The 112,667-nt window shown below is 39.7% G+C and overlaps 8 protein-coding genes and 1 long non-coding RNA gene across 12 annotated transcripts; 2 read left to right on the top strand and 7 right to left on the bottom strand.

Annotated features, from left to right (window-relative positions):
• Positions 1 to 3,837: 3,837 nt before the first annotated feature.
• LOC148370974 (uncharacterized) lies at positions 3,838 to 5,704 on the top strand. The gene is made up of 3 exons (XM_088328815.1): positions 3,838 to 3,994; positions 5,190 to 5,294; positions 5,367 to 5,704. Exons 1-3 carry the CDS (start codon positions 3,943 to 3,945, stop codon positions 5,576 to 5,578), a joined length of 369 nt encoding a protein of 122 aa, XP_088184941.1. The 5' UTR covers positions 3,838 to 3,942; the 3' UTR covers positions 5,579 to 5,704.
• Positions 5,705 to 12,718: 7,014 nt separating this feature from the next.
• On the bottom strand, positions 12,719 to 16,746 carry LOC148370975 (protein LRATD2-like). Of its 2 annotated transcripts, none has more exons than XM_088328813.1 (3): positions 16,565 to 16,746; positions 15,908 to 16,451; positions 12,719 to 14,136 (listed from the first exon to the last, which is right to left on the bottom strand). In XM_088328813.1, exons 2-3 carry the CDS (start codon positions 16,439 to 16,441, stop codon positions 13,849 to 13,851), a joined length of 822 nt encoding a protein of 273 aa, XP_088184939.1. In that variant the 5' UTR covers positions 16,442 to 16,451; positions 16,565 to 16,746; the 3' UTR covers positions 12,719 to 13,848. The 2 variants fall into 2 exon arrangements, with proteins under 2 accessions (XP_088184939.1, XP_088184940.1); XM_088328814.1 differs by having other exon boundaries at positions 16,596 to 16,738.
• Positions 16,747 to 17,557: 811 nt separating this feature from the next.
• LOC148370976 (uncharacterized) lies at positions 17,558 to 18,948 on the top strand. The gene is made up of 2 exons (XR_015849740.1): positions 17,558 to 17,739; positions 18,716 to 18,948. It is a non-coding gene; the product is annotated as an uncharacterized LOC148370976 (long non-coding RNA).
• fam91a1 (family with sequence similarity 91 member A1) lies at positions 18,855 to 37,514 on the bottom strand. Its single transcript, XM_088328806.1, has 23 exons — positions 37,199 to 37,514; positions 35,121 to 35,205; positions 34,894 to 35,045; positions 34,631 to 34,688; positions 34,455 to 34,522; positions 32,282 to 32,395; positions 32,125 to 32,215; positions 31,976 to 32,038; positions 31,800 to 31,906; positions 31,698 to 31,736; positions 31,527 to 31,639; positions 31,353 to 31,462; positions 31,088 to 31,287; positions 30,882 to 31,011; positions 29,803 to 29,951; positions 29,402 to 29,536; positions 25,667 to 25,780; positions 25,522 to 25,594; positions 25,306 to 25,452; positions 24,525 to 24,626; positions 24,337 to 24,460; positions 24,190 to 24,259; positions 18,855 to 21,286 (listed from the first exon to the last, which is right to left on the bottom strand). Exons 1-23 carry the CDS (start codon positions 37,268 to 37,270, stop codon positions 21,101 to 21,103), a joined length of 2,502 nt encoding a protein of 833 aa, XP_088184932.1. The 5' UTR covers positions 37,271 to 37,514; the 3' UTR covers positions 18,855 to 21,100.
• Positions 37,515 to 43,540: 6,026 nt separating this feature from the next.
• Positions 43,541 to 44,270, bottom strand: LOC148370978 (uncharacterized). The gene is made up of 3 exons (XM_088328816.1): positions 44,144 to 44,270; positions 43,969 to 44,079; positions 43,541 to 43,894 (listed from the first exon to the last, which is right to left on the bottom strand). The coding sequence occupies exons 1-3, from the start codon at positions 44,193 to 44,195 to the stop codon at positions 43,668 to 43,670; spliced, it is 390 nt and encodes a 129-aa protein (XP_088184942.1). The 5' UTR covers positions 44,196 to 44,270; the 3' UTR covers positions 43,541 to 43,667.
• A 2,828-nt stretch (positions 44,271 to 47,098) lies between these two features.
• Positions 47,099 to 58,990, bottom strand: LOC148370979 (sperm acrosome membrane-associated protein 4-like). Its single transcript, XM_088328817.1, has 3 exons — positions 58,739 to 58,990; positions 49,550 to 49,663; positions 47,099 to 47,705 (listed from the first exon to the last, which is right to left on the bottom strand). The coding sequence occupies exons 1-3, from the start codon at positions 58,788 to 58,790 to the stop codon at positions 47,488 to 47,490; spliced, it is 384 nt and encodes a 127-aa protein (XP_088184943.1). The 5' UTR covers positions 58,791 to 58,990; the 3' UTR covers positions 47,099 to 47,487.
• Positions 58,991 to 77,495: 18,505 nt separating this feature from the next.
• csnk2b (casein kinase 2, beta polypeptide) lies at positions 77,496 to 85,269 on the bottom strand. Of its 2 annotated transcripts, none has more exons than XM_088328818.1 (7): positions 85,193 to 85,269; positions 84,177 to 84,258; positions 83,490 to 83,592; positions 83,235 to 83,350; positions 83,091 to 83,166; positions 82,086 to 82,275; positions 77,496 to 79,969 (listed from the first exon to the last, which is right to left on the bottom strand). In XM_088328818.1, the coding sequence occupies exons 1-7, from the start codon at positions 85,240 to 85,242 to the stop codon at positions 79,879 to 79,881; spliced, it is 708 nt and encodes a 235-aa protein (XP_088184944.1). In that variant the 5' UTR covers positions 85,243 to 85,269; the 3' UTR covers positions 77,496 to 79,878. The 2 variants fall into 2 exon arrangements, with proteins under 2 accessions (XP_088184944.1, XP_088184946.1); XM_088328820.1 differs by lacking the exon at positions 85,193 to 85,269 and adding an exon at positions 84,668 to 84,833.
• Positions 85,270 to 86,380: 1,111 nt separating this feature from the next.
• On the bottom strand, positions 86,381 to 98,713 carry prrc2a (proline-rich coiled-coil 2A). 2 transcript variants are annotated; one of them, XM_088328821.1, is made up of 17 exons: positions 98,570 to 98,713; positions 95,459 to 95,610; positions 95,195 to 95,372; positions 95,009 to 95,120; positions 94,851 to 94,932; positions 94,623 to 94,766; positions 94,221 to 94,462; positions 94,057 to 94,145; positions 93,800 to 93,951; positions 93,619 to 93,721; positions 93,397 to 93,556; positions 93,083 to 93,175; positions 92,362 to 92,878; positions 92,047 to 92,300; positions 91,575 to 91,857; positions 91,271 to 91,490; positions 86,381 to 91,186 (listed from the first exon to the last, which is right to left on the bottom strand). In XM_088328821.1, the coding sequence occupies exons 2-17, from the start codon at positions 95,571 to 95,573 to the stop codon at positions 88,303 to 88,305; spliced, it is 5,628 nt and encodes a 1,875-aa protein (XP_088184947.1). In that variant the 5' UTR covers positions 95,574 to 95,610; positions 98,570 to 98,713; the 3' UTR covers positions 86,381 to 88,302. The 2 variants fall into 2 exon arrangements, with proteins under 2 accessions (XP_088184947.1, XP_088184948.1); XM_088328822.1 differs by lacking the exon at positions 93,083 to 93,175.
• A 1,589-nt stretch (positions 98,714 to 100,302) lies between these two features.
• neu1 (neuraminidase 1) lies at positions 100,303 to 111,617 on the bottom strand. The gene is made up of 6 exons (XM_088328823.1): positions 111,378 to 111,617; positions 109,906 to 110,095; positions 107,241 to 107,503; positions 105,981 to 106,163; positions 105,681 to 105,900; positions 100,303 to 101,544 (listed from the first exon to the last, which is right to left on the bottom strand). Exons 1-6 carry the CDS (start codon positions 111,471 to 111,473, stop codon positions 101,324 to 101,326), a joined length of 1,173 nt encoding a protein of 390 aa, XP_088184949.1. The 5' UTR covers positions 111,474 to 111,617; the 3' UTR covers positions 100,303 to 101,323.
• Positions 111,618 to 112,667: the final 1,050 nt, after the last annotated feature.

A 112,667-nucleotide genomic window follows, 5' to 3' on the forward strand; every position in this document is an offset into this window, starting at 1 on the left:
TCATATAAGAAAAGTTTTTGTTTTCAATTTTGTGGCGTAAAAAGCAATGACTTTGAACATGGAAATTCCAGTATTCACAACATAATCAGAAAATCTACATGATTACATTAAGACTTAAAATAGATTATTTTCTGTCAGAAATGATGTTTTAAATACTAATTAATGCGTCGTTTTGGCGGGGGTAATGTCAAGTATATTTATTTGTATAGCCCTTAATCACAAGAAGTCTCAAAGGGCTGTACAGTCTACTCTTACACCATCCCCTGTAACTTACACGAGGGCAAGGAAAAACTCAAACCCTCAGCATGAGGGAATTTAAAAAAATAAAAAAAAAACTTTAGGATGGGGCCGCAAATGAGGTAATCCCACTCCAAGGATGGCCAGGCTGCAATGGATGTTGCAGGGCATCAACAAACAAAACACGCCTACCAACTTGGGCTAATTTTCCAATGTCTCCGATACATTACCATGCGTGTTATTGATGTGAGGAAGGGCTCATATACACTTGGAATTGTTGTTATTCATATTCAATAAATCATTTTGTTGCATTGTGTGTCACTTTAAAGTAAGAGATTGCTAAATCCTACATTTACAAAACTAAATTATTAAACAAAAACTGGCAAATTCGAGTCAATACACGTTTAACAAGACAATAAATCGTGGGTGATCAAAAATTTAAATAGTGTACAGTAGTTTTGTGTTACACATAATGTCAGAAAGCAAATATTTGCTTCAATTTTGGGGCGTAAAGCTATATTTTCCTACACGTATACTGCAGCGATCACAATGAGCCACTAGATAGCCCCAATGCACAACAAGCACAAATGATAGTAGAAACAAATGAGTTTAAAGCCGCAGTGTTAAATATTTGACCACTAGAGGGGACTGTACTGTCGAATGCGAACGAAAAACAGTGCCAAATGATCACTGCGTAGTAGCTGAATGCCATACTAACATGGTGGCAAATACTAGGCATGAATTCCACCATGTAAAACAAACACACATTTATTTAACTATTTTTTAAATAAAATTGAACAATGGTATGATAGTGTATTTTTTCATAGTATATTAATGTTTTTATTACAGATCACGATAAAAAAAATCTATCATATTAGGCCATGATCTACCGGAACTACTCCAATAATTCAAAATTAGATGAATTCGATCCTGACCACAAATTTCGATCAACTAGCTCGTACAATTGCAAATACAGTAAAACTCGGATAAGTCGGATCCAGATGGACCGGTCATTTTCATCCGACTTATCCGAGGATCCGACTTATCCGAGGTCGCAAAATTTCGAACTAAGAAGAAATTTAACTCTTAGAAAAGTGCATACTTGCTTTTCAGAATGTCGCTCAAAGTTTGAGGGCTCATTCCAAACTTCGCCGCGATGTCTTTTTGCTTCATGTGCTGATTCTTTTCTTGGAATTCAATGATAGCGAGCTTTTCTTCATACGTTCTAGTCTTGAGACTCCTGCCTTTGGTTTTAGAACTTGAGGCCATCGCCACACCGTAGACCGCACAGACCGCAAGGAAGTCCAAAGAAATTCACACAAATTCAATTTGAATGCTAGCACTACTGTAATAAGAAACAATGGGATTATGATTACGAGGCTTTGTTCTATGACCGCGTGCTGTGATTGAGAGTGCTATCATTCAACACTGAGGAGGAGTTTGATGAATAGCCTCTGCCAATCACGGAACGCCACGTCACATCAAGAAATCTTCCCGGAAAATCTGGGAGGGGTGAAAATCTTCCCGGAAAATCTGTGAGGAGTGAAAATCTTCCCGGAAAATTCCATCGCTTACTGCCACTGGAGGCTGAAATTTAGAGCATTTGGGAGATGTCCTAGGCGACCTGATACCGATCCGACTTATCAGAGGCGAAAACCATTAAAAAGGGTCAATTGTACGGAAAAATCCATCCGACTTAGGCGAGGATCCGACTTATAAAATCCGATTTATGGGAGGTGTAATACTACAGAAAAGCCTAGAGAACAAACGTTCCACGCAATTTGTCCGACTTATCCGAGAATCCGACTTATGCGAGTCCGACTTATCCGAGTTTTACTGTATTATACTGGAAATGAGCACGGCGGCGCAGTGGTTAGCGCTTGTGCGGCACAGTTCATGTCATGGGAACCTGTCGTGGGTTCAAATCCAGCTCCAGACTTCCTGTGCGGAGTTTGTATGTTCTCCCCGTGCTTGCGTGGGTTTCCTCCGGGCACTCCGGTTTCCTCCCACATTCCAAAAACATGCATTCCAGGTGAATTGGCCGGTCCAAATTGTCCATAGGTGTGAATGAGCGAGTGAGTTGTCTGTCCCTGTGTGCCCTGCAATTGGCTGGCAACCAATTCAGGGTGTCCCCTGCCCACTGCCCGGAGATGGCTGGGATGGGCTCCAGCCCCCCCGCGACCCTAATGAGGATAAGCGGTACGGCTGATGAGATACTGGAAATGAATATAATACTTTTGTTAAATCTGAAGGGAAATTCTCAATAATACACTTTAACAGTGGAAGCATGTACACACATTTTGATGACATCACAGAATGCTTACAGCAATTTGAGAACCCGTTTAGTGTGATTGCAGTTTCTGAAACGTGGTTCAGTGAGGAAAGGAGTATTCATTTTGAATTAAACGATTACAATTAGAACTATGTAAATAGAACAAACAAAATAGGAGGAGGAGTAGCCATATACGTGCACAAAATATTCAAATCGAAGATAATACAAAACGTGTCATTTGTAATCGATGAATTACTTGAATGTCTTACGATAGAAATTATAAATGAAAAAAAGGAGAAATGTTATCAGTTTTGTGTATAGATCACCGGGCTCAAATCTTGAAACCTTCACAAACTGGACTGAAAAAACATATTCAACAATAGGCAACAAAACACTATTCATCGGTGGAGATTTCAACATAGATCTAATGAATCCAAACAAACATAAAAACATTGATAATTAAATTATATTAATGTACAGTATGAGTTTGTATCATATTATATTAGGACCTAGTAGAGTTAAAGGACAAAATTCTGCAACGCTCGTTCAGGTTCTGGTCTTATCGACCTTGCTTTACTCTTGTGAAGTCTGGTCGCTCACCAAGGGCCCAACAGGTGCTCGACAGGGCGCAGATGGGACGTGTTACATGCCAGATTCAGGAGCGCCAGCTGGTTTTTACAGACACGTGGCGCGGTTCCCGCCGGAGGACCCAGCTCATCCAATCTTTTCCATTAGAGATCCGAGAGGCTGGACCCGCCGAGTGGGTCGCCCGTGTGTATCGTGGCTCTCGCAGCTGGGAAGGATACATAGAAGGCTGGGGCATGGGCCGGGCGTCTGCCCTGAGAAGCCCAACAGAGTGGAGGGGTAGGGTGAGCGCGGCCAAGTGCCTTAGCGGTGCAAGCTTTTTTTCCTTAATACAGGAGTTAAATTTACTGGCTGGCCAGATATTATTAATTTTATGAGAGGCCCGGGGCCATTAAAAATTTGATCGCAGGCCATAACTGGCACTCAGGCCGGACTTTGGACATGCTTGTACTAAAGGTAACAAAAAAGTATTGGAGCAAATGTCATTGAGCATAATAAATAGATAAATAGGAGTAAGGCCGAGGAATTGGCATAAAATATAAATAAAGGAGAAGGTAAAAAAAACAAAACAATTAAAAGTAATAAATACATATTAAGGAAAAAAAAATCACATCAAGGATATAGTAAGGCAAAAAAAAAACCTTTTTAAAAGCAACTTCCCCATTTCTTTCAAAAAATAATCAAACGCTACTTGACTCACAAGACCACACCTGTTTTTTGTAGTGACGCCTGATGGACTTAAACTTGAAGGGCCACATTTTTACTGACGTCACTCTTGTCTTCAAGTGCTTTCGTTAGCATAAATTGCTAACATTTTATCATCTGCCAACTCTGATCACAGCATCGCCATGAACAACTATTGGAAAAGCACAATTATCATTGCTACCATGCTGGTAGCAGGTAAGAATTTTAATTGATTAGCATGTTAGCTTTAGCTCAACATATACATGTGATTCAGATTTGGTTTTGATTTATTTATGCTGATAGTTTGTAGTTATTCCTGATTCAAATCCTTCAGCTAATGTATAAGCTCACTAATGTTTTGGTGTAAAACAGTTCATTATTTTTAGAAATGAGGCGTCAGTATCATGATACCATCCTTTAGAAAGCTATCGGTACTTGGGATGATAAACATACCCGTATTGACTGCCTACTTTTGTCTAGTATGTACAACCAAAAATCTAAAAATAAACAAATGCTTAATTGACATAAATATATTAAAGATTAACAAAAAATAGTATGTTCTTTAAAATAGTCATACATATTTTGGAGTGAATAATACATTTTATTTACTCATGGTACCGGTATTGTTTTTGGCATCAGACCACTGCTCGGGTGTACTTCATGCTAGGCGGCAATAACGGCAAAAAAAAAAAAAAAATGTTGCCAGGCCTGACAAAAGTGCGCAGCAATATGCAATCAGGGATGAAACATTGTGGCAAACGAGTGCAGTTCGGTGTTGGGCAGAAATAGTGGCAAAAAAAAAGAAACACGATGCTCAATAAAAAGTGCGCTCTGCCGGTTCCTGGTTGCGGCAACTAGCGATCTTAGATAATGGACCTCAGCCACCCTAGTGCAGTTCACTTTTTGGTTGGACAAAACAGCAAAAAAAAAAAAAAAGAGCTGCCAGGCCCAACAAAAATGTGATCTGCCTGCCCTTGCTCGCAGCGATATGTCATCAGGGATAATTGATCACAGCCCATCAAGCGAGTTAAATTTGGGGCGGACAGAACAGAAAAGAAGAGCAACCAGCTCCAATAAATGTGCGCTCTGTTGACATGTGTTTCTGTGGCATTAAAGAACCACCACGCTTGACAAAAATGCACCCTGCTGGCCTCCACTTCCAGCAATATGCGACCAGGGATAACGAATCGCAGCCACACAAGTTCAGATCACTATTTATTAGGTGGACAGAATGGCAAAAAAGAGGTACTAGGCCTGACATAAATTTGCCCTAAATGCAATCAGGGATAATGGATCGCGGAATATTTTAGTGAGGGATTACAGTATTGACTAGAAAAGCCCCGATTGAGATTCTTTTGAGCTCCAAAATGTATTAACGGTCTTATTGCTGCGATCTGTCCAAACGGAACAGTAAACTGCCTGACCTGCCGCCAGTGTGTGGGAATCAGCACACTTTGTCTGTTTAACGCACAAGTGGAATGTAGCGCCACTCAGAGCTGCTATCGAGGAAATGCACGTAAGGAGAACTACTTGGAATTGTGTTCATTCAACAGTTTCCTATTTTACTTACTTGTAATTTTCTTCTCAGAGTTCAACTCTACGGGCGACTTGACTCTCCACATCCGAGGCTGCATTGACACAGATATATGCGGCAGCGAGTTGACCGGCGACATATTCGGCAACGGCTACAGCGCTTCTTTCCAGTGTTGCGACACCGATTTGTGTAATGGCGCCTCGTCCGTCCAGCTGTCCCTCAAAATGGCCGTCGGCGTCGCCATTTTGTCGCTATGGGTATTTTAAGGCATTTCGATGAGGAAACCGTGTTTGCACTATTTGCCTTTTATTTTCCTAAATTAATTTAAAAACAAGAAGGAATTGCGAGTTTGGAGAATTTGCCGTCCAATAAATTGATTTTAAAGGACAAAATCAACTGTGGTTGAATTTTCGAACTACACGTTGAGCAAGTGGTGCCCGGAAAAGGGATCTATAAAATTACTCTTAAATACTGTACTCTATTTTTTTTCCATAAAAACGTATAAAATTGATGATCATTTGCAAAACGTCTCTAATGGCTGGCAATTATCATTCAAGTAACTGTAATACCTTTATGTGTCAGTTGGTGGTAGCAGATCGCCGTTTTGTAATTATCTGCTCGAGAGGTAGCGCAGGTAAATATTGCAGTCAAGTCATATTTATTTTTATATCCATTTATCACAAAAAAAGTCTCAAAGGGCTGTACGGTACAGCGCACAAGAACAACAACAAAATAACTAATACAATATAACATCTATATAAAACATTTTTGTCGGAACGGGAATATTTTAGGCAAACTATGGAGAAAGTAAATACAGTATGTAACTTGGTTTAGAAGCCAAATGCCAAATATAATTACATCAATGATAATAATATTGTAATGTTTAGTTCACACTCAGGTAAAAAAACTAAAAAGGAGCTAATAGCTAGCTAAAAGAGTAAAAAACACAGGCAATTAATTTTGTATTGTCTAGATAACCTCCAGAAAATGTATATAGAGTTTGTAGTTTGCACAATTTAAGTGGTTGGATTCCTTGACCACACGGGTCGCAGAGGCACCATATCCTGTGGTGTGCCTAGGGCAAGTTCAGCCTGGTAGCGCCCATTCCCCCTCCTGGCCAACGATTTCAGTATATATTGTTTTTTTTTAAATTAAAGTTCAAAGACGTATCTAGGAAAAGTATTCAAATGAAAAATACCATATTCACTCGTATTACATGTTGAGCCTTGGCCGTCACCAGCAATAATTCCTATTTAAAAGGTGCAGTGCGTGTTATTTGGCACCTCCTAGTGGTCAAATGTTTTTATTCTTTTAAAAAAAGAAGATCTCAATAACACGGAAAAATACACAAACTATACTACAAATGTGCATTTCTAAAATACTTTATTTTACATAACATTGTCCGCCACCTAGCTGCTGCGGGTACCCAAAAACCTAAAAATGGTTGGGCAAAAGGGTTAAAAGTAAAATTGTGCATTTTGGTCACTTTGAGTGGTTTGTAATCCTTCTTTGTGCTCTTAGTACTTGTTTTCTGGTTGCACTACACTAAACTATGATGTCTACTGGTTAAATAATAAACACGGTCCCCTAAAGACACTTTGATGATAGCAACTTTTAATCCCTAGTAACGATTTAAATGTCTTCAAAGAGTGCTTACCACTATGTTTTTGGCACATTTTTTACAGGCATCGGGCACTGAGAGTATTTCAATGACAAAAAATGTCTCTGGTGCATCAAAACTATTGCAGGATTTGAAAAAAATATGGAATAACCAAATTATCCTATAAAGATACAGATAACAATTGTGTGTGTATATATATATATATATATATATATATATATATTAGTATTTTACTGAAATAAATGACAAAAAATAGACATTACAATGGCCAGTGCGTTAACAAGCTAATATTGAAACATAAACTACATGTCAGTGCGACAACAGATTTTCAATAGCACCAGTGTCAAAGTTTGCGATTGGCCATTTCCTGTAAACCTTTGTAGAACGATTATGCCAGCAAAGAGAAAAGGTGACTCACTCGACCCAAACATGTCCTATTTGTTTTATCCTCCAGCTAAGTGTGGCTAATATATCAGAGCAAATATTAGTAGGAAATAAAACAGCATCAGCAAGCGTTCCCAAAAATTGGGGGGGGGGGTGAAGGAAAACCAGTAGATTTTTGGTTTAATCTCAAAGCAAAAAAAGGAGATTTTGTGGACAATGGTCACAGTGTGAAAGGGATTAGAGCAGGGGGTCGCCAGCCATATACGGCTCCTTTCAAGAGTACATATGGCCCCGAGCAAGGGCGTAACAAGTCTGTTTTTGGGGGTGCTCAAGCACCCCCAAATTCTAACCAAGCAACCTCAAAACTATGACATTTTTAAAACACTCTTGTAATAAGAATAGGCTTAAATGATATGAAAAACTATATGAATAAATAAAAAATCATGTAAAACAAAACAAAAATATGAACAACGCAGCGTTGGAAATAATCCACTGCCCTAAAATGGTTCAGTCCATTTGATTCCTAGCACCGCTAATGATATTAAGTTTTGTAGTAGTACTGTAGTTCTATTTCTTTTTAGTATTTTTTTTTTGTAGGATTTCTGCAGTCACATTTTTGTAGCATTTCTGCATTTTTGCTGTATTATTTATTTATAGTATTTTTGCAGTATTTCTGTAGTAATATTTTTGTACAATTTCCATTGTAGATTGTAGTAGTTTTGTAGAATTTCTGTCGTAATACTTCTGTAGAAGTATTTTTGTAGTATTTTTTGTAGTATTTCTGTAGTAATATTTATCCGGCAGTATCTTTGCATGGTATTACACAGGTGGTTTCGGGAGTATTACTGTAGGATTGTTTTTGAAATATATCCATACTAGTATATTTATAGTATTTTTAATAATACTGTTATTGTATTTTTGTAGTATTTATTTTATAATAATTCTGTAAAAGGCTGTAGTTTGCCCAACCCTGCTCTGGGTGCGCAGAACCCCCAAAAGCTCCAAACCCAAAATAGCCCCTGGATCGTAGCTAAAATGATTTAGCATAATTATTTTATATATCGACACATGCAGTGCCGATAGTCGCACATGCACGGCCCAAAAAATACTAATGAACAAAGGGTTCGGTCCAGTTTATATTGGACACAATTTTAACGACTTTACAGTCAAAGTGTCACATCAACAGACCCCGTCGTGGCTGAAAACTGCTAAATAATCCTTTATATGGAAGCTCATCAAACAACCTATATTCATGATTGAGACATTTTTTGATGAAAAGCCACAGAACAAACTTTTACCCAAAAGCTCTTGCAAAGCACCTGAAGCAATTTGATTGTGTGAGTTGTAGGAATGGAAGGAGCTATACACAGGGCGCACGCACTCTTTTTCCTCGCCCAGCGCTGTCTGCATTAAAGGTAAACACGGTGGAACCCTCGTTTGCAGTATTTCACAAAAAAGCTTTGCTTGCATCTCATTTTAAAACCATTATTTGGGACAAAAATCACAGTCAAATTGAGCCTCAACACTCTTAACTGGCGGACAGAGACAAATCTTAGGTGGTATATTTATATTGATATGGGACACAGGCTCTGACATTATTATTTCATAGATTTCATCAAATCATTAAATATCACTAAGTAAAAAAAAAGTGCTGAAAAACAACTTTTGTCTGGAGAGCGGTTTTCTTGAATTATGTCCGAAAATACATGTTGTGGCTCTTTCTCTCTCTCCCTAATTTTTTTTTAACATTTGTTCTTTTATGGTCTCGTTGTGTCAAAAAAGTTTGCGGCCCCCGGATTAGAGGGTGCAATTCGAATGATCTTTCAAGAAAAATAGGGGATTTTTATTTAGTGCATCAAGAAGAAATTTCTTTTGACTGACTTGATATCTCTTGTCACTACAACACATGTGATATCCATCTTATGATATTGTGTATTTTGATGCAACTGGAACAATTATTTTCACATTTGAACTTGTGATGTTGAATCTTTTGTTGGTTAACCTAATACGAACATTGATTTTATGCATTTTTTAAATTTGATGAAAATTAATATGCCTAGGGTAGCACGGCAGTGGCACAGTTCTGAGGTCATGAGATCGAACGTCCTGTGTGGAGTTTGCATGTTCTCCCCGTGCTTGCGTGGGTTTCCTTCGGGCACTCCAGTTTCCTCCCATATTCCAAAAACATGCATGTCAGGTTAATTGGCCAGTCCAAATTGTCCCTTGGTGTGAATGAGCGAGCCAATTGTCTCTCCCTGTGTGCTCTGCGATTGGTTGGCAACCAGTTCAGGGTGTCCCCTGCCCACTGCCCGAGGATGGCTGGGATGGGCTCCAGCACCCCCGCGACCCTACTGAGGATAAGCGGTGCAGATAATGGATGGATCGATAATATGCCCAATATGAGTAGTTTAGGTTCCTTTGATGATTCAGATTTATTCTTAACTGTCATGTATAAGAAAATACTGTAATCCCTTTCGACCTCGCATTGCATCATGGGTTAAAAAAATATTCAGGGATCCATTATCCCTGATCACATATTCCTGTTAGTGGGGCGTAAGAAGCCACATTTGTCAGGCCTGGAGGCTCTTTCATTGTACTTATTTCCATGAAGTGAATTGCACTGGTGCGCCCACGATCTGTTATCCTCAATCACATATTGCTGCACATGGGACCCTGCAGAAGGCACTTTTGTTTGGAGGTGTACTGTTCTGGCCCACCTAAAATGAAAGTCAGGGTTGTGGCCGTAACCAATTATGCCCCATCAACTATTTCTGAGAGCAAGGACCGGCGGAGCGCACTATTTTTGTGGTTCAGGCCACTGATGTGTGCAGTTGAGGCCTGCCTAAAATGTACTTTGCTGTTTTGGTGGCAATTTATAATCCCTAGTCTACTATTGCTGAGAGCGGGAGAGTCAAGAAAGCAAAATATGTCATTTGTGGTATGTCTTTTTTCTCACCGTACTCTTCGCATAAAATGAACAGCACCAGTGCGGCTGCAATTTAGAATCTCTATTTGGCTATTGCTGCAACAAGAGGCCAATAAAGCATATGTTAAAAATGGGGGAGGCTACACTGCGGATTTTTGTAAATCACAGATGGTGCTGGACCTAACTGCGATAAACGAGCAATTACAGTTGTTGTTTTGAGGCTCTTATATGGTCTACAAGGTAATGTCCCTGTATTTGGAATTAGTTTGTTTTGAGGGGGGGGTTATTGTAACCTTTTCCTTTAAAACATTTAATAAGGGATTCTTAGTTGCTTTTACCTCACTGCTTTGTGACAAAGAACTTTTTTCACTCCATTACCCAAGCCCGGAGTAGTAGCTTTTTTTTTTTTACGAATAGTTCTTCAACCAAAGTGATGCACCGTTTCTGCAAAAGGGCAGGAAGAAATTGCCTTGGACCTGGCAACCAATCAAAATGTTATTTTTATCCCTTCACCAATCGGGACCAAGTTTTTGGTCGTTATACTCGGGGCTCTAAGATATGTAAAGAGGATTCGGGTTAATTATTCAATTACCGTATTTTCACGACTATAAGGCGCACCTAAAAGCCTTTATTTTTTTCAAAAGCTGACCATGCGCCTTCTAATACAGTGCGCCTTATATATGGATCAATATTCAGTCGCAAAGTCTTGCAACTAAGGCAAGCAGCCGCCGACTCGATTTTCCCCAGAAGGCGAAGTAGTCCGCAGTGTATGTTGGGATATATATACACCAGCGTTTCATTTCCTAACCAATGTGTCAATCATCATTTGAATCGGTCACTATTGGCTGAAGTTATTCGGGGGTATAGGAGGCTGATCCTTTTCATCATTTACAGGCCCGCATAGGCTAAAGCGGGGCAAAACAAAGCCTGGAATTGGCCGAAAAAGATGAATGTGAATCACACGTTGGGTTGCACTACGGCCTAGAGAAAACATTTTTTACTATTCTGTATTTGTAAATATTTTACTCTCCTGGATTTACTACACTCACGGTTGTAAGAAGACCGTGGTTGCGTATCATTATTGAACGTGATGGCTGCCAGAGAACTTAGGTGAGCTATGCGGCTTTATATTTTCCCGGTATCTTGTTTTAGAACGATCTTGATGTTTCTGTGATGAGTCTATTTTTAAACTAAATTCAATTCAAAGTGTTTATTGTTATATGCACAGTAAAGAACCACGTTTCCCTGCACAATAAAATTCTTACTTTGCTGTCCACACAGTTACCAGCGAAAAATAAAATAGAAACTAAGAAATGGTTGGCATTTCTTGAATCCCAAGACTTTAACCTTCCAAATGATATGTGGAACGATGCATTTGAGTGATTGGTGACATCGTACAGACACCGTGTCCGTACATGTGTGAGACACGTATTGGCTTCTTTGCAAGCTTTCGGAATGTTAAGGGGGTAATAAGTTTGACTGAAATATCTGTTTTGTCGACGTTCCTATTGTAGCGCCTTATAATCCGGTGCGCCTTATGTATGGAAAATATAGGACCAAAAACTATTTTTGGGGGGTGCGCCCTATAACCCGGTGCGCCTTATGGTCGTGAAAATACGGTAATTGACCCCAATAATCGCTACAATTAAGTTACAAAATTATAGTCACATCGTAAAATCAAGCACGTTGTACAGGTCAAGCAGTGTTTGGTTGGTTGATTGGTTGGATCCCTTAACCCCTAGGGTTGTGGGGGCACCATTTCCTGTGGAGTGTCTCGGCCAAGTACAGCCTGACAGTGCCCATCCCTCTCCAGGCCAACATATGTTTCCGCTCGGTCTTGAACCTGGGACCTTTCGCGTGAGGATGTTTACAGATGGAAAAAGGTGCAGGTTGCTACGCGGAGGCTGCCTTATTGCACTCACGAGTGCAGACGGACGCAATAAAAAAGGGCTTTTGTCCTTTGCCGAGGCCCCCGTCCTGCATCAGCCGTTGCCAAGGCAACACCTCACTCCAAAAGCCACCTGACGAGGCGGGGCTACAAATAATCCCAAAGCAGGAGTCAAGAGAGCTTGGCACAGCCGTTGCAAAGAAAGGGCAACTACTTCAAAAACATTCTTTACATACAAAGGATTTTTTGGTCATTCTCTTTGGGTCAACAACTTTATAGTCTTTGGCTATTTTTCATATTTTGTCACACATATTCACACTCTATTTTCATTGAGTGTTTTGCTATTTTTGCCATTTCAAAATATGCCCTTTCAGAAAATCTTTTTCTCCTTGATTAATAAAGTTTGACGTCAATGGCTTACATCACACGTGAACATTTTGCTTTCATTTTCAAGAAAAATACAGTAGAGCAAATTTTTTTCCCTCAGTTGTGTAAAAAATATTAATGTTGTAAATCGCACCGAGGTGCTTAGTTTTACAACAAAAAAAAGAATAAAACACGCTCACACAATCAAACTTTCACATAACTCTTGAGGGGCAATAGTTCAATTTGAAATGTTTTCTTTTCCGCTACATACAACGAAACAACAGTCTTAGTAACAACTTCCATGACTTTCTTCAAGAAATACTTTGGCAACATTTCACAATGCAAGCAAAAATACAATTGCATCCGTTTTAGCTAAGAGGCGGTGTAATTGTTGTAAAACTTTTGTTTCCATGTCACCCGTCTTTCAAGGAGCTACTTTAGTTCCATTTGTGATACATCTATTTCTATGTTATCCTAAAATGATGCAACCTTGGAAAAACAACGAGTGGGCGTATAACTCGTATTTACATTTTGAGCATATTTAAATAAATACAAATACATGCTAAGCCAGAAGGTAAATTACAATCATTTGAGTAGTTAGAGTAACCAGTATGGGTATAAAGCACTTATACTCCAAAATTGACCAGTTGATGTCAACTTTAAAATGTCTATCCTGTCTAAAAAGAAAAACTGTATACCTTATTTACCGAAATATAAGGCCACTTAAAATTTGCTAGAAATTCAAAAGTGCGCTTAAGTTTTATAGATCTGAAATACAGTAAATAAAATCAAGAATGCAGAACAATGGAATTCTTTTACATATGTCAACCATTTATGAATGAATCAAGTTAATTGAGTTGCAAAGAACAAATTTTCCAGTATTCATGTTTTATGAAATAAGACTTATTTTCTGAGGTGGTTTTGTTTCAATGCAAACCTTGTTCTTAATGCAGTTTTATTTGATGAAACTTATAATCCGTTGCACTTAATATATGAAAAGAAGTCTCAAAAGAATGTTGAGGGTGTGCCTTACAATCAGGTGTGCCTATAGTCGGTTAAATACGGTATATTCTACAAGACAGTGCTGTAATAAAATGCATATTTTATTCAATTAGCCACTGTAAGGTCCACATTAATAGCCATTTAATATTAGTATTTTGTGGCTTTAAAAAGGCAGGGCTTGACCTGGAGAGTGATTTTTGTGTACAATGAGTTGCTTCTGTTTACACAGGTTGTTAGCAAGCTGTGTCAAAAGATGGATTTTGATTCTGCTTTTTTGAAAGAAAACTTTATGGCAAGACATTCAAGAGTTCAAGGCACTAAAATATGGAAACAGGAATGAATGTCAGCATCAGCGTTTTCCTGTCTCAGTCCTGAGGTGGGCAGACAGTTCCCGGAGGAAGGCGGTCCTACCCAGGTAGTCCCCTCGTCTTTTCTCAGCGATCACGTCCTCCAGGCTGTTGAACTCCATTGCGTGAGAGTATTTGTGGTCGCCCAGCATGACGTGCAGTGTGTAATGTTGATGTCGACCGCAGTCTTGCAGCTCGCCGCCCGCCTTCAACTCCCTGCGGCCGAAGCGGCACCAGGCGGCAAAGCCCTCCGAATTACGCCAGATCAGCTGCTGGTCCTTCAGGCCCACCTGAGGCATAGCGGTGGAACATATGGCAGAATAAGCTAGTCATCCTTGTGTGAAGATCCTCAAGTTACTTCAATGGAGTCAAAATTGGGCAGTGAAGCCTCACAATTATGAAATAAACCAACTCGTGTGAGAATAGTTCCATAGCAAAGATAGCACTCACAACACAATGGCAGCAAAGCACTACTTCTGTCAAAATTAAACATAAGGATGCTACAAAATACCTAAGAGTCACATTTTTTTTAACTAAATGGAGCTCATATTCTCACTTTAATGTAAGTCCTTGAAAAGTTGATGCCACAAGATAGAAGCAAAGTATTATTTAGGGCTCCAAAATACTACTTTTTCCTGAATGAAGCTGCTCAACAACAACTAGGAATAATTTTCAATTCACGTAAATAAGTACAGCATTTTTGTAAAACATGACAGATAACATGTTGTTCAAATTTAAAAATTGTTCATTTAGTTAACCTTATGCAAAATGGAATTATTGACAATTAGTTTGAGACTAATGCGGAAAAACTGTTCAATTTTGAAAACAATAGTTGCACAAAATTACTCCTACTTTTTGAATGCATGCAAACAGTTAAACCATGTAATTTAGAATATTAATAATTCTAATATTGAAGTTAATAAAAATAATAATTGAGAGGTTGTTCATTAGCAAAATAATAAAAGTAAAAAAATAATAATAACAAATTCAGAAGTGTCATATTTACAAGAGCTCAACGCTTTGTGTATCATTGAAGAAATTCAAAAATTTTAGTTCCTATGACTTGAACTAAAACGCCTTTTAATTCCGTTTAGTCATAGCAACAGCATTAGAAAGAAAAAGTTATTTGGACTTGTTGATGACACAAATAGTTGCGTGTCTCCCATCTCAGCTCATTAGCTGCACCGCTTATCCTCAGTAGGGTCGCTGGGGTGCTGGAGCCCATCCCAGCAATCATCGGGCAGTGGGCAGGGGACACTCTGAACTGGTTGCCAGCCAATCGCAGGGCACACAGGGACAGACAACTCGCTCGCTCATTCACACCTATGGACAATTTGGACCGGCCAATCCACCTGAAATGCATGTCTTTGAAATGTGGGAAGAAACTGGAGTGCCCGGAGGAAACCCACGTAATATAGCAAAATTATTATTAGCCTTTAAAAAGAATATTTGATATTTTCTGGCCCGTTTAGCTTTTTCTGTGAACATCGAGGAAAAAATGTCTGACGAGTTTCTGACTATTTTTCAACATAGGGTTATTTTTTTCAATTGGCGCTACCATCCATTAATTATTAGCATTATTAAAAGGACAAGTACTCCATTATAAAGTAAAACCCGCCAAAATTGTTTTCAGGCTGAATCATTTCTTTAAATGAAGTGATCTGCATTAATATAGCGCTTTTCAAGTCAATGACGACTTCCCAAAGCGCTTTACAATGTGTTTCACATTTACCCATTCGCACACACTCACACACCAACAGCGGCCGTGCAGGCATGCAAGGCGCCAACCTGCTTATTGGGGGCATTAGGGGTTCAGTGTCTTACCCAAGGACACTTCGACATGTAACACGGAGGAGCCGGGATTCGAACCTGCGATCTCTTGATCCCAAGACGAGCGCTCTCCCTGAGCTAATGCCGCCCCAACAGACAAAACTTCTGCATAATTATTTTTAGTACTTCTGTACTATCAAATCATAAAGTGGACTGTGAAAATGTAAACATCAAATTGGAGGTTACGAAAACCTTGGAACTAAAATGCTCAAATAGTTTAGTTTTTATGACCTGCTCCAGGGCGCTCTGAACCACGGCGTCCGGGTCTCGAGGCCGGAATTTGTAGCGCTCGTTAACAATCCGACACCGTCTCCCCCGGCCGGCGTCCGTCAGAAAGGCGCTTTTCACCTCGGCGCGGTGCAGGTGAACCACCTGGAAGTCACCCACGTAGACCGCCCAATGAGGGTACTGCCCCCCGGCCACAAACTCCACCAGGTCGCCAGCCCGGCACTTGTTGAGCAGGTTCTCCGGCGAATAAACCTCCAAAGTGGACGAGCGGCGGCTTTTCTCGTACACGCACTCGTCCAGTTTGTACACGGCGCATTCGACCTCCTCGCGTGGGTCGAACGGTCTTTCTTCCGCGTTCGCGTTCGGCTGGGTCCCATCCGACGCCCCGCCGCCATCAATTTGTTGTTGGTCGTCATCGTCGTCCCCACCGGAGAAAATGTACGAAACGCCGATACGAGGTCCCTCGTCCCGGTCCACGCCGTGAGGGTCCACGGTCGGAACCTCGGCGTAAGTCAACCGCTCCATGTGGTTCCCCATTTGGGGCGAACTAGAGTTCGGTTCCAATAGTCAAAAAGTCGCCATTTAGGGATGTTCGAATCCTAATTACGTGACAGCAGGTGCTTGAGTGTTTGTTTAATGAGGAAAAGACTTCCAACTCACCCTTATTCTTTTCCAGGTGTATGCAACTCACCTGGGTGTTTTTCTTGCGCTCACAATTTGACGCAAAGTCGGTCTTGTTCGGTCCAAAATCGTTCGGGCTCAAGTCCTGTTTGCCACTCCAGGATGACTTTCGGATCCCATCAAGCCCACGGAACCCTAACCCCCCTCGCCCACTTAACCGGAAGTGGATAACGAATACCCGTTAAAGTAAAAGAAGAAGGGCGGAAATGGAAAAATGTGCTTCTTTTGCTTAACTCTTGACATGAATTTTCACCTTGCATACCGGTCGAACTCAGCCAATTGCTCCCCTTATTAATTATTGCCCTTACTAAGTAGTGTTGGGCACGTTACTATAAAAAGTAATTCGTTAAAGGTATTCACTACTTCTTACAAAAAGTAACTGTGTTAGTAACTGAATTACTCTATAGCAAAAGTAACCGTTTCCGTTACTTTAAAAATAAGTTGTTGTATGTCAAATAATTTAAAATTATCTGAGCAGTATTTGAATAGAGAAAGACAGACAGGTATAGTTGTGATATAGAAAATTGTAATATTGATTACACCTCACCAACAACATATTTATCGTACACTAAGTGCAACAATATAAACAGTAAACAATATAGTGAAACGACATCCATCCATTTTCTGCGCCGCTTATCCTCAGTAGGGTCGCAGGGAATGAAAAAACAATCAGCAGTAGAAAAATAAAAAGGGGGGGTGGAAAAAAACAATAACAAGACAAAAGAGAGATACAAGAAAAAACGATCTTTATTTTTTTAATATAAACACATTACCACTTAAAAACACAGAAAATAAAATGAAACTATAAATGTACAAAAAAGCTAAATACTAAACAATTCTAACCCTTTTTTAATACTAAACCAATTTAAAGTCAACAACATAAAATTCACTAACATTTCATATTGGAGGGAACCCACTGTTGATTGGTGGGGAGCAGGATGCCCTTGTTCATAGACATTTCAGTCGCGAAAGACATGAGTTGGTTGCGACGAAGTCCTCAATTACCTTTTCTCTTGGATGCATTAGTAAACACTGTATTCGTAATCACTAACTACCGTATATGGTAGTCGCTATTTTAAATGGTGACATGATCTGAAAAGTCGTGAAGTAAACAACTCTGGGCAGAGCGGAAAACTTCACCGCTGGCAAACAAGGTGAGACCTATTTACTCACAGTAAGACAGACTATGTAGAGTAAAAACAAAGAATTTGTGTAAACAAGTTTATTTTTTTGCAGAATAAACAACACAATTCCTTTTGAGTTCTTTCCCCACTGCAGTGTTGCTTTCATAGCAGTAGATTTATATATTATTCCTTACAAAAATAAAAAGTACACAATTTAAAATCATCCAAAAAAAAGTATTAAATATGGGGAAAAGACACAAGTTGACAGGTATACAATATGAAATATATTGTTGCTATGATGTTAAAAAAAAAAAAACGTCAGAATTTTTTTTTCATTCCCCTGAAAACACAACAGCGTTTTTTTTTTTTGGTGTACTTTTGATTTCTTTCTAACATCTTAGATAGATAGATAGATAGATAGATAGATAGATACTTTATTAATCCCCGAAGGGAAATTCACAATCTTGCAGTATTTGGCAGTGTTTTGGATTTTATTTTTTCCCACACACATTTCACAATTTTTAAATACAATAGACGATTGTAAATTATCCTTAGTCTAAAAGTGTAAGAAAATTAGAGCAGTATTATTGTTCTTTTTAAGTAGTCTAGTTATGTATAAAACCTTTTTACAGCCCAATGAGCTAATCAATATTGGGGAGGAGAGGACATGCTAGCTACCGCTAGTTGCTATCAAGCTTAAACAACACATGGGATATATTAGCGGCCTTCTTGTAGCTGCTTACGAGTAGATCCTTCTATCCTAGTTCTAGAGCAGGGTTTCCAGAGATGTTTTAGTGGTTGACTAAGCCTATTTGAACATATACTACTAAAACTCACAACATTGGTAAAATGTGAGATGCTACCTTGAAGCTAACAGAACTATAACTGAGACGATCAGTTAGCATTTAGCTTTGATCACTCAGATATACCATTAAACAGCACACTATACTTCACAATATTAAGTGCTAACATAAAGCTAGCTTCATCATCTCTCCTTGTTTTTAAGGTAAACAAGTGCAGTCTTCCCCGGCAGATGGAAGCCTCCGATTGTGACCGACAGTATGCCACACCATCTGCTCTTCTCCAAATGTTAAAGTCATGTTAGCTCTAAAATGCAAAGTCAGGAATAAGATTGAAATACAGTCTTGGTCATCAAAAAAAAGTTTATTCCTTTATATATATATTTCCTTATTTTTTATACATCTGTGAAATTACAACATGAACAAAACGCATAAGGAATGTCATTCTTACTTTCTTTTTCATTGTAATTATTCAACCATTTAAACAACAAAGATGTCCCCAAAAAGAGACCGTTATACAAAACTAACACGTCTGTAAACACAGGTGGGTATCGGCCTCATGGCGACTGGGGGAGGGCGGGGCTTTTATTTTTGTGCGCCAGGCCAACACACACCGGGTGAACAATGCGCATACTCACACAGTTACACAGTTATCATGCTTGAAAAAGACCATCTCAGTTTTGTTTTTTTTACTTACTTAAGGGTGGACAGTAATTTTGATAATGCTAAAGAAACTGATCCTGATGAGTTGCTTGCGAGTGGCAAAACCCATGCCACAGTTAGCACTTGAGATTGAGTGCTAGCTGGCAGCACAGCTGGGCTACCATTGAGACAAGATGCTAGAGAGCAACTTTTCTGGCCAACCTCACAGAGAAGAAACTTCAGCCAACGAGCCTAAAGACAAGCAATGGGTCGGTTCCTGGCGCTGGAGATGAATCACTTGCTAGCTAGAATTGCTGGCTATCATCTAGAAGAGATGTAAGGGTGAAACTTTTCTGGTAAAATTCACAGAGATGCTTCAGAAAAGCATGCCCAAAAAACATGCATTGAGTCACTTACTAGGGCAGGAGATGAGCTGCTTTATAGCTAACTAAGATGGGTATAATCTAGAAAAGATGCTAGGGAGCAGATTTTCTGATGAACCTCCCGGGGAGAAGCTTCGGTCAAGCGAGGCAAAGACATGCGATGGATCGCTTACTAGCACAGGAGATTAACTGCTAGCTAGCTATCCAGCCCAGCTATCAATCAACTTTTCTAGTGAACCTCACAGAGAAGATGCTCTGACAAGCTAGGTAAAAGACATGGTATATGTTGGTTACTACTGTTTTAGTTGAACTGCACAGCTGGGTTCCATATAGAATAGATGCTAAAGAGAAACATTTCCTGTGAACTTCACAGAGAGGCTTCAGCCAGTCGAGTCGAAAGACATGCAGCAAGTCAGTTACTAGCGCTTGAGATAAACTGCTAGCTATCTAACACAGCTGGGTGCCATCTAGAAAAGATGCAAAGGAGCAACTTTTCTGGTGAACCTCACAAAGAAGAAACTTCAAAAAGGCAAGAAAGACGTGCAATGGGTCAGTTACCAGCGCTGGACAAGATTACGAAGACATGCTAGCATGTGGCTTCATGATAAAGAAAATATACTAGCCAGACCAGACAGGCTATTAGCTAGCGGCTTCTAGAACATAAGACCTCCCAACCACAAGTCAGACCTCATCAAGAAAATGCTTCATTTAGCTTCCTGATACAGAAGAAATACTAGATGGCTAATAAAACCATCAATTAGTGGCAATAAGCGGCCAGCTACCAGAGCTGGACAGAAAAGGGATAGTTGAAGCTTGTCAATTGCTAACAATTCAGGTGATAGGCTAGTCTTCAGCTGCCAGAGTTGGACCCAATCAAAAAAAGATGCTAGCGCATGGCTACTGGGTTTGGGAAGAGGCCATGGCACACCACTATGTACTCTTCAAAAGAAGCTGTTGGCACAAATTAATCCAAATCGGAAAAATAATTAGGTCCATAATGGACTCCTCCAGAACTTCCACGGTCGGACTTCGTGTCGAGGTCAGGACCTCCTGTTCCTGATCTTTCCTATCAGTTTCACTCAGGTAAGTCGGAATGTGACTTTTGTGATAAGGCAAAGAAAAGAAGTGTAAAAAAAGTTTAAAAAACACACTCACACACCAAATAAAGTCTTTTGATTAAAATAAGTAAAGTCTTTGGTGATCAAAACAGAAGAGGGGTGGGGAACAAAAACACTTTTGATCCACAGTAAGTACTGCACAGTGCAAACAATTAACACCTTCCCTAGAGAGAAATGATTTTCATGCATTGGACATCTAAACATGAGACTAAACTTGGCCCTGGGAAGGTGGTGGGGGGTTGGGGGGGGGTTGACTTTGAGACACCAATACCACATGAATGGGGGTACTATTAAACACCAACTGCAACGAAGTGGAGGGCGATCTAAGTGAGTCATCCAACCAATTGGGGGCGCTAGGTCTCGTGTTTGGTCCGGATCCCGAAGCTAAAAAGTTGTTCCATGCCAGGATGCAAAACCGAGGGTGGCTGAAGGTGTGGGAAGGGGTTTTCTACGTACACTGCTCCCGCTGGAGGGTGGTTATGTCGAGAGGAGGCGGGGCCCGCCCGCTCCACTCCCGAAGTTGCCCATCCTTGTAGAGGAGATTGAGGGCTGGTAGGGGGACGCCCAACTCAGCTGGGGGCTGACTGAGAGGATTAGTTACCCCGCTGTCTGGCTCGCAGGGCAGCCCTCCGTCCTATCCGCAACAAAGAAACAACAATATGTGTAAGTAGGGTTTTGACATCAATCACGATTGAGGTATGTTGTGTGTTTACACTGAATCGGAACCAGGAGCCAAGTATAACGTTTCACATTTCTGCTTTCTGCACGTAAAAAAAAACTCCAACCATTATAAAAAACGATGGGCATAAGAAGTTTTTACTGTGATCCCGATTGGATGTAAATTGTGTTGAAGTTAAATTACTTCATGTCAGAAAATAACCTCTTTGAAACTGTCCAGTCAGCATTTAGGGCAAATCACTCTACTGAGACAGCCCTGGCTAAAGTAACCAATGATCTCCTTTTAGCAATAGATTCCGGTGCCTCATCAATGTTACTGCTGCTGGATCTCAGTGCTGCTTTAGATACTGTCGACCACAACATATTACTTGTTCGTCTGGAATGCATTGGTATCTCAGGAACTGTACTCTCATGGTTTATGTCCTACCTGTCAGACAGGATGCAATGTGTTAACTATGGCAATCTGACCTCTAAACAATCTGATGTCCCTTGTGGTGTTCCACAGGGCTCTATACTTGGCCTCCCTTCTTTTTAGTATTTATATGATCCCGCTTGGTGACATTATCCACAAGTATAATATTAGTTTCCATTGCTATGCAGATGACACTCAACTGTATGTGCCACTGGAGACAACTGTGGACAGTTAAGTTGTAGAAATCTGGAGGCTTGCCTAATTGAGATTCAAAGATGGATGTCACTTATTTTTTTGCACCTCAACCCAGAAAAAACTGAAATGTTGATTATTGGTCCAGCTCACTGTCGTGAGTTGTTTTCAAACACTACCCTGAACCTAGACAAATGTAATATCACCCATAGTGACTCGGTCAAAAATGTAGGTGTTATATTTGATCCTAATCTGTCGTTTCAGTCACACATAAAAAATATTACTAGAATAGCTTCCTACCACCTCCGTAATATTCCGAAGATTCGCAGAGGTTTTAATTCATGCGTTTACTACTTCTCGGCTTGATTACTGTAATGTATTGCTTTCTGGTCTCCCGATGTCTAGCATCAAAAGTTTGAGGCTGGTTCCGAATGCAGCAGCTAGACTTTTGACTAAGACCAAAAAGCTTAAGCATATTACTCCTGTGTTGGCCAAATTGCACTGGCTCCCAGTCCACTTACGATGTGACTTTAAGGTTCTCTTATTAACATATAAATGTTTGCATGGACTTGCACCCTCTTAACTCTCTGATTTGATTCCCCCTATGTTCCTGCACGGAGTCTGCGCTCGGAAAATGCCGGTCTACTGGTGACTCTGAGAGCCAAGAAGTCTGCAGGCTTGAGAGCGTTCTCCATCAGGGCCCCGGTGCTATGGAATGCCCTGCCTCCGGAGATATAATCTGGAACCTCAATGGAAGTTTTTAAATCAAGGCTTAAGACACACTTCTATTCCAAAGCTTATGATTGATGCCCACCTCATATTTTGTATTGTCCTGTATTTTTCCGACTGCCTGCCTAGTGGTGATACGAAGGAGAAGGACGATTGGAGATGAGTCAGCGGACCAGCGTTTGACCTGAAGCATGTGAACGCCTGCATGGACCAGCTGGCAGAGATGGGAAGCTGAGTCGTGGCCGTCATAGACTTTCTGGACTAGTTTACAGGCTGGGGGCGTCGCTGCTGTCATGTACTTTCCAGACAAATTTTCAACGTGTTACCTAGTGTTTACTATGTTTGTGTACTGTAATGATAAATCTAATTCACCCTGGTCATCCTGTAAACACTAGAGTATGTCACTCAGCTTTACCGAAAACTTCAGTGTTTACAGTGACAGTTGGTGCCCCCTTCTAACCGCACCGGGTGAAACACATACATTGTAACAACGTGCACACGTGCCTCTTTTTTTGCTTATGATATCGAGGAACGGGGTAAGAAATCCTATTCATAATTCTTTTCTTTATCCTTTTTTTATTTTTACACTTTCATGTTAGCGTAATCTTTCGTACGGAAGATTACGATAACGCGAACGTACGATTAGCCTGGGTTAGCTTTATGATTCGAGGTAAACATTCAGGGTGTTGGAACTGAGCCCAAAATTCAGGGTGTTGGAACGGAGCCCCCTTTCCAATGAAGCGCTTAGCCACTTGTGGTGCTAAATGACTTGTAAACGACCTGATTTTTTATTTTTAAACGTTCATGTTAGCGTAATCTTTCGTACGGACGATTACGATAACGCGAACATATGATTAGCATGTGTTAGCTTTATGATCACGTTGATCATTCATGCTAAACATTCAAGGTGTTGGAACGGATTAAAACAATTTTACATTATTTTTAATGGGAAAATTGATCTTCGGTGATCGACCAAATCGGTTCTTAACCAGGCTTCTGGAACGGATTATGGTCGAGAACCGAGGTTCCACTGTATTCAAAAAAGAAGATTTGTAAACAGGGCTTTGACACCAATCCTGATTGAATCTAGTGTATTCACAAAAATCTGAATGGAGAGCTAAGCACAAAGATTTACTTTTCTGCTGTTTACCATTTTTTTGAAGCATAAAAAAGACGTGTTTACAGGATCCCGATTGGATCTACATTGTGTGTTAATAGTAATTCAGAACGGAGAGCTATGAATAGTGTTTCATGTCTCTGCTGTTTTCTACTTTTTCCAAGTGCTTTAAAAACAAATGTGTATAGAGTGTTATATCACCAATCCTGATTGAATCTAGATTGTGTATTTGCACAGAATCAGAATGGAGAGCTAAGAACAACATTTCACATTTCTGCTGTTTGCCATTTTTGTCAGACATTTAAAACAAAAGAAAAGACAAAAAGATGTCTATGCAAGGTTTTTTGGATCTAAATTTGTTTGTTTACACTGAATCTGAACTTTCACATTTCTGGCTGAGATCCCATACCTGAAAGGACTGAACGAAGCTGAGCACTCTGAGGGACAGCTTCCGGCTAGAGTGAAGCAATTCTTGCAGGCTATGGAACGAAAACAATAGAAGTAAGAGCCGTACCACCAACAACAAATCTGAATAAACAACCAGGCGATCCTTCACCTCTCGTTGCCACACAGCTTATGTGCGGCGATCTTGCTGCACACTTTACGGTTGAGCTCTGAGCTGAAGAGCGGCATGCCGAAGCACAGCTCCATGGGAACCCACTCGTCCTCACAGGAAAGAGCTTAGCGAAACAAACAAAGATGTGAATGTAAAAAGATTTCAGGTCACCTGCGCGGTTTACGTACTGTCAGTCTTTCCCCGTCCATCACCGTTGTTCTCTTCCGAAACCAGTTCAAAGGACTCGGTGCTGCCGTTGGTGTCCAGACCACCTCCAAGGTGAGTGTCTCCTGAAAGAACGAGAAGAAACACTTGAATATACACATGGATGAACAGTTCCAAAAGTAAAAACAGTCTGAACCAGAACTGGGTGGAAATTAGTGTCTCTCCAGTAGTCACAATCTGTCAATTTGGCTTCCAAGTTTAATGTAAACACAAAATTAGTACAACAACCAGGTCGAAATTGGTTTCTGGCCTAATAGCCCCAATTTGTTAAATGTGAGTTCCAAGTTAAGTTTAAATACACGATGTGGACAAAAAGTGGATTAAAATTTACAACTCACTTGTACCCATAATGTCAAATTTGGTTCCAAATTTAATGTAAACGTAAATCAGTACCACTAACAGGGTAAAACTGGTAGTCACAATTTGTTGAATCTGGGTTCCAAGTTCAATGTAAATACATGATCTGGACCACAACCAGATTTAAATCAGTACCTCACTAATACTCACAGTATGTCAAGTTCAATGTGAAAAAAACAATCAGTACCACAGCCAGGTTAAAATCGGTTTCAGGCAACGTAATCACAATTTGTTGAGTATGGGTTCCAAATTAAATGTAAATACAAAACCAGGTTAAAATCGGAGCCTGGCCCAGTCACAATTTGTGTCCAATATCCACAAACAATCTGGATCAAATACTTTAAGTACATGTTCGATTGAATTAAATTTGTATTTTTTCCACCTCACCCCTGCATTCTATGGTGTCACTGGGTCGGCGCCGGTGCCGGTTGTTGGCATTGAGCATGGTGATGTAGCCGCACTGATGCTCCAGGTCGACATGCTCTCGCAGTTTGCATATGGCCTTGTGCACGCACATGTGGGAGTAGGAGAACTCTTAAAAACAAAAACAACACCCAACATTAGCCGAAAAATGAGAGGATCGATAAATTGCGTTTGACAGACCTCCCTTGAGCTCCTCCTTGTCAAAAGGGAAAGGGATGTGCACCGTTTCGCCATGTCCGTGCATGCCGTGACCCTTCACAATTTTTTTAAACGTGAACTACTTTGAAGTGGTTCATTTTTTGACAGGTTTTATTTTCCTTCTTACCTGGATTAAAACGGCCGAGTGCGTTAGAGCGTCGTTGAGCATGGCCAGCACGTTGGACGTCGGGACCACACCAGGATCGTGGCCCCACGATGTGATCAGCAAACGGTCGTAAACCTGGCAACCCGAGAAAGTCCCAGATGGTGTAATAATAGTCTGAAGTTCACAATAGTCTGGTCTGTGCAGCCCTTTGAGACTCCTTCTGATTAAGGGTGTCACAAATAAACATGTCTTGACTTAACATTTAAGGGATAGTGTGTAGTTTTTCACCACTGTATTGTGTAGTGGAACAGAAATTGAGAGCTAAAAGCACAAAGAAAAAAACACTATGGAGATTCAAAGCGGCCAAAATCCACCTTTTTTCTTTAATTTTTGGTGAGGTTTTGGGTTTTTGAGGTTACCGTCAGGAGTAAGATGACGGACAATTATGTCATCTCCCTCTAGGTCACAGGTGTCAAACAGGCGGCCCGCGGGCCAGATCAGGCCCGGTAAGGGATTGAATCCGGCCCGCGAGACAACACTCAGAGAAGCGCAAGAGAAAAACAAGCTGTCGACTTGATGTTGCCAAAGCCAGGTGCCTCTCACAGAGACACTGTACTTGTATTTATTTATTTTTCTCTCTCTTTCTTTTCCACCCCTTTTCTCCCACTCTGTCTCTGTCTCTTTCACTCTCCGTGTCTCTCTTTTTCTCTTCCTTTGTTGCTCTTTGTCTCTTTCTCTCTCTCTGTCTTTTAACCTCTTTTGCTCCAACTTCCTTTTCTCTCTTTTCTCTTTCTTTCTTCATACCCTTCGCGCTTTCTTTTCTATTTTCTCTCCTTCTGTCTTTCTATTTCTCTTTGAATTTCTTTCTTCCTCTCCCTTTCTTTCCCCCCTCTCTCACGACTTTGTATCTTTTGTTTCTGACGCTCTCTCCCTCTCTCTTGCTTTCTTTCTCCCGCCCTACCTTTTCCCTCCCTCTTTCTCTTATTTCTTTATCTCACGTTTTCTTTCTCTTTAATCTACTAGTCCAGCCCCCGACAAAATGTTTGTTCTAATGTGTGGCCCCAGAGTTAAAATGAGTTTGACACCCCTGCTCTAAGTGATGCTCAGGTTATGTAAAATAAAAAGTTTCTCGACCTATTACAAATAAAACAATGCATGTTTACATGATACCTGTAGTTCACGCGTTTCTTCTTATTGATTAAATTACTGTTGGCTTTTTTTTTGAATGGGAGTTTTTTTTTTTTTTTATAACTAAGTAGGCACTAGATAATACACACCGTTCATTTGAAAATAAATAAATAAGGTCTAAATATAGTATAGCACAAACGGGATAAACAGCTGTACAGTGGAACCTCGGTTTTCGAACGCCTCTCAGTTCGAACAAATCGGTTCTTGACCAAAAATTTCGAGAAATTCTCGCTTCGCTTTTCGTTCAAAAAATCGGAGTTCGAACGCCGGTACGCTAGGGGCGATGCTGAGCGGCGTACGGGTAGATTGCCCCCACCCCTCGTGAAGAACTGTTGTCACGGCAACGTGCACTCCTTTTCTGTTTTCGTTTTTCAAAAGCGGTGAAGGGAGTGTTTTAACCCCTAATTATGCCTCGGAAGAAGGTTGGTGCATGCAGCAAAGTTGCTACAGGTGAAAAAAAGGAGTAGTGCGTACAACTATTGCATTTAAGAAAGAAATAATAGCAAAATATGAAGAAGGTGTGCGAGTTTCCCTTCTTTCGGGAATACAGCATGGCTTCTGCCGGCCGGTAAGAAATCCTATTCATAAATCTTTTCTTTATCCTTTAACTGCTCACCACTTGTTGTGGAGACCCGGGTGCTAAATGACGTGTAAATGACCTGATTTTTTTATTTCTACACGTTCATGTTAGCGTAATTTTTCGTACGGGAGATTACGCTAACGCGAACGTACGATTAGCCTGGGTTAGCTTTACGTTAAATATTCAAGATAAACATTCAGGGTGTTGGAACGGATTAAAACAATTTTACATTACTTTTAATGGGAAAAAACGGCTTCGGTGATCGTACAAATCGGTTTTCGTACAAAGAAATGGAACGGATTATGGTCGAGAACCGAGGTTCCACTGTAATGTGATACACAGAGAATAAGTTAACAAAACGGGTGGGAGAACTAGGACTTGCAGACCACACACATCCCGTCATTTTTTTTAAATTCCAGCCCACCAAAACAAATAAAAGAAAAATAATTACCCACAAAAAAAAAACAATTTGTTGGTGTTGTTTTGATAACACTTTTGTCCTCAGTGGACCTTTCTTGTACGAAAATATATTTTTCATATAGCATTGATAAAGCAGTGTTATTGTCATACGGCTTTGTATATTTTGATTTAGCTATTTTATTTAATCATTTATTTCATTTCTCAACATATTTATCGAATGTCAGACCAAAAATCAGTTGAATTTTTGAGTTTTTAATGAATATTGTATAATGTAGTGCTTAAAAACAGGTGTAAAATATTAGTTTCTTTAGTTCTTTGTCTTTCAAAACCACTTTAATGATATGGTCTGATGATAAAAACATATTAAAAATATTTAACATGCATGTGTACTTATAATTAAAGGCATAGTACAAAATGTGATATTTTCTTTCCCTGAGCATGGCCAAGTACAGTGGAACCTCGGTTCTCGACCATAATCCGTTCCAGAACCCTGTACGAAAACCGATTTGTTTGATCACCGAAATCATTTTTCCCATTAAAAATAATGTAAATTGTTTTAATCCGTTCCAACACCCTAAATGCTTACCTTGAATGTTAAACGTAAACATAAAGCTAACCCAGGCTAATCGTACGTTCGCGTTATCGTAATCTTCCGTACGAAAGATTACGCAAACATGAACGTGTAAAAATTAAAAAATCAGGTCGTTTACAAGTCATTTAGCACCCAGGTCTCCACAACAAGTGGTGAGCGGTTCATTGGAAAAGGGGCTCCGTTCCAACACCCTGAATGTTGGGCTCCGTTCCAACACCCTGAATGTACCTTGAATGTTTAACGTAAAGCTAATCCAGGCTAATCGTACGTTCGCGTTATCGTAATCTTCCATACGAAAGATTACGCTAACGTGAACGTGTAAAAATTAAAAAGAAGGATAAAGAAAAGAATTATGAATAGGATTTCTTACCTTTGTGGTGGTAAGCAGAAGGCGCAGGCAAGATCAGACACTCGCACACCTTCATATTTTGCTATTGTTTCTTACTTAAATGCAATAGTTGTACGCACTATTTTTCGTTTTTCACCTGTAGCAACTTTGCTGCTTGCATTGACTTTCTTCGGAGGCATAATTAGGGGCTAAAACACTTCGTACACCTATATTAAAAGCGAAAGCAAAACGAAGCACGTCCGCACGCGATAACAGTTGGTCACGAAAAGAGCGATCTACACCCGTACGCTGCGATTTTTTTGACCGAACAGCGAACCAAGTATTTCTCGAAATTTTTGGTCGGACTCTGATTTGTTCAAACTGAGAGGCGTTCGAAAACCGAGGTTCCACTGTATCAGCAATTAAAAATCCAATGAATCAATCTTTTTTTTCCTGCCCCTTCTGCCAAATTTATGAGCCCACTACATTAACAGTATGTGGCCTTTTAATCCATACGACCCGACCTAATAAAAACTTAAGCATCTTTCCCCTCCCCTCTTTGGTCTCCCTCTTCACCCCTTATCTCCAGTCACAGCGCCTCCCCTCACATTCCCAGGATACTTGAGGAATTCCCATGAAAGATTTCACCTGGAAGATGTCAGGCAGCTTGCGCAGTCTGGAGCCTTTGGAAAGCAGCAGCGAAGGCGGGCCCTGCCCGGTCATGTGGTACAGGTAGAGCTTGAACCAGATGGAGCTCACCTCAGGGATGGCGGGTCCGATGTGCTGTGTACCAAAACAAATAAACAAACAAAGTGCACAGAGACCATTCAAGATCTGCAAAATTTGGGACACCAAAAGAACACATACTTAAATGTGGATATGATAATGTTTTTTTTTCTAATTTTGACCCAAGTCACTTTTTCCTCACGCCCTTTCTCTGTGCCTCATTATGTCTAATCACGCGTGTTTGACAATGAGCATGCTTTTTCCATGTGTTGTATTACAGATTTTTAAATTTAGATTTTTTTGGGGGGATGAAAATGGTCTACCTGAGGCGTGCAGCTGCTGATGGGTCTAATCTCATTGCTGAGCGGCGCCATAGAGACAAGCAGTTTGTAGTTCTTGTTGAGGACACGACTGCAGGTGGCCTGGTCCAGACCCAAGAGGCTCTCGCACCGCAGCATGTCCAGAGGGAAACCTAGCGGTGGATTCACACTTGTCAACAGTAGACAAAGCTCTTTTATGCCGAAGAGTGATCGCGAGCGACAGGCCAAAAACATACAGCATGCACAAGTAAGAGGGTAGCAACATGCCAACAACTTGCGGGCTTTCACTAGCTCTTGAATAAGACGTTTTTCTTAAAGTTTTTTAACGGCATACATTCTTAATATGTCTCTTTTTGCTGTATTAAATCATGGATGGATTATAAACATGGGTGTTTACCATATTTAAATATTAAAGGACTGAAATATATATGTGTTATTTCCTAACAACTGAAAAAAAAGCTCGCAATTTCTGTCCTAATAGTTCCTCGGTTTCTTTTAAATCATTTTAGTTTTGTTCTGTTAGGGTGTTCATTAGATTCTTACCATGTTAGGGAAAAGAAGATACGTTTAATAATAAAAAAAAACAATCTTAACGACATAAATGTATATGATTTTATCCATAACATCCAAACATCGACAAAGCAGACTAAGACCAAAAAAATCAATAAAATAAACGATAAAGGTGACAAACATGACAAAAGAGGAAAAAGAAAACAAAGACAAACAGAAAATTGACACGAAAAAAGGGAAAAAAAAAAAGAATTGTTGAGTTGTTTCAACCGTTGTATAAAAACACATTTTCATTTTAGGAAAGTGTTTATATTTTGCCGTCTCTAGGTTGATAACTTCTGCTTTACAATACAATTCTTGTTTAACTTTCAATTATATTTAGTTCCATAATAAACAGTACAGTAAAGTTACTGTAAAACGACAGTATTTTTTGTCGATTCACTTCCATCGTAGCACGGCCGCTATTGGGAAATGTGAAGCACACTGTAAAGCGCTTTGGTAAGTCTTGACTTGAAAAGCGCTATATAAATGCAGATCATTTCATTTCATTTCAATTATGAAAGAAAAAGTACCAATATTTGGGATATTCGGCCCCTGATCCTGAGTAAGTTCCTTGTTGTATCGTAGAAAGAGGATGGTGTTCTTCAGTGTGAGGGCGTGGTCAAAATAGCGCTGTGCTTCACCTTCTGCTGTGCTTTCCACCTACGGGACGACAAAAGAGCTTCAAGGGAATTGCCCTTTTTTGTTTGGTCTTTTGCCCCAACGTTTTTTGTTCCACCTTCTCCAGCTCAGCCAGGAAGCTGTCCAGTGTCTCATCGGACAGCTTTCCCACCTCAAACATGGTGACAGCGTGACTCTTGAGGTTAGGTGACAGGTTGCCCATCATCAGGAAGGCAGTGAGAGTTGAGTCGAAGAGGAAGGCAATCCGCTTGGTGGGGGCCACAGGGATGCTCAGGCTGCTCACGCTGCCTGTGTCAGCTACACATAAGAAAATCCATGTGAGGGAAAATAAAAGGAGTTTACGTGTTTGCCATTAAGCATACCTTGGTCCTCCAGACTGGTGGTATCAGTGTCTGTAGCCGAGGATCCTCCTTCCATGACGGGGCTGCCTTGCTCCCAGGAGAGCAGCATCTTCTGAGGGTCCATGGTGCTCCTGGTCATGTACAAAAATATTACAAAAGGAATAAAAGTCCTCCTTCATGTAAATTAAGGCATACTTTAGCCTGTTGAGGGATGGTGCATTCTTCCAAGTGGGGTGCATCTGCTCGGAGCTGATCACCTGACCTTTCTTCACGGCGAAGCCCAGACGGCAGTACATGGATACAGCGTTCTGTTCAAGAGTCAAAATTAGATGGATGCTGACACTACTTCAGTAGAAGATGGCTTACCTTCACCAAGTCCAAGTCGATCTCCAACACGTTTGCCAGCTGCAGGAGCAAACACTCATCAGAGTGAACAAATCATTTTAGGACATTGAAACGCATGCCTACCTCGGCGACGTTAGTCTGTTCATCGATCGAAACAAAAATTTTGTACAGGAGTGTCTCGAAGTAGTCGCCCTGGACGCGGTTCATAACAAAACCCTCCAGCGGGGGTACTATGGAGGAAAAGGCAATTAAAACGGCCACCTAAACTATGAAATCCGCTCGCGTTAAGCCGTGCCAACCTGAGATGCAGCTGTCATCAGATATAGGAACGTCCAAGTAAATGAAGCCCCTGTTGTATAAACCTAAACACATTAAAAAAATCTCAAAATCCTAATCTGTGTAGTAGCAAAGACAGTTTCAAACATTCTTTTTTTTTTAGTTCCCTCACTTAGCACCACGTTGTACTCCATCGAGCCAGCCAGTTGAGGCCCGGAATCGATCATCTTATCGATGGCTTTCTTCTCTGCCGAGGAACAGATCTGGGATGACACAAACATCTTGTTACACAATCTGTGCCCGGGGACCGGCAAGTTAGACTCTCTCACCCTGATATCGTCCTCGGTAATAAAGCCGGTCTGCGCCACCCACCACGGCTCCACCGAAATCTCTACTGGTTTGGAGGGGAGAAGATCCCGAGCTGATTTCCGGCGGAAGAATTTCTGAATTGGAGTTACAGGGCTTGTGTCAATTAATAGGGGCAAATTATTTTTTTCTTATTTCTGTTTTTTTACCATGCATGGACAAATCAGTATTTTGTCTTGTTAAAAAATAAAAACACAAGACTTTCTATGAATTGAATATATAATTTTACAAAAATATAAAGCATAATTGATCATTTTCTTTTTCATCTATTCTTATTTTGAGATATTTTACAATTTATAAATACATATATATATATATATATATATAAAACACGAAGGCTATAATTTAGGGACTATTGATCTAAATAGAAAATAGTATGACCATAAAGTAGTAGTTAAATAGTTGCACCTGTTTTTTTAATAAACAAACAAAAAGTAATAGCCTATATAATTGCTTGATTTTCTATGATAAATTTTTTGCTTTTGTAAGTTTCCAAGCGATTTCAGTTGTCATTTTTTCTCTTATTAACAAATAATCACCAAAATATTTGTCGTTTTGTAGTTAGTATTGAAGTTGACAGAAAATAAAAATAATTCACTTCAACAGAAACGTCAATTATAAGCTCAGGAGGTAGAGCGGTAGTCTTGGGACAAAAGAGGTCGCAGTTTCGATTCCCCGCTCTTCTGAGGTAAATGTCGAAGTGTCCTTGGGGAAGACACTCAACCCTTAATGCCTGCTATCTGCAGGTAGTCGCCTTGCATGCCCGACTCTGCTATTGGTCTGTGAGCATGTGTGTGAATGGGTTAAGTGTTAAGTGTATTGTAAAGCGCCTTGGAGGTCCTCAATGACTGGTAAAGCACTTATGGATACAACAACTAATCAATAAAATAGGTTAAAAAAGGTTAAAAAAGATTAAAATTAATTACAAGCGTTGGCAACTAATTAGATAATCGATTTGTTGTATCAAGTGATTTATGAGTTACCAAGTATACAGTATTAAATCAATGCAAATAAGAGTGTACACCATTCCATTGCAAAATTGCGTTTATAAAAAAGTTAAGTTACATTTTCAAAATCTTAAATATTGAACATTAGATCATTTAGAGAGAAAATTGGCATGAAAGTTTCAACTTTGTACTGTTTGACTGTTTATGGAACACAGTTAACAATTTTCAAGGGAACAGACAGGGCTCCAGAAGTAGAGAAAAACATCTGAAAATAATAAAGTTAATAAAAGAAAAAGAAAAAAAATAGGATAATAATGACATGTTTAACTTTCCCCTAAGGGCAGATAATTGAGGATTGAGAACGTTTCTCAACATTTTTCATGGGGGAGGCAGTGGCTCAGTAGGTAGAGCACTCGTCTTGGGATCAAGAGATCGCAGTTCAAATCCTGGCTCCTCCGTGTTACATGTCGAAGTGTCCTTGAGTAAGACACTGAACCCCTAATGCCCCCAATAAGCAGGTTAGCACCTTACATGGCTGCAGGGCCGCTATTGAAGCACATTGTAAAGCGCTTTGGGAAGTCTTGACATGAAAAGCGCTAAATGCAGATAATTTGATTTTCATTTCATATTCCAAAATGTAACTGCAAAAACAGAGTTTTTGACACAATTTTAAAAAGGTTTCTTTACATTTTTGATATAATTTTTGTGAATAAAACAAATTGACACATGCATTGAAATGTTTTTTGTTTTGTTTTGTAAGACAACTCCAAATATAATATGATCTTTGGATAAGGTGGTAGGAAAACAGTATCTTACATAGTTGGAGGTGTATAGCATACATTTCTATGTACTTTTGTTTATGGTCACTTTACAAACACTTGTATTTTTTATTGTTTCTTAATTACAGAATAAATTGTTGTTTTTCTATCTGTCCAAAACTTGGATAAAGAGGAGGAAATCAGAAATGTCTTTTAAAAATCCCCTTCATGGATTTTTGAAAAAATAATCGACCGATTCTTTGATTATGAAATTAATCGTTAGTTGCAGCCCTAAAAGCACTATATAAATGCAGTCCATTTACCATTCATAAATTTTATTGGCATTAAATTATTAAATTAGAGATACAAGGATACAGAAGGCCAAAAGTTTAAAGATCACTTATATCCAATAATATACACACATATCTGACCTTGGATGAGCGGCACTGGTTCATCAAGTCTATGTACTGGTTTCTCCCGATTCCAAGCAGTCTCAGACCTGCATGATAGTTTGTAAAGAGGGGAAAAATACCTTTCAGATCAGCACAAACGAAAGGAAGTTGGTAAGGGAAAGTCCCTTGCACATTCCAGAAAAGTGAAAACTCACAGTCAGCAGCAGTGAAGTTGGGCAATGAATCGTAACTCTTTTCACTATTCATGATATCCTGGGGGAAATAAAATTATGTTGTTTTTTTTAATGAACAAAAAGGGCATCCAACCACGGGAAAAGCACATTCTTCTGAATGAAAAGGGGTATTGTCTCCAGATATGTATTGTTCCACTTGAAAAGAAGGGAGTGTCTTTTTCCCCACGAGCGTTTACCTCATAAAATATATTTCCTGTTGTTTTCCACCCAAAGCAAACTCTTACCTCCATGATCCCGATGTAGTAGGAGAAAGGTGTGATGCGCAGCCCCTTCACCATGATGTCAGACAAGTGGTATGGGTATAACATCAAGTGCTCGCGGCTGTACTTGAGCAGTTCCTCGTAGTACTTTCGCTCGTCTTTGCGCACGTGGCGCACTATTAATGGAGATGTTTAAAAGCAAAGCAACCAAGCAAAAAAAGTTTTTTAAAAAAAGTGTCAAAAAGGCTCACCTAGGTGATTGCGGAATCGGAGCTGGTTGCGAATGCTGTAGAGGAGAACATGTTTCTCATACTCTCGCTGAGAGTTGCCTAAACTCTGCAAAAAGGGAATATTACAGAACAATCCTGATATTGCGTTTGTGGAAAAAGAATGGAACAGAAACAACTACACATCTGTATATTGCCATTGACTGTCCACTGAAAATGATGTCATGGTTTCCTGGGTCTCGGGTTAAAAGATACTATCAAAGCTTAATATTTTTAATATTTCGCTGCTTAATTTGTATACTCTACTAACACAATATTGGTCACAATACCATGTTTAAAATACTAGAAATTCATATTACCTATTATGCTTAATATATTTTCAGGATTGACTTCTGATGCATTCTAAAACATGCGCTCAGAGCATTTTTTAGCGATGTCCTCCATGGTGGTGGTGGTGGTGGGGAATCAGCCAAATAAACTTGACCGGAGTTTTTGGTTAGAAATCAAAATGAGTGTATTAATTTAATACTTAGATCATTATCTAACTAATTGAGTTGTATTTCAAAATATGCCTCTTTTTTGGTTTAAAAAAAGAAATGACTCAATGTTAGGTAGTTTAAAATGAAATGACATACCCATGTGGGGTCATTTTTTTTTTTACAAATGACATAAAATTTAGGGGAAGATGGGAAATATCTGTTTTAAACATACTGCAAAATATTTGATCTTGATTACAATTTGATCCGATTATTATTTAAAATAAAATAAACCTATTTGGGGGTGTTTGTGTACTCTAAAACAACCAGATAATTTTACAAATGACCCGGCTCTTGACAGGCGGCAGATAGGAGAACCTTACAGAGAGATATCAACAGTGCCCAGAAAATCACTGACAGCTCTCTGCTCAGTCTGGAGGAAAATGCTAGAGGTCGCTACTGCAGCACAGGCGACAACATTATCAAGGACTCCTCTCACCCTGTCCACAGCCTCTCACTTGCTGCCCTCTGGCAGACCCCACAGATGCCTTAAAAGAAGGACTAACAGGATCAGAGACAAGTTCTTTTACAGAGCTATCACCACCCTAAACAAGCACACAAGACTGAAATAAAATAGATATTTTCTATGTATTGAAAAGTTACAATCTTTTTTTTTTTTTACTCTGACTTTTGTTACTACTTATGCCATTGTATTGTTTTCTGATTTACATGCAATTTAGCCCAGTCAATTAATATCTATCATAATAATCTTGTTTAATAATCTTATTTCTATGTTTTAAGTCTTTGACTAAATGATTATCCCTGAGCGCCACCTCTAATCTCAATGTAAACAGTGTACATTACTTTTCTATTTAGGTTATTTCTTGAACCAACTGTTTTTAGAGAGTAACCTTTTTGTAGTTCATTATAAATACATGTTAAGTCAAGTCTAGTCATGCTTATTTGTATAGCCCTTAATCACAAGGAGTCTCAAAGGGGTGCACCGACCACAGATTATTATTACACCATCCCCTGATCTAAAACCTACATAACGGCAAGAAAAAAATCAAAAACCTCGACATGAGAAAAATGAAGAAACCTTGAGAAGGGACAACACATGAGGTAATCCCCCTTCCAGGATGACCAGGCTGCAATGGATGTTGCAATAAGAAATAATACACAGATATTGTCAACATGAAATATATGTTATTCATGTGCTATAGAATAGAAGTGTGTTTTAAGCCTAGATTTTAACAGTTCCACAGATCCGTCCATTCATTCATTCTCTGCACTTAAAAAATCCCACGAACCAAAAACTGGAGAAACACTGTTCAGGATAAGAAATACAGTGCAATAATCAACATGTTTTAGGACCATTGTCAAAGCAGCCCCCACGCACAAATCAAATCGAAATGTATTTGATACATGCAAACAAAGTTTTTTTCCCGTTTTAGATCTTTTTTTAAAAAGCAGCAGCTGTGCTGTCACATGATGTTGATCGTGGCTTCTTTCTCTGGGTGACATTGACAGCTTCACGCCCCCCTGCCCCTCACAATCACGGTCTCCCCTCAAGAGTGATTGCCATGAAGGATATTTTTACCCCAATATTTCACTTAATCAACGTACCTGTTTAACATTAGCCGGGAGCTTACTCCACGGATAATTCTGCCTGATGTGGAATTCCACGTCCGTGTTCATCTCAAGCTAGCTAGTTAGCTAGCTAGCTGGCTGGCTAGAAGCCCCTAAGACAATGATACGCTGGTCCACGGTGACCGCCGGTGACGCTGCTACACACTTGTCGAAGGCTCCGCTTTCGCTTCCAGGCCGGTATCCCTGAACCAAACAAAGCGACACCCTTTTTGGAAGTGTAACACCGTTGTCTTATTTTCCTATCTTTTGGTAACAGAATGTCCACTTCCTTGTTGTAGTTCTAACAACAGGACTCACGTCAATCACGTGGTCAACTACCTCACTTCCGGTCTTCAATATAAGCGACATAAGACGTTAACAATTGTTACCATTTTTCAGAACCAAAATGTACATATTGTATTTTCTGGTAATATAAAACCCCACAACTAAAGAAAAATCAATTTTAGAACTGTACCATTATTTGTGTTATGTTTTGCCAACTATTTTAATCATTTTTCTCAGTGGAATAAAGATCTATCTATCGACCCTGGTCATATCCCTCGAGAGGGGTGACCAACAGCAAGACAAACACATACACAAAAACAAAGAAAAGAAAAAAGGAAAAGGTAGTAAAAAAGTTGACCATGGCCAACCAGAATGCCCAAACACCCAAACAAGTTAACCACCTTGGCAACCAAGTTTGTCATGCTTTCGTCCCTTCAGACAAAACGGGATACAAGAAAGCAGCCATGTCACTCGGGTCAGGGTGACACAACACACTCTTCTGTTCAACAGCAGGGCCCGACAGCTTTCACCGGTTTACCCCTACCGCATCATACGGGCGCCCTGCCCATCCCTGCACGTCTAAACATCCCACTATCTTTTCACAACACATCTCCACTCATTCCTATCACCAACAAATGCTCTAGCTTCCACTAGATTTAGACCTCTTTCCTGCAGTGCACTCATAACACCATCCATCCACGTCAATCGCGGCCTTCCACTTGGTCTCCTCCCATTTACTTCTGCTTTGTAGATCCTCTTCAACATTCGCTCCTCATCCATCCTCTCCATGTGTCCAAACCAACCAAGTACTCTTTTATCCACACGCTTGCTCAGTTCCACTACTACTCCAGTTCTGTCTCTCACAATTTCATTTCTCAATCTTGTCACTCCTAACATACTCCTCAAACACTTCATCTCAAAAACATTTAATTTCCTTCTCAAATCTGAGTTCAGGCTCCAAGTCTCTGCAGCATACAACACAGTCTGCACAATCACACTCTCATACAGTCCTCTCTTAACATCCATACTCATACTCTTGTTACTAATAGAATACGCAACAATGAATGAAGATAAAGTGAGTTTGAAAAAAAGGGAGAAATATAAGTAATATATCTATTGCTATTGGATTTAAATATAAAAATACGTGAAAAAACAAAAACTATTATTGTGCTTTTTAGAAAAAAATGGCTTTTTTTTCCCAAGTTCACCTTGTCAAACACGAATTGACAAACAAATTTCGGTTAGTGAAACTGGAAATAGTGAGTAATAGGAGAAGGCTCAAACGACAGAAATTAAGATTTAATGAAAAAGGGTTTACGTTTATGACATTTGTAATATTTTTCTCTAATCATTGTCTTTTAAATTGCTCGTGTTAAGAAAATAATTGATTTGTTCTGCCATTAAACGTCAAATAATTGTGTGATATAAATGCTCCCAAAACGAATGGATAAGTAAATTGTAAACACACACACATGCGCACGCACAGACAGACACGCGCGGGCGCACGCACACGCACACACACGCACACACACACACCGATAGAAGTCAGTCACTAAAAAAATTAAGCACTAAAAATAAAAATAACGATGAAATATAATGAAATACGTCACAACACACGTATTGTTTTGAATGTAGACCAAAAATACAATTAAAAAAATAAATCCAAACCTTAATTTTCAACGAGCGCGTTATCTTGCGGAAACATGCAGTAATGCAGCTGCCATCCCGCCCACATCAGTCGCTGGTAAATTTAGCTATTTTGCTAGCTCGCTAGTACAACAATTTATGAACATGGAGCCTTAATATTTGAGGAATTGCTAAATTACACATATAATAATGTAATATATTATACATTGTATGGTTGGTTGGAACCCTTAACCACTAGGGGCGCGATATCCTGTGGTGCGTCTTGGGAAAGTACAGCCTGGTGGCGCCCATTCCTCTTTGGGCTAACATAGTCAATATAAAAAAAATTGTTTTAAAAAAACTTTTATAGGAAGCACATAGTTTCGAGGATATAATTCAGTTCAAAGATACAGAACAATTTCTCTTTAACATTGGGGTGCAATACCAGCTCAGTAGCCTAGATGGTAAGGCGCCCGCTTTGAGACTGGGAGGTCGGTGGTTCGCGCCCCGGCCGAGTCATTCCTAAGACTTAAAAAGTGGTCGGCGGCGCCCTCTGTTGGCTGCGGCTGCATCGGCTCGCTACAACGGGTCAGGTGCAATCGACATTTCGTTCTGTGTACATTGTTACACAGAATGACAATACAAGGAAATTATTATTATTATTATTATTATTATAATTATGGAACAATCTTCGTGTTGGACAATTCACAAATTTAGACATTTTGAAGGACCAATACCACTGGTTTATCAAATAACCCCTGCAAAAAAGGCAACATTTAAAGAAATACCTTTATGTGACAATTTATTTTCCTTGATAATGCATCAAACACATGTACAAGTTTAGTGGTGTTAAATGGCCACTAGGGAGCAGCTGACCCTGGTATTGGTCATTTGTGCGAGTTCTGATACGTTGAAGGCTGTTATTGGCTGTAACCCGTCCGATGAGCAACATTTTGTCAGAATTTGATTCATATATAAAATAAAGATTACTGCATTTCTTTAATTGGTGTGGGATTATTAGAATTCTTAGTGTTCAACTGTTTTCAAAAAACAAGTAATTTTCAGATTCAGATTCAGATTCAGATCTACTTTATTGTCATTCTAGTACACGTGTATACAGAACGAAATGTCGATACATCTGACCCACACAGTTTCCTTGAATGTACAGATATAAATATAAATAAAATGTTGTATTGAGTTGGAGTATTGAGTACTAATAATATACTAGATAATTATGGCTATGTAAAGGATTTTACAGCAGTGCAAAGAGTGCAAGAGGAGCAGCTAACCAGATGTGCAAAATGGGCAGTCAGGTAAACAAGTCAGGTAAACAGTAACAATAACACTGTAGTACAATAGTGCAGAGGAGAACAGATGTGCAAGGAGTGGCTAGCTATAAAGAACTGCCAGTAGTGCAAAAAAGTCAAACAAAAACCAACAGATGTACAGATTAGCAGCAGTTTAGATTTACTATGTGTTTGACTGACCATTTAACAGTCTAATGGCCAGGGGGACAAGACTATTGTAGAACCTGGTGGTCCTGCACCGCACACTGCAGTACCTCTTCCCAGAGGCTAGCAGAGTGAACAGTCTATGATGGGGGTGAGAGGGGTCCCTGATAATGTTCTTGGCTTGGGATAGGCAGCGCTTCTGGCCAATGTCCTGAATGGAGGGGAGAGAATTCCCGATGATTTTCTCTGCTGTCCTCGTCACCCTCCTCACACTACCCCAGTCGGAAGCGCTGCAGCCTCCACACCACACAGAGATACAGCTGGTCAGGATACTCTCTATGGTGCCCCTGTAGAATGTGATGAGGGAGGGGGGGGCAGGTGGGCTCTCCTCATCCTCCGCAGGAAGTACAGGCGCTGCTGTGCCCTCTTCACCAGTGATGCAGTGTTCACGGACCAGGTGAGTTTGTTTGTGATGTGCACCCCCAGGAACTTGATGCTGCTGACAACCTCCACAGCCTTGTTGTTGATGAGAAGTGGGGCATGGTTGGGCTGGTTTTTCCTGAAGTCGATAATGATCTCTTTAGTTTTGTCAACATTCAGGACCAGGCTGTTGTCCCTGCACCAGCCCACCAACTGCTCTACCTCCTCTCTGTAGGCCAGGTCGTTGTCCTCCCTGATGAGGCCCACCACTGTTGTGTCGTCCGCAAACTTCACGATGTTGTTTGTGGCTGACCTAGGGACGCAGTCGTGTGTCATCAGGGTGAACAGCAAGGGGCTCAGTACACAGCCTTGGGGGGAGCCCGTGCTGAGGGTGATGACATCGGAGATGTTCTGACCAATCCGCACTGACTGGGGTCTGTCAGTGAGGAAGTCCAGCAGCCAGTTCCGCAGGGGGGTGTTGAAACCCAGGAGCCTCATTTTGTCCACCAGGTGTTGTGGGATGATGGTGTTGAATGCTGAACTGAAGTCCAGGAACAGCATTCGCACATGGGTGTTCTTCTCCTCTAGGTGTGTCAGGCTCAGGTGAAGCGCAGAGGAGATGGCATCCCCGGTGGAGCGGTTTGTCCGGTAGGCAAACGGAAAGGGGTCGAGTGAGGAGGGGAGACTGGAGGTGATGTGCTCTTTAACCAGTCTCTCAAAGCACTTCATTATGATGGGAGCCAGTGCAACGGGCCGGTAATCGTTCAATGATAAGATCTGGGGGTTCTTTGGCACTGGGATGATGGTGGCAATCTTAAAGCATGATGGTACCGTGGCTTGGTCTAGCGAGGTGTTGAAAATGTCTGTTAGTACACAAGCCAGCGCACTCCCTAAGGGCCCGCCCTGGAATGTCGTCAGGGCCTGGAGCCTTCCGTGTGTTGACCCTTCTCAGGGTCTTCCTCACGTCAGTTGAGTCCAGGAGGAGTGCTCTTTCGTCCTGATGTGGAACCGCTTTCGCTGCAGGGGTGCCATTTTGTGCCTCGAACCTCCCAAAGAAGTTGTGAATTCGGTAGGTTGGTAAAAAACTATTTAAAAAAAAACATTTTGTTAATTTGTTATCATTAGGTCTACTAAACACGATTTAAACTGGCTTAAATTTATGTTTAAAGTCAGAGTGTGTAATATTGAATGCCTTCTCGTGGTGAAAGAAAAACTTAATTCATTACAAAAAAAAACACATTGATTTTAAAATTGATCAAAAAGACCTGAATTATCACAATAATTCGGTTTTTAAAGTACTCGTTGATAATTCGTAATTCATCTTAAATAACATGAGCCCCCTCTCGAGGAAGAAGACATAATTGTCCGCCATCTTGTTGATACTTGTGCCCTTATAACAATGCAAAAGGCTGGGCAAAAAAATGAGAAGAAAAATAGTGCGGTTTGGTCACTTCGAGTCTCCATAGTTTTATCCTTCCTTTTTAGCACTCTTTTTTGTTGCACTACACCGCATCTTTCAAACTCATGGTCCCGCAGGCCAAATGCAGCTTGCACATCGTTTTACGTGTTCTGCGAGACAATGCTGAGAGAAGCACAAAAGAAAAATGAGCTGCATCCAGTCAAACAATGACTTGCCATTTTAAATATGTCCACCAGATGTTGCCAAAGCCAGGTACTATTTTCAAAGAACCCACTGAAGTGGTATTTGCCAACTACCATTAATCAATCAGAGAACATTAGGGAAATCCATCTCGATGTTACTTTACTTAAAACAAAAGTCACAGTGATGTAAAAAATACAAAATTAAAAAAATAACACCTAGGTGTCTGCAGAAGTTTAAAGAAGCTTTAGGGTTTTTTATAATAGATATTCAATCCAACAACGAAGTTCCCATATTAAGGTAAACATCTTCATTAAAATATGACAAATAAAAATCAGAAACACTTTTAAATCTTATTATTAATCTTTTGTGAGTTCCCCCGATTTAAATAGACTGTAGTGGAAATAAATTCAATTGTTTTTTTTTCTTTACAAGAGATTAAATCTCAGTGAAGGAAAAAATATTAAGAAGGCAAAACCTTCAATAATAATTTATTGATCAAATCTTATATTCCTGAGCCTTGATTTAATAGTTAGCCTCTGAAAAGACCCCCGACCCTCAAGCTAGAAGCTATGAAGGTAAAAAAATATTACGGGAAAAAAACCCTCAATAATCATTTAATAATCAATTCTTACATCCCTAAATCATAATGTAATCATGAGCCTCCGAAAAGACCCCTAACCCTCCATCCAAGGCACACTTTATATGCCATTAATTTATGGTCTTTCTACTATGTAACCCTCATGGTAAAACTAGTTTGACAGGAAAAGGTGACATCAAGTGGTCAAATAATTCACATGGTCTCTTTAAGTTTTATGAAAAAAAAAAAAAAGATTGATGGGTAAAGAATCTTAACATTTTTATTTACAATCAATACTGTGAAAGATGAGGTCGGATTTACTTTATTTTCACATCACGGGTTTCACTTTTCATACAGTACAAAGGATAAATAAAAAAATCACATAGCGGAAGGTTTACGAGCTCAACGCTTCACTGAAACATTCCATTGATCTACTTCTACCATGCGAGTACATACATTTCCTTTTGGGGAGCAGGCAACGTCCAAGATAGTGACATTTTTTATTCAAACAAGGTTCCACAGTGCGGCGGCCGCCAGGAAGACAGCCATGGATAACCCCGCAGAAGGTGCCGAGCTCATCTGGACCGGGTTGCAGAGATCTGTATCGCAACAGTCCACTCGGGCCTGGTAGGAGACGCCTAGAATGGTTGCATTGGTGGTCATGTTGCAGCTGGCCTCCTCGATGCAACCTTGCGTGTTGAAGCCCACCGAGCTGGAGATGGAGACGAAAGCTTCGAGAAGAAAGTAAAAGAAAAAAAAGGATGAGTGATGCTGAGAAGAAATGAAAATCCTCAAATGGACCTACTGGCTTTTCCGGTGAAGCACTGGGATGTGTTAGTGGGGCACTCCACGTTGACGGAGGACAGGCAGAAACCCAATAAACCGAAGGAGCACTCGTTGCAAGTGAGGGAATCCACTGGAATTTAGAAAAAATGTTTCTTATCATGCTTTAATTCAAGATTATTCAATCATTAATTTACCTAAAACCAAGCATGCAAGTGCAGCGATGACTCCCACGAGGATCTTTCCCATTTTTCTTCTTTTCTCAGTTTACACTCCCCAAAAAAAATCCCAAGTGGTCTTCAGTCAGTCAGGACTTCAAGTGCCGAAAAACCTATTAACCGGTTTTGGGGAAAGGTTTTATCCTCTTAAGAACAGGAGGGCCAGGAAAAGGGGAGGGGGTAAGGCAGGGTGTGGTTCCTTTCTTGAATGAAGAGAAACACCTGACACTTAACTTTATATAGTTAAATAGTTGTAAAATGTTCAATATTTCTATTTAGACAGAGGATTTGGACTTTGTGAAGTCAACGGTGCCAAAACGAGTCAATTTCACCATCCCAAACTATAGTATAAAAGAAAAAACACGTTTTTTGGTCTTTTTTAATAGAGAAATTATCTTTAAAAACTGCATGGATTGTAGAAAAGCATATGTGTGCACAACTAGACATCAGGTGTTGCTAAAGCCCATACCCACACAAAAAGCGCCCTTCAGAAAAAAAAGATTAGCTGAAACCAGTTAAGACCAAAATGGTCATTTAGAACAGGCAGATCATTAAACTTTTGTGCAGGACAATGTTTTTATTCGTTTAGGTAAAAAGGTTAGCACTTGATTATTGAACAATAACAACACTTTCAAATAACTTTCAAAATTTAAGGAAAATATATGTTTTGTTCAAATAGGTTTTTTTCTTGAACAAAACTGCATGAACTGCAGATTTTATATATGCGTGTGTGCACAGATGGATACATTAGGTTCTTGAGCCCCTACCCTCTCAAAGATTTTCCCATTAAAAAAGTTTTACCCAAACCAGTAATGACAAGCATTGTCGTATCAATAAACCTTGTGCAGGTCAATATTTTTATTCAGCCAAAGAAGTTAGCAGTTGAGTAGTCACCAATACCAAATCCAAATAATTTCACCATCCAAAATATAGTATTCCCAAAAAAGTTTTTTACCATAATATAGAAACTTTCTTTAAAAATTAAACAAAAAAACTGCATTTATTGTTGAAAATCATATATGCATGCACAATTTGTCATCAGGCGGTGTTAAAGCCTTTGCCATCTCAAAAAAGTGCCTTTCTCAAAAAAGATGACCAAAAAACAAATGACAAAAACTGTCTTTAGAACAACACTGGACTATGTGTAATGTAAGATCAAACATCAAACATTCCTGTTGTATCCGGCAACGGTGTTTGACCCTCAAAACAAAGCCTACTTACAACAAAGTCAGTTAGTTCTTTGTTCCTTGTCTCTTTGTTTCCTTATCCTCACTGTAAATGTGGACCTGGAGTCGTCCAATTTTGTTGTCAAAGCATATCCCATGTTGTAACAATGACAATAAGGCATATTCTATTCTATTCAATATTTTAAGTTAGGTAGAGAAGTTAGCCCTTGTATTGACGCAAAAACTTTCAATTTCACGATCCAAAATCTACTTAAAAAAACGTATTCTTAGCATAATAGAGCAACTTTCCTTATAAGAAAAACTGAAAAACTGCTTGAATTGTTGAAAACTATTTTTGCGTACACAATCTGACATCAGGTTGTCCTAAAGCCCTTTCCTTTCAAGGTTTACCGAAACCAATAATGACTAACATTGTCTCATAAAACAGTTAAACTTTGTGCAGTGAAATATTTTCATTGAGGCTGTTGAGTTAGCCCTTAAATACTAACCAATAACAAATTCGGTCAATTTGATCACAAAATGTAACCATAAAAAATACAGTATATTCAAAAAACTCCTTTAAAACAATGCACAAATTTGTAATGCATGAAATCATATACACAGGTGTGAGCACGAATAGACATCAATTGGTGCTAGAGCTCCTGCCCTCTCAAAAAGTGCCCAAACATTGTCTTTTAGAACAGTTTCAGCATTAAATTTTGTGCAGTGTCTACATTTTTGAATATCCCATACTTTTTGTGACAGATTTTAGGGGGGAAAAATATCCCATTCTGGTACAAAAATTGGAAATGTTGCCTTAAAAATGGATACTGAAGATTTAATAAGAAAAACAAAACAAAAAACGAGTAATAAAATTCCCAAATCAGGAATGTTTCTAATTCAAAATTAATCGGTAATACTTATTTCGTATCGGCGTCATTCACATGGAACGAAAACAGACCGCCGTTCTCCAAGGGACGTCAAACAGGCAAGACGGGTCCTTCCTGTCGGATGAAGACGAAAGGGGCCATTGATGCAACAGCGACCCGAGACTTGCCTCATAGGGGTTCAAAAAAAAAAACTTTTTCAGTTTACGCGTTCAGATCAGACAACGTGCGGGCAAAGATGATTCAAGTGTTTACATTTGTCCATATTTCTGATCTTGGTGTTTTAAATTCAACGAGATACACGTTTCACACCACCAATACAAAAAAAAAAAGAAAAGAAAATGCATAACAATAGATCAGGCACACGTAGGAGAGACTGAAGTGGTTTTGTGACCCTTACATTTGAACACACTTATGAACTGGATCAGTTTCATATTGACACTATCCTTGTTGTTTAAGACTATTGCATCATCAGTTTTACACCCTACGATTAGAAAACACATGGGTGAGACTGAATCGAGAGTTTACATGATGCCAACATTTGTTCATATTTATGATTCGAAACGGTTTCAAATTCACGCGTATCCTTGTCAGATCAAACTAGATTCACCTTCTGCATCAACAATTAAGAAAAGGATAACAAAATCAGACGCCTGTGTGTGAAACTGAATCAAACGCTTATATGAAGTTTGCATCATCATTATTAGATTTAATCAGGTTCGGTTTCATACTAGCACTGTATTATTATTATTTCAGGTAAAGCTAGATCTGCTTTCCACACCATCAAAAAAAGATGAATTACAAGATCAGCCATATGTGGGTAAAACTAGTGTCAACATTTGTCCGTATTTATGATCAGAATCAATTTCGAATAGACAGTGTATCCTCAACAATTCAGACTTTATTACATCGATTTACATGCATTGATCAGACATACATGGTCAAATGTAAAAGTGACCATATTCATGATCTGGATTGGTTTTATATTGACATTGTATCCTCATTAATTCAGACTTTCTAACATGAAACAGTTTTGCACACACTAATCAGACAAACGTGGGTGAATCTGAATCAAGTGTTTACATTTGGCCATATTTATGATCAGGATCTATTTCACATTGACAATGTATCCTTGTCATTACAGATTAAGCTAGATATGCCTTCCACACCATCAACATATGAAATAAAAAATGATAACATAAGATTCTGGCACACAGTGAATGGAAAATGTTGACAGAAATATTCAGGAGGGGGGCCAGGGGGAGCAACATTACATTAGCACTTTGGCCAGGAGCAACGCAGCTACCGAGGCAAAAACCATGGGCCCCCCCGCCATGGCTGGGGCGGCATTGCACAGGTTGCTGTTGCAACACGTCTTGACCATCTTGTAGATGGTTGCGTTGCTGCTAGACGGGAAGTTGACGTCCTCGGTAGAGTTGCACCTCGACACCGCCAGGCAACCTTTCATGCGGACATCCACGAAGCCGGCTGAGTGGAAAGAAAAAAAGGAGAAGGGTTGGAGCTGTCAGTTTCGACCCGGCGGGAGCAATTCAGGGAATGTGGTTTCAGCTATAGACTGAATTCACCAGAAAGTCCAGTTTTGATATTGTGATACAAACTCTTGATGAATCTAAATATCCCAGATAAGAGTCCTGTATACACCGGACTAATTTGGTTCGGAGTAGCTTGTAGGTAAACATTCGGGGGAATTCTATTCTGACGCGATACAATCTGGAACCAACATCAAGATTTCTCATTATTTTAGATTTAGCAACTATAACAACATTGATCTAAGCATATCTGGAACAAATCGGGATCAAAGCAAAACTAACCACCAGTATTTATTGCCAATGTTTTTGTTGTTTTTTTTTAATCCGAGGAACTGATCCAATTTTGGCCAATGTCAAAACCAAACCATTGAGAAATGTGTTATTCGGATCAGGTCTGGATTAAACCTGGTTTAGCATGAAAGGTAACTTTCTTTTTGTGAGGAGCTTTCATGTAAAATTTATAGTGTTTGGGATTGGTCTTCATTTCACATTTTAGCAGCTAAAATAGTTTTAGATGACCCAAAGTTCTGAACAGTTGACAAATTTGTTATTTGGATCAAATGTTGAACCTGGTTTAGCACAAAAGGCCCCAACTTAGTTTCATCAGAAGCTATTAAAGCATTACGATTGCTCTTATTTCTGTATTTTGGAAGCTGTAATAATCTTTTGATCACCACTTTTTTACACTGCAAGTTAAAATAGGTGTAGATCCAGCTCAAATTAGGATTCAAGATAAACTCCTCTAAATGTGTTTCCAATGTATTTTTAGTCAATAGACTGGTCAATCTAAGGATCTCACGCAATTTGGACCAATGTCAAAACCTGGTTGACAAATAGGTTATTTGGATTAAATCTCAATTTCTACTGGTTTAGCACACAAGGAAACTTAGTTTAGTTAGCTTGGAAAACATCTATGATTGCTTTATTTTATGTGTTTTGGCAGATGTAATACGTTTATTTTTTTAAACATAACTAGTTTAGATTGTATCTCAAAATTGGTGCAGATCTGGATCAAGTTACGATTAAAGGAAAATCTTCTGACTGCCTGTATGTGTCCCCGTTTATATATATATATATATATATATATATATATATATATATATAAATAAATTAACCAGCAATCTCAGATGGTGACCCCATTTGGGTTATAAATCACAACGATATGGTTGACAAATTTGTAGTTGATATGAAATCTGGATTAAACCTGGTATAGCATGAAAGCCCCCAACTTCTTTTTCTTTAGAAGCTTTAATGTAAAGCGTATGGAGTCCAATCACTTGTTTACATTGAATGTCCAAATTGGTGCAGATCTGGATCAAATCCCGATTTAAGAATACACTTTTTTGAAGTGTTGATTTTTTTTCTCACTTGGCGCATTAAGTCGGACATAATAAAATAGAGCAAAACATAAAAGTTTAGATATGTTCCTTGACAGAAGTGACAATGTAAACAATCTGTTTTGGTTTAATAACAAATAATAAATTGGCCTGATAAGTGATAACAAAACTCATCCAGCGTTGTCCTAATTATCCCGGATGAAAATCGGAAAATATTTCTGGACATGGTCCAACACGTGCAGCTCATATGTCGTTTTGCTCATCTCGGTCATTAAGTTGCCAAAAGTGTCAGCATGGAATCCATCCACGTCGCATTCCGGAAGCAGTTTGAGTGATGGCACTGACGTCAATGGTAATGAAGCAGTGAAAAAAAACCAAAGTGATGAAAAGAAAAAAATCGGTTTAAAAAACAAAACAAAACAAAACAAAAAAACACTAGTCTCACCTGCAGTTCCTTTGCCGCTGTAGCAATGCTCGCCCTCGGCGCACATCACCTTCTTGGTGATGCACAGGCTCCAAAGGCCGACTTTGCACTCGTAGCACTGTAGTGCAGCATGGCCTGAGAAAAATTCAAAAAGAAAAAAAAACTAGCTTAATGCTAAGGAACAATGAAAAACCCCTCAAACAAGCTGATAAAATTAGCATATATGACTAAGACTCAAAAACTAAATACTGATAAACACTGAATTGAATTGACTACAAAATTAGCGCAAATGACTGGCCAACAGAATTACGATTACCAGTATTAATTTCCAGAATCGATACAGTATAGGTTTTTTTTCACTCCGATCAGAACTCTTCCTCAATAACTGTTATTTTTGCCAAGTCCCTCAGCTATGTGCCAGATATCAATCTATACAAACTTAAGTAAATCATTTGTTCAATAAACACATTTAAAAAAACATATATTAGATAGAGATGTAAAACAGAAAAAAATATATGCTTTAACTACTTTTACCATTTTATTTTTGTTTCTGAATATAGTTTACAAGGAAAAAGAGTAAAAATAAATTCAAATCTAAAGCAAAACAAAATAGATAAAATCAAAAACAAAATAATTAAAATATAAAAAAAGGAAAAATAAAACACGACTACAAAATAAAACATAAAGGGTATGATACAACATATTAAGGGCAGCACGGCGGAGCAGTGGTTAGCGCGTGTGCGGCACAGTTCTGAGGTCGTGGGAACCTCCTGCGTGGGTTCAAATTCAGCTACCGGCCTTACTGTGCGGAGTTTGTATGTTCTCCCCGTGCTTGCGTGGGTTTCCTCCGGGCACTCCGGTCTCCTCCCACATTCCAAAGACATGCATTTCAGGCGAATTGGCCGGTTCAAATTGTCCCTATGTGTGACTGAGCGAGTGAGTTGTCTGTCCCCGTGTGCCCTGCGATTGGCTGGCAACCAGTTCAGGGTGTCCCCTGCCCGATGATTGCTGGGATGGGCTCCAGCCACCCCCCCCCCTCGCAACCCTAATAAGGATAAGCGGTACAGCTAATGAGATGAGATGAGACAACACATTAAAAGAACAAAAACAATGCAGAAAATGAATAAACAAAATAAAATTGTTAAATATAACAAAAAAATATAAGATAAAGTACAAAATGGAATACTTTACAGGACAATAAATGAAAATAAAATATTAAAGAATAAAATAGTACAACAAATTTAACTTTAAAATAAAAACATAATATTTTTTTTACAATACAATTGAAATAAAAAATAGTAATAAGACAAATCAAAAAAAAAATTCAAAAATAAAATAAAATATATACAATTTAAATAATACATTAAAACGCAGTTAATGAAAATTAAATACAAACAAAAAAACAGTACAATACAAAAAATACAACATAAGATCAAATAAAAAATAGTACATTACAAATAAAAAAATATATGAAAAATAATACATTACAATAAAAACATAAAACCACACACAAAAAAATTAAAATGTAAAAAACAAATATCTAAATGAAAAGAATACAAAAATTACAAAATGAAAATGAAAAAGGAAATGTGTTACAATACAAAAAAAATCAGACAAAATACAATAAAAAGTAAAATACAGTAAAAAAGTACAATTATTTAAAGTAAATCTTTATAGATGAAATAACATACAACACAATAAGATACATGATAAAATAAATTCATCAATGGTCATGGGGTAATATCTCGTAATAGGTTATGAAATGGAATACTTTAAAAAAACTATATGGCCTTGGTTAATATACAAATAATATATAGGTTTGCATTTTAACATACTTCCATTCTAAAAAGACCGACAGACGCCATTCGAAAGCGTGACGCATCATCACGCTACCATATGTCCCGTGTTGCAGAATTGACCCCTATTAAAAAAAAACTCTAAAATGCAATTTTATCAGTCATTATAAAATAATAATAAATCTTTTCTTAAATTGTCAAGCTGAAGAAATGAATAACTCAGTTTGTGGATGTGACGCAGGTTTCCCGGAAAAGCAAACAACTCGCCTCAGTTTAGAATTTTCAAAATGCTGACCGACGGGTTCGAATCCCGTTGGACTGGAAGTGTTAAAAAATATATATACCACCCAGGGGCACTGCATCCTTTTGAAACACATGCACATTTTAAGTAAAACATTTATTTATCTATTTTTACATTTTTTTACGCATGTTTACTATCGGCAAATTCATCAGCTCAGTTGAGGTTCTTTTCCATGACTTAAAACAAATTATAAATCATCTTGGAATTAGTCACCTAGACAACAGTGTTCCCTTTATTTGCAATTATTGAAAAAGACATGACGCACAAGTGACACACAATTTATGTAAACATTCCGAGTCATAGTTTTATTCCACATAGAATTCTTGTTTTAAGGAGCTTGTCTGACAAGCTGAAATCTATTTTTCACTATAAAATGGTTTATGTTCATCCAAGAGGCGGAATATAATATTCTTAATCATATCACGTTAGTAGAAAATGAATAAAGCGACAAAAAAGAAAAACTGCTTTACAATGATCCTAGAAGGCCATTTTGTCACTTGATATGTGATAATTATGTTTAAGACGCTTAGGAACAACTTGGCAGTTTTTGATGTGGCAAAATATATTTAAAAACAGGAAAAAATGCTTCTCAATTCAAAATCCACTCTGTGAAAAATGAGTAAAATACTTGAGCTTCTAGCAATAAATTTTGTTAATTTTAAGTGATTCTTTTCTTATTTTAATTCATTTGAAAACAGGAGGAATTTGCTTACTCCGTGCTAAAATATGATTAAAATTCCTAGCCAGCTGGCAAAAATATTTATGTTCATTTTAAGTCATATTGGTCAATATTTTAATATATTTGAAAACAAAGTAATTGCTTCTTAATCTTTTACACTGTGGGATTTGATTTAAGTAAAATTCTTTGTCTAATGTATGTGAAGTATCTGCGTGAAATTTCCTCTTTTTGGGTAGATGTAAATATCAAAGGGACATGAAGAAAGTTGGTGACAAAAAATAAATAAGGATATGCTTTACGATCGGTAGAAGACTCCCGGTAGATTGACTGAAGAGAACATTGCTGTCCTTTATAGGTGGTCTAGTGAACTGCAGTCTTTAAAATGGGGTGGAGTTGAAAAAACATTTCCTTAAACGTCCGCTAGAGGCCGACTAAATCGCCATTTAAAAAAAAAGTACAGTACTGTGGTCGTAAAGTTTTTGTGTCCTTCCCAATTTCCATTGTGCTTACGTGTGAACGTTCCCAACAGGAGATATAAAACCTAAATAAATGACTCACATTTTTCTCAAGTGATTTAAAACAAAATTCCAGGAAACAGGAAACGAGGGCACACAATGACCAACCAGCTGACCGTCCACTCACAATGGCATTTAAAAAAACAACAACTCTCAAACCGCTTGAAATAAAGCAAAGTGATAAAGATCAGCGTTAACCTTTTGTGAAAAATCCCAAGATAAATACGCTCAGTCGAGTCAGGTGTGAAATGTAAACATTTACACTCTGCGTAGCGACAAAGTAGCTCGATTGGCTGTCTTGGGTGCGGTTCGATCGTCAAAAGTAATGTTTAAGTGGTTAATGAATTACAAAAGTTCAAAAAAGTATCCCATTTCTTTTGTTGTCGTTTAGCTGAGTGATGGTGTTACCATGGTAAACACTTAGTTGTAATAGACATTGTAACCTAGTTATCATTAAGCTAACATTACTGTTCAGTTTCGATCGTGATGTTGATTGGCAAACAGAAATCTGCTTATAAATAGAATATATATAAATATAGGTAGTATAAAAGAACGTTTTATTGATTTAAATAGTGCAGATTATAAAAGGTAAACAATGTTTGGCCACTCATTTTGTTTACATGTAAAAGGGCAATAAAAGCAGAGTTGGTCACCAACTTACATTTACTCGGTTACATTTATTATACTTTTACTTGAGTAGATTTGCAAAAAATAAACTATACTTTTACTCTGCTACATTGAACCCGTTACTTAAAATCCCACCATGTAAATACGCGTCTTTCTGTCTCTGCTAAGGCGCATTTGTTTGGTCAGTGACTTCATTTCTTTTAATTAGATTTGAGCAGTAACCAAAACAACAACCACCAGGTGGAACTTGAAGCAGCATTAAGTTTTTACTGTATTGTATGCACAGTGTAAATAGTTGTAGCCTCACATACATAATAATAATAATACATACTAATACATACATATACGGATAAATACACACATATTATATATATATATATGTGTGTGTGTGTAAAACTGATTACAGACTTACAATTACACATACTTTGATGATCTGATGTAATATTTGTTTAAAAAAAAAAAAATATATATATATATATATATATATATATATATATATATATATTATATATATATATATAAATAAAACGTTCCTACAGCCCCGCGACCCTACTGAGGGTAAGCGGTGCAGCTTATGAGATGAGACGTTCCTACAGTTACACAGTTTTTGAGTAGTTTTTTCACCAAGTACTTTATATTTACCTCGACTACTTTTTACTTTTAATCGAGTAATTATTCTAAAGGAACAGTACTTTTTGTTTGGTTACCCCTCTGTTGGCGACGATAAAAAATGTTCAAGCGTTTCATTTACGCTGGACAAAAATAAAGGGATCTTGAACGATTAAGATATGTTATTTTGAGTTCTTTTATTTGTTTTTATTATTAAATTCATTTAAGGTTTCTTATACATTCATCAAAATTAGTGTTACATTGGTTTCTATTCTGCTTGCAATGAAGAGTGCTTACAATGCCTGGGTAATTCCGTTTTCTATTATTAAATGCTAGCAAAGAAGAATTCTAATGTGAGGGTTGATTATTTCTCATATCGATTGTGTGCAAAGAAGAATGTTTATGCCATTGCCAGGGTTCATAATTTAAACTAATAAACGCATGATGCCTTTTTGTCATTCGAGTCATGTAGTTGTCCCTATCGATGTGTCTGGGGTGTCCTTTGTGGCTGTATGTGAAATTCTATGCATGTACTGTACTGTATTGTTATACATTGGTCAGTGTCAAAATTCAACAAGGTTTACATATACAAAAGGATAAAAAAGAACAAAATATGATCCAATATAAGTATTGTCAAACAGCCCATCAATGTTGAGGTCTGCCTCATCTGTGAGAAGCAAGATGACGCTTTAGACCAAAAAACTACGGCGACCAGATGAAAGTGCAGTATCAGACATATTGGTGGGCTTTTCCTGCCACTGTAAACTATGGAAACCAGTACTATCTGTTTCATGAGGGGAAGCAAACCCCAACCAAAAGAAAAAAAAGGCACTGCTGGGAGAGAGCTGGGCGCCCCCAGCCTGTGCACATCGCAGGAAGGGGTGCCCCAACAACTGTTCCGTGGACAATGAAAAGAAGAATGCTTACAATGCCAAGGTTGGTTTATTTTGATTATTGAATGCTGCAAAGAAAAACGCTCAAAAATCATGTCTTCCCTCCTTATTAGGAGTACCTCTTAAATTATAACTTTATCAGGTTGCCATATTGACTTGAGGAATCTGACGCCAGATTCCAATGATCAGATCAACCCAGAACACAAATTATTTGACAAGCTGGCCCAGAAGACATGGGCACTCATTCGCCCCACCTCAGTCAAGAGAGCATTAGTCATTGGTTGTGCAGCCGACTACCCCCAACCCCTCCCCTTAATCGTGCAGTCTCGGATGGAAATTGTCAGCGAAGTGCAAGTTCCAAAATAGAGCTAACCGGCAACAGTCACAAAAATACAACTGCTCGCTCCCAAAACAGAGCCCACAGCGGTGGGTCAACCATCAGGCTCAAACTGCTATTTGAGTTGCGCACTATTGGAAAGAAAAAGCAGACAAAGCACGCACAAAAAAGGGTGAGGGGTGAGAGGGGTCTATGGGTAAAAGGCGTGGCTGGAAACTTGATCCCAGAGCGAACAATGAGGCACAAAAGGCCAAAGAACAAATGTTATTTGTGGCGTGGATGCTGCAAATCCTCGGCGGGGAAGGAATTTGAGACACGGGCCTGCACTGTTATGAGGTGAGGAATTTCTCATGAGATGGCCTGACAAGTCGGGACGCGATGTGGGTTTACCAAAAAGCAACGCCTTGCCCTGGCGTGTGGTGAACAGCATCCTGGGAAAACATTTTAAAAAATGGGGAAAAAAAGACATAGGCACGATGAGGTGTTGCTACTTGTCTGTCTGCATACATCTGCTAGCTTTCATGTACTCGGCACAACAAAACTAAACTAAACACACACACACATACTTTATATACATACATACATACATATATTTGTATATAGGAATTTTTTTTAATAGTCTTTTCAAGTAAAAAGGGCCTAAACCTTTTCTAAATATACATTTAATAATTCAAATAAGCTTTCTTATTTCTAACTTTTGTTTTAAGAGATATATTATACACCATTTTTAGCTTGTATTTCTTGCACTATTTTTTTCTCTCATTTGAACTATAATTCAATTTTAAAAATGTATAAGAGAGAGATAGTCATTAAAATGGCAAATAGGGGATTTGTATAGATGTATAAAAATACTGCTTCAGGAAAAAATTGAGGAAATAATTTTCCAGCAAAGGTTTGTATTTTCTATACTTATTTTTCTGATTCTAATGCATGTAAGTCATTTTAAATGTTACTTCTGAATTTAAAAAAAAAAACAAAAACTAAATAACTATGAAATATAGTTTTAAAAAATTATGAAAAAGCAAAAAGTGACTGAGGGCCAGGGTTCAATTCCAGCTACTGCAGCCTCCCCATGCGGAGTTTGCATGTTCTCCCCGTGTTCGCGAGAGTTTCCTCCGGGCACTCCGGTTTCCTCCCACGTTCCAAATACACGCATGTCAGGTTAATTGGCCTGTTCAAATTATCCCTAGGTGTAAATTTGTGTTCGTCTCTGTGTGGCCTGTGACCGGCTAGCAAGGAATTGAGGGGGACCCCTACTGGCCAAAGATGGCTGGTATGGGCTTCAACACCCCTTGGCGACTCTAGTGAGGATAAGAGTCAGAAAAAATGATGGAGGAAAGTAAGAAAACAACCTTTCCAAGTAACATTTCCTGTACTTTTTCACATTTTACATTTCTAATTTTAAATACTTAAAGCCCCAGTGTGTAGCATTTGACCTCTTAATGGCACTGTATTGTCGAACGCGAACAAAAAAGAACAGTACCAAGAGCACAGCATAGCAGCAAGATGCCAGATGAACATGGCGGCGACTTCTAGGTAGGGACTCCACTAAGTAGGAGAAATATTTATTCCTTAAACTTCATGTATTTTTAGGTAGTATTCCCAAAAATATTTTGTTTTTATTAGTAAATGTTTTTTTGCACCACTAAGAGACACAAAATATTACACACTGTCCCTTTAAATAGCTAGAAATAATTTTCTTTTTAAAATAAAGTATACATTTGTTATTTTTAAATTGGGTTTTATACGTTGATAAAATTACAAAAGTAAGAACTATGAATTATTTTTTCTTGTTACACATTACCCTGATTTTAGCTAACCTGCATTGGCTCCTTTTAGCTTAAGATGTGATTTTAAGGTTCTGTTGGTAGTATACAAAATCATGCATGGACTTGCTCCCTCATATCTTTCAGATTTAATTTCCCCCTATATTGCAGTCCGGAGCCTTCGCTCTGAAAAGGCTGGTCTACTAGTGATCCCAAGAGCCAAGAAGAGATCCGCAGGTTCGAGAGTGTACTTCATCCGGGCCCGGTGCTGTGGAATGCTCTTACCCCCTAGATTCGATCTGCAACCTCAGTGGAAATGTTTAAATCTATGCTTAAAACACACTTCTACTCCATAGCATATGAATAACCTATATTTTATGTCGATAATATATGTATTATTTGCCCTCATGTAGGTTTTAGATGAGGGGATGGTGTCATAATAGTAATAATAGTTTGCAATAGTCTTTGATCTCTGCAGCCCTTTGAGACCCTGTGATTAAGGGCTATACAAATAAACATGACTTGACTTGAAATCTTCAGCCCAGGTTTAAAGATTTAAAGACTTAACTTTCGATGACAGTGGGTTTAAAGTCAATACTTATAAAACAATTTTTTCTCAGAGTTCGAGATGAACTCTGATTTCGATCTGAATCAGCTTTAAAGGGAGGTAGAGCGCTCATTTTGGGATCAAGAGATCGCAGTTCGAATCCCGGCTCCTCGGTGTTACATGTCGAAGTGTCCTTGGGTAAGACACTGAACCCCTAATACTCCCAAATAAGCAGGTTAGTGCCTTACATGGCTGCACGGTCGCCATTGGGAAATGTGAAGCAAGCACACTGTAAAGCGCTTTGGGAAGTCTTGACTTGAAAAGCGCTATATAAATGCAGATCATTTCATTTCATTTTTGTTGTTGCTCTAAACCAATTAAATCATTAAACCAGAGTCAAAGCAGGTTTGAAGGTTTAAGTAGGAGTTAATAGATTTGAAATAAATAACCAAAAGTTAAAGCGTGTTTAACGTTTTTAACTTAGTTAATTCAGAGTTAAAGCAGCTTAAACCTGCACTCACATGTAAATCGAGTCAAGCAGCTGTAGATTAGGTTAATTAACTTAAGTTAATTAATACAAAAGCTTTAGTCAGTGTTAAGTTTAAGTTTTAAATAATGTACATTTAAAACCTCAAGATTTTTTATCATTCACCCCTCCCACCCCCAAAAAAGAAAAAAACATCAAACATTTATCCTTCGACAAATTTACTCCAAACAAACTACCAATAAAATAAATACAAGATCAAATAGATTTTTTTGAAACAAAATTTCGACATTTATAAAATACTTGATAGTCTGCCACTCCAACGCACTTTGTCAGATAGTTTTTTTTTATACTTTTATTGTTTTTGGGTGTGCCACCCTCGGTCAATGTGCCCAATTTGTCACGCTTTTGGGCGGCCCCACCCTCGCCCTCCCTTGTGTACACACGCCCCTGGCAAATGCACTGAAGTCGTTACTCTAACCACCTTGACGTATTTTATTTTATTTTGTATTTACTCTTTGACAACAATTACGTCATTTTAAAAGAAAATACATCGCAATATAGGATACGTGTAACTTCGAGTGCACGTATGCTCTCAGAGGAAAATACTTTTAAATTAAATCGAAATAAAAAGACATTTAAAGAGAAAATCTTACCGAGAGCAAAGCAAAGTCCGACAGCGAACAACTGGAGAATAATTCTGTTCATTTTGATTGACGTCGAGGAGAGCTGCGTGCGTACAGACCGTTAGATTCAAACGTTATTCTTTAGAATGTGCAGCCACCGCCTGTTTTATAATCTCCCCCCGCCGCAGCATCCCAGTAATCCAATAGGAAGGGTTCTCCGTGCACAGCAATGCACTTTTTTTTCTCTTCTACTCCTCGCCCCCTTCTAGACAAACTTTTCCGATCCACCTGCGATGGTGTGACGTCATTGTTGTCAGAAACAAGCGGAAATTTACAACTTCATTTCGAAAATATTTATTTTTACACAACAAGATAAAGGAAAACACTAATAAAATGTATCATATATATATATATATATATATATATATATATATATATATATATATATATATATATTTATATATATATATATATATTATAGTTTTATTTTATTTAAGACGTCGCCCATTGTGTTACTAAAATATGCTAATTGTTCACACGACTTCCGGTCCAACGGATCACGATTTGTTGACAAATTTATCGAACAAAACGGATAAATCTAAAGTAAAGTATAAATAAATTAGAAAAAATAAAAATGGTATTAGGATTCTAAGGTTTAGGCTTTTGGTCCTGGATGGATGGATGGATGGATGGATGGATGGATGGACGGACGGACGGACGGACGGACGGACGGACGGACGGACGGACAGACAGACAGACAGACAGACAGACAGACAGACAGACAGACAGACAGACAGACAGACAGACAGACAGACAGACAGACAGACAGACAGACAGACAGACAGACAGATAGATAGATAGATAGATAGATAGATAGATAGATAGATAGATAGATAGATAGATAGATACTTTATTCATCCCCGAAGGGAAATTCACACTTCCAGCAGTATCCTTGTGTTGAAAATAAAACAATAACAAAGTAATAAAGTTTGCTTTTTTTTACAGTCACAATGTCGGAAATAGAGTGAGCTAAAATTCTCACAGAAAGCCAAGGGCAAGGTGGCAAAACAGTTTCTGCCATCATCTGGTGAAATGGTGGATTATTTTTGGTACAAATTTATTTCATATCGCAGTCAGAGGTTAACCTCTGGGAACCTCTTTTAATGGAAACTTCCCCAAAACAAACTGCAATTGCAGCTCCACTATATTAAGGGGCAATAGCGTTCTCAGTGGCAGAGTGTTTTGTCTACATTTAGCTTCCACGCAGTGCATTAAGCACAGAGTATAGGCAATGAAGTGTAGACACAAAGTGCAGAAGGCCCTTAAGTGATCCCATGAAAAAATATCTAACACGGATGCGGAGACAGGCGAAAAAAGATGGTTAAAGAGACAAACATATATATATATATATCTCATCTCATCTCATTAGCCGTACCGCTTATCCTCAGTAGGGTCGCGGGGTATATATATATATATATATATATATATATATATATATACATATATATATATATATATATATATATATATATATATATATATACATATATATATATATATATATATATATATATATATACATATATATATATATATATATATATATATATATATATATATATATATATATATATATATATATATATATATATATATATATATATATATATATATATATATATATATATATATATATATATATATACTGTTGTCCTACCAAAACAGACTTTGGACTAATATGAATTTAAAAAAAAAATGTTATTTGTTGAATGTAAAGCAGCCCTGCCTTGTGATAAGCATTTGACTAATTTGCCAACAATGGCGTGAATTCAACTGAAGGATTTGGTGAGTGGGCGCAGTCAGCGTGTATCATGTATCAACACGGGTGGGGCCGGTCCAGAAATGTTTTCAGGCTAAACAATAGCGGTATCGAGATCCTGCCACGTACAATAATGTGACGTACACAAAAAAAAAAAAAAGCAGGCCGCTGGCTGAGTCTTTCAAAAACAAAATGGCCGTCGAGTGAACACTGGTGATCGTGAGAGTAATACATCAAATACAAATTCATCCTTCTTGGCCTTTTTTCTTCTTTTTAAACAGAATCAGAAAAGTCAGTCACTTTGTTTACATACTAAACAAACGCATACTCATGGTCAGTGTTCCCTCTAAGCACTGCTCGCACATTCTCGGCGCACAAGAAAATCTAGCCAGCGCACAAAAATGAGGGCTGAAAATTACTCCTTAAGAAGCGATTTAAGTCAAAGTTACAGTGCATGAAAGTAAAAATACACGGGTTCCCCTTACGTTGTGTCCTAAATGAGGTATTCTGAAGTCGAACGAAGTTGAGTAAAGTTAGTAGAGTATGTCGAGAACCGGCTTCTTCGGCTCGGCTCACTAAAAAGGGTCCTAAACGGCTCTTCAGGTTGTTTTTGCTTCTTTAATCCCAACATGACCAAATATTAAGTACAATTATTCACAAAATGACTTAAGGGAAGGGGGGAATAGAACTAAAAAGAAAAAAATACCAAAATGAAAAAGTAGTGAAAAGCTGAGAAAGAAAGAAACAAAAGGAAGAGAAAAAAAAGAAGGAAACATTTATTAAAAAGCCAGAAAAAAGAAAAGAAAGAAATGTAGGAAAAAAGTGAATAGAGAACAAAAAGAAAAAAGTAACAGCTCGGAAAAAATAAACACAATGAGATTTTTTTTAAAGGAATTAAAAAAAAGTAGAAAAAACACACCGAAAAAAGAATAAAAAGTTTGTGTTGCATTAAAATAATTTCCAATTATATCAAGTGAATCGTGTTGCCAACATTGTACTTCCACAAAAAAATATGATTAGGTACAGTTCTGTATCTTACAACCGACTAAATAAGCCCCAAAAAATGTTAATATGACAAAATATATCAGGAAATAAAAAGAAATGGATATCTTGTGATAGAATTGTAAGAACAAACGACGTATGTAGGCCATACAAGCTTTGCAATAGTACATGAGTCAATTCATTCAAAAGAGAAAAATAATTTTGCATTGCCGGAAACTCAGCAAAATGTAACTTGATGTCAAGTTTTGGACATGTTTGATAATTAATTATCTTGCCACACTTGGGATTATGGTTGCTCACTGTTGTTTCAAGCATTGCTCACCGACTTTGTGTGAACGCTCAGACCCGTGGAAAATTGGAGGGAACATTGCTCATGGTGAGTTCATGTATGAGTTTTACGTCAGAATTTACGTCCATGTCTCGAGGACGTTTTTACAACAAAACTAATAAGCGTGATAGCAGTAATTACCGATGGGAAATAGATACCGGGCATCGTATCAGTGCCGATGTCAGCCTTATTTCTGGTATTTCTTTTTAAAATGGGCTATTTTGTCCACAGTATCAATAGTAAGTGGAATCTCTATCGAAGACTACTCAAGTTTGAAATATCAGTATCGGTATTGGTCTGAAAAAAACATAGTATCCAATAGGGGAGTACCAATCTGATATCAGTGCCAATGCCAGCCTTTTTAAAGATACCGGTACTCCTGACGGTAGCCAAAGGTATTTCTTGCACTTCTATTCTTGGTTAGTGGCATCTCTATCAATAACTACTCAAGATTGGAGGATCAGTATCAAGATTGGGCTGAAAAAAACATGGTATTAAATAAGGAAGTTCCGATCTGATATCACTGATGATGCCCTGCCTCTTGAAGGTATCGGTACTCTTGATGTTTGCCAAAGGTATTCCATGCATCTATGATATCAGTAGGTGGTATTTCTGTCAATGGTCTGAAAAAAATGTGGTGTCGAATACAAGAGTCATGATCTGATACCGGTGTCCATGCCAGTCTTTTTCAAGGAATCGGTACTCTTTATGGTAGGCAAAGGTATTTCTTTAATTAGACCTAAGGAACTTTGTGCCCGTGCAGTATTGGTAAGAGGTATCTCTATTGATTACTACTCGAAAATTAAGTATGGCTCCTCACAGAAGATATCAGGCATTGGTATCAGTGCAGAGACCACCCTTTTTAAAGGTATTGGTACTCTTGATAATCGCGGAAGGAATTCCTTTAAATGAAATAAAATGTTTTGTGCACTAACAGTATCGATAAGTGTTCTAATCTCTATGGATGGCTACTCGAGATTGGAGTATGGTGCTCGATGGACGATACCTGGACTAAGTAACGTTGCTCAAGCCTTTCAAGGTACTGGTACTGTTGATGGTAGGCAAAGTTATTCCCTTAAAAATAACTAATAACTAATGCCCAAGGTATTGGTTAGAGGTATCTCGATTGATGACTACTCACTAATGGAGTATACGGCACTCCACAGAAGATATCAGGCATATTGGTGACAAGGCTTTTTAATCGTATCAGTACTCTTGCTGGTATGGGAAGGAGGAATTCCTGAAATGAAATAAAATGTTTTGTGCATTAACGGCTTTGATAAGTGTTATTTCTATCTCTATCGATGACTAACTGAAATTGGAGAATGGCCCTCGGCGGTCGATACCTGGCATCCGTTTTGTGCTGAAGCCAGCCTTCTTTAACGTATCAGTACTCTATAGATATTTTTTTTGCAATATATCTAGCATTTGAAAAATTAAATCACACCACAAAGAACATGTATAATACCTGTGTATAAATATCGGAACCCTAGTATCGGACATCCCTAGAGATTATAGTAAAGTAATGACAGTTCAGCTATCCGTGTAAGAAGAAGTTCAAATATTATTTGAATAATGCAATTGAACAGTAACCGTAATAGTGACATAAGCACCTGATAAACAGGTTTGGTATGTCTACCTGCCCTTAAGGTAAAAAAAAAGCCAGGATGTACAGTGCATCGTTATTTCTCGCGGAATGCAGTAATAACCACATTTGAAAAAATCCCAGCGGCAGACAATAACTCTAGTGCGTACAAGTTGGTTCGAAAGAAATATTTGGACACAAATGGTGCAGCAGCTCGTATAAACCGACAGTACCCTGACTCAGTATTTTTCAACCTTTTCTGGGCCAGGGCATGTTTTTAACATTGAAATAATTTTGCAGCACACTACTTACCAAAAATGTTATAAAATGACACTGAACAGTATGTTTAATTTCAATAGAATTTATAATACCCCAAGTTGTTACAGCACAGACACTTGAAAATGTCATAATATTCGCAGAAAATGATTCATAAATGTTTTATCAAATTTTAAAAAGTGACATTGGTTAATTTATCACGGCACACCTGACGATCTCTCACGGCACACTAGTGTGCCGCGGCACAGTGGTTGGAAATCACTGCCTTAACTCATATAGTGAATTATTCACAGGGTTGGGTAGGGTTACTTTAACTGGATTACTTTCAATTACTTTTGGAATACTTCAATACCAAATATGCTAATAAAAGACAAAAAAACTAAATATGAATAAAATTATGACTCACAACACGTGGTAAGCTTTCTCTCCTGGCTTTGATCTCTGGCAAAATTAACATAAAATGCGACAGAAACAAAATGAAAATAAATCCAAACAGCTTGCCAACATCTTTTTTGCCGTCCCATGTATTCCGTTACTCCCCAAGCCTGCACAAAATATATAAAAAAAAAAAAAAAATATATATATATATATATATATATATATATATATATATATATATATATATATATATATAATAATAATATAATAATAATAATTTTCCTTGTATTGTCATTCTGTGTAACAATGTACACAGAACGAAATGTCGATTGCACCTGACCCGTTGTAGCGAGCCGATGCAGCCGCAGCCAACAGAGGGCGCCGCCGACCACTTTTTAAGTCTTAGGAATGACATATATATATATATATATATATATATATATATATATATATATATATATATATATATATATATATGTATATATATATATATATATATATATATATATATATATATATATATATATATATATATATATATATATATATATATATATATATATATACTGGACTGTCTCAGAAAATTAGAATATTGTGATAAAGTTCTTTATTTTCTGTAATGCAAATAAAAAAACAAAAATGTCATACATTCTGGATTCATTACACATCAACTGAACTATTTCAAGCCTTTTATTATTTGAATAATGCTGAATTTGGCTTACAGCTTAAGAAAACTCAAAATATTAGAATATCATGAAAAAGTATACAAGTAGGCTATTCAACTAATCACCTGAATCATCTAATTAACTCGAAACACCTTGCGAGGGTTTCCTGAGCCTTAAAAACACTCAGCTTGGTTCAGTAAACTAAATCACAAGTGTGGGGAAGACTGCTGATCTGTCTGCTGTCCAGAGGACCATCATTGATACCCTCCATCAGGAGGGTAAGACACAAAATAAATTTCTCAAAGAGCAGGCTGTTCACAGAGTGCAGTTTCAAAGCATATCCACAAAAAGTCTGTTGGAAGGGAAAAATGTGGCCGGAAACGCTGCACAACCAAGAGAGATGACCGCAGCCTTAACAAAATTGTGAAGAAGAGCCGCTTCCAGAATTTGGGGGAGCTTCAAAGACAGTGGCTGAAGCTGGAGTCCAGGTATCAAAAGCCACAGTTCACAGACGTGTCCGGGAAATGGGCTACAATAGCCGTATTCCCATGGTCAAGCCACTTCTGAACTCAAGACAACGGAAGAAGCGTCTGACTTGGGCTATGGAGAAGAAGCACTGGACAGTTGCAGAGTGGTCCAAAGTCCTCTTTTCAGACGAAAGCAAGTTTTACATTTCATTTGGAAGTCAAGGCGCCAGAGTCTGGAGAAAGGCTGGAGAGGAGCAAAATCCAAGTTGCTTGAAATCCAGTGTGAAGTTCCCACAGTCAGCAATGGTTTGGGGAGCCATGTCAGCTGCTGGTGTTGGTCCACTGTGTTTCATCAAGTCCAGAGTAAATGCAACTGTGTACCAAGAGATATTAGAGCACTACATGCATCCATCTGCTGAAAAGCTCTATCGAGATGAGGATTTCATTTTCCAGCATGATCTGGCACCTGCCCACAGTGCCAAAACCACCAGTAACTGGTGCACTGACCATGGCATCACTGTCCTTGATTGGCCTGCTAATTCCCCTGACCTGAACCCCATCGAGAATTTGTGGGGTATAGTTAAGAAGAAGATGAAAGACACCAGACCTACAAATGCAAATGAGCTGAAGGCCGCTATCGAAGCATCCTGGGCATCAATAACACCTCAGCAATGCCACAGGCTGATTGCCTCCATGCCACGCCGGATTGATGCAGTAATCCGTGCAAAAGGATTCCCAACCAAGTACTGAGTGCATCAATGGACATTTTCAAATGTTTGATTTAGTTTTGCTGTTATAAAATTATTTTTTTACTTGGTCTGAGGAAGTATTCTAATATTTTGAGATAGGATTTTTGAGTTTTTTTCAGCTGTAAGCCAAAATCAGCAATATTCAAATAATAAAAGGCTTGAAATAGTTCAGTTGATGTGTAATGAATCCAGAATGTATGACATTTTTGTTTTTTAATTGCATTACAGAAAATATGAAATGAAATGAAATGAAATGATCTGCATTTATATAGCGCTTTTCAAGTCAATGACTTCCCAAAGCGCTTTACAATGTGCTCCACATTTCCCAATAGCGGCCTTGCAGCCATGTAAGGCGCTAACCTGCTTATTGGGGGTATTAGGGGTTCAGTGTCTTACCCAAGGACACTTCGACATGTAACACGGACGAGCCGGGATTCGAACTGGGATCCCTTGATCCCAAGACGAGCGCTCTACCTCCTGAGCTAAGAACTTTATCACAATATTCTAATTTTCTGAGACAGTCCAGTATATATTATTCATTTTTTAAAAATTGTTTTAACTTATTTTCCAGTCAAATTGTCCTTAAAGTATTGTTTAATTTTAATTAGCAATGAATAAAACATTAGTCTCATAATTGTTCTCTTAAGTATTATTAAAAAGTTAAAAATATTGTGTCGACGGGTGGTTCTAAATATCTTAAACATAACACTCTCCTCAGGTGTAGTTCCAGCGGCTTTTAAGTCCGCTGTTATCAAACCTACGCTGAAACGACCCAACCTTGATCCAGAAAGTTTATGTAATTATAGACCTGTGTCAAACCAACCGTTTCTTTCTAAAGTACTTGAAAAAGTTGTGGCACAGCAGCTGAATAATTTTATATTCGAGAACAATTTTTTTTGAATCAATGCAATCAGGATTCAGGGCTAACCACTCTACTGAGACAGCTCTGATTAAGGTAACCAATGATCTTCTACTGGCTATGGACTCTGGCGCTTCATCACTCTTGCTGCTGCTGGACCTTAGTGCTGCTTTTAAAACAGTGGTCCATAATATCTTACTAGAACGGTTGGAAAAATGGATTGGTCTCTCAGGAACTATCCTCTTATGGTTCATATCCTACCTCTCAGATAGGACGCACTGTGTTAAATATGGTGAAATGACATCTGAGCCGGGCAGCACGGCGGCGCAGTTCTAAGGTCCTGTGTGGGTTCAAATCCAGCTACCCGACTTCCTGTGCAGAGTTTGTATGTTTTCCCCGTGCATGCGTGGGTTTCCTCCGGGCACCCCGGTTTCCTCCCACATTCCAAAGACATGCATTTCAGGTGGATTGGCCGGTCCAATTATCAAAGATAATCAACAAGATAATCAACAAGTGGTTAGCGCGTGTGTGGCACAGTTCTGAGGCCATGAGATTGAACTTCCTGTGTGGAGTTTGCATGTTCTCCCTGTACCTGCGTGTGTTTCCTCTGGGCACTCTGGTTTCCTCCCACATTTCAAAAAACATAGAGGTCAGGTTAATTAGCTGGTTCAAATTGGCTCTAGGTGTGAGCGAGTTGTCTGTCCCTGTGTGCCCTGCGATTGGCTGGCAACCAGTTCAGGGTGTCCCCTGCCCACTGCCCGATGATTGCTGGGATGGGCTCCAGCACCCCCGCGACCCTACTGAGGATAATGGCGCCCTGTAGGGCTGCGGCTGCATCTGCTCCCGACAGTTTCTCACATTCTGGTCAAAAACCCCAATCTTCGACTCAGTTTATGAGGGCGAACAAAGACAACTCTAACTGCAGATTAATATACGATCGCAGTTTTTTGCTGGATATGCGAACATCCAGAAATCCAGCGCAAATTTCCACGATCACTCTGGAGTGTTTACTTAGCCTCGGAGTGCTACGTCAACAGAACACAGCGGCCTACAAAGCAGCGAGTAAAAGTGGCAAGCGGAAGCGCTGTGACCGGGGAAGGAAACGAGGTTGTCGGGCCGGGCTAACGGCTCGGATGAAGGCCAAACCCTTCAAAACGCCTCTACCATCCATTTTCCTATCCAACGTCCGCTCCCTGGACAACAAACTGGACCATTTACAAGTGGAATTCACATCGAACCGCGAGTTGATGAACTGTTGTGCTTTAATTCTGACGGAGACATGGCTAAACTCATCTATCCCGAATGACGCTGTTAGCATTGTGGGGCTAACTGCTTTCCGCGCTGATAGAAGCGGCGAGCTCACCGGCAAGAGCAGGGGTGGCGGTCTATGCATTTATACCAACAACAACTGGTGTAGAAATGCGAAGATAATCTCGAATCACTGCTCACGAGACATTGAACTTTTGAAGGTGATCTGCAGACCCTTCTACCTACCGAGGGAGTTTAGCGCGACCATCATTACTGCCGTGTACGTGCCCCCCAGCGCTAATACGAAGGAGGCAATGGACGTTCTCTACCGAAATGTGAGTGAACTGCAGCATGCTTACACCGAGTGCATTTTTATTGCGGCGGGGGACTTTAACCAGGCCAATATGAAAACAGTTCTCCCGCATTTCCATCAGCATGTAAACTTTGCTACAAGAGGTAGGAACACATTAGACCTGGCCTACACAAACATCAAAGGTGCATATAAAGCAGCCCCCCGCCCCCACCTTGGCTCATCAGATCACCTTTCTGTTATGCTAATTCCAGCATACAAGCCCCTGCTGACCAGAGAAAAACCTACAGTGAAGCAGGTGAGGGTGTGGTCTGAGGGGGCAATGGAGGCACTACAGGACTGCTTTGATTGCACTGATTGGGACATGTTTAAATCGGCTGCCACTTACAACAACAAAATAAATATAGATGAGTACGCCATTTCTGTGTCAGCCTACATCAGTAAATGCGCAGAAGACGTCAGCAATACCAAAACTATATGCACCCGTGCCAATCAGAAGCCCTGGATGACTGCTGAGATATGCAAACAACTAAAAGTACTTAACCTTGCCTTTAAATCTGGTGACAAGGAGGCGCTGAGATCAGCGAGGGCTAACCTGAACCGTGCTATCAGACTAGCAAAGCGAACGCACAGTCAAAAAATCCAGGAACGTTTCCTCAGTACAACCAACACCAGGGATATGTGGAAAGGCATTCAGGCCATCACCAAATACAAGCCAACCACCGCCCCAGTGCAGGACACTAGCATGGACTTTCTGAATGACCTCAACAAATTCTTTGGAAGGTTCGAGGCACAAAACGGCACCCCTGCAGCGAAAGCGGTTCCAAATCAGGACGAAAGAGCACTCCTCCTGGACTCAACTGACGTGAGAAAGACCCTGAGAGGGGTCAACACAAGGAAGGCTCCAGGCCCGGACAACATTCCGGGGCGGATACTTAGGGAGTGCGCCGATCAGCTGGCTTGTGTACTAACAGACATTTTCAACACCTCGCTAGACCAAGCCAAAGTACCATCATGCTTCAAAATTGCCAACATCATCCCAGTGCCAAAGAAACCCCAGATCTTATCATTCAATGATTACCGGCCCGTTGCACTGACTCTTATCATAATGAAGTGCTTTGAGAGACTGGTTAAAGAGCACATCACCTCCAGTCTCCCCTCCTCATTCGACCCCTTTCAGTTTGCCTACCGGACAAACCGCTCCACCAGGGATGCCATCTCCTCTGCGCTTCACCTGAGCCTGACACACCTAGAGGAGAAGAACACCCATGTGCGGATGCTGTTCCTGGACTTCAGTTCAGCATTCAACACCATCATCCCACAACATCTGGTAGACAAAATGAGACTCCTGGGTTTCAACACCCCCCTGCGGAACTGGCTGCTGGACTTCCTCAGTGACAGACCCCAATCAGTGCGGATAGGTCAGAACATCTCAGATGTCATCTACCTCAGCACGGGCTCCCCCCAAGGCTGTGTCCTGAGCCCCTTGCTGTTCACCTTGATGACACACGACTGCGTCCCTAGGTCCGCCACAAACCACATCGTAAAGTATGCTGACGACACAACAGTGGTGGGCCTCATCAGGGACGACAACGACCTGGCCTACAGAGAGGAGGTGGAGCAGTTGGTGGGCTGGTGCAGGGACAACAGCCTGGTCCTGAATGTTGACAAAACTAAAGAGATCATTGTCGACTTTAGGAAAAACCAGCCCAACCATGCCCCACTTTGCATCAACAACAAGGCTGTGGAGGTTGTCAGCAGTATCAAGTTCTTAGGGGTGCACATTACAAACAAACTCACCTGGTCCGTGAACACTGCATCACTGGTTAAGAGGGCACAGCAGCGCCTGTACTTCCTGCGGAGGATGAGGAGAGCCCACCTGCCCCGACCTTCCCTCATCGCATTCTACAGGGGCACCATAGAGAGTATCCTGACCAGCTGTATCTCTGTGTGGTGTGGAGGCTGCAGCGCTACCGACTGGGGTAGTGTGAGGAGGGTAACGAGGACAGCAGAGAAAATAATCGGGACTACACTTCCCTCCTTTCAGGACATTGGCCAGAAGCGCTGCCTATCCCATGCTAAGAACATTATCGGGGACCCCTCTCACCCCCATCATGGACTGTTCACTCTGCTAGCCTCTGGGAAGAGGTACTGCAGTGTGCGGTGCAGGACCACCAGGTTCCGCAGTAGTCTAGTCCCCCTGGCCATTAGACTGTTAAATGGTCAATCTAACATATAGTTAACCTAAATCTAAACGGCTGCTAATCTGACTTTTTGCACTACTGGCAGTTCTTTATAGCTTGCCACTCCTTGCACATTTGCTCTCTGCACTATTGTACTTACAGCGTTATTGTTACAGTGTTAATGTTACTGTTTACCTGACTTGTTAACCTGACTGCCCATTTTGCACATCTGGTTAGCTACTCCTCTTGCACTATCGGCACTATGGTAAAATACTATACGTAGCCATAATACAATACAACTTTTACTTATATCTGTACATTCAAGGAAACTGTGCGGGTCAGATGTATCGACATTTCGTTCTGTATACACGTGTACTAGAATGACAATAAAGTAGATCTGAATCTGAATCTGAATAAGAGGTGCAGCTAATGAGATGAGATGAGACATCTGAGCCCTTTAGTGTTACCTGTGGTGTTCCGCAGGATTCAGTACTTGCCCCCCTTCTTTTTCAGCCTTTTCATGCTTCCATTAGGTGATATTATTCACAAGTATAACATCAGTTTCCATTGCTACGCCAACGACACTCAACTATATCTTCCGATGGAGGAATCTGCCACACCAATGTTCCCTGTAATATTCCACGGGTCTGAGCGTTCACACAAAGTCGGTGAGCAACGCTTGAAACAACAGTGAGCAACCATAATCCCAAGTGTGGCAACTACATCATTATAGAACATGTCCAAAAGTTGACATAAAGTTAAATTTTGCTGAGTTTCCGGCAATGCAAGATTATTTTTCTCTTTTGAATGAATTGACTCATGTACTATTGCAAAGGTTGTACGGCCTACTAACGTCGTTTGTTTTTACAATTCTTACACAAGATTTTTTTTCCTGATATATTTTGTCCCATAATACCAACATTTTTGGGGGCTTATTTAGTCAGTTGCAAGATACAGAACTGTACTTAATCACATTGTTTAGTGGAAGTACAATGTTGGCAACAAGAATCTCTTGATATAATTGGAAAATATTTGAATGCAACACAATTTTTTTTCTTCTTTTTCTATGTTTTTTTTCTATTTTTTTTTAAATTCCTTTAAAAAAAAATCTCATTGTGTTTATTTTTTCCTATCTGTTACTTTTTTCTTTTTGTTCTCTGTTTACTTTTTTCCTTTGTTTCTTTCTTTTCTTGTTTTTTCTGGTCTTTTCTCAAATTTTCCATCTTTTTTTCTCTTCCTTTTGTTTCTTTTTTCTCAGCTTTTCACTACTTTTTCATTTTGGTATTTTTTTCTTTTTTTTCTATTCCCCCTTCCTTTAAGTCATTTTGTGCATAATTTTACATAATATTTGGTCATGTTCGGATTAAAGAAGCAAAAACAACCTGAAGAGCCGTTTAGGACCCGAAAGAGCCGGTTCCTTTTAGTGAGCCGAGCCGAAGAAGCCGGTTCTCGAAAAACTCTACTGACTTTACTCAACTTCGTTCTACTTCGACCTTGACTTCAAAATACCGCATTTAGAACACAGCGTCAGGGAAAACCGTGTATTTTTACCTTCATGCGCTGTAACTTTGACTTCATTCACTTTTTAATTAGCTATTTCGAGCCCTCATTTTATGTGAGCTGGCTAGATTTTCTTGTGCGCGGAAAAGCTCTGGGTAGTGCGCAATTGCGCACACACGCAGCTTAGAGGGAACGTTGTGCCACACTAAACTGTGGAAATTTGAAGGCCTGCCTCACTGAGATAAAAGAATGGATGTCACTCAACTTCTTGCGCCTTAACTCTGAAAAGGCCGAAATGTTAGTTATTGGTCCATCTAAATGCCGTGACTTCCCAAAAAGAGCTCTGAACATTGACACATGTAATATCACCCAGAGTGACTCAGTCAAAAATTTAGGTGTGATATTGGAGACCGATCTGTCCTTTCAAACACACGTTAAGAATATTACCAGAACAGTTTTTTTCTATCTCCGCAACATTGCTAAGATCGCCCTATGCTGTCTCAGTCGAATGCGGAGATTATAATTCATGCGTTTGCTACCTCCCGTCTCGATTACTGCTCTCTGGTCTCCAAAAGTCAAGAGCCTTCAGCTAGTACAAAATACTGCAGCGAGGCTTTTAACCAAGACGAGAAAGTTTGATCACATTACCCCGATTTTAGTTAACCTGCATTGGCTCCCTGTTAGCTTAAGTTGTGATTTTAAGGTTCTGTTGGTAGTACACAAAATCATGCATGAACTAGCTCCCTCATATCTTTCAGATTTAATTTCCCCCTATGTTTCGGTCTGGAGCCTTCGCTCAGAAAATAATGGTCTACTAGTGATCCCAAGAGCACCGGTGTTTAAAATTTAACCACTGGATGGCTTTATCGTCTCGATCAGATGAAAACCGGTGCCAAGAGCATAGCGCCAAGATGCCAGTCAAACATGTCAATGATTTCTAGGTATGGATCCCACTATGTAGAAGAAATACAAATTCCTCGACCCATAATTTTTGTTTAAAAAAAATATTAGTGTGATAGTTCATGTATTTTTGCCTAGTGTTCAAATCGATGTTTTTATTTACTGAATGAAAGTTTTTTTATCTACCACTAGGAGGCACTAAATATTGCAGTTTCCCTTTAAATTTTCTCCAGAAAATAGTGGGTGTGCCCTAGTCCAGAAAATACGGTAAATGGAGTAAAATGATCTGCTTATTAACTACATTTCTTCTCATATATTAACTCAATTATTAGAGGGTAAGTAAGAAAAATAATCCAGAAAAATAAAATCATAAATCTGAATCTGTGTTTGTCAGTTTCAGGTTTCGACAGGTCGAAATTGAAAACCGAGACTTGAGGGTAAAAAGTCAAGACGAGCATGTCTCATCCTGCTTAAGTATGTTTGTCCTGTGTTTTGTGTCACGCCCCAGAAAAAAACCCAAAAACATTTTAGTCAATGAATGACAAGAAGAGTCTTGAGCCAAACAATCTGAACGCAAAATGTGTTTGTCCACTCTGACGCTCTATTATCATGTAATAAGCTCTTAGACAAGGAATTTGTTTAGAGGGAGGCTGCTCCACCTGAGTGTTTTCCAAGACGCTTTTAGTTATAGTTAAAAATGTAAAAATAATAATAATACTATGATTGACACAAAATTAAATGGACATTGTTGATTGGTCCAAATTCAGAAACAAGTAATAATTTTCCTCAAAACAGAAACCTCTACATTTTATTACAGCCGCCGTGTCCCCCCAAGTGCAGATACCATTGATACTATATATACAATCCCCCCAAATTTAAAGGCAGCCTATGCGACGGGGATTGAGGATCATTTTGCTGCAAAAAGCCTGAGGATGTGGCAGGGACTCCAAAAGATCACAAACTGGTGACTTATGGAGCTGATGCTTCATTGGCAAAGTATTTGAATAATGTCTTTGCCCGCTTAGATTGGAGAAGGCATACAGCGGCTGCACCATAGCCACTTGGAACCACAAGCTTGTTAGCACACTGGTACTTCAGGAGCATGAAATGAAACATGTGATGAGAACTGCTAACCCAAGGAAGGGAGCTGGCCCGGATGAAGTACCAGGGAAGATGCTAAAAGGACTGCACAGACCAGCTGGCTGGGGTTTTCGTCAACATCTTTAACCAGGTCCTCTCACAAGCTACCATTCCACCCAGCCTCGAGACCTCCATCATCATCCCTATTCCAAAAAAGTGATCAGTGGTCAGCCTCAATGACTACAGGCCTGTCGCACTTATGGCTGAGATCTGCTTTAAGAGGTTGACTGAGTCACTCTGGGTGATATTACATGTGTCAATGTTCAGAGCTGTTTTTGGGAACAAGTCACGGCATTTAGATGGACCAATAACTAACATTTCGGCCTTTTCAGAGTTAAGGCGCAAGAAGTTGAGTGACATAGATAGATAAAACTTGTATATCGAGATTCTTGTGTCTAGAGGTACAGGTATAAAGAGGTATCACTGTATTGTACACACTTGAGCCTTCTCATTCTTTGCCGTTTGGCACAGTTTTTGAACCCAATGTTGGCATTGACCTGCATGATGACATTTATCCTGAGGCAACAATGGCAGTTTAGTCATGAAGGTGGTGGCAAAAAACGCCAAAAATGTGTATTTTTGTGTGGTGAGTGGCAGTGAATGTATATGTAAGTGTGTGAGAGAAACATTCATTCTGGCGTTGCATCTCTTACAATAACCCCAACCCACCACCAAGTCTTTTTTGGGGGGATTAAAAAAGGCCTCTGCTTTGACTTTCCCTGGAGAAGGTCACAGGAGGTTGATGGCGAGCGCCAACGTCACAATGATGCCCACCAGCATAAGGAAGGGAAACCACGTCTTCAGGAAGCCCGAGCAGCTGACGTGCTTTCCGTGCAGGACGTCAAATGTTCCTAACCCAACACACTGGACCCTCATTATTTTGCCTACAGGGCAAATCGCTCCACTGACGATACGTTAAACACAGTTCTTCATGCTGGGCTGAGCCATTTGTAGAAACACAGGAGCTATGTCGGAATCCTCTTCTTGGACTTTAGCCCTAGGTTCAAAACCATTATCCCTGATGTACCGATAGAGAAACTCTCCCAACTGGGGCTGTCCTTCTCGATCTGCAGCTGAATTATGAACTTTTTCTCCAAACGCCCGCAGGCTGTTAAAGACGTCTCTTCCACCCTGATGCTGAGCATTGGATCCCCCCAAAAGATGTGTGCTGGGCCCTCTACCGTTCACCTTGTATACTTGGAACAGTTCACCAACCCATCCCACGAACACGATTGTTCAACTTGGTGAGTCTCTAATGGGGATGAGACAGCATACAGGAAGGTGGTGGAAATGCTGACAAAATGGTGCATGAAAAATAAACTAATACATAACACAACAAAATACGAGGAAGACATACGCGTTTTCATGAGGGCGAGCACAGACCCAGCTTCACCCATCTACTTCTTCAAACTCTGGGTGTGCACATCTAGTGGTTTGCCAACACCAAGGCTGTGGTGGGAAAGGCCCTGCAGTGACTCCACTTCCTGGTGGTTCTCAGGAAGAACAACCTGGAACAGAAGCTGCTGGTGTCCTTCTACAAAGCCACAGTGGAGAGCATTCGGGCATATGGCTTAACTGTGTGGTATGCTGGAGCATGGCAGCAGACAAGAAAACATCTGAAGAGTAATTAACACAGCCCAGATCATTGTCTGCTCTCTACCCAGTCTAGAGGACATTGCCAGATTGCTATACCGTACCAGAGGCATCATCATAAAAGACTCTTCCCACCTAAGTCACAACCTCTTTGACCTGTTGCCATCTGGTAGGTGCTACAGGTCCGTCAAAACAAGGACCAACAGGTTCAGAGACAGTTTCTTCCCCAGGGTCATCACAACCCTAAACAAGCGCACCAAACTGTAAAAACTTTTTTTTGTTTGCTGCTAAATGTTATTGCACTAATTCTAATTGCACAATTGTAACGCACTATTGTAATGATGCTCTACTTATTTTCATTCACAAACATTGCACTATTATTCTAACATAGCCCAGTTTCTAAGCACTACGTTGTAGATAATTTTTTCTGCCTTTTGTGCTCATGGTCTTTTACCTTCTTTTTTCTCTTTTTAGTCTTTATCACATGTTTACCTTGGAGTGCCATGTGTAATACTGTTGCATATGTTTACTACATTGTCATCAAGGACAATAAAATCAATTAAATTACAATTCAATACTTGTATATTCCCTTATAACAAATAGTTAGAAAACTATAGAAAAAAATGTTCTCTAAAACACAATTTAATCTTGTGCGGTATTGTAGTTTATTGTACAATAAAACACTGCAGTAATTTTTAGAAAATACAGTCCGACACATACTATTATTATTATGAAAAATGTACCTTGTGTAAATTTAAATACTTCTTTAAATACATTTAATAAACGACAACTTGAGTGCAGGATGTGTTTTTTTTTAATCTTGGTTGTGGTGGGTTTCAAACTACATGATAGGTTTCAGATCAGGGGACATTGTAAACCCTGATGGTGGTCTGTATAGCTCTTTGAGAATCTTTGAGATTGAAGACTAGACAACTCTTCGTTTTTTACCTGCTACTAGTATACTGAACTACTCTAGTGGTTTTTGTTATTATATATTTAATTTGAATTACCTCTTAAAGTAAAAGTTTTATAACACTTTGTATCAATAAATTAATAGTCCAACCCAAGACGTGTTTAGGACTGCCCCCTTTACCAATACTTAAAACACAGAACTCAAAAGCTACATGGTAGCTACTAGCATATTGAGCTGCTTGGTTTTTCACATACATATTTTGGACTATTTCTTGGAGTAAATAATTTCAAAACAAAATTTAGATGATATTTAATAAGATATTTTAAATAAGAGTGTCCAAAAGGCAATAGTCCCACCCAAGAAATGTTTAGGACCGCCTTTTCTATTTACATAACCGATATTTAAAACACAAGATTTAAAAGCTACATGCTAGCTACTAGCATACTGAGCTGATCTACTGTTGACCTTTAATTAAATGTAATTTAGACTATTTCTTGCAGTACATAAATGATTTTAAGACAAAATGTATAAGTTAATTGGCTGTCCCCTCATTTACACACTATTGGTAATATATCTTGATTTTGGGCTGTATTTTGCTCCTTCACAAGCATCTAGAACTCTTACCAAGTCGTTTACTCGCCATCACTTTAATCTCCATCAAACTTAACTGAGAAATCCTCTTGGTTGATGTTGTCCAGCCGGCATTGAAAGAGAATCTGGGAACCTTAAATTATATTTTGAGGTTTATCCTGCGTCATTTTCTCCCTGGAAATTCTGACAAGACTTTTTTGCCACATGAAAACAAGTCAGTCATGGGGAAATCCCCCCTCACAAGAAAAAAAAAAATGATTTAAATCCTGAATGGAAACGTATGAAAACAAGATCAACATTTATTGAGATTTTAGAATCCGGTTCACCCTTTCCCGAGCAGCAGAGGAAAAAACACATAAATACAGAGTCACTTGTGTGAAGTGAAGAACTCACAAGGGGAAACCTTACTGCTTTGAAAATGTAAATGGCTGCTGGTGATCTGAGCTAGCGCTAATGTTAAAAGAAAATGCAGCAAAAAAATCAGTGCTGTGCTGCAGAGTATTTACGATCCACTTTATAGAATAAAAAAAGGTTTATTTCAGTTAAAAGTCAAATAATAATCATTATTAGGTCAGATAGAGAGCAAAATTAGAAATGCTAGCTTAGCCTAGCACGAAGACTGTTAAATGGCAGGAGATACCATAACTTAACGACGAGCTCAAACCCCCGCTCACAAAAAAAATCTGAGTTCAATCCCATTCCGGCAGTGAATGAGTTAACTTAGCCTAGTAAGAAGAATGGAAAATGGCGGCAAAGAGCTAGCATGGGTTGTGCCAACCTATATAGGACCTAACTTCTAGCTTAGTAATTAATCAAAAATGCAGATTATCTCGTTCACTACCACTGACCACTCAACTGCTAGCTCAACAATACACTAAATAAATGGGAATGAAATCATATCATTCACTGCCACCGATGACTACAGACGTCACAGCGGTGACTGGGTTAACAGTTTAGCGCTAACAGCGGGAAAGCGTTATCATACTACAGGATACCATCTCATAAAGAACTTAATTTGAATGTTTTGTTTCAGTTATCATTTATCTCATTTACTGCAACTGACGGCTATGAAATCAAAGATTCTAATGTATTGAATGACTTAACTTAGCCTAGCATGAAGAATGGGAAAATGGCGGGAAGGAGCTACAATAAAATGGGATGAAATCTCATAAGAACCCTAAATGCTAGCTAAATAAATCACTGAAACAAAACACGCTAATTAAATAACTTCATTTACTGCCACTGACAGCTATAGACGTGTAAACTTAATAGCGGTGAACGAGTCAAGTTATCATAGTAAACGGCAAGAAAGAGCTAGCATATTCTGAGATGTGCCGTATCATATAGAATTAAACTGCTAGCTGAATAAATCATCAAAACCAAAAAAATGCAAATGAAATCCCGTTTATTGCCAGACGGCTATAGACGTAAAAGATTTTTACAGAGATGAATAAGTTGATGTAGCTTAGCCCTAAAAGTGGTCAATGATGGGAAAGAGCTCGCATACTCTTGAATGTGCTATCTCATCTCATCTCATCAGCTGCACCGCTTATCCTCAGTAGGGTCGCGGGGTGTGCTATCTCATATAAAACTTAACTGCTAGGTAGATCAATTACGGAAACAAAAAATACAAATGAAATTACGTTTTCTGCCACAGATGGCAATAGATATCAAAAATGCTTTTGGCGGTGAAGTTAACTTAGCCTAGGACGAGATTGAAAAACGGCCAGGAAAAGTGAGCATACTTTTCCCCATCTTATATAGGATTTAACTGGGAGCTAAATGATTTACTAAGACCAAAAGTCTAATTAAATCCTCTCCTTTACAGCCACCTATAAATTTCAAAGATTCAAAGAATGGAAAATGGCAGGAAAGAGCTAGAATACTTTGGGACATTCCAACTCATATAGCACCTAACTGCTAGCTATATTATTAAACAAAAACAGCAAATGATCTCGTTCACTGCCACTGAAGGCTATAGACGTCAGATTCTAACTGCGGTGAATGAGTTAAATAAACCCAGGTCAAGGGATGGAAAATGGCATAAAAAGCTTCACATACTCTAATACAGGACTTAACTGCTAGTTAAATAATTCCTTAAAACAAAAAAATACAAATGAAATCCCAATCACAGCCAAAGACGGCCATGGCAGTCAAGATGAGGAAATGATTTAATTGATCCTGGGAGGTTGGTGAGTAATTCAAATGGACATGCAGCCATTTTTTTATATATATGAATGTCCTTGTAGAAGCACAGTACACATATTTTCCTTATCTATAAGATGATTTTCATTTTAACGACAACCTTATTGAAGACATCGCCACTAAGTTTAATTGATTTCTCATTTGTAAAATGGCCACTCTTTTTGTGACAAGAGGCCAGTCACAAAAAGGTATGGAGGGCATTTTAAAATGAAGCTAAAATCCATTTCCCAGCATCCTCACCTTCTCGTGAATATTTCCTACGTCTTCACCAAGAGAGGAAGATGACACAAAAATGTGACGAAAACTCTGGCTGTGTATTCACATTTGAAAATCACCGTTACTATTATTATTCCACGTCGCTTTTATTTGCTCTAATCTAAACCTCAAAATAATACAGTCTTCAGAGTGGGGAGGGGTCAGGCGACCCCTCACCTTTTTTTGCGTCTCCTGACGGGCGCGCTAGCGAATGGCCTTAACGGGGCTCTTGAAGCTTGAGGCAGCTTGAAGTTGCAGTTGGTAGGCCATTGGGTGGATCTTGAAACCGTAAAGCCTGGAAGCAGAGGAGGCACAGACATTTCATCATTAATGAGTACATAACGTAATGGTCCCAAAGACCCTATTCTCTGGGCTATTATTCGTTCCTGAATAAAAGTCGCACGAGGCAAAAATGTAGGTCAGACCTTCACACTGTGTTAAGAACTAAAAGTTTAAGGCGTTTTTAAAAGTGTGTTTTGTTTCAGAAATTAAACATAACGAAGATTGTTTTTTCTCTCATTTTGAGTCTGTCCATTTCTCTCTCCGGCAAAGACAAAGGTGCTGATGGATGCTTTTATCTCCTCTTGTTTAGATTATTTGTTATACCCTGCTCACCAGATTCCACAAAAGATAAACATGCATCACGTCACTCCCGGGCCGCGCGACGGAGCGAGTTCGGCGGACGCGGCGACACACGGCGCGACGCGGGGAAAGGCGGCGGGCGTGATCGGGCTACCCCCCGTAACTGGGGGGAGCCCGCTCGTCCGACGACCCCAGTAGCGCGGCGCGATGACAGGCGGCCGTCCGCGCGCAGCGGGCGAAAGGCGGCGGACGTGCGCGGGACCCCCGTAACTGTGTCGTGCGTATCGCGCCCGAAAGTACCCGTGCCGCGGGTTAGGGGCTCGCTCGCGGGAGCGACCGAACGGCACCCGCGGTGCGGCGCAAGTAAAAACCCTGTCGTGAATTTGTCTCCGATCGTCCCGGGCGGACGTAAAATTGCCCAGCTGTACGACTCTTAGCGGCGGATCACTCGGCTCGTGCGTCGATGAAGAACGCAGCTAGCTGCGAGAACTAATGTGATTTACAGCTGCGATTGGCTGGCAACCAGTTCAGGGTGTCCCCTGCCCACTGCCCAGAGATGGCTGGGATGGGCTCCAGCCCCCCCGCGACCCTAATAAGGATAAGCGGTGCAGATAATGAGATGAGATTTTTTTTTTTTTTTTTTGGGAAGGGGTGTCGCTATACCGCAGATTTTTAGTTTTAGTGGGTGGTTTTGGTCCCCATTAACCAGGTCTAAAAAAAGAATTAAAAAAATATATACATATATATATACATTTTTTTTTTCCTCTTCTTTTTGAAGGGTCATCGCTACTTCGCAGATTTTCACTTTTTGCGGGTGGTTTTGTTCCCCATTAACCGGGTCTAAAAAAAAATAAAATAAAAAAAAAAGAAAGTTTTTTTTTTTTTTTTTTGAAGGTGCGCCGCTACTTAGCGGATTTTCACTTATGGTTTTGGTCCCCATTAACCGCGATAACCGAGGTCCCACTGTAATGACAACAGAGACCATTATTTCAAATGCAATTCTGCGTTCTGTGTATTTATTTGTTGATCTATAGTTGAAATTTTGTTACAGTTGTATACACTCAGTTGGTAATAATCTTCTTGAGGTAAGTCTAACCTTTTTCGGCTTTCACAAAGGTGCGACGGTACAACCAAAATTTTCACTTTTCTCTGGTGGTTCTGGTCCCAATTAACTGGGAAAACCGAGAAATCTCTGCACTAATTTTCGTAAAGAAGACAAAAGACGTAGTTTTGAAAAAAAAATTGTACATAGCAAATGACCATGTAAGCGTCCTAGAATGTTCTTTTTTAAGAAATCAACACTAGTTTACAGTGTGAAAGAACTACCAAATTTTCAGCAGGTAGGACGATGACACTAGCTTCTAACAAGCTAGCTTTTGGCAAAAAAAGGGCATTAGCCCTTCGCGCAAAAAACAATGATAGTTTCAGGAAATGAAGAAACTAATTTTCAAAGTATAAAAAAAACACTGCATAGCACAAGCATCTAGTGGTTGCCCCATGAGACGTAGAAGACAGCGACACTAAATCTTCCAGAGGCTAGTTGTGCTAGGTTTTAAGGTTTAAGAAGCTTTACATTTTTGCATGGAAGACTACGGGCACTAGCTTTCCCTGCAAAGGACAGCGCTAGTTTTTGGGGTAGACGAAGATGAAGCTAGTTTTTCGGGGCATCACTTAGGATCGTATGGAAAGTCGGACTAATTGCCAAAAATCTGTATGTTTTTTTTTATTAATCTAAGTAGTATATAGATATGCTCTGCTGAAGCAAATGGTTTAAATATATTTGCATTATCTATAGGTAAACTACTTTAAGGTAAAATTACTGAACTAACCTTGGTACAAACTGATTCGCAGGTCTCTTGGGCCTGTTTTCAGGGTGAACCATGAACAGCATGTGAGGGAAGCCGGTGCCAAAGTAAGCTCCGTCTGTGTGGTGGTGCCTGGAGGACTTGGGCGTGTACACATCCATGCATTTCGGGCAGTACAGCTTGACCATGGCCTCTCCTGGGATATCGGACAGGCCTGTAAAGAATGCAGAGGAATCAATGTAGAATTGAAACAAGCATGAATACATTATGCTGTTAATGAAATAAAAATGTGGGAACAATGCACATTTCTACAAAAATGAATATAAAAATATATGTTATATTTATATTTTATATAAATATACAAAATATATATTAAATATACATTAAATATATATATATATATATATATACATTAAATATATATACATTAAATATATATACATATATATATATATATATATATTATATAATATAATATATAATATAATAGATACACAAATGCTGTTGTATTGACGGAGAAACCGCTTCCGGCAAATTTAAAACTTGGAAAATTACAGCTGGTGAGCTCACATGTAAAGCCTATTTTTTGCAGCTAAAGGAGTACAAAACAGTAATAGACACTCGTTTGCGAAATTGGTAAGGCAGGTTATAAATCGGGTGCGAGAAAAAACAAATCAGCGAAACAAAATGCAACATACTCGCTAAAGTAAAGAAACCAGTAGAATCACAACAGCCTGAGTACATCTTGAGCCATGCAACAGATTTTGGCCGTGCTCTACGGTACCTTGCGCACTTAATAAAGCGGTAGAGAGACACATGTCCCAGTTGTGCTACAACTTTTATAGAAAATCAAAATATATTAATAAATAAAGAACATAAATGGTTAGAATCTTTCTAACGAGTAGTTTTTTTCTTTTGAGCTGATAACTGTGGGGTTATATTTGGCCGTGATTCGTTTTGGCCCCAAAAATAAAATGCATCTCAACGTATTACACACCATTGTTTTTGTGTTTCGCTTTTTATACTCACCAATGGGAAGCATTGTCTGATTCTCACAATAAACACGAGGGCAGTAACCAAAGTCTCCTTGCTGATATTTCTCCAGCTAAAACCAAAATCAGGATTACCGTTGATCCAACTCATTCTTTAAATGACAGTAGCTCGGGCACATACCATTTGTGCAATTCCCCGGTTGGTAAGGATATAGCGAGCGTGAATAAGGCCATAGAGCATCTCAGCCGCCTGCTCGATCAAATCGCTCTGGTTGGGATTGTCCTCCAGTTCCTCATCTGCAAACACATTTGAAACCGTATTGGTTTTGAGATATTACGGAGGAAAAAAAGCCGGAAAACATAGTACACACTATAAAAATCTATTTCCTCTGTACATTGAATTATTTAAAATGTGACTCATTTCAAAAGCAAACACCTGGTTCAAGGTCCAGAATCATGTCTAGAGCCTGGCGGTAATGGGGAACCTGTTCATTGAGGCCAGTCAAGTTGAATTTGTCTTGAATGTAGTCTTCATCCACCTGCCAGCCAGAAGTAAAAATACTTTTTTGTCATGTTGAAACAATCCAATACAAACAAACATCTACTATTTGTTTTATTAAAAAAATATGATTAAGTGACTTGAGCAGTATTCACCAAAGTGGTGACCGCGGGCACCAGGTAGCCCATTAAATACACTTGAGTGGCTCTAGGACCGGTTCTGAAACTGGCGCACTATTGATGCGTCATCATGATTTTCTTGAAAATGTGATTTCTAACTGAGCAATCAATGACTTGATCAGTGTCTTCAAATACATGATCAATTATTTCAAATTAGCATTTTGTTTATATAGAAGTATAAACAACTCATTGCCTTCATACTAAGCAGATGTTTAAGTGGTTGAACCGTTTTAATCCTACTTCTAATAGTTGCAACGTGGAAATAACGATTGTGACAACATATTGATAACAAGATATAAAAGAAAACATATCAAACTTGTAGCCATTTTAAAGTACCCCTGGTCATGAGCAACTAAAAAGTGGCTTCAAAACGGTTCGTGACCTCTTATCTAGATATTAATGTAAAAGTATTTTATTAAAACAACAACAAAATAAAGTATTATACCTCGCAGAAGAATTCATTGCCCCTTAAACCACAGAACCAGGAGATCCATGACACTTCCTCTGAACTACTCATCTCCAAAGACCTGAAATCGAAAGGTATCGACATATTCATATAATGTAGAAAAAAATTGATCTAATTAAAATTTAGGTCATGTTATTTAGGGAAAGGAATGTTGTCGAGTCAAAGCTAGCTTAGGCTAGCTGACAAGTTTGCTATTTTTGTCACAGTAAAAACCGACTTATTAATTTGGATGTAAAATCAAATTCTTGGATGCACTGACAACATGTTTATGGAGTCAAAAATTACAAAAGGATGAAACATTCCCAAATTGTTATTTCATTTTAAAAGCCAGCGTTAGCTTGTCATGCTAACACCAACTAGCTAAATCATTACGGCGTATCGCTGCCGTCTTCGGAAGAGCTTTGGTCGTTTCCTTTCGTGCGTATGAAACGTTTTTCGTGACACAAACGTAACAAAGCACGTCAGCTTACCCAGTTTTTGTACTTTTTCTCTTGAAAAGTTGGGGGAAAAGCGACGGCTCAAAAAAACCTATCGGCTTTAAATAAAATGGACACCGGCTCCCAGCACCAGTGGTTATTCCTGCACTTCCGGTGCCGTGGGAGCGCTGCTGCCACGCCGTGGCAACTTTGACTATTGTATCTGGTTTGAAGAGACGTCATTTGATCTTAAAGGGCATCATTTTGGATTAAAGCCGTCACGGCAACGCCATTCTTATATTGTTGCGATTTTGTTATGATCTACTCTGAAAACAAACCGTTTTCTATGTTTGAAATGATAAATATAGACCATTTAAGGGATACGTATAAGGATAACAGCAAATTGGGTCAAGGCCAAGCCAGTAATGGCAATTTTTTTTAAATTTACAATCCATAAAAGATACGGACTCACTTGACGTATGCTTCTCTTCTCAAACTTGGTATATATGAACTTAAAAAAAACCCAAAGCCACAAATGACCATAACAAGCACACGTACCTGAAAAAAAAAAGATCTTACCTGTGTATAGAAAAATATTCATATTTTCTGCAAGATGTTGCCAATGTCATTGCGCAATTATCTGATACACTTGCAATTTGGGCCAGCGAATAAGCACTACCTTGCAAATATTGCATACATATCGTAATATGCTTTAATATTTTTTTCTTTTAAGTCCTTATTACAAGTTTATCCTTAATATTTTGCCAATCATCCTGACATTTTCTTATCGTATTTTTCTCTTTATTACGTGTTTATCCTGTTGCAAAACATCTAAGAATCTCGTTGCAAACAATGTACAATACGTTATCAATGGCAAGACGATCCTCTTCTATTCTTCACCCAACTGATTATAAAGTATAGCATGGTAGTCGTTCATTTTAAGCCACACCTTCTGACAGTAATGTTTATTGCTTTTAACCGATTAAATTGTTTTAAATCTCACATAACCCCAATTTAAAAACCACTGTTTTTATATATAAAATTATCACGCCAGCAGAGCACTGTACACTAGTTAGCAACACAGCCCAGAAAAACATGGGCTATTCTCTACCCAGTCTAGAGGACATTGCGGATGTTGTAATATTGAAATGTGTCAGTGTATTTAAAGTCATATTATTTCTTCATTCATAACCTCTTTATTTCAGTCATTATAACTTATGATTCATTCATTTGGTAAGTTTGGATTTTACATTCTTTCAAATTGTGTTATATTTCGTAGTCAACCTTGAACGATATCAATACTTTTTAGAACCAGTTTAAACAGTAGAATCTTCCCCCACCACTGTTCTTTGTGTTATTGCGTGGACCACCCTTTCAATATAAGAGTGCTTGTCCCATATTTTCAAATTCCTTAGTTTTCGCGTTTACTAACAGTTTGAAAGCAATTGTCATACATATTGACTGTGCACTTGTGTATCCGACAGCCATCGTCCTGTAGCTCGTTGTGGCCGAAATATTCCGTAATAAGACTTTAAAGAACTGCTCATCTCAACTTTTATTTTGAATGTCTCACCATCCGGATATAAAACAAATACGCAGAGGAATAAAAGTTGCTTCCGTCTTCACAACTTTGGGACTCCACTCACTCAGGCCACCTTCTTAAGACCTGCTGCCCATCCTTTTTTCCTCAACATAAGAGTGAGTTAAAATCCATATTCTCAAAAAAATATGGATAAACAGTGAAGGAAAAAGACCTGAAACTCCGCATTTCCATTCAATCAAAAGTAGTTTATTTAACTTTGCCTTCTCTGTATAATTTTTATTATAATAAGACACTTCTCTGCTTGTACATTGCTCCCTTGAACTAAAAATGGCAACATTTCTGGTGGGAATGTAAGTTGGGGTTGAGAGAAAAAAAACTAAGATACATACCAATATACATACATGTGCATATATTACGGCTCCATTCATAAAACCATTAATGCTAAAACAAAATGGACCACTCCGGGTACCTTGGTAATGTTGGAAACAGTACAATCTTTTTTTGTGTTGAGTAATTTCAATACACTACTGTTTCTTTTTTTTCTTATCATGGGTACATACAATAATGTGCACATCAATATCAAAGATGAGGGATCCAGGATTTTCGCAGCCAGTCTTTGTTATTACAGCTAGCGATGCATTAACAGGCAAGGCAAAAGCAGCGCTCGTGGCTGTTTTTTTCATGCTTAAAGTTTGAATGGGAAGAAAATATATCGCTCGCCTGTTTCTGTTTGATCACTACAAAAACAGTGACATAAGTGTTTCTTTTAAAGCAGATTTTTAGTGACAATGGTTCAATTAATCATGGATGTTAAAGCAGAATATGCTTAGCTGTTCCTGTTACTTTAGATAACCAGAAAACACACACATACCAAAAAAAGCCACACGTGCTCACAAATCACCAAAAATGCCCCGTACAACTTTGACCGTCAGTAAACAAACAAAAACCCCAACTTACAGCAGTAAAATTGACGCAGAGTTCGTTTTCTCTCCGACTTGTGAAAGGTTTCCTCAACTGTGCGACTATAAAGTTACAAATCACACATTTGCCCCTCTCTCCAAATGTAATAGCACGACAAATGAGACTGTCAACTGAGATCTTCTTACTTGCCACTCCCTCACCTAAATGGAAAAAAACTTGAAAATGGAGTGTTTTTTACAACCACCGAAGCATTTACACAGCCTAATGATCTTGACTTATTTTTCTCTTTCCCCCTTCCAAAGAGACATTCCACTTTATAGAGAAAAGTAAATCCTTCCATAGAAAAATGAAAACATCTAGGACCAAATCAAGGATTTTGCCAAATTTGTGAACCAAAGAGGAAAATAATCTAATTCCGCAAGTAACGAGAATGCTACAGTGAGGCTGAGAAAGCCTTTTATCCCCACCCCTCCCAAAAACAATCCAAACAAAAGCCAAAGCGGGAAATAAAACAGCATGGACACAGGCAAAATAACGATAATATTAAAAAAAAAAGACGAAAATAGTGAGCAGTAGTACGTGGGTCCTATCACAGTTAAGAAACAAAGGAAAGCTTGGGTAGGAAAGAAAACGTAAATTAAGAGGGCTGTAAATGATGCTCTTTATAAAAAAAATAAACACGCACACACACACATACACACTGAACAACTCATGTAGTTGAAATTGAACAAATAGAAGACTCTTATTAGATACACTTGTCAAAATAAAGCTCCTCCCCAGAACTGGACTACTGTACACCACCAAAGGCCAAAGTGAGGTTGAAATACATGTACATAAAACTTTGCCTGTTTTTTTTTTTTCTTTAAATCCAATTGAGTACTACGCTGATTTAATTAATTTTCCTTTTTACATCCACATGACTACATGTTTAAGGATTCTGTTATTGTGCTTGTATATGTGTAGCGCTGTGAATTGGGCCAGATTTAAAATGAACTACATGCGTGACTCGAGAAAAAGTTTGGGGAGGAGGTGGCGAGGACATGATTGAAGTGAAAGTAAGATGATGGGTACGGGGGAAATGTACATCAAAATTGACTGCGGTGAATATAGAATAGAGTCTGCAAATACTGTACAAGACGAACAAAGGAGATGCAAACAAAACTGGGTTAAAAATGGAAGAGTTGAAAGTGAGTGCGGTTCCTCTGAAATGTTTTGAAATATTTGATCATTTCCTGTTTTTCGGGGAGGGCCAGTTGCCTCGCTTTTCTCCGCGGTTGCCGCCGCCGCTGCTGCTTCCCATCCCCCCGCCGGGTGGTCCTCGGGGGCCCCGCCCACCGCCAACATTCACTCTTCGGTTTTGCCTCTCCATGCCGGGACGCTGGCTGGAAAAGCTTCTTTTGTTAGATTGAGGCTCTTTCCCCGCCATCTCTCGCTCGCTGCCTCCTCCTTTTCCGAGATGGTGATGATGAGAAAACGGTTTGCCTCCTCCTTCTTTATCTCGGAATTCGGTGAAGTCGCTGCTCTCAGAGGCCGTCTCCCACTCTTCGTTAGCCTGGTCGGAGTTTTGGTTGGTGAAGTCCGGGGACTTTGCTCCATGGCTGTGGTGGTGCTGAGGGTGAGCGGGGCCAGTGCCGGTAGGGTTGAAGTGCTGCTGCTGGTGGCTCTTTGCGTTGCTGAGGTGCCCGCTGCCGCTGTGGTTGACATTCTGAGCATTTGTGATCAGCGTAGTTGCGACAGCGGTTCCATTACTGTCCTGAACTGAGTTTACCGGTGGCGAGGAGGTTCTTCCTCCTCCAATCACCCCCACTCCACCATTGATGCGCGCTGCATTCTCTCGCTCCTTCAGCCTGCGGAAGCGAGGCGGCTTGTCCTGCTGATGCTGCAATCGCATGTGACGACGACGCTTGGGACGCTCAAAGCCGCTGGGAGCCAGGCCGTGGTTGGCAGGAAGAGGGACCGAATTAAGCCCACTGGCAACTGCCGCAGGGTTGGTTGAGGTTGGATGGGTCAAAACCGCTCCATTGTCATTGGAGGCTTGAGTGGTCGGACCTGCAGCCAACAAGGCGGTCTGGACTGGGTTGGCCCCGTGAGTCTGCGCTTGATTTCCATCAGCCACCTTCTCCTTCTTTTCTAAAGGTGGGGCTCCCCTGCCCAAGTCTTTGTGCCCTGAGGTCTGTAACGGGGCTTGTTGCTTTCGTGCTGAGTTTGGCTGCCTCGCAGGGCCACTGTGAGAGAATGAACCGGGGGCACCCCTGTGTCCTGCGCCTGGCCCTCCAACATGGCTGCTATTCCTGTAGATGCTTCCTCCTCCACTACCACCACCCCTTCCCCTCCTAGACGGCACCCCCCTTGGTGTGAAAACTCGAGCCTGCGTCCCCCTCGGTGGACCAGAAGGTATGTTTCCGCTTTTGGCATTACCGATGAAGTTCTTAGTGTTGGCTTTGTGGGAGTCATCCTTATCCGGTTGGCCGAGGTCACTCGAAGCGCTTTCGCTGCCCGTCTCAGAACCTCTCTCCCTCCTCCTCTTGGGGATTTCTTCGTACTCTGAGCCTTCGGAGCGAGTCTCACTTCGGTTCCTGGCCCAAGCCGGGTTGTGGCGCGGCCGGTCCTGACCGTGCCTGCCGCCGGGTCCCTCACCCTTCCCATCGTGATGGTGGCCAATGGTGACTGAAGCGCGGTAGTCTCTACCGCTCCTGGCGGCCATTCTGCCACGGCTGCTGCCACCTGGTCCAGCGCTGGCTGTGTAGGCTCCCCTATAACCCCGACCACGGCCGTAGAACTCCCCTCCTCGCCCACGATTGCCTCTGGGACCTTTGTTGGGGACAGCATGGTTTTGAATATTGTTGGGTCTCCTATCAAATGAACGTTCTCTGTCCCTCCGGGATGAAGATCCGGGAAATCCTGTTGTAGTAGCATCTCCCTCTTTAGGTCCTCTCCCTGAGCCAACAACACCTCCTCCAGGTGGGCGTTCTTTGCCGCCATTCCTGGGTTTGATGATCACGGCTGGCTCTTCTTTGCCTGATGGAGCTGAAGTGTTATGAGAAGAGGGAGCATCCTGCTTTACCTCCTTTTCTTTATCTTTGACAAAGCCGTGGCTTGATTTGTCTCCACCATCACATTCACCCTCTTTCTTCATCTCCTTCGGGATTGGCTTCTTAATTGGACCGGCACGTTTGTTGGGATTAGCTCCTCCCTGATTTGTGGGCTTATGCTCTAATTGAGCATGGGAAGAGTCATCCGCACCACGGCCTGCGTTGTTGCCCCTTCTGCCATGGGAAGAAGCCCCCCCTGCGTTGGTGCTGGGGCGAGGGCCCCACTGGGTTTCAGTTTTATGATCCCGCATCCCTCTTTGGTTTGATCTCGAGTGGGGGTGGTGTTGCTGTTGAGCATGACCGCCATGTTGGGTAGGAGGTGGCGTATATGCAGAGCTTGCTTTCTCATGCTTTACATGACCGCCGCTGCCAGTGCTCCCGGTACCTCTTTCACCGAGGTTGTGACCGACACCAGCATCGTTTTCTCTATGAGAATGATGATGAGGACGCATGGTGGTCTTGACATTGCCATCTTCCCTTGTAGAAGCTGAAGAGGAAGATGAGGAGCATGAAGTAGACAGGGTTGGCTGGTTGAGCTGGGGTGAGGGGTTGGCCTTTTTGGGTGGGCCCTCGGCTACCCTGTCATGGCTGTTCTCGAGCTTATGTGTTTGGACACTGTAGTGAGGCTGCTGAGGGTGGTGGTTGTGATGGTGGTGGAGGTGTGAATTGCTCTCGACATTTCCCATCTCTGCACGACCGTTACGATCGTAATGAGCATGGGGAGCACCCCACAACTGTCCCGGTTGGGATCCTCGGCCCTGGACGTCGTCCTGGTGGGGGAAGCCATGAGAATGGGATCCCCTTTCACCACTTCTTTGCTGTTGTGGAGGCATCCTTGCACACTGATCTGGGAAGTTGTTGTAGTTGCTCCGTCCGCCCACGTAATGATGAGGGGGGTGACCGCTGCTCTGCGCATTGACAGGGGGCGGAGTCTGGTTTGAAGGGACGGAGCTTGTGTTGGGCTGCTTGATGGGGCCCAATCCGCTCTCTCGAACGCAATGGGGAGGAGTGTCACTTCTAAGTCAAAACATTAAAACAGATGATTGATGTAATTTTCAATCAGCCAATAAAATTAATCAAAAGTGGTCTGTGTCCCCATACCTTGGCCCTTTGGCCACATCCTCTTCCTCTGATGTCTGTCTCTGCCTCACAGGGGGATTTATAACAAAATTCTCTCCACCAGGATATGCTTCGGACCCCCAGGCCAATTTAGGATCATTAGGGGGAGTACCACGGTGAGGATGCCCTTGGTGTGGTGGTTGGCGATCAAAAGGGTCTGAACCAGATCCTCCTGAATCAGACCGCTCACGCCCAATAAGCCCTGATTTTTATTAAAAAAAAAAAAAAAAAAAAAAAAGTTAAATCTAAATAGATAATTTCCAGCAGCTTACAAACATTTTATTACCTGACGGGTGCATGCCGGTGGAATAAAAGTCCATAGTTGGGCGGCCTTGCATGATGCGGGGGTCCATGTACGGCATCATCACCCAACGTGGGTCAAAATTCATCGGAAGGGGACGAACCAAGTTGCCGGGCTGGTACATTGGTCCCCCCTGCTTGGGTCCAGGTCCTGGCTGAGGGGTCGATACTGGTGAAGGACCCTGCGGTTGAGGCTGAGGAGATATCTGACTTTGGGATGCTTGGTTATGTTGCTGTTGCCATTGTTGCTGCTGCTTCAATAGCTGCTCCTATAACAAAGAAAAAAATGAGTTTGTGGTAAAAACCTCCCACAACAATACATCAACATGCTCAGGGGTTTTAAGCATCCCCACTATTTTTTGACGTCCTGATCTTTGTTTGGTCATTCTCAAGCTCAGGCTACTATCATCGTAACATGAGCAGTATTTTTCAATGAATAAGGAACATAACCTCCTTACCTGTTGTTGCCTCTGGAAGCGCGGTGGGAGGGATTTCTGGTACTTTGAGTAACACTGCCCCGAAGGGACATTTGCTTGACGGCCTGACCCGCCACCAATATTATCAGTCTTCACCGTTTCTGTCCCTCTTTCTCCTCCACTTCCTGCTCGGATGTGTGGAGTGCTGGCAGCCTCCTCTTTATCTACCGGTGAAGGTACTTCCAATGTAGGTGGTTGATTCTGTGTGGCAGCTGGCTGAGGGCAAAGCTGAGATTCTAAAAGGTAAAGCCAATTGTTAAGAGTTTATATTTGGGGTACTATCAGTTGTGAATTTACCTGTGTTTGAGTCGTAACTACTGTTGCTGCTCGCCCGCTGTCTGTCACTGACACAGAGAGCTGTGCCAGATTGAGCGGGCAGCACAGGAGGCTCTTCGGGGTCAACACATGGAGAAGGTGGCTGGCTAACGTTTGGGGAAGACACCGAAGCTGATAAAGATGGGCTCGGGCTTCCAGCTGTGGCTGCTGTTGAATTCCCATCAAGGCTGGGTGTTTTGCTGCCGCTTTGCTGCTGCTGTTTCTCATCCAGCTTCTTCAGTTTTTCCGCACAGGCAGCTCGTCTTTCTTCTTCCATTCGACGTTCCTCGTCCTCCCGGCGTCGGCGGGCTCGCTCCACTGCGGCCGAGATCTCGGTGGAAGATTGCTTTCGGCGCTGTCGCCAGGTCTCGTCCTCGTCGTCCACCGGGACCCCATGAACGAGCAGCCCGGGCTGGGCAGGTGTAGGGCCTCCTGTAACTGGCTGGGTTTGGCCAACTTTCCCTGGGCCCAATGATGCACTGTGGTTCTGTGAACGGTCCTGAAAACAGTTTAAATTATGGTCATTTGGTTTCTCTCAAAATCACACAGTTGGGCAGTACATTTTTTAAACAAAACAAAAAAAGGCGTAAAAATATAACCCCCCCCAAAAAGGGAATTAATGTAAATGAGTTATTTCGATTCTGTGGCCCAAGGGCAAGAAATGGTGGAATGCATGTCCAAGAGGCCCAGTTAGGTCATCTACCTGTCGGTAAAAGGAGTGAGGACCCTGTCCGACGAGTGGCCCAGGTGGAGGGGAGGGCTGGTCCCGGTGACCACCTAGTCCTTGCCTGCGCCCCTGTATACAGGCATTCAGCGTCAGCCGTACTTCACCACGAAGGGCTACACTTTGCCTGGGCCACTCTTTTAAATTGTGTACTTTTCTCTTAACTCTGAACTACAAGAGTGCTTTAAGAGACAGTAGCTTTGACATTCCGTCACTTTGATCAAATTGAGAGAATTAAGTTTTATGTTTGACTCATTAAGCTCTCTACACATTTAGTTATAAAAGGCAGTTACCTGGCAGTTGGTTGCTACTTGGCTCCCCTCAGCCCATCCCAGCTTAATGGAGGCAGTTTGTGAGCCAGCATCATTGTTGGAAGGAGGACTGTTGCGGTTATCTCCGCTGATGTCTGAGGTTCGAGAGCATGAGGTTGCCTCTTGAGGTTTCTGCTGCTCACTAAAATGGATTTTTAATGTTAGTTGGAAACAACATGTTAGAATATTTGGTCACAAACTGACTTGGAGTCATCTTTAGTCTCTGTTGTGTCCTCTTCTCCGCAGTCTTCCCCTTCGTCGTCACTGAACTTCAGCTTTGCTGAGTAATCAATCTCTTCGTGTGCCCCTGTAAGACCAAACAAACTTAATTTATAAACTCGTGAAATGAGTGTATTCACATTATATTCTCTTTTTTGAGTCTTACCTGCCCAGCCCTCATCTCCTTCGTGGTCCAGCTCATCTAGCTCTTTGAGGTCATCCTGCTTCAGGATGGACGGTCGCTTAACCACCTCTCCACCCACATCTCGTGTGAGAAGCTGAGGTCTGCTGTCAGGACCGACCTGTGACCGGGAGAACCTGAAAGCATTCGGACAATCTTGGGTTAACTTAGAGAAGAGACAGGGTCATATATGTGTTATGTAGGTTTTTGGCAAAAATATTAATTTTAGTCAATGCACTGACCTTGGTGGTGGACCTTCACCAGGTGGTGGATACCTGTAAGGCCCTTGAGGACCATAGTTTGCCGGAAAGGGTAAATATGGAGGATACATCTAGAGGTGTGTAAAAAAACGGGTCATTTCATTTCAGAAGATCAAACTGACTATAACTGTCAAAATAAAACTTACGAATGGAGGCATGATCCCTCGAAATTGGGCAAACCCAGGCCCAACGGGGGGTTGAGGCAGGGATAAGGCGGGGCTACCTGCAGGAGGGTTCCTAGGTGGCATGTGGGACTGCAAGTTCTGCAACGGGACCCCGGCTGCCCCGTCCATCAGCAAAGCCCCACCGCTGCCGCCCTCTGCCGCCCCCTCCCCAGTGAGGGTGGGCGCCAGGCCTCGGCCCCCACCGTCCCGCCAGCTTGTAACGTCTAGAAAGAAGCCATAAAACTTAACTTAAAATTTCTGTATACGAATTCCGAGATAATAGAACAGGGTTTCCTCCAGTGTTTTTCAAGCCGGGTGGGCTACCGAGCTTTTGACTACCAGGCTTAGAGTTTTCTGTTAGAAACCTTGAGAAGATTGACTCACTCTGGGGGCGGAGGCTTGGTCCTGGCCCATACCACTGATCTGCAGTGCCCTGTTCTCTGCCAACTTTGTCCTGGTCGCCAGCTGCCTGCAGGGTGGGAAATTCCTCGCGAGAGAATGGCGACGGTAGGTTTGATCCCTTTCCACCTGCAAAAGACAAAAAAGCAGCTTGAAGAAAAGAAGCCGACGCATATGAGCACATGTTCAAGTGGTCAGATGAAAAAAACCCACCATCCCCTAGTACTCCATGTGTAACACTGGCCTGTGCCCAGGACCTTGCTCCTACGGCCTGGGTTGAAGCCGGAGCTGTAGGCTGAGCCAACAAGTAAACACATCATACATGATCCATGGTAATCTATCGTATCATGATGCCCGTTTGACACTCTTACTGTGGCCGCTGGCACCTCTGAAGCTGGTGGGGTTTTCGGGCGGGTCAGTGCAGGCGTCTGTGAAGCCACAGGCTGCTGCGGTTCCTGCTGCGGTGCTGATAATGCATCGGTACTAGAAGGAAAAACATTTTAATGAAAAAGATATATCTATTCTTTGATTTCATACATTTGTAACGCGTGCATTACCTCTTTGGGTCCGCTTGTTCCGGTTTGCTTGCCCATCCTGTGCCGTCTTTGGGTACGAGCGAGACGTTGGGATCGTTGCCTTTATTCTCTGCCTTCAGACTTGGCAAATTGGCAGGGGGTGGCATACGCCGGGCAGAGGCAACTTTACCAAGAGACTGTAAGCCATGGCGGGCAGGGACTGAGAGCACAGGGCATATTTACAGATTGACTTATAGGAAATTAGAAAAAAAAATCCTGCAAACGTATACCCATCGACTGACTCACCAATAAGCTTTTGTGGTTCAAGGCTCTTTCCTTTGTATGTATCAAACAGGTTGAGAGACGCATACTTGGTTTTGCCTTCCTTCCCCTTTGCAGTTTGCCCAGAGCGCTCTGACATTGCGCTGTCCGCTCATCGAGTATGGTGAGCCCTGAGACTGGCGTGCATAAGACGGCGATAAGTTACAAAGGGGCAATTATGTTCTAAACACAAAACGGTGCTTACAGATTCACCACTAAAAATGTTTGCATAATTTCAACTGGGCATGTGATAAACTGGGAGCAGCATTGTGCGATCTACATGTATGTCTATTGTTAACCTAACATTTATATGTAATTTATTATGCTAACAAAATAAAACCAATATCACATCTATTTGGCAAACCTTTAACAGAAACGCAGCTAAAGGCACACAACTTAAAGAACCTCTGGCACTAAAAATAATGGTGATGGTAAAACAGGTTGCCACACCCATAACAAATTGTGGTTTTATTTATCCTACATGTTAAAATATAGGCGGGTTTTGTCTAGCCTTAGAGAATAAGGAAAGAAGAAGGCACTGGAGCTGCAAGTCAAATTTTTGCTTTTAGTTGCGTTAAATACCTGCATGTAATGACTATAAAGCTATCATTTTGCAAAAAAAAAAAAAATTCTTAAAATAAACTAAATAAAAAATATTGAAAGTGAGCAAATTTATCCGCCAAAAGGCATTTATACTGGGAAAATTATTATTTTTTCATATGGCATTTACATTATACAAATATGTTTATGCTGGTAGATTTTAAATATTTTTGTGGTTTACTATATTCTCACATTTTGCTAATAAAAATGTAGTTTTTTTGAAGTTTTTTTTTTTATTTTGCTGAAAATAAATCACAATCACAAAACTGCCTTATTTGAGTCATTTTGACATGGCTACTTTAATGATGATGACTATTGGTTGGATCCCTTAACCACTAACCAAAAAATATTAAAATCAATTACAAAGGAAAAATATGTAAAAGTAAGCAAGTAAATTATGCATTAAAAAAACACACATATATATATATATATATATATATTTCATGGGCCGCACAGCAGTTAAGTGGTTAGCGCGTCCGCAGCACAGTTCTAAGGTCATGGGTTCAAATCCATGGGGTTTGCATGCCTCCCCGTGTTTACTCCCACATTCCAATAACATTCATGTCAGGTTGATTGGCCGGTACAAATTGTCCCTAGGTGTGAATGAGCGAATGAGTTGTCTGTGTGCCCGGTGACTGACTGGAAACCAGTTCAGGGTGTCCCCTGCACACTGCACGACAATGGCTGGGATGCGCTTCACGCGCAATCCTAGCAAGGATCTCATCTCATTAGCTGCACCGCTTATCCTCAGTAGGGTCGCGGGGTGCTGGAGCCCATCGCAGCAATCATCAGGCAGTGGGCAGGGGACACCCTGAACTGGTTGCCAGCCAATCGCAGGGCACACAGGGACAGACAACTCGCTCGAACATTTACACCTAGGGACAATTTGGACCGGCCAATCCACGTGAAATGCATGTCTTTGGAATGTGGGAGGAAACCGGAGTGCCCGGAGGAAACCCACGCAAGCACGGGGAGGACATACAAACTCCGCACAGGAAGTCCGTTAGCTGGATTTGAACCCACACAGGAGGTTCCCAAGACCTTAGAACTGCGCTAACCACTGCGCCGCCGTGCTGCCCCCTAGCAAGGATAAGCAGTGTAAATAATGGATGGATATATCTACAATTCCTGATTCTTGCGAAAGGTTACTGCTAATGAAATTATAATATTTTCCGATGCACTACCTTGTAAACATTGCCAATGCTTTGTTTTATTTTGTTACATATGAATCCTGGAGTGCCACGTCTAATCTGGTTGTATCATTGACTATAAAGAAAATTATTTTCAACAACAAAGGCCCAACCAAACTTTTTATTATGTACCCCATTTTTGTTAGTTAATGAAATACACTATTATTTCTCAATTGACGGCAATTTAAACATGCACAATTGAATCGATTAGATTATTTTCCACATTTTAATCCCCAACCGAAACGATAGTTCGTTATTGACACTCACAAGAAACACAATTACTCTTAAAGGGTTGCACATGACTGATTTGCACCACAAAACACACCCGACAGTGTCCTTGAATGCATGTGCCCTGTGTAAATGTCCAGATGAGATTAGAAAATTAGGTCGACTGGTCAACTATATGGGATTAAAAAGGGGGCCCTGTGGCCTCGCTATGAAAATCCTTGAACAATCTGCAGCATCGTATGCATTTCCCTTAACGACTTTATCGAAATATAACCATGGTACAGCCAAAGCACCAACATTTGATCACAATGACAAACATTTATATGGACGAAAATCCTTCGATCGGACGTGTTTGGTGTTGTAGCATTTATGCTAGCTGGGGCGAAATGGGAGGCCATCTATGTTCACATTGGGAGGGGGAGCAGCGTTGACGTTTCATAACGCGTACCAACGCTTGTTTGAACACTTTTCTCACATTTTAAATATAATTGACATAAAAACCCCAATCACAGGTAACTTGGGAATTATTCAGTTTGGGATTATAAAGAGTACTATTTTAAAAAGATCAGTGAGGGAAGAGAACAAAATGGCGCTGGACAGAGGCCGAGATCATTTTAATGCTAATATTTCAAAACATCACTTTAAGGTGTGAACTACACAATAATTGTCAAGTGTGTAATTTTAAAAACATGAAGCATTCCTCACAAAATGTCGTAAACTGGCACCGAGTGGCCTTACAAGCCATCGGTTCGACTCCAACTAAACGACCAGTTTTAATATTTTCCGTTATCCTCAGATTATATTTAAATAATAATAAACACGTATACACGAGATAATTTCACTTTGAATCGAAATAAAATCGTAAAAACACGCCACAATTCCTCGACCAGACAACAAAACAAGCAAGCTAGGCTAACTGAGCTAAATGCAACCAAGACAAGAAGCGAGAGAAAAAAAAACACATCTAAGATCGCTCCTTTATAGAATTCAATGTCTACTTTATTCCGACAACATCTTCGATTCCTAATTAAAACGTGGTATCCTAATCTGAAATCGAATCAGATCCCGAACCACTGACCTGGTCTTATCCCGACTTGTCTCGAGGTTGATTTGCAGAATGAGGTTAGATTAGCTTTAGCTAGCACAGTGACCTAGCTAGGAATCCAACGTTGTTTCCGACATTAGCATTTTCGTCACAGATGTGAGTGGATATGTACAAAGAAAACCTGGAACACACTCCCTCGTTGAGCCCAAAATAAATTATAAGGGATAGTCTAAAAAGCTGTCTCGTGATACCAGCTCATTTTGATTTATAAATTATTTAAAATTACATTTATATACAGATTTATTTTCAAACTATCCGAATCAGTCACATTGTTATTGTTTTATATTCTTTGCGATTTCGGAATTTAACTGAGATAAATGATGCATTAATAATTCAGGTTTGTGGTTCCCAAGCTTTATTTTTCATTTATCTACCAGTGGTAAAATATATTTTTTTGCAAACCAAGTACTGCACTTTTATCCTTTAGCGAGAATTTCAAAGTATATTTTAGAAAGGCTGTTGACTCGATAATATTGCTAATTTCAAGTTTTATTTTATTATCTTATTATAACAATATTATTATAAAATCATGTGTCAGATAGCAATTATACATCTAATTTTTTTCCTGTTTTTATACTTCTATTTATATTATTTTATACACTTATATATATGTATATACACAGGGTTGGGTAGGGCTACTTTAACTTGATTACTTTCAATTACTTTTGGATTACTCCAATACCAAATATGCTAATAAAAGACAAAAATAACGAAATATGAATAAAATTACTAAATTTTGTCATATATATATATATATATATATATATATATATATATATATATATATATATACAGTAATCCCTCGGTTATCGCGGTTAATGGGGACCAAAACCACCCGCGAAAAGTGAAAATCCGCGAAGTAGCGACGCCCCTTCAAAAATGCTTAAAAAACAATAAAATAAATACAACTTTAAAAAAAAATATATTATTTTTTAGACCCGCGAAGCTCTGAACCCGCAAACGTGGAACTGCGAAGTAGCGAGGTCCCACCGTATATAATTAATACTGTACGTTTAAAAACAGTGCTAGTGATGCAATTTAAAACGCTCAAAGATAAAAAATAAATTGAAATTACATGCCATTTTCTTTACTAGATCATTTAACTAATTGTATTATATATTTAAAAATGTAAACTATGAAAATATAAATACCTAAAATGAACCAAATTATCTGGAAATTAGGCATTATATCTATTTTTTTACAGTGTAGATAAATAGGTGTGATTCAAAGTAACATCTCATGTGCCCTATTTTATTGAATAATATAAATAAGAATGTAGGAAAGTATGAAAAAAATACTAAAAATAATTGGGAGACAACCGCTTTGGTTTTGTATTAATGCTTATTTTTAAACGTATAATTATTTTAATTGTATTTACATCTCATAGACCCCAATTTAAGAAGCGCTGTTTTACTGTAGGTTGTGTTCAATAATTTAAGGATATAACTGCGCAAAAAAGGGTCGATGACTGATCTTTTTAACCCACAATGTTTACAACCGCGTGATTTTGGTCTGAATTTGCACTCTTACATGAAATAAATACAACAAACATGCACTCAAAACAGAAATGTTTCAAAGTTTCCACTAAATAACACCAATGATACATTTTTATTATGTAAAAACCAAAACAGGGATGTAAAAACCACACACATATTCATACATATACTGTATGTGAATTCCTGCACCCCTGTGAAAAACACAATAAATTGTTGTGAAGGTAAAGAGTCCATTTTATTTGGTGCAAATCCTACAAGAGCGAAGATGTGAATGAAAAAAAAAAAAAAAAAATCCCCCCACCTTCCTCACATTGATTGCATCACAAGTAGGAGTGGCTTCACATTTACACACTCTTTTAAATCATTGTCATGATTTTAAGCAAACCATTGAATTAAGAAGTGGAGATTCCATAGTACAGTACATTCATTTAAAAAGAACCCAACATGATACATTTTATGAAGAAATTGTATGACATTTTCGTCCAATCAGACAAATAAAAAGTTGCCAAAATAAAGGCTACATACTTCAAAATAGCAATAAAGAGGATAAATGTCCTTAACAACAACATTGACACCTCGTTTTAGGAATACAATTGTCCTAAAACACAATTATTCATCAAAAAAGGTCTTCTTGAAGACAGATTAAAAATATAGGTAAAATGGTTGGAAAACAAGGAGACTTTTGTTCCCTTCCTGAGTTATTTTCCATTTTTTCCCTTGGTGGTTGAACCCCTATAACCAGTACAAGAATTCATTTATTTATTTATTCGTATTTTTTCTTAAATTATCTTTATATTTATTATTAGTGAAGGCAAAATCCCTGCTTGAAGTTGCACTGAATTTCCTGACCACTAGATGGAAAACAAGCATAACGAAGCACTGCAAACACCATTTTCAGATTTTACTCACTACTTCACTGCTTGTTCAAACTCCTAAACAAAAAATACAACACTTAAAAAGTCATATTTAGACCCCTTTTCTGTACTTATGTTGATATTTGTTAGTAGGGACAAACCTCCCACTTTTAATGATGATAATGAATATTTAATAATGAAAAATAATATGGATTTTTTTACAATCAAATTCTGCTCTTCATTCATTAAGTTGCAATATCAATTCTGAGCACTAGATGGCAGATTAGCATAACAAAGCAATGCAAACCCCACGGAAGATTTTTACTCACTACTTTGTAGTTTTGATCACTTTTCATTTCAAAGTCACCAGTGTCCAATCACCAGCCCCCGTACAGGTGGATCTTGACAAATGAGATAGTCTCAAAGTAGTCTTTCTGTCCCTTTTCGTAGATCACGTAGATGTGTTTGCGGTCATCTACAGAACCGCTATCGAGCGACGTGATGCAGGAATAACCGCTCGGGCCCGGCCAGATCTGCAATGCCTTCTTCTCCCAGGTGTTGCCTTCAGTCATTGACCAACGTAAGGTAAGGTTGATTCCTACGAGGGGATAAATCAGAGAGCTTGAAAACACCAATCATTTGTAAAAATTAGATAGCTAGACTAACTTCAAAGAAGAATTAAAAAAAAAAAATTGAATGTATGTAGTAGATATACATTCTGAATTCTGAAAATAACTACTGTAATCCCTCACCAGGGTTCCTACAGCTAAAGGCAAGTTGAATACAAGAACTAAAAAAAAAAAAATGATATCAAATTTATGACCAAGTCGACAAAAAAATACAAATGAAACAAACAAAACGAAAATATGTATTATTATTATTATTTCTTGCACACAATACACATTACCTGGCACCGCTTTTAGCCACGCCAAATAATGTTAGTCTCACAGCCAATTCTCATTAAATGTACACTTTTCCATGGTCTAAAGTAAACGTCCATTTCCGAAGTTGCTATGTGTATCGTGGATGGATCCAAGATATACATCTGCTCCGAAAGGCCCGACTGAAACCAAATCAAACCGTTCCTATAGTTCTGTTACAGTGGTCACACAATGTTGACACAGAAGTAAATCGGTGAATTATTAAAATAGACAATTGACAAATGTTACTAAATCTTTTTAGTTTAAGCAAATATCTATCTATCAATCTACCCTGGTCATATCCCTTGAGAGGGGTGACCGACAGCAGGACAACACATACAAAAATAAAGAAAATAAAAAGGGAAAAAGTAGCAAAAAAAACCAAAAAAACCCACACACACACAAACATTTTTGGACCATGGCCAACCCAAATGCCTGAACACCCAAACAAGTTAAGCACCTAGGCACCCAAGTTGGTCATGCTTTCGTCCTCCCAAATGAAACGGGACACAAGAAAGCGGCCATGTCACTCGGGTCAGGGTGACACAACCAATGTTCCCTCTAAGCTGCGCGTGTGCGCAATCGCGCACTGCCCGTACATTCTCAGCGCACAAGAAAATATATCCAGCGCAATGTTCCCTTTAAGCTGCGTGTGTGCGCAATTGCGCACTACCCAGAGCTTTTCCGCGCACAAGAAAATCTAGCCAGCTCACAAAAGACGGCTCGAAATTGCTAATTAAGAAGCAAATTAAGTCATAGTTACAGTGCATGAAGGTAAAAATACAACGGTTCCCCTGACGTTGTATTCTAAATACGGTATTTGGAAGTCAAGGTCAAAGTAGAACAAAGTTGAGTAAAGTCAGTAGTTTTTCGAGAACCGGCTTCTTCGGCTCGGCTCACTAAAAGGAACCGGCTCTTTCGGGTCCTAAACGGCTCTTCAGGTTGTTTTTGCTTCTTTCATCCCTATATGACCAAATATTATGTAAAATTATGCACAAAATGACTTAAAAGAAGGGAGGATAGAACAAAAAAGAAAAAAATACCAAAATGAAAAAGTAGTGAAAAGCTGAGAAAAATAGAAACAAAAGGAAGAGAAAAAAGAAGGAACAATTCTGAAAAAAGCCAGAAAAAAGAAAAGAAAGAAGCAAAGGAAAAAAAGTAAATAGAGAACAAAGATTTTTTTTTCAAGAAATTAAATTTTTTTTTGAAAAAAAACAGGGAAAAAGAAGAAAAAGTTTGTGTAGCATTCAAATAACTTCCAATTATACCAAGTCAATCTTGTTGCCAACAATGTACTTACACTAAAAAATGTGATTAAATTCAGTTGTCTATTGTGCAACCGACTAAATAAGCCCCCCAAAATGTTAGTATTATGCGACAAAAGATACCAGAAAAAAAAAGAAATAGAAATCTTGTGAAAGAATTGTTGTAAACCAGGAAAAAAAAAGAAATGAAAATCTTGTGAAAGAATTGTTGTAAAAACAAATGACGTTTGTAGGCCGTACAACCTTTGCAACCGTACATCAGTCAATTCATTCAAAAGTGAAAAATAATTTTGCATTGCTGAAAACTCAGCAAAATGTGACTTGATGTCAAATTTTGGACATGTTTGATAATGGATTAGTTGCCACACTTGGGATTGCTGTTGCTCACTGTTGTTTCAAGCGTTGCTCACCGACTTTGTGTGAATGCTTAAACCCGTGGAAAATTAGAGGGAACATTGGACACAAACACACTCTTCTGTTCAACAGCAGGGCCCTACAGCTTTCACTGGTTTACCCCTGCCGCATCATTCGGGTGGCCTGCCCATCCCTTAGAACACATCCAAACATCCCACTATCCTTTTGCAACACCTCTCCACTCCTTCCTATCACCAACAAGAGCTCTAGCTTCCATTATATTTAGACCTCTTTCCTGCAGTGCACTCATAACACCAATCATCCACGTCAATCGCGGCCTTCCTCTTGGTCTCCTTCCATTTACTTCTGCTCTGTAGATCCTCTCCAACATTCGCTCCTCATCCATCCTCTCCATGTGTCCAAACCAACCGAGTACTCTCTTATCCACACGCTTGCTCAGTTCCACGACTACTCCAGTTCTGTCTCTCACAATTTAATTTCTCAATCTATCCAATTTTGTCACTCCTAACATACTCCTCAAACACTTAATCTCAAAAACATTTAATTCCCACTCAAATCTGCGTTCAGGCTCCAAGTCTCTGCACCATACAACACAGTCGGCACAATCACACTCTCGTCCAGTCCCCTCTTAACATCCATACTCATACTCTTGTTGCTCTTCATTCTCCTCAGAGAACCCAAAACCTTGCTTCCTTGATTCACTCTGTGCAATACCTCGCACTCCATTCCACCAACCGCAGCCACATCACAACCCAAGTAACTAAAGCCTTCAACTTCTTCCAGCACCTGTCCATGCAACCTTATTTCTAATGCCATGCCCACTCCATCACGTGAACACTTCATCACCTTACTCTTCCCAACATTCACACATAACTTGCGCCTATCACACACTCTTCCAAACTCCATGACCAACCTTCTCAATGTTTCCTCAGAACCAGAATCAAGCAAATATAAATCTTATTAATATAATTTTCAAGACTTTTGAAAATTGGATTCAAGAAATCGTAATGCCAATTAGGGTTTTATTTTTAGACATCAAATTCAATGCCTTTAAAGACTTGTTAAGATTTTTGGGGACCAGAACTCAGCGGAATATGCAAAAATCTGCAAAGTAGCCCCCGTTTAGGTAGAAATAACGAAAAGAGAGCTGCCATGCATGACACACTTCTTCAGAGTCACTCTCTGCAATAGTTAACTGGGGATAATGGATCAGAGCCAAAACTGTGCCGTTTATTTTAGGCTGTCCTCAATGGAAACCGAAAAAAAACAAACCTCGCTGGCCATTGATCTCATCAGAACTGACAGAGAAAACAGATTGATGCCACAAGCATGCATTTATTTTAGGCGGGCCAGAACGACACGCCTCCCTAAGGGTTTCTTGCAGGTAATTTTAGCCAAAAATAACGGCACAAAAGAGCCTCTAGACGCAATAAAAGTGTCTTCTGCTGGTTCCCGCTTGCAGCAAAATTGGATCAGGGATAATGGAAGACACATGTGTGCAATTCATTTTAGGCAGAAATAATGGCAAAAAAGAGCCCCAGGCCCAATAAAAGTTGGCTCTGACGGTATCGCTCTCAGCAATAGTCGATTGGGGATAAGGGATTGTGGCCAAAACAGAGTTCTTTACAATGGATAGGAATAATCTAAAAGTGCCATGAGTGGCGTCTCTTTTTTTCTGTTCTTTCCACAATGAACAGCATTTGTGCGGCCGCAATCCATTATCTTGATTGACATTTGTTGAGACAAGCGTCCAGACAAGCGCTTTTTTCCCAGTTCCGTATGCTGAAGAGTGCCATCGTGGCCTGCTTTAAATAAGCAGCACTGTTTTGGCCACGATCCATTATCCCTCAGTTGACAATTGCTGAGAGCGGGGGCTGAAAAAGCAAATTTGTGTGATGCATGGCAGCTCCTTTTTCACGTTCCTTCTGGTTTAAACAAACAGCACTTGTGCAGCCGCAATCCATTATCACCTGTTGACTATTGCTGCGAGGTTGGGCTGGCAGAACTTACGTTAGTAATGACTGGGGGTTTGCGCTACCTGGCGGATTTTCGCATGTTGCGGGAGATCCGGCTCCTATTAACCGCAATAAACAAGGGATTACAGCATTGGTAGCGGATATAAAAAAGTATAGCGCCAACTCTGGTCAAAACAATGTAGTGTACTACCCCCTTACTGTGTTGCGCATTGGAAGGGTTGGTGAAAAAAAGCACGCCTTCTTTCTGAAAGGCCCCGGCCGCCACTGCTGGATCCACCAGCTCGTAGTCAAAGTACAAGTCGTCTATGGGCAGGGACATTCCGCCATCTCGACTTCGCACCACCACCCGACACCTGCAGTGGTAGTTGTTCTGGTTCCGGACGTTGATCACGATGCTTCCGTCAGTCATTTCGAAAGGCTGATGCAAAGAAGATTGAAATGTCATAAGGTGGGGGACGCCATATTCCGGGGCACTACTCGAATGCTAAAGGCATGTACTTGGCACTCGTCAGGGTTGAAGTCTAAAGGTCTTTTCTGCTGGTTATAAGGAATGCTTTTCAACGCGGCGCCGTTGAACCACGTGACGCCGTGGTCATCGCTCAGGATGCAGAAAACCCCATCGCCTTCCAACGTTCCGTGACCACACACTACCAACCTACCAAGATTTGGCTCGAAGCGTTTCTGTCAAGAAAATAAAAGAAACAGCGAAGACAAAATGTAACCCAGGTTTGGACAATTGTGAAATATTTTGCATAGGGTCATCTTGTTGAAATGTTTTTTTTTTTTATGAAAAACGGGGAAAAAGAGGGAGCCATTTTTTTCAATACCACCAAATATTGGGTTGTTTGTTGAAAAAAAAACAGCTTGTGACATTGAAAGAGAAAGCAGGAGCAGCTAACAATAACAACAATAGCGGCCAGCCGCAGCCTGCAGCCAAGTGACTAACACGAGTGGATGGAGAAGAAAACAGTGGAAAAAAGTGGAGGATGCCTGTATCACAGGACTGTGTAAGGCGAGTCACACAGAAAGATGAAGAAAACTTTATTTATACAGAGCAGCTAACAATACATTTAGAAGTAAGCCACAACCTGCAGCCATGTGGCTAACATGAGTGGCAAGAGAAGAAAACAGAGGGAAAAACTTTAACATGCCTTTATCACGGGTCTCAGCGACATGCACTTGCATGACCAGCAGTGGAAAGCATGTGACTCTGACAGATGAAGCAAGGGCAGCTAGCGATAACAATAGCGGCTAGTGGCGGGCCATAGCCCGCGGCCAAGCGACTAACATGAGCAAAAAGAGAAAGAAAACAGGAGAAAAGGAAAGTTTGAAAATTCCTGAATCACGGGACTCGGCGACCATCCCATGCTGGGATCAGCTATGTGCTGTAAGTGGCCATTATGTGCTGAAAGTACCAGCGGCACAAACCAACTTTGCAAAATCATCCTCTGGTGTAATGTATTTACAAACATCTAAACCTAAAATCATGTTCATGAGATAGTAAATATGCATGTTTAGTATTTAAATCAAAAATGTTTTATTTAAATGAATGAAGTATTTTTACGTCACTAGTTGCTTTATATTACACACTGGGGCTTAAAAAAATGGTGAAATTATTTTCAACCAATCCTCAAACCTAGAGAGTTGGATACAATTTTTATTAAGAATAAATCGGTTCATTTTGGGTCCAATTTGGGTTATTTGTGACCAATTTTTAAAAAACTAGTTAATACAGCTTAAAGACCCATATTCTCTTACCTGGATACCAGAACCTGGTCCAGGAGCAAAATTCTTGACCCCGAGCTGGACCGAAAGGTTCCTGGGTGAGCTCCAGCTTAGGCCGTCATCTAGGGTTTCCACCATCATGGTACTGGCGGGTCGGCACTGGTACAGGTGGAAACAGGTCGTGTAGATCAGGATCACTTTTCCAGCTTCCTGGTCCACCACAACAGAGCCTAAATTAAGGCCGTCCTGCTGGAGTCCGTCGTCCACAATGAAGCTGGTGGGCGACCACGTGGATCCTGGGTAGAGGTAAGATCTTCAGCCCAAGTCCGAGTCCGACCTGGGTCAGGCCTAATATGTCAGTAATTGCGTTCTCTTCTGTTGTAAGTCGATGAGTCCGTAATGCCCTGTCAGTGTCAAATCTAGTGGGCCATGATGTGTAAGAAATACCATGATTAAATCAGTGTCTTGTCACAACTCACTGTGATGTTGCTAAGCTAACATCACAGTGCATTTAGGCCAGTCACGTCCAAAGTCCGACGGGGGGGGGGCCGCAATAACAGCCCTAGAATGAACTTTTACTGGCCCGCGGCCTCTGTCATAAAATGAATGATATGTGGCCTTCCAGTAATGTTTACCAAAGAATAGAATACATTTTTACCAAAAACATCATATCACTATTTCACCAAATGATGGCAGTAGCCCTTTGGCCACCTTGCCCTTTGCTTTCTAGGAGAATTTTAGCCCACCCCATTACTGACATGGCGACTGTAAATAAAAAAAGGAAAGTTAACTGTGAAGACCGCATCTTTCAGGACAAGTGGAAATTGGAGTATTGTATTTTTTCACCAAAATCCGAAACAACTGCTTCTGTCTAATTTGCCAAGGGGCGGCAGTAGCTCAGGAGGTAGAGCGCTCCCAGTTCAAGGGATCCCAGTTCGAATCCCGGCTCGTCCGTGTTACATGTCGAAGTGTCCTTGGGTAAGACACTGAACCCCTAATACCCCCAATAAGCAGGTTAGCGCCTTACATGGCTGCAAGGCCGCTATTGGGAAATGTGGAGCACATTGTAAAGCGCTTTGGGAAGTCAGTGACTTGAAAAGCGCTATATAAATGCAGATCATTTCATTTCATTTCATTTTAAGAGACGGTAGCTGTTTTCTAAGAATATATTAAGAAGATATTAAGAGGCACTGCCAGACAAAAAGTTTGAAGACCCCTCGTGAGGCGTTTCGAGACCATGAGTAGTTTTGGCCATGAGAGGCAGAGGTCCCAAAAAACTGAAGTATCTTCATCACAACACATACTGTACTCAACTCTTGCAATGTCAATTCAAAGAACTCCTTCCTGTCTCTGTCAATTATCCACCTGTCATTGTTCTATTCTTCTTTGTCTCTCTGCCTCTGTCTCTCTTAAAGTTCCGTGCTAGATTCAGAAGGGCGAAATGCGGCTGCGGTTGATGGCCCAAATTTTAAACCGTCAAAATGACAGACTGCCTTAAAAAAATTCTGTTAAATCTTAAAATATAAAGATGTGAATGTTTATACCAGGGATGTCCAACTACTTTTAGCTGAGGGGCCAAAGGGTAGAAAAAACATCCTTACAGGGGGCAGACTAGTAAGTTAACGCTATAAAAATGTTGTCGTAGCTGGAGGGCTGGGAGTCTTTTTCGGAGGCTCGTAATTACACTATGATTCAGCGATGTAAGATTTGATTATTAAAAAATTATTTAAGTTTTTTTCTGTTCAATTATTTTTCCTTTTACCAAGATTTAATCCGTTGCGTTTTTTTCAAATGTGCATTTGTATAAAAAAAAAAAAAAGCAAGTGGATTCATTATCACTACAGTTCATTTACTCTAGGAAACTTACTCAGACGAAAAAGGGACAAAATAACATACAAACAGTAATTTGATTGATTGATTGATTTAGAAGTCTTTATGCTTATTTTTTTTAATGACAACGTTCATCTGAATATGGAAACTTTGCTGTTTGATTTCATATCTAAGGTAAAGAAGAAGGTAAAGCCTCTTTAAACCTCTGCAAAGACACATTGGTGTAATTGTTTTCATTTTTCGTATTGCCTTAATCAGTGCATCTGTTACTTTTATTTTAAGTAAAATAGCAACAGGATGGGTTTCCTAAATGTTCTCTGGTTGATTAATGGTAGTCAGCAAATAAAGCTACATGAGTGATTTGCCAGTGGCGCCTGGCTTTGGCAACATCTTATTTCTGTCTTAAATGAACTGCACGCGTGTGTCAAGTCATTGTTTGACATAATGCAGCTTATTTTACTCATGTGCTTCTCTTGGCATTGCCTCAGGGGCCATATAAAACATTATGGCGAGTTTTATACATGTGGTTTATAACGGTTTATGGATCTTTTTACTACCAGGGTCGTCGGGGGAACCACTTTTGGTGGTGTGTCTTGGGCAATTACGGCCTGGCGGCGCCCATTCCTCTCCAGCCCATGCAGTTGTGTTTAACTTAAGATTTTGGTGCAAAAGACAGGCATTCATTTGTTATTATAAATCACCTTAGACCCCCCCCCCGAGTCCTCACAAATTAAACATGAAATTTCGGGTTTGCTTCCAGCTCGCTTTTGCAAATCAGGTTCATTGGTCGGGCTCCGGTAAAATGCTTCCCATCCCGAATCCCCCAACAGGTGGCTTCATAAGGGGGTATTTGTCGTTTTTGTCCTACCTTTATCAGTGGATCGCCGCATGGCAATGAACTTTGCTCCCACGTCGCTGGAGGACGATTTACGTCCCTCGGAAAAAGCCAGCAGACTCCCCATTGGGGTGAAAGTGATCAATGGGATTCTATAGGTGTCCACCTCCCCTTCCACCCCGCTCACCCACAAAAGCTGTTCCTCAAACAGCAGGGGACTGATCTGGATCAAGACAAAAAGAAAATCTTTCAGATTGTACAATTTTCTGCTTTAATGATAATAATGAATTAATGAGATGAATTACAGATCACCAACCTTGCACTGGGTGATTAATATACAGTAGGTAAATTATAGGCTGAAGGAATAGCAGCCGATTTTGGATTCTAAGTTATCCTGTTATTACTATGTGATTACCGTACTATGTTATTACCAGGTTGTAATTGTCCGAAGTAGAACTAAAATGGACACAGTCAGCCACTAAAACATCTGCATTGAGCTGCGTGAGTAATATACATAAATTTTGGGCTGATTTAAAAATGATTTTGATAGAATAATCATGTATTTTAAATCACTAAACATGCCAACAATTACTCATGACAAAAATAAATTTCTTTAAAACTCACAATGACACATTACTACTTCTCAACTATTCTTAGGGGACCTGCGCTAGTTTGCTTGTCAACAGGCCATATTTTTCTTTTTGTTATTATATTTATACATTATAAACTACTTTTTTGTGTAAAAAATTCAAACTAAACATTGAAATGAAATAAAATTACTGGAAATGGCAGTCGACAGATCCTTTTGCTCCTTTTAAATGTTTTTATTAATTCAATAAAATACTATTATAATGGTCAAAAATTAAGGATTTTACTACTCTAAGATAATTTTAAAAACCTAATCCTATATTTTCATAAAAATGTTAAGAGGGTTGTTTATTTTATTTTTGCTCTTAAAAAATAAGTTTAAAAATTGTAATATAAGAAAAAATATCAAAGAAGATTTCATGAAAATGTAGCTTATTTTTTCAAAACAAGATTACTTAATTCTAGAGAAATTAGAAAACGAATGCTTAAAGGGTGCAAGGCTATCAAATATTTAAAAAAATATTAAAATACAAATTTGTAATAAAAGCATATAATTGATTTATGTATAATAATAACTAATAATTATATTTAATTATTTCTAACTTATGCAAAAGAAATATTCAAAAATATATGCTATACTTTAGAAAACATTCTAAATGATCATAGATAATGCATAAGTCATGAATATTCTCTTTTGCACATATTTACATGTTAATTCAGTATGTCTTTATTATTAAACAAAGTACTAGTGTTAACAGAGTAAACACAACAACCTCTCAGTATGGTAGTAACAGAACACTCTTAGATGACTAAATCCGACAGTGTTCATAAACCTTAATTGCACGATTAATAAAAGCTTGAAAATAATCAAAGATTATGGTATAGCAACTACTATCTTTTCAATTGTTTGATTTTACCGTGACAGAGCAGATGATGACAGCAGGAAGAAGAAACGCCAGCGCTGTCGCTAGCAAACTTCCCCTTTTAGAATTTGATCGCTGTGCAAGACTCATTTCTCCTTTTTGAGGAAAAAATAAAAACACTACGATTTAGAATGCTTCTAAAAATATAGAAAAACGATAAAAAGTTGCTATTCAGCCGCTCCACTTTGCAACCCTGAAACAGCAGCTAAGGTATTGGCTCATGTGACCATGATAGGCGGTCACATGATAATGACGTCAGCACCCAGAAGTGGAGCCTGACTACAAATGAACACCTTAAATGCGGAAGTCAATAATAAGAATAAAAATATACTTTTAATTGCATTTTTGATCATTATTTAAAACAAAATTTTAAATAAAAACGCATACGGGGTTATTGAAAAGAAATATACACATACGTTTAGAAATGTTCAAGTGGTCATTGATAACATGAAGAATTGTTTACAAGGAGATTAGAGTGACAAACATGTAATAATATAATTTAAAGGAAAAAAGATAAACATCTTAAAAACAAATAATTTCAATGACCTTTAAGGGTACATTAAACATCCACAGTGGTTTTTTTTTTGTTTTTTTTGAATGAAACTATTTAAAATATTTTCCAACCAATGGCAGTTGCTAAAACAACAAAGGATACCCAGTTTTTACCATTGCAACATGCATTACTGTATTTTTGAGTAATTAGTATAATGAAAAAAAAGTAAAGCACGTTTTGAGTGATTATGAGTCATTTTTCTCCAGCGTTATTCAATAACACACACACACAAACACACACACACCATTCATTATCTGCATTGCTTATCCCCAGTAGGGTTGTGGGGGTGCTGGAGCCCATCCCAGCTATCTTCGGGCAGTGGGCAGGGGACACCCTGAACTGGTTGCCAGCCAGTCGCAGGGCACACAGTAACAGACAATTCACTCACACCTAGAGCCAATTTGAACCAGCTAATTAACCTGACCTCTATGTTTTTTGAAATGTGGGAGGAAACCAGAGTGCCCAGAGGAAACCCACGCAGGCACAGGGAGAACATGCAAACTCCACACAGGAAGTTCGATCTCATGGCCTCAGAACTGTGCCACACACGCGCTAACCACTTGTTGATTATCTTGTTGATTATCTTTGATATTGGCCGATATTGGCTTATATATATATATATACATATATATATATATATATATATATATATATATATATATATATATATATATATATATATATATATATATATATATATATGGCAGTAATTATGTGGTTGTTGTATTTAG

This window comes from Urocampus carinirostris, chromosome 2, assembly GCF_059441175.1.
Source record: "Urocampus carinirostris isolate Australia breed hairy pipefish chromosome 2, RoL_Ucar_1.0, whole genome shotgun sequence".
Taxonomy (NCBI): Eukaryota; Metazoa; Chordata; class Actinopteri; order Syngnathiformes; family Syngnathidae; genus Urocampus; species Urocampus carinirostris.

What these genes read in the sequence shown, in the direction of transcription:
- LOC148370974 (XM_088328815.1), top strand. Translation starts at nt 3,943, where the DNA reads ATGAACAACTATTGGAAAAGCACAATTATCATTGCTACCATGCTGGTA. An exon ending in TGCTACCATGCTGGTAGCAG is followed by an intron (nt 3,995 to 5,189) that starts GTAAGAATTTTA and finishes CAAACGGAACAG; the next exon opens with TAAACTGCCTGACCTGCCGC. An exon ending in CTGCTATCGAGGAAATGCAC is followed by an intron (nt 5,295 to 5,366) that starts GTAAGGAGAACT and finishes TTTTCTTCTCAG; the next exon opens with AGTTCAACTCTACGGGCGAC.
- LOC148370975 (XM_088328813.1), bottom strand. Translation starts at nt 16,441, where the DNA reads ATGGGGAACCACATGGAGCGGTTGACTTACGCCGAGGTTCCGACCGTG. An exon ending in TTCAGAGCGCCCTGGAGCAG is followed by an intron (nt 14,137 to 15,907) that starts GTCATAAAAACT and finishes GCTATGCCTCAG; the next exon opens with GTGGGCCTGAAGGACCAGCA.
- fam91a1 (XM_088328806.1), bottom strand. Translation starts at nt 37,270, where the DNA reads ATGAACACGGACGTGGAATTCCACATCAGGCAGAATTATCCGTGGAGT. An exon ending in TCAGCAGCTGCACGCCTCAG is followed by an intron (nt 29,537 to 29,802) that starts GTAGACCATTTT and finishes TTTGGTACACAG; the next exon opens with CACATCGGACCCGCCATCCC. An exon ending in ACTCGGCCGTTTTAATCCAG is followed by an intron (nt 25,595 to 25,666) that starts GTAAGAAGGAAA and finishes AAAATTGTGAAG; the next exon opens with GGTCACGGCATGCACGGACA.
- LOC148370978 (XM_088328816.1), bottom strand. Translation starts at nt 44,195, where the DNA reads ATGGGAAAGATCCTCGTGGGAGTCATCGCTGCACTTGCATGCTTGGTT. An exon ending in ACTTGCATGCTTGGTTTTAG is followed by an intron (nt 44,080 to 44,143) that starts GTAAATTAATGA and finishes TCTAAATTCCAG; the next exon opens with TGGATTCCCTCACTTGCAAC. An exon ending in GTGCTTCACCGGAAAAGCCA is followed by an intron (nt 43,895 to 43,968) that starts GTAGGTCCATTT and finishes TTCTTCTCGAAG; the next exon opens with CTTTCGTCTCCATCTCCAGC.
- LOC148370979 (XM_088328817.1), bottom strand. Translation starts at nt 58,790, where the DNA reads ATGAACAGAATTATTCTCCAGTTGTTCGCTGTCGGACTTTGCTTTGCT. An exon ending in CGGACTTTGCTTTGCTCTCG is followed by an intron (nt 49,664 to 58,738) that starts GTAAGATTTTCT and finishes AATTTTTCTCAG; the next exon opens with GCCATGCTGCACTACAGTGC. An exon ending in CAGCGGCAAAGGAACTGCAG is followed by an intron (nt 47,706 to 49,549) that starts GTGAGACTAGTG and finishes CTTTCCACTCAG; the next exon opens with CCGGCTTCGTGGATGTCCGC.
- csnk2b (XM_088328818.1), bottom strand. Translation starts at nt 85,242, where the DNA reads ATGACATTGGCAACATCTTGCAGAAAATATGAATATTTTTCTATACAC. An exon ending in GAATATTTTTCTATACACAG is followed by an intron (nt 84,259 to 85,192) that starts GTAAGATCTTTT and finishes TTTCGATTTCAG; the next exon opens with GTCTTTGGAGATGAGTAGTT. An exon ending in TCAGACAATGCTTCCCATTG is followed by an intron (nt 82,276 to 83,090) that starts GTGAGTATAAAA and finishes CATTCTTTACAG; the next exon opens with GCCTGTCCGATATCCCAGGA.
- prrc2a (XM_088328821.1), bottom strand. Translation starts at nt 95,573, where the DNA reads ATGTCAGAGCGCTCTGGGCAAACTGCAAAGGGGAAGGAAGGCAAAACC. An exon ending in GAGACTAAAGATGACTCCAA is followed by an intron (nt 93,557 to 93,618) that starts GTCAGTTTGTGA and finishes AATCCATTTTAG; the next exon opens with TGAGCAGCAGAAACCTCAAG. An exon ending in GATGTGGCCAAAGGGCCAAG is followed by an intron (nt 91,187 to 91,270) that starts GTATGGGGACAC and finishes GTTTTGACTTAG; the next exon opens with AAGTGACACTCCTCCCCATT.
- neu1 (XM_088328823.1), bottom strand. Translation starts at nt 111,473, where the DNA reads ATGAGTCTTGCACAGCGATCAAATTCTAAAAGGGGAAGTTTGCTAGCG. An exon ending in TCATCATCTGCTCTGTCACG is followed by an intron (nt 110,096 to 111,377) that starts GTAAAATCAAAC and finishes GTCTTGATCCAG; the next exon opens with ATCAGTCCCCTGCTGTTTGA. An exon ending in GCGGCGATCCACTGATAAAG is followed by an intron (nt 107,504 to 109,905) that starts GTAGGACAAAAA and finishes ACCTCTACCCAG; the next exon opens with GATCCACGTGGTCGCCCACC.